Here is a 144179-nt window from a genome sequence, read left to right on the forward strand (position 1 = left end):
ATCACTGAACATCCTGCATGAGTTTCACGTCACATGACCAAGGTCAAAGGTCATTTAGGGTCAATGAACTTTGGCCAAATTGGGGATATCTGTTGAATTCCCATCATAACTTTGAAAGTTTATGGATCTGATTCATGAAACTTGGACATAATAGTAATCAAGCATCACTGAAAATTTTGTGCAAGTTTCAGGTCTCATGATTAAGGTCAAAGGTCATTTAGGGTCAATGAACTTTGGCCGAATCGGGGGTATCTGTTGAATTACCATCATAACTTTGATAGTTTATTGGTCTAGTTCATTAAACTTGGACATTAGAGTAATCAAGTATCACTGAACATCCTGTGCACGTTTCAGGTCACATGACCAAGGTCAAAGGTCAATGAACTTTGGCCGAATTGGGTGTATCTGTTGAATTACCATCATAACTTTGAAAGTTTATGGATCTGATTCATGAAACTTGTACATAAGAGTAATCAAGTATCACTGAATATCCTGTTTGAGTTTCAGGTCACATGATCAAGGTCAAAGGTCATGTAAGGTCAATGAACTTTGGCCATGTTGGGGTTTTTTGGTGAATCTCTGTAAGTTTATTGGTCTAGTTCATAAAAAGTGGACATAAGAGTAACCATGTATCACTGAACATCTTGTGCGAGTTAGAGTAGTATTCAAAGTCAGCACTGCTGCTATATTGAACCGCGTGATGCAGGTGAGACGGCCAGAGGCATTCCACTTGTTAAATCTTTCATTCTCTTTTCCTTCTCTCATGTTTTTAAAAGCTCCTTAATTTTAGAATTAATTCCATAAGATAAACGGGAAATAAATGTATCATATACAGTAGTAATAAATTCATATTTATGCTTATGTGCAATTTGTTTTTTTAAAGTGAAGAACTTATATATTGTATATGTGATCAATGCAATAACCTACTAAATATATGTGGGAAAATTTGTTATGAGATGAGATTCTCTCTCATAACTGTGATTGTATACAACATTTGTATACAACATACATGTACATGAAAGTAAAGAGAAAATGAGTAGTTATGCTACATCTGTTTAATAGGCAAGCATGGAATATGAAACAATACATAAAAATGTCATTGTTAACTCTGGACTTAAGAAAGTTTGGAATTTACTTATTAGCTGTAAGCTGTTTGCCTAATTTTAGGCCTACATGTATTCTGTAAAAACAAATAGTTTATCTATGTACACATTCCTTAATACCCAGTCTTTGAATTGAAGTAGTCAAGTTATGAAATCAGCTGGATCTGACCCAGTTCAAGGTCAAGATAAATGAATTTTGTAAGGGGGCTGATGTTATTGCATCCCTCAGATGCATTTCTTAAAGCCACAAATCAAGTTAGAAATTGAATAAGATCTGATCCAGTCAAGACTCCAAAATTCAAACTTTCTGCAAAAAGGACTGTTTAATTTGTAAATCTTTTCAAGTTGGGGTTCTGAAGTTTGATGGGTTAGATTTAACTCAGGCCCAAGGTTGATGTACTTTCTGTTAAAATACTGTAATCATTATGCTTCTTGTGGTATTGATGACATAGGCAGGTAGGACAATGGTTGATGTCTGTCTCTTGCTAGCTTATATTTTTTTGTAAACTACCTGTTCTTTGTTCCAATTTATAGTAGATTGCATTCCTATATGACTTGTTATGATTCTGAATCTGTTATTGATGTTGAATGTACATCACTATATTGAAATGATAAGTTTGCGAATGTTTGACATGCATCATGTAAGATACTACAAAAGATTACCATTTTAAAAATAAATAATGTGAAGATCAGTACTTAGGATATCAACGTCTCCCTGGTGTGTTATTTTTTTTTCCGAATTAACTGACCTGGGCCCGTTGCATAAAAGTAACTATTATGGTAAATTTACCATCCAATGGTATCTTTCATGAAATACTTGATTTTAATTGACTGTTGGGTCATGTCAACATGGCTGTTACATTTGGAAGGTAAAGTTATCATAACAGTAATTGTTATGCCCTGAAGTGAACTTGATTCGGGGAAAAATTGCTCTTGGATTATCCTAACACCAGAAATCGGATACGCTTGAAGAAATGGGGAAAATGGAATAACCATCCATTATATGTCTGTGTTTTCGTATATGTCAGGAAGCGGAGGTAGCAAGAGAGAGAGAGGGTGGGGGATGGTTGAAAAAATATGTGAGAGCCAGATGAAGCAAGCGAAGTACAGGGTGGGGGCGGGTGGTGATGGTGGTGACGGAGATTGCCTGTGGAGTGATGACGCAGAAAATGTAGATCTAATGCCGAATGGAAAGATATGAATAAGAACATGTATCCTCTGTCCTGGAAAACAGACACGATTAAAAAAGAAACCTTATAAGTGGTGATTGTTTGCGCACGTGTAACGGACGGGTGGAGTAGATTAACTGGTTGTAAGCTGGCTTGATTGAATAGAACAGGCCCTACAAAGAGTCCTTTAGCAACGGAAGCCCGACTCAAGGCCCCCGCTCAAGGTTACTTGAGAGTAGGGACCCTTGATATCCAGACCAGGTCCTTATTCATTGTTAATGTTCAGTGGTAAAACTAGAAGTGATTTGATCACGATTCATACCATATTGATAATGGCGGCTACTTCAACTTAAAAACAAAATTAAAACATAACATTTAGGAATGTATGTGATATTTTTACTACAGAATAACGATTATCATTAATGTTGAAAGTCTATATCTTTCATCCTCCTCGTTCTTCCCATTTATAAATCTCCTGTTGTGTTCGAGGTAAATCTAAATGATTTCATCTGATTAGATTTTGGAATATGTCAGCATTAAATGAGGAAAATGTGGTGAGATGTAAAACAACTTATTTTTTGTAAGTATATCGGCATAACATTTCCGAATCAGATCTCTTCTGTCAGCGGGCAGTTTCACCCTGCCCGTCCTGGTACGGGTTGTTGCTTTCTCCCTAGTTTTACTTTTTAAAGCTTGAAGGAGAGTATAATCTGTAAAAATACTCGGCACTCTTGTTTGCAGTCGTGAATATAACTGACCCTCGATACATGTAACAAAAGTTTTGTGACGTGTGCATTGATGGGCGTCACAGATCACAATGTTATTCTAAAATGTATGCTAAGAAACCAACTCGGTTGATTTGCGTTTAGTATCAGTGAATTCCAATCCTTCATAAGTCTCTTTGTTATAATTCTGCTACTCGGAAAGTGAATTTATCCAAGTGAACTCCCGAAGGATTCTTCCAATTCTTTCAACAATAACCTTTAAGACAAATTTTGTAAACGATATGACGAATGCATCTTCAACAGGGCTCATGTCCATGAAGAAAAACAAATTTTTGAATTGATGTAGTTTCTGGCACATTTTGATATTAAGCCCGCACAAATTAACCTTATCTAGGCCGGGGGGGGGATGCTCCCCCTCAACGAAAAAAAAACCCAAAATACATAAGAAATTGCAAAAAAAAAAAACATTATAATACATAGGAAAATGATTTGATATGGCAATTTTGTTCATGTACACTTGCGAAGAACACCACAACGAGTTTGTATACCAAAAATGAAAACATTTGGAGATTTATTTAGGGAGTTAGAGGAAAAAGTATGATTTCACATACTAATGACGCGTAATATAATGACTTAATAGCAATTCGCATGAAATAAATTACTGTACGATTTTGTAGATAATGTCCCAGACAACCCGCGTGCCAATTTGCTTATGTTTATAATAACTTTTTGTTGTTGTCATATATGTATAATATTCTCTTTGCTTTTTATGTGTCAAATTATATAACTTGTATTTTGGGGATTTTGTTGGGGGTAGCGATTATAAAAGGAATCTCCTCCTTTCTGCTCTCCTTACACTCTCATTATGTTTATACCTTTTGTTTTATTATTATAGTTATTATGTTTATCTCACTTTTTGTAATACTTATATAAATTTTGTAATGTGCTTTTATGACATGTGTTGAATAACTTTGAATTGAATTTAGTTTGATTAATTATAATAAAACATATCAATCTTTTCAGTTGAGTGAAGCAATTGGAAATGATAGGTAATGAAAAGTGGCCATGCAGCATATGCACCTGCAAGATATCTTTGTTTTCAGACTTTTACCCTTTAAATTCAAGGGCAAGTTGAAGAAATTGCAATTTTCAACCAATTAGAGTTCACATTTGGAGCCACATGATTTATTTATATCACGAGTGAACAAGAATTCAATTCCTTTACTGTGTCCATGTATAGTTTTTTATGATAATTTCTTCAGGACTAGGTTTTGGGTACATGTAATACTTTGACTAGAGAACAATGGAATAGTCTTTAAATATTGTTTACAATGGAACATTACACAGCATAACATACAAAGAAAACAATCATTCCCTTATTGGCCTAACAATAAACAAAAGTCTATTATCACGCAAGGAGTGTGTTGGCGTTCGGTGTACAAAAACAAAAAGCATTGTTGATAATTTACAGAGTTCACATTTGGAGCCACATGATTTATTTATATCACGAGTGAACAAGAATTCAATTCCTTTACTGTGTCCATGTATAGTTTTTTATGATAATTTCTTCAGGACCAGGTTTTGGGTACATGTAATACTTTGACTGGAGAACAATGGAATAGTCTTTAAATATTGTTTACAATGGAACATTACACAGCATAACATACAAAGAAAACAATCATTCCCTTATTGGCCTAACAATAAACAAAAGTCTATTATCACGCAAGGAGTGTGTTGGCGTTCGGTGTACAAAAACAAAAAGCATTGTTGATAATTTATCTGAGCGAGAGTAAAGCAATTAATCACTTAAAATAAAATATCATTGTGATAACTCCCATTTCAGTCTTGTGGTAAAAAGGATCGTCTGTGTTTGTTAGGTAGTGATATTTAACTTTCTTGTTTGTAATTTCTCCTAAAGCGTTTCTTATCTCAAGTGGAAAAGCTGGCATTATTTGCTGAATCAATGTTTGACTCTCTTGCACGATTTGTTTCGAGTTTGGCGTCTACAAATGTTACATAACGGTAACCCGCACCCAGTTGCCTAAAATATTTCATTGCTAAAGATAATTGTAGAACACGAAATTAAAAGAGAGAGGGTGAGTCATATTCAGACCTTTTTGGAGGGTGATAATATTTTTTTTTCTTTTGATATTTCCCGAGTGAACACTTTGTGGTGAATTTAAGGTCATAATTATTATGAATTCGGGTTCAATTCCTTTTGTTTCCAGTATAAATATTCTTTTGTGTGACAGGAATATATCATTTCATATGGCTTTTTTTCGGAAAGAAATTAATTACTTGTAAATATAGATGATTAATGAGCAACTTCAACTACTACTACTTCTACTACTACTTCTACTACTACTACTACTACTACTACTACTACTACTACTACAACAACAACAATAACTACTACTACTACTACTACTACTACTACTACTACTACTACTACTACTACTACTACTACTACTACTACTACTACTACTACTACTACTACTACTACTACTACTACTACTACTACTACTGCTACTACTGCTGCTGCTGCTACTACTACTACTACTACTAATACTACTACTACTACTACTACTACTACTACTACTACTACTACTACTACTACTACTACAACTACAACAACTACTACTACAACAACTACTACTACTATACTACTACTTCTACTTCTATACTGCAGGGACCTGGGAACGATTTCTAGGGGTTGCTTGTTTGGATAGTAATTATAACCAATTTCAGTAGCTTTAAACTATTGTCAATTATTATCATGACGAGTTTTATGAAACGAGGCCCTGCTTGTGTTGGTAAAAGAAGTCAACTCATCCCGTAAGATCTCTCCATCCTCCCCCGCCCCCGCACTCGACTCCCAACCTCTTTTGTTTACATCTGAATCCTAATAAGAAATCTGGTGAAGCCATATCAGATCATCGAGCCAGTCTCTCACTCTCTCTCCAAACTCTCCTCCTGAAAACACTGACTGTTTATATCCTCCTTGAAATTAAGATAGAAACAAAGATGGTGCGATTTGGTTGTTGTGTTTTGGCGTTTCTTACGATTGCTTTGTTTTCTGTGCATGGAGCATCGCTAGGTAAGTTTTCATTTTTATTGTCAAATAGTCCTACTTTAATTTATACTATTACATATACTTTCTTTTATTGGCATTCTGCAGAGTGGATATGGAGCAATATAAATTTCACCTATTATCATTTTTTTTAACCCTCGAACAGAATCGAAATAAATTTGTATTGGTGCACTTTATAATTGTGATAACCGGTTCAATATTACTTGTTTAAAAAAATTCAAGAGAAATTGCAAGAAGTGGAATATAAATAATCAAATTCGCTATTTTGCGAAATAACAATAACTTATGCTACACCCCCTCCCCCATGCACGCACAGACGCACATCGATTCCATTATTGATTTATCGATTATCGATTTATGTTCCACCCCTCGCACTTTCTCTCGCATCATTTTTCAAATGTACCGATTATATCTCCTATCTTGGCAGGGGGAAGGGGGACTCGAAGGTATAAAAACATTTCGGGCAATATCTTTTCCACGCGATTTTTTTTTTTTTGGAGGGGGGGGGCAAATTTGAGGCCACATTTTCGACGCCCGGGTACACGGTTCCGAAATTACGCAACATTTTGTAAGTGCTTGTCAGACTCAAAATTACACATAAGAAATTGCCCCCAAAAAAATAAATGCATAGGAGAATGATATCTGATTTGCTAAATTTGCTAAGAATATTACAACAGGGGCGGCGGAATCGGGATGAGCAAGGACACTCCCTACCCCCCCCCCCAAAAAAAGTATTAAATTCTCGTAGGAAAAAATGCCCTTTTTCAAAATGAAATACCCTATTTGAAGTAAAGCATAATCCATGTTTTAAGTAAGAAAATCACAAAAAATTGACTCGTGCTTATTCGCGCTCGCATCAATTATTGTTCAATAAACTACTCATCCTGTTCATGGTTACAAACATGCTGAGATTTCTTAACAATTTACAATGAAACAATGAAATAAACTTCTATAAATTGTGTCCCAGACCTCTTGCGTGCCAGTTTTAGGCGCGATCATGCAGTCGACAGCTGAAATCTCAAGGGGGGCTAGATAGGGTCAAACTAATTTCCGATGATGCCGCATGTCGTATTTTACCTTATGAAAATGATTTTAGTATGTAGATTATTCGAATGATAACAATATGCTTCCATTTTTCAAATTATTATCCATCGATCATTGCTGTTACACGTTTCGACTATTATGTTCGTAAAACTGAGGGTCTTATTTTTTTTTTACTTATTGTGACATCCGAGATTATCTTAAAAAATTATTACTGTTAATATCCACGTAATCATTATTTCAACAGGTAAACGTACAAAGCGTGAAACGTGTGGAGTCATGATGATTCGCACGAATAATTGCAGTAACCATGGTTACTGTCGCGAAGACAACATCGGACCTCATTGTATGTGTTACGAAGGATGGGGTGGTTATCTCTGTCAGGATGCCATCAACACACCACAAGGTAAGTCTACAACCATCCCATGCACCCCCATTCTTCCACCCCCCCCCCACCATCACCACCACCGCCGCCTCCTACTTGACTCCATGCCAGGACAGCTCCATCCCTTTGTCACCCCTGCCAAATACTCCACCCTCGTTGCACCCTCCCTCCTCTCATCCTCACTCCTGTATTTTTTTTTCTCTCTCTCTCTTTCTTCATTTCATGGTAAATCTTGTTCTTGTATCATCATTTTTTAGATTACTATCCGTGTGTAAACTTCATGATGAAATTAAAAGATTAATTACTGAGACAGCATGTCATTTCTCATGCAAGGACAGTTAATCTTTTTCTATTCTTCTGATTGTACAATTCCAGGCTATTTTATTACAGAAGTCGCGCAGGATTTTCTTCAAAATGCGAATTAAAAAAATTTAAACATTTCTGGTAAATGGTTTTGTCAGCCCTTATATCGAACTGTAAAATAAATGAATAAAAAGGAAAGAGAAAAAATTAATACCCGCGAAGTACGGCCAAATCACTTATGTCAATTTTTTTCCCGACACCTTTGGGGCTTGTTAAAAATGTCTGACTGTACTTTATACACCCGTGTATTTCATAGGAGAGAGGAGCCCCCTTGTCGATGACGGCGGCAATAACGACAGTGATAATGAAGATGATGACGATGTTGTACAGGTGACAGAAGTAACCAGACGACCAGAGGTCACAACCCAAGCAATGAACGAAGAAACGACTGTAGACCAAGACAGCGACGGCGACGATGATGATGACGATGACGAGGTGATGAGAACAGAACGTCCTAACTCTACACAAGGTAGGAGTTTTATGAATAGCGAGCAAATATTCTTTTTTTTCTTTCAATCTTTATTGATCAAAGTATAAATTACAATATAAATCAAACAAATCAACAAGTTATTTACATGATTAAACAGAGTATCACTTAAGAATGTATAGGCTTGTAGAGACAGATACTTAAGAAAAATTAAATCTCTTTTTTTTTAATTACAGGTAATTTACCATTTTTCTTCGCCAAAAAATATTCAATATCCTTAATGCCTTTGATACGAGCTTTGAATTCCACAATATTGGGGGTTTGTTATTAAATTTACAAAAGTGAACATAGTATTTGAAAGCAAGGAAATGAATGTTAAAAGATTATCACCTTGAATACCAAATATCTTTAAAAAGGAGGAAATGATAATATTCTAATGTTGTTTTTGGTTACGTATAGATACAAGATCGTCCCATAAAAAAATGTTAACAACCGGACAATCACAAAAAATATGCACAATTGTTTCAGGGTCTCTTTTATAGAATGAACAGTTTGGGGAATCTTTTCTTTTGATTTTGAAAGAAAATGCATTAAGGGCGATTGTCTTATGGAAAGCCTTTAAATGAAATGATCTGAGGCGGCTATCAATAGTACTCTTAAAATTCAGCAAATATATATTTTCTCCCAGTATAGCAAGCAAATATTCTTATTATTCTGTTTGTTTGTTTTTATTGTTTGTGAATGCATTGAATTTTTCTTTGTTAATGTATTCAGCATTTTTAATTTATGTTTTTTTATTTATTTATCCAATTGTTAATACATATTATCTATTCATTTAATCATTTTGCCATTTAGTTATTTTTTGTCATTCATTAATCATAGATCGAGAAAATGAATTAAACTTTTCCCACGATTTCTTTATCTCTCATCCGTTTTGATTACTGTTCATAAGTTATTGAGCCGGTTGGATTAGGATTTAGTGCATTTAACAAAATAACAGTAAAAATTTGAAATGGTTATGATCGTGCCCTTTTCAACTAAAAAATGTATTACCAACATTTTCACACCTTTTCACTGGGATTTTATGAATCGAGAACTGCAATGTTTATTTGTTTTGTGGTGAGCTCTAATTTTGGTGTGTTTTTTTTTAATCCTGTTGGCATGTTTAATTTTAGTTTATTTTTTTTGCCTTCTCGCACATGTTTAGACCACACTGGACAGTGGCGAATTGAGGGGGAGGCACATTCGGCCCGTGCCCCACTTTTGAGAGTTATAATCAGTTTTTTAATGTAAATATGGCGTACTTACACAAGTGGTCCCCCTTTTGAAAGTCACAGCACGTAATTTTAATGGGAATATGTCGTTCATACACAAATGAGGACCTTTTTTGCTTGTCAAATATTCCTCTGGAAAATGTGCCCCGGCCCCCCTTTGAAAAATCCTGAATCCGCCCCTGACACTGAATATTGTTTACCTTCATTGACCCCCTCCCCCCCCCCCTTCACTGTTCCCTGGTCATTTTATGTGGTTTTAGCTTATATTTTGTTTGCAGTATTTTGAACATTTGTTTTCTTCCAGATGGTGGTGCTATTGGTGGAGATGGCGGAATGAGTGAAGGAGAACGTATAGCATTCCTATGTGATGAGCTCTATGCTGGAACCAATACATGTAGTGACAGACAAGGTCATTGTTCTGTGGATGGCATTGGAGCTTTCTGTCAGTGTAATATTGGATTCATAGGAGTTGCGTGCCAATACAGAGGTAATAACAGATCAGGTTTTTGATATCACTGAATTTCATCAAAATAGATCTGGTTTTTTTTTCATAAAGGGCAAGCCACCCCAACAAAATGTTGATTCGAAGAAAAATCAAACGGCATAACTATAACAGAACTGTCATTATAATCGAGTCGTAAAATATTGTTTTAGCGCAGAATGGCGTTCATAACTATGCAAGTGAATGCCGTTTTGTTGTTGTCTTTTTTTTGGATGTCAAATATTTCTGGACAAAATGCCCCCCCCCCTGGAAAATCCTGGATCCGCCCCTGCAGACAAGCTAGCATGATAACACTGTTTAATGCAAATTTTTGATATGTTTTTTTTTCTGACCTAACTTTTTCATCTCCGTTTGTTTCAATTGCTTGTATCTTATCAGCCGAGAATGTCGCCCAGGTTCTGCAAGCTCTAATTGCCATGATGCGTGATCCTCACTATCGAGTCATCGGTGGCTTTACTCCATAAGATAACACTTGATTGCCTACATCATGTACATCATTCGCATTATTATAGTCGGATCTCAGGAGCTGTATTTCACACGTCTGTTTTTATTGGCAACTCCTAGGTTTTACCTTCCCATTGTAATTTAACGAAATACACGTTTTTACAGCAAGTTGTTGTTCTCTTACCTCAGTAAGAACGATACTTGAATTTTCGATATTAGTATATACTACTAGTAGCAGGTTTACATTTCTGCCTTAAGAGGTGGTTTGACAGGCGCAGAGTCAGGAATCCCCCCCCCCCCGATCTCCACACCGAACAGTCATCACCTATAATGATTGGCGTTTGGTCACCAGACAAAAAGACACCCCCCCAAAAAAAAAAACCGTCAAATGTCATTTAAGGTTCATCTCCTTTACCTGCGACTGTGTCCTTAACCAGTACCCCCGTAGATCCATCGCTCATTCTTTTTATTCTTAGGAGCCCGATGGGAGGAGATATACCTCTACCGATCGGTTGAATCGAATTGAAAAGTGTAGGTTCGCTTATTCCAAATGTAACACTTTGTTAAATTATTTGGCTAAATTCTTGTGCTATATGAGGCCAATTATTCAGAAAAATAAAGAAGATTCTAAAGATATGCAAGTGTATATATTCATTAAAAATCAATTATTGTCTATTTATGATAAGTTTGTTTCGGTCTTTCGTGGACTTAAAACTATTACCTTGTAAGTGCATGTAGTGCTTTAAATTATATGACATCATGTTCTCTGTAACACGAGTGTAACCAGTGGAATATTCTCTTTGTTTTATATGTCAAAAATGATTAGAGAACTATATATCCAACAGTATTGTCTGAAGCTATTAACCTTTATAACATAAAATGTTAGAATTGACACTGTATGCCTAACATCATGATAGCAAATCACATTGGTTGCACTTTGTCAGTTTCTATATCATTGGGTCCTTATATAAAGATCACATTGCAGTTTCATTTGATATTTCGAAGACAGTAAAACAAAACTCTTTCAGGTCACTTTGGCCCTTATTTTGAAAGATATCATCCTCTCACATGGTCATAAAACTCACAAGTATAAATTGTTTTGACGGATCATCATTTAGTCAAGCTACCAAAATAAAAACTATACTATTACAGATTATATTAAAGGAAAAGTTATTATCCAGGTCTATGAATTTTAGAAGCTTCCACTTGATTTGAATGCCATTTGGTTAATTGACGAACGATTAAGGTTTGTAAAGATTGATAAGTCAGAGTAATGATTGATTGATGATTGATTGATTGATTGATTCATTCATTCATTCATTCGTTGTTCGTTCGTTCTTTCATTCTTTCATTCAATCAATCAATAATTCATTCATACATTCAATCATTCATTCATTCATTCATTCATACATTCATTCATTCATTTATTTATTTATTTATTCATTCGTTCATTCATTCATTGATTTATTGATTGATTGATTCATTCATTCAATCATTCATTCATACATTGATTGATTGATTGATTGATTAATTGATTGGTTGGTTGGTTGGTTGAGGGAGTGAGTGAGTGTTTGATTGATTGATTGATTGATTGATTAATTGATTGATTTATTGATTGATTGATTGATTGATGATTGAATAATTGATTGATTGGTTGGTTGGTCTTTTTGATTGGATGATCCACTGATTACTTTACTTGCTAGCTTACTTTATTTATTGAAACTCTGAATGAAAAAGATAGACTGACTGATTGATTGGTTGCCTGTTTTATTGAATGATAATTGATTAATCAATATTGATTGACTGCATAACTGATTAATTATTAAAATTAATGTATATATTAATTGATAGACTGACCATTGATTGATTGATTGATTGAATGATTGATTGATTGATTGATTGATTGATCTTTTTATTAATTGATTGATCGATTGATTGGTTGGTTGATTGATTGTACACGTTCGTGTCAATATGTATATTCATTTATTTCTATCATTTGGGTGAAAATATGAGATAAAAGAGCATTGTAGAGAGATGTTATGCACAAACATAGACGCTGAGACGCAAGCACACACGTATTCTAGGCTCTTGAATGAAAAGAAATAGGGAACTAAAGAGAGTTTCTTTTTTAACTTTTGATGAAAAGTATACTCAATCTGTTTAATGCCACCCCCTAAAAAATATATCATTATTTTCGGGTTCGAGGGAATTGTAATAATTATAAAGCGAAAATTAGCATTTAGAGCAGATCTACAATATTTTTACAATCCTGAATTGGATAGTCATCAGGAGGATAGACATAGACTACAATATTAAAAAAATCCCTGTACAGCAAGAGTGGAGAAAAAAAGGATGATAAAAATTCACATTCTTCTCGCTCGCTATCTATGCATATCTAATAACGGAGATATTATGGCTCTTCGCTTCAACCACCATTAACCATGTTCACTGTTGTGTTTAGTAACATACGCACCCTGTTCATCATTGCAAAAAGGCCTTGAAATATTTCGTTTATAGGTCTGAATATTAAGCATGTTAAGCACGCAGTTTCGATCACATTAGGCTTATTTGAGTACAAATGAGATGGTTTCCTCTTAATGAATTCTTACAAAGAGTCCTTAAATTTTCAGGATTTCCAGATCGATATAAATAAACAAAATTTCTAATCGGGCTAGTTGTTTAAATATAAATTTATATTTAGAAAAATAATATAAATGTCGCTTTTCAGGTCTACATATAATTAAAGCTGATTAGGCTTATTGGAGATCCATAATCAGGTTATATAGGTCCATGGATACATGATAGTAATTTATCTTTAAAAAATTCACTCGCTAGTGCTTTACTCTTGCAATAACAGGCCTATATGTATTTAAACTTGTAAGATGTATCTATTTTTTTTCGAACTACGGTCTTAAGAACTACCCCCCCCCCCAAAAAAAAAAAAAACATTCAGCTCTTAATTCGACCGGCCAATAGGGGGCCTCGGGGAGATGTGGATTTTTAAAAAGTGATTTTACCCCCCCCCCCCTAGCTCCCCCTCCTCTTACATGCAAAAGCTGGATTGTCCCCTCAATGACCGTTTTCTTGTGATTTTAGACAGTGCAGGCCTATTTATATGCCTTCATCATTCTTGACAGTGATATCCAGAATCAACGCGATTAAATTAGTGTACCAGGAATTGTGAAGATGTATAATTTTATCGTAAACAATAATAATAGCCACGCCCACATAGTGCACATTTCCCACCATATGGTACTTCCCCCTTTTGTCTCTGATAAGCTGCGCTAGGCTTCATCGCGCCCTAGCTAGCTCCCTACCGCTATAGCTCGCCTAGCGCTCGCTCGGCCGGTCTCTTCCTCCATCTTCATCTCTCTGTTCTTGTCGAATGTCGTGATAGAACGATGGCTGGCAGCTCAGCTTTCCTGTTTTTCTCATTTTTATCTATATTTGCTATTTCCACTTCTAGTGAGTTCTACAATCCTGTTAGTTCTCAGGCGTTCAACGATGTCAAGAAATCGAAAGAGATTGTCGCCATTTCATTCATAAGAAGTAAGTAACCGGTGTAGAGAATGGAATCTCCAGGCCACTGTAACGACCCGAGCTCTGCCGCGAGCTTCGCCAAGGCTATGGCCGTAGCTGTGTTGTGCAGAACTTTGTGGCAAATTCAACCATATGTGTAATCAGTAAAAATATGCTGTATCATGGGGGGACCTAAAGCTATTCAGTTTGTTTGCAAACAATAAAAACTATGCCAATTTTTATTTTTGAACAAATGATCTTTCACTAGGCCTAATTCATTTAAAACATTCTAAAGAACATTAACCAAGAAGAAAATATCACAAAACTCACGAAAACCCCTTTGGTTTTCCGAACACCTCTTGATTTCACCGCCCGATGTAGAAGGGGTCCTAAATACACACTCGATTTATCATGCAAAAAATTAGTATTTCCTGTGCCTCAATTTCTAAAATATGTTCATATCATTAGGCCTATATAGGATAATAGGCCTATTAAATTAAAGAGAAATTCCAGTAGTTGCATTAAACACTGATTTCATGAGAAAGTCTGTAAAACCAGGCTTAATTGTCAGTATATCATCGAGGATGAAGATCTGGTACAATTACATAAACTGAACTTTGTGAAATCTTGAAATCTATGCTGAAAAACGTTCACACTGAAGATCACCAACACAGATAGGAACACGTGGGACAGTGTATTATTATTGCTGGAATAAAGACCAGACGGAAGTGACCGAATCCGCGCTTATTTTGCTTATTTCTCAGCAATTACACAGTTTCTCCCAGAACCCTTTGGCACATATTTTTTATTCATACAAACAGACACCTGGGTGGTCATTATATTAGATTCTGTAAAAAGTCATTTTGAGATCGTTACCAAAACTGGAATTTATCTTTAAAAGCGAATATAATCTAAATCCAAAAATTCCAAACAGTTATGGGTTAATTTTCTCTGCATTTAGAAATTTACTGCAGCCTCTGAAGGAATATTGAATAGGGATCATTCGTCACTCTGCAGTCACAGTTCCACACACAGAGTGCGCATTTGTCATTAAAAACTACAAGTACTGTGCGATGAGTTGTGCATAGCTTTAGGGCCCCATACCATACATCTATGGAAGGAATTTTATTCAAAGTAGACTAAATCTAGTCTTGCAGCTTTTGAATGAAAGTTAAACCTTCATATCAATCTAATTCTATTCTAGCCTTTTCATCATTTTTCCAAGAATGCTTCAAATAGATCTAGAATAGATCTGCTTTCTTGGAAAAAGAATGGCACTCCAAATTTTGAAATAGCTGTCATGACATTGGTATGATAGTTTGTTTTAAATGAAAATCCCCTCTGTATTATCTGTTGAGTAAACGGGTCAAAATGAATAATTGGTACACATTACCTTGTGTTTAGATGCATGAAAGTTATTTTTATAAATGTGTTATATAATGATTATTTGTGTGTATTCATTGATAAAATGATTACCTCTGTTAGTGAACCATTAGACAGTCACAATCCCATTGGCTACAATGTACATCAGATGATGTTATGCTTACTAACTTTTTAATGAATTTTGTGAAAATATTGGTTTAGTTTTATTTGGAAATGAAAATAACAAGAAGTTGAAACATCCATAGAGGTTCTAGGGGGAAATTCTTAAGAGTTATGCGAGTAATATTTTATGAACTGTTTAGCACTAGTTAGCAGGTGTGTCTGGTAATATAATTGATTCAACATAATATTTTCACTTATCAAAAGTGAAGTGTCACATGTACCCGGTGGAGCCGAAATTGCTATTCCATTTAAAATACTTTGCTCTGGGCTTTGCTAAGTCAATGTTTACAAAACACTGGGCAAACTAATGTACAACCCATCTAATACTAGACAAAAGCTTTCCCCTCAGACTGTTTCTAGCTGTAGTTACATAAAAGATTCTCCAGAACAGATGGTTATTTCTGTCTTCAGGGCACTCTTCCACCAAAGTGTTGGGAATATTAGACCTCATTGGCAGGTTGCTCATTGGGGATAATTAATCCATGTTGTAAGATTGTGTAGATACATGTATCAAAGTGTAATCTACATGTATGACTGTTCTAAATTCAAAAGAAAGGGTAATTTTATGTATAAGTTTCTTTTATCTTACACATTTATGTTGATTCAGTCAGTGACCACCTTCAAACATATTTCCTGTTCTTCTTAATTTCCATCTATTTTAGCTACGCCACCGTACTCTGAAAGCTTTCAAAGTCATTTTAGTGAGGCTGGTGATTACCTAGAGGACTATGGAGTCTTCCTTGGAACGGTTAGTGCAAAATAGTACAACATTCAGCTGATTGGGTTTACGTATATTATTAGATGTTCATTAAGAAAGTGAATTACTTCATTAAAGGGATGGTCCGGGCTGAAAGTATTTATAATTAAATAAATAGAGTAGAATTCACTAAGCAAAATGCCAAAATTCCATCAAAATCGTTAAAAATTATCAAAGTTATTGAATTTTAAAGTTTTGCAACATTTTGTGAAAACAGTCGCCATAAATATTCATTAGGTGGGCTGATGATGTCACATCTCCACTTGTTCTTTTGTATTTTATTATATGAAATTAGGTTTATTCAAATTTTTCCCCCAAGAACTAGAAAAATTAGATTGACATCTGATTTGGTGCATTAGATATTTATTGCTGCAACTTATTTCATTGTAAGGGAGACATATTATTCACACAAGTATGAAATAATGAAAGAAAATATGATTTTATGTAATAACATAAGAAAACGGAAAGTGGAGATGTGACATCATCAGCCCACCTAATGAATATTCATGACCACTGTTTTTACAAAATATTGCTAAACTTTAAACTTCAATAACTTTATTATTTGTTATCCGATTTTGATGAAATTTTCGGCATATTGCTCAGTGAATTCTACTTTATGTATTAAGATATAAATATTTTCAGCCCGGACCATCCCTTTAAACCAGGGAATTCCCTGTTTAAACTGTCATAATTGTTATGTTACAAACATATTTGAAGCCAACATAGGAGTGTCACCAAAATAAACTTTGTTCATCCATGTATGTATTTATATGTAAAATTCAGGTAATTGGAATTCAATATAAAGTGTATTTCAGAATGAAAATAGTCAAAAGAATAGCCCACATACAACAACAACAAAATTTCCCTTCAACTGATATTTGTTCCCTACAAAAGATCAACAAATTGAATAAAACTACATCTAAACAGGAAAGCAAATTTGAAAGGCATTGGCCTAGCAGGAAGTGAAAGTTGTAAGAGGGCATTGTATTGATAAAATATAATTTGTACTGTGCTAAGAGCATGAATGGGTTGATGTTTTTTTTCTACTGCATACCATTTTTTCTCCATAGGTCTAAGCATGTATATGCCTAAAGTTTTATACATTGGGTTTTACTTTACCCAACAAGGTTAATTCTCTTTGTTTATCTCCAATTCATCAGGTGAACTGTTTGTCAGATCCTGAACCTGATTATTGTCTTCGATCAGATGCTACAGAGAACCTATACATTTTCAGGTACACAATCCAATTCATTTAAACTACAATTATTTGAAACTATCATGTCTCAGTCATGATCTTTTAACATATTCATTGTTCTTTTCTAAATAGAATATTAGATTTGAGAACTTTGAATAAGGAATTACATTATCAATGGAAATGGTCATACTGTATGAAAAAAACCATTGCTGTTAATGGTAACTACCATATGGTGACTTTGCTCAACCACCATATCGAAATCAAGGTTCGCATCAAAATTATCTATACATATTAAATTTCATGATGCATTGTACAATTACAAGGTTATTGACTAGTGATTCATTGTTTATCTTCTCAACATAAAACATCAAATTTATAAAGAAAATGTTAATTTATAAAGGAAATTAAAATCATGTCAAGAAACTGGGCTATTCCTCTTTCAATCATGCTCCATTCCATCAACTATCTTTTCTGAAATCTCTATTTTACAAGTTCCAATCGTTTTGAGATTGGATAAGAATATCTTTCCACTATCTATTTGTATTGTACACGTTCCAATCATTTTTATGCTTTATAAGAATATCAAATATCTTTTCTAAAATTTTTATTGTACGTGTTCCGATCATTTTTATGCTGTATCAAATATCTTTTCTGAAATTTCCATTGTATGTGTTTTTATAATTTTTATAATGTATAAGAATATCATCTATCTTTTTTGAAGTTTCTATTGTATGTGTTCCAATCATTTTGAGACTGGATAAGAATATCAACAAAAAGGAAATCTGGGAGCCGTTTCACAAAGAGTTAAGTAGGACTTAAAGTCATGCTTAAGTGTGCATATGATATTGGACATGTACCCTTAAAATTATCTGAAAAATAATAATAAAAACTTGAATTTATTATTGATTTTAAGTCACACTTAATCTTTGTGAAACCTCTCCTGAACTGCAATGATGAATTGAGGAATGAGGTGTAAGATTAATATATCTGTGCAGCAGACTTCTTTTATGCTGGTATCTTGTACCATTAGATCTGGATGGAATTTCATTGTGATCCTCTGTAATGATTGAGTGAAAACATATGGGACTACCCGCAGATATAATTACAGAGTATGAAATATGGACAAAAAAATATCCTACATTTGAATTCCACCAAGAAAAAAGTGCAGAAGTTGAAAATGCATGCTAACATATGTGTTAATTTTTGAAATTAAAAGATATTTCATCTGTTCTGTGTCATGCCATTCATTTCCAAATGGGCTATAAACATGAAGCAACTTGAATGGATTTGAATCGAGATTAGGAGATGCTTCGAAAAGCTTTTAAAAATGTTTTTAAAAAAGTTGATAAAATAAACACCAGAATGCAGAAAGTGGAATGATTGATCTGACTGTATATTTTTTAAATTGAATATCATGTTGGTATTGAACAAATGAATAATGATGAATTATTCTAGTCACTAATATATCACTTTGTTTGATAGATCTTTTAGGATTTGTCATAGATTCTACAGGTTTATAGTTAAATCAGGATTTGTTGTCACACTTGTCAGTCCTTTGTGACATGAATAGATACAGTACACAAATGCATAAATTTGATTTTTGGGTATGTCTGCTAAGTACATGTTTTTTGGGTGATATAAGATCTGTTGTATCATGACCATCTTAGGAAACAGGTAATGCAAGTTGTTTTAGTCATTTGTACTTTTACTGAAAATACAGCTGTCTCATTCTAGCTGTTATAATGCAAGTCACAATGAATATATTCAGTCATATGTTTGTGTTTTTTTATTGTTTCCAGACATGGAAATTTCCTCATCACCTTGGCCTATGATACTCTCTTCGATGTCGATTCTATTGTTTCTAATATTCTCCAGTAAGTACTGAAAGTAATTATTAAATTAGAAGCATTTGGATATGTTCAAGAGGCAGGTGTAATTTTATTTTTGAAGTTACACTTGAATTTACAAATGGCTGGAATATCTTATCTTTGTATTTTCTATTTAATTTACAGTTGAAGACTAAGCTAAATTTCTTTATTTTTATTGTCTCACCTGCATAGCAGAGTGAGACTATAGGCGCCGCTTTTCCGACAGCGGCGGCGGTGTCAACATCAAATCTTAACCTGAGGTTAAGTTTTTGAAATGACATCATAACATAGAAAGTATATGGACCTAGTTCATGAAACTTGGCCATAAGGTTAATCAAGTATTACTGAACATCCTATTAGAGTTTCATGTCACATGACCAAGGTCAAAGGTCATTTTATTTTAGGGTCAATGAACTTAGACCATGTTAGGGGAATCAACATCAAAATCTTAACCTGAGGTTAAGTTTATGAAATGTCATCATAACTTAGAAAATATATGGACCTAGTTCATTAAACTTGGACATAAGGTTAATCAAGTATCACCAAACATCCTGCATGAGTTTCACGTCACAAGGTCAAAGGTCATTTAGGGTCAATGAACTTTGGCCGATTTAGGGGTGTCTGTTGAACTGCAATCAAAACTTTAAAAGTTTTTGGATCTGAACATCCTGTGCAACTTTCAGGTCACATGATCAAGGTCAAAGGTCATTTAGGGTCAATGAACTTTGGCCGAATTGGGGGTATTTGTTTAATTACCATCCTAACTTTAAAAGTATGTTGGTCTAGTTCATAAATCTTGGACATAAGAGTAATCAAGTATCACTGAACATCCTGTGCGCATTTTAGGTCACATGACCAAGGTCAAAGGTCAATGAACTTTGGCCATAATGGGGGTATCTGTTGAATTACCATCATAACTTCCCAAGTTTCTTGATCTGACTTTTGAAACTTGGACATAAGAGTAATCAAGTATCACTGAACATCCTGTGCAAGTTTCAGGTCACATGATCAAGGTCAAAGGTCATGTGAGGTCAATGACCTTTGGCCACATTGGGGGTATTTGTTGAATTACCATCCTATCTCTTTAAAGTGCATTGGTCTAGTTCATAAAACGTGGAAATAAGAGTAACCAAGTATCACTGAACATCTTGTGCGAGTTATAGTAGTTTTCAAAGTCAGCACTGCTGCTATGTTGAATCGCGTGATGCAGGTGAGACGGCCAGAGGCATTCCACTTGTTAAAGTTTATGTTTGTCTATTGTACAAGATGATGAAATTTCATTTGAAATTTATAAAAAAAAGTCGATATCTATGAAACGCTTTGATAATCCTTTTAACACAGCCTTGTTCTCCTGATTGATGTGCCCATCATTGGAGAACCATCTAGTCTTCTTGAGAAGCAAGATAGATATAAGGGAAAGAAGGACATTATCATGGGTTATGTCCCAGCTGTTGGAACTGCAGGTATTTAAATCACATTGATTATAAATCAAAACTTGTACTTTATATATTTAGCTTTATGTTGTGACTCTTGAAGTGTACCTGTACCTCAAAAAGATATAATACTGCTTTTAGAGTATCAATGTAGAAAAATTACAATACATCATATGATAAGTCAATGGTTAAGGATGGCTAATGATCATAGAGGAAATAAAAAAATATCATTTTGGAGCTATGCATAATATATCACTTTGTGAGTCCTAGTATTTATGAATGCTGTAATCTGATTAATCAATTATTTTGAGAGACGGTTCTGTATTTACTAAAATAAATTTGTAAGTGAAGCTCTAATATTATTATATTCAGATGCACTTTCTAACTATAGAGGCAGGTTTTTATTTAGATTTGAAGATAGTTAGTGATGGAGAGCTTCTCTTATGTCACTTTGTCAAAAATTTACTTGGTTAGAAAAAACATTAAATAGGTAGTATGAGCCTGTATCACCTGTTTGATGTTTAGCTGTTGTTATTTTTTTATTTTGATATTTCAGCTGATCGAGCATTCATGGAGGTGGCCTTTGCTCACAGACACAAATATGAGTTCATTCTAACGACTAATAGATATCTTTTGGAAGAAGAACAAGAAAAGTAAGAAAGAATTTCATGTTTTTGTGTTTGTATTTTGTGAAGCATTTCATTTACTGGTGTAAGAGATTAAACCTACATGTACACAACATTTTTGAGGCTTTGTTTATTTTTGGGTGCATTGGGAATAAAGGTGCTGCAACTGGGCATGAAAGACTTCCTTAAAATCTGATAATTCTTTAATGGCTTGAAAAATATTTGGTTGTTTTCCCTGAGTCATAATTTTATCATGTCCATCTCTATCTTTAATTTAGAATATGAGGAGCAAATGGGGTTTTTTTAGGGTGTAAATTTTTTTTGTCATTGATATATGGAATTGGGCTATATTTGATAATGTGCCAAGCCACCCTCAAATAAGCCATTTCTTAATTATTTTAAAGGAACTGTTTGCAAATGACCTTTCTTTTTTCAATTGCTTGATTAATTGGTAATTTGTTATACTTTAAGTAAGATAACAGGCATATTTTGAAATAATATGAATAATCATGTTCATCTTAGTGTTATAAAAGCACTATTCAGGTTTACAGCCAATGATCTTCATCTGCGCTTGTTGTACGAAAAGGCTTTTCCTTTGCAAAAATACTACCTTGGATATCAAAAATTATAGAGTGAAGCAAAGGTTCAGAATTTCTTTAACACAGATGTATGAAACCTTTAGAACACTAAGTTTTTCTGTTTATTTATCATGCTTGAGTAAAAGCATCTGATCGATTTCACTGCTCTATGATGCAATGACAAAGGTGAAACTCTTGTTGGCTTGAAAAGTTTTTCATATGAATTTATAGCAATAGCATTTATTCCGTTGGAATTGGACATGAAAATTGTGAATTTCTACAATACTCACTTGGTATGGTGGATTTAATAGCGGCAGGACATGATAACAAATTTGACCGGGGGAGCGTTTCATCAATATTTTCATCCGACAAGTTGTCAGATCTGACATCTTTCCATGATTTTGATTGGCTGAGAGACTGTCGGATAAATTGGGACTTGTCGGATAAAACGTCTGACAAGTCCTTTCATGAAACGCCCCCCTGGAATTTCATTACACCAGTCTCATTTGAGTAGCTTTATGATCATACTTATCACTTGTTTAATCATTGTTATTTTGGACCTGTTTGCAGTAAACCTAATTTGGATCAGTTACCAGACTCAGTTGTTGGCATAAGCCAATGCAGCAATGCACAGTCACATCAGGATTGTATGTGGATCAAGTATCATGGACCAGTCACACTAGAAAGTCTCTCTATCCTTATGCTAAATCTAATACTACCTGACTTGGTATGTTTTTTTGTTCATTTTTAGGTACACTGTATAACACAATACTTAAAGCAAGCAAGCATTTATTTTAAAGTTTCATATTTCTTTTAATTTGGGTAACTGACTTTTTACTTTTATTTACTGTCTGTCCGACATTATCTGTGATGAGATGCAGCATACACTTTTAATAAGGTGCCTTTAAACTTGTTAGCTCTTTCTTGCTCTGGTTCGTGAGCAGTAAAGTAGATAAATTACTTTGGTGAATGGCATTGGTTTGTATATTTGTTTTTAAAATGGACCCAAAGTTCTTTAACAGAAATTATTTTTACTGTACGTCTTCACTTTGTTCTTCCTCTGCAAATATAACATCAGATTTGCATTGATTTCTTATTTCTATATCATACTGGGTTGATAACATGTGCCTTGTTTTCATTTATTCTGTATCAGCCATTATTATAGTAATTCTAGTTCTTTGAGGTATTTCACATGGTTCCATTACATTTGCTCCAGCGACAATTACTCTTCACTATTAAATTCCACATACTACTCGAATGACCAACTTCAACCCTTGGTTTAACACTCTACCCTACCCTAAACCTAACATAAACCCCTATTGCAACCTTTAGACAAAATTAAGCCTGGAGCAATTGTCGCAGGAGCAACTGTCTTGTCACCATTTTACAGACACTTCTAATGTGAAATGAAATTACTTGAATTAATCATTTTTTTTATGCATTCTGCATTAATTTGTTACACAAGTCTTTATATTAACCAATGTATTCTTTTCAGAATGACGTCCCTGAGGGAGGGCAATCAAATATGTACAAGGAACATGGTGTACCTTCTCTCTATGCTATAACTGATTCAACCAATCATGAACGAGCTTTATCTCTCATCTTAGATGTGAAAGATGAGTACCTGGGAAACCTAGGATTTACTGTTGTTAATAGGTAAGTTCTTGTTAGTTCGTGAATTGAAAGTTTGTTTGATAAAGAAGAAAAATATAAGAAAAAAATTAAAGTAGGTTTGGTGGAAGTCCATCATAGCATTTCAGTTTTCACTCTATTCTAACTTGGCTTTTTCAGATCAATTTTCTATGGAACCCCCTTCCCCCCTTTTTTTTAATATTAGCCACAAACGGTCCGATGATAAATTTTACACAGACAGACCACATGTTAACATTTTTGCTACGTTTCAGTATTGAATTTAATGAGATGGATTTCTATTTTTATTACTATTTTATTGTATTTGAATATTAAACTTGGTACCGGTACCAAAAGATTCAACATTGGAAGTGGCATAGGGTGCTTGCACAGCAACTGCATATTATCATACAATTGTTACATGTCTGTCGGTAGCTCCCCTATATTTGATGTGATAATAATATAATAGATTGGACATGTTGTGCACTATGGAATACTCTCATAATTTACTTTGAAACCGTAATTCATTTCAGTATCTATGTGAAATACAAGTGAGGATTTTATATTATTAAGAAATATACATTTTTCGTTCCTGACATGACAGAAGGTACTCATTTCTAATTTTATTTCAAAAGGGCTGATGTAACAGACAGTAATTTGCTTGCGGATTTGGAAGGAGAATGTATCCCAGCATGCTTTGTGCTTCAAAGTCATGATAAGGTGTGTGGATTTGTTTTGATTAAAAGTATCGTAATTTTGTATAATTGTGATTTGTCAACGATTTCTAGATGGCATATTTTTAGAACTCTATTCATATTAGCAATGGTATGTACTGTGATTATCACAATGATAATGGTAATGATAATAACAATGTGATTATGATGTTTCAAATTCATTTACATCCTCATGATCAGACCTCATCTCTAAAAAACAAATAAGATACAGTACATAGAGATGGAACCAATGAAATAATAATAAAGTAAAACAGCAATGACAATTGTGAAATTTCAACAAAATTTGCATACCGTGAGGAATAGGATATGAGGGAGTAGCCAAAAACCATTGGCCTATCATGGCTACTCCCTGATTAAAATTCATTACCGAAGATTTTCCAATCAACTTTCTGTTGCAAGAAACAAAGATTCAAAAATCAACAAAATCAGCAAAATATTTTTAAATTAGATTAAACAACAAAAATGAATACAAAAACCTATAATATATAAATGTAACAGACAAGCTTATTCATTGAGTACAATAATAAGTGTGATTATTTAAAGGTGTGATTTAGATTTCATTTCTGTTGAATTAAGAGAAGGACATCGTTTAATTTAATGGTGATAATGGTAGTGACAAAAAAAAGAGGAAGAGAAAAATAAATGGGACAATATGGCCTTATTGTACAGTTTTAATGTACTTTCATTCAGTGTATCAATAAAATAACATAAAGTACAAGCAAAATTTAGAAAAAAAAACAAATATAATAGGTGATTGAAGTCATTGATATGTGACAAAATATACAATCAAGAGGATGAGGGAACTTGCAGGGACAGTCACATCCTTAAGATCAAAGTGATTTACAGTAATATTATGAGTTGTTAATTAGAAGAAAATACCACAAAATATGCACAATGATATACAACTTTGATTAATATTGTGTTATTTTAGGTCATTAATGGTGGAGGTGTCAATGATGCATCTGGACTGAAAGCATTTCTCAAGGCAAACATCCAGCATGTCTTCAGTTATCTGTACCCAAATCAAGATGAGAGTGATGATGAGAAAGACGTTGGAACGCACTATGTTGAAGATTACATTCCTGGTAAGAATCACCTGAATGGAAGTACAGTCCGACCTCTCTTATCTGGACACGTTGGGACCATCACCAATCCAGATAAGGGATTTATCCAGATCTGGGAGACCCAATATATAATACACGCAGCTGCATCCTCGATAGTAGCTCACGTAATCTATTTAGTGGGCATACACAGACAGTATTCACTGCAGTGTCAGTGCAAATTATACTATTTTTACGGAAATAAAATTGATTGGTGGCCAAAACTGTTGGATAATTTACCTGCTCAAGTGATTGAGGTATAAATTGAGCATACCTCGAAAGAAAGAGAGTGAATGACTCGCTGAATCTAAGTTTTTCAATTAGATCATCGCGGCGGCTATCGCAGCTTCGCAATGTCAGCCATTGTTACACTGACTGTAGGCTTAAACATGATAGATGGCGCTGTCCGTTTTGAGGCCTAGCGTTAGCTAGTGAGACATGTGTTGTTTTTCCCAGGAAACAAAAATAGAACGTGATGAAATGTTTGCACTGCGCCCCAATTTCTTGGAAAATTATCCTGCCTAAGTTCTTTCGGTGATTGGGGTGAGATATTTTCATGAAAAATAATGTTGTTTTAGGTATACTATATTGGAAAATATATGGAATCAAAGGGAGTTTGCGTATAGGATTGAGTTTAGATTGCAATCTCATTTACTCACGTATACTAACGTTAGATTGAATTGATAAAATAAAACATAAATAAAAAATCTCGGCAAGTGTGCGTCCGGATAATAGAAAGATCCGGATAAGGGGAGGCTGGATAATAGAGGTCGGACTGTAGTTGACTTTAATAACAAGGGTAATGCAGATGGTATTCTAAATATTGTTTTGACTTTTGTTGTGAGTTTTATTCTGACTTATTTGATATACATTAGTCTTTAATAGGACACAAATCATTTAAGTCATTCTCAATCAAGGAAAATTGGGAACATAATTTGAGAATGAATCTCAGCATACATTTAAGCCTGTACCTGAGATAACTAGGGATAGGGTAGGTGAAAATATCGTCGGCCTTATGCCAAAAGGGCCTTAACCCGATTTTAGGGGTTCTGAATATTTTATAATAAATTTAACACATTTCATGTAAAACTTAATAACTTAACACGTTTATCGAAATTGGCTTCAAAAGCAAAAAAACGACCACAAACTTTTAATTATTAGAGAGGCCAAAACCTTTAAACGCCATTATCTCGGAATGGCCAAAAGCAGTTAAGGCCCTTTTGGCATAAGGCCGACGATATGTCTATTGTGCCGAACTTATTCTGTGTTCAACGAATTAAAAGACTATGTTTGCCAGTTCATTCACCCACGCCGATTATGATCAGTTTACAAAGGAAGAGAATATGTGTCTATTAGTCCTTGCTTCTAAATGACAAATTATTATTACATGACAAGAGAAACTTGAACCTTTGTTAAGTGCTAATTTGAAGACATAGTATAGTTACATGTACCAAGGATATCCAGCTACTGATGGTATATAAGTATTTCTTCATTGAAATGAACAACTGTGCCCTAAGTTTTTTTTTTTTTGTAAATTTGCATGTACAGTAAAATGAAGTTGCTGTATTCAGATATTTTGTTCATGAATCATCCACAGTATTTGATTTGAACATGATATATTTTATCAGATGACCAGTGTAATTAAATATCTGAAAACACTGTTTTTCTGATGTATTAAGTGCAGTTTTCAAAAATGGAATATGCTATATTATGAATGTTTGCAGATCAGGAGCGTCAGGACGATCTTGTCCAAGAAGCTACTAGTCATTCGCGTCTTGCGTTTGAACGTAAGAAATACATCACCCCTGCTCTGACTGATAAGACCTTTCCCAAGTTTACTGGTCAATCTCATCTAACCAGTGTTCTCTTCACAATGGAATGTAAGTATCCCATCTTATTTATGTCATTGAGCGATTTTAAGTTCAGTGTTGGTGTTGAGAATATGAATCGGGTTGCTGATTCTAGCTTCAACAAGAACAATTTTCTGATCGTACTGTTCACTTTTTAGCAAAGTTGATGGAAATAATGAAATGAATTAGAACTCCAAACACAATGTTTTAATAAAAGCTAAACAGTTTAATATTTCAAATGCAATGTTAAATTCTAAACAATGTTAAAAGCTAAACACATTTTGATTGTGACGCTATCATCAGGTTCATTTTAGGTTCATTGTTGTGGATAGTGCTACTTTCTAGTGGATACAAACACAAGTTTTGAGCACTTTTCTTGAAATCCTCATTGACCATAGAGATGATAACTGTCCTTGCTGCATTGAAAGCTGCAATGAGAAATCATAATGTAGGGGTGACAAAGTCTCATATCTCAAAATGGTAAAATGTTCAAAATTGAAAAAAATACATGGCTGCCATAAGACTATTTGATGGAATAGATTTTTTTAAATAAATAATTGAGGTTTTGACTCATTGCTATTTGATGCATTATCTAATCATTACAAAAAAAAACCATTAGGAAGTATGATTTTTTTTACCCCAGTGAAGTTTATTTTCTAGTAATATGAATGAAAGAAAAGGTTTATTAGTACGTATTTTTTTTTTATTTATATTATGTTTCAATCAGTTATTATTGGATGAATGATGTAGAGACTGTTCATGTTTGTATAGTAAATGATTCAACTGTTTTTATTTATTTCTTCATTCAGGGAATCCAAGATCTCTTGCATTCTTGGATTCATTTGATTCAGCAGCAGAGAGCATCATGTCATTCTTCTCTACTGAAAGTCAAGAACCCCCTCTTGGAAGAGTGGAATGCTCCAACTGGCCTGATGTGTGTGATAAGAACAATGTGACGGTCTATCCCACTGTCAAGATGTATAGGGAGCAATCTGATATAGCTACCTATGGAGGGATTCTGGATGAGAGCAATGTTTTGAAAAGTTACCTATTGTGAGTACCATGGTTATTGTTGAAATTTACCAGAATTTTTGCAACATACAAGGCATTTCCATTATTTCTCTTACAACATGATTCATTTACTTGAGTTCAGAGTAATTTATAACAATTTTTAACATAATGTTTCAGATATTTATATGCTTATGATAGCCAAACCTTCATAGGAATATGCAAAGATTTTCACTCTTGAGGATAAAAGACACATAGCATGCATAATACCCCCATTGAAGTACAAGTAGCGGTAGTATAATAGCATCTGAAGACCATATAAAATTGCTACCTGTTCATTATGCTTAGTGATACCCTACACCATAAATAGTCCCAATTTGTACTAGGTGTATTTGTACTATGGGACATTGCATGATTACATCAGATCAGTGCTGCCAGTGTTCTGGGGTATGTGTTTCTGGTAGAAATGGGCAGATCATACAGTCTGCTTTATCATTTATACTTGCCTCCACCTAACTGGGTCATTCATAACAAAAATAATAATTGTCTGAACCATGATTTGACATGCAGCTACACTTCTGGGTACAGCTTCTGTGGCATTTTGTTAAGACCCTACTCACATAAATTGATATAAAAAAAATCTGAAATCAGGTACAATCCATTACAATCTATTTGAATAATTATATATCAGGTACAAGCTGTCTAATCCAGTGGATCTAAAAGATCTAGATGAGGTTGGAAAAGCTACAAAAGGCATCTTTCCAGCTCCATGGGTCAAAGATCACATGACCAGCCTTACGTTGGCTGTCATACCAGATGGATTCAAACAGGGTAATTATCTGCTTTATGTCTCCATCTTTAAAGTTTCTTCTTTGTTGGACGTATGCTCACAGTGTATGCATTTCCTGGCTATTACTCAATAAACTGAAGTGTAACCAACTGATATACATTTGCTACATCAAGTCTTCAGTTTCTCTAGTCCACATTCTCCTGAAGTGTATCGTAAAAGTGATTATAATTAAACTTGCTTGTATAGCACTTATCACTTTATATATCATAGGTCTCTAAGAGCTCTACAATAATGCAGAATAAATTCCCTGACTTAAGCAGGGCAGCTGTTACCTACTTCAATTCAGATATCATTGGATTTCACAAAAGATGAACTCAGCGCTGGAATATTTTCAAGCCTAATATATATATAAAATGGTGCTTGATTTTAAGACTGATTAATCCAGCATTCCAGTCAATCTATTTTTATGTTTTCTGCTGACATTGCATTTCTGACACCTCTCTCTCTCTTATATCATAACAGAGAAGGCCATCTTTCAGCAAGTAGCAGAAGAGCTTAGGGGAGAATATTTGTTTGGATTGTGCACCTCACACTGTGCTCAAGAAGTGTAAGTTATATTTCAGTTTCCTAAAAAAAAAATGAGTAATTGTGAAATGTAGGACAAAGTGAAAAGTGTATTCTTTATTACCTTTTTAGATCAACCATTTTTGTTTAGTGAATTAATTTTGATGTATTTTGAATACATTGTAATTATGTCTCATATGTCTGTTTTACCCTTTATTGGATTATACATGTGATTGCTCATGGAAGAATAAGCTCATCCTCTTTAATAAGAATATCAAGTTAATGTGGGACTGTCCTCTAAGAAGATACATCGCACAGTGGGGTTCCTTTTATAGACTTCTGTACTGTAATTAAGTTCTGATATATGTACTCGAAGTAGGCACATGATCTTCCATAAGAAATTAATGGGAGTCTCGACAGGCTCTGCATTCTTCAATATACTGATGAGGATGATGATGATGATGATAAAACAAGTTTAATAAAATATGTTGTGAAGGTTGATGTAAATTTTTGTTGCTATTTGATCTATATCAGGAAATGAGAATGTTTAGCTAGAATAGAGATACCAACCCTCCCGATTCCATTGTAACATTTTTTTATGATGTAAACATGCTTATTTAACACAAATTTCTGTCATGTTTATGTTAACATGCTTTATTTCTTCAATGCCAACTCCCTTGATCAATTTAAGACCTTGCTAAAGACCCACAGTTTTAATGTCTAGATATCAGTTATGGGGAGGTCTATATGGAGGTGCACAACTTTATTGCGTCTCGTTTGTTTCTTTAAATTTTGTTTTTAATACATGGTATAGTTGATAGGCAGAAAACTGAGCCCTTAGAAACACCTAAATTAAGCGCCCTGCAAATGTAATTATAATTATGTTATTAACATGTCAACTGCTGCAAAATAAGGCTCATATTGCTCCAGAAAGCATCTAGCACTCAAAAGCTTCCAGGACCCTGACCACAAAAGTCAAATGCTCCATGCTCTTGATGAATGCTACATGTACGTGTAAATAATTTGATGTCACAAATCCTCCCTGATTCCAAAAACAAGAAGTTGCAATCTCTCTTTTAGGATTCTGCAGTCATTAATAGCAACATATTCGCTTTGGAAGTAGTGAAGAATAGAGTTGACAAATATTTATCATTCTATTGGATATATGATATAAGACTACATGATAAAAATGTTGCATTTTTGGTACCAGCAACCATGAACTATTTCAGTAGTTCAGAGCTCAAGTTGATTTATTCAATGTCGTTAGTGCATATGAAATTTACTTCTTTGACCTGATGGCAATGAACTAAGATACTTTCATTTTATCAAGGATGCACTGGTTCATTTTTTTCCAGGCAAAGCTCTTTCCCAGACCAGGCAAAACCTTCAATCACTGTCATGAAATGGAATGACCCTGAGGAACCCCAGCAGAAGTTCATAGAGGGGTCTACATTTCAAGATCTTGTGGCTTTTATAAAACAAGCTAGTCTCCCTTTACTGGTGAGTATTCAAACTTAAAAGACAGACCATTAGAGTTATTTCTTCACCAGCCTCTACCCCTTTCCTAAAGTGCTTTATTGTAAGAAGAAATAATTATTTTTCATCAGACTTATTGAGTCTACGGATTAGGATTCACTTCTGCATATATCATTTTCAAATTGAGCATATTTAGTTCACATTTCTATGTGATATATTTAAGATATCAATAGATAATGTAAAATATCCTTAAAAACAGACATACTCAGGCTTTTCAACATGCACTCATCAGAGCTTAAGTATGTCTGTTTTTAGGCTAGTTTACAATTTTGCAGCACCAGAAATTTATTTAAATAAGAAAATTTAAAACAAAAGTTCCTCTACCAAATATTCATTCAGCATCAGTGACAAGCTTCTTTTTTTTATCAAAGTGCAATATTCCAAGTTGGATAAGATTTAAGAGATGATGAATTGTAATTTGAAGATTTGATATACAATTTAAAGTACAATTAAATCACATGTAATCAAGTGATTAGGACCACTTTGTTGTTTTCCTGTAATTAAAGGATATATATTGTCATATTAGTTTAGAATCTTTAGAATCTTGAGCATTCAGACACATTATACTTTAGAACTGTACTGTAAAGTTTCTTTAAAAGTTACTATCATAGATAATTGAAAGTATTCATAATATTCAATGTATTTGGTTTTAGCCTGAACTGACAGCATCGAGCATGCCCATCTATCTAGCGAGACACAAGCCTTTTGTCATCCTCTTCCATGCTGGTAATGAAATCTCAGAGGTTGCTGCACAGTCAATGAAGCAGATAGCAAACACAAAATATGGTCACCAGTACACCTTGTGTCAGATGGATATGTAAGTATATTGCAGTTGTTTCTAATGATGGTAGTACTTGGTTCTGTACTACGTCAGAACATATCCTCCTGGTTAACAAGAGTTTTAGAATGAGTAGTCAAGTAGTCATTAATTTTTTTTTTGACAGACAAGGGGGAGGAGGTGATGCATTTGTAATGCTCTTGAATTATATCATTGCATAGTAGTCAAATGTGTTGATGTGCAAAGTTGGCAATTAGCATTCCATTAAGGTGGTCTAACTTAACCATTGCTTTTTAGTATACCATCCAATGATGTCCATGTATAGGAGATTAAAAAAAAAAACTTGAAATGTATAATGTATCTTTATTTGCACAAGTGCAGTGTAATGTTTCATCATATACTAGACAATGTTACTGAGCTTTATTACCCCATATCAGAATGGGGCTTTCATGATGAGATCCACAATCCACGTATTAACTAAATCCATGGGTTGTCGTGAATTTGTTTTGTGGAATTTTATATTTATATGGCAATTTCCTTGTGAAGAAAATGCTAAATTTCAATATTTTTTCTTTTTTTTCCAGTTGTAGTTGTTATTTGCATTTTCCAATTCACCGTCACATATATTCATAAATGGTATGAGAGAGTTTGACTTGTCTATATAGTTGTTTAACTCAATTTAATCTGTTCACCCTTGACAGTACTGATGAGGAATCTATAGGATCTCAAACTCTGACCACGTATGGTTTCTTACCAACCCCTGAACAAGCAACCATAGCCATCTTAGATCATGCATTGGGTGAAGTGTGTCGCTGTCCCCATGGAAACGCTCCTTCTGAGACCGCTCTCACTGCCTGGCTAGAAGTATCACTTGAAAGCCCCAAGCAATGTTCCGAGGCAAGAGGTGAGTTGTATTTCATTATGCCATCTTTAATAATTGATAAGGAGCATGAATTGTAGTAGCTCATAAAATGCACATCTACTCTAACTCTGCATAAGTCCATGTTGATGTTTATCATGACATTATTCAACAAAATAGCATCTGTATATTTTACAAGGTGTGCTCTACCCAAGTGTACGTATAAGGAGGTAATATTTCTGCAATGGTTGTTTATTCAATGATGATGGATGATTTTTAAACAAGTTTTCATTGTTTTCTGAGGTCCATCATCCAAGTTCCAAACCTGAGTGCCATATTATCTGCCTTCTAAGATTCTATGGATGCCTTTAGTGTCATATACCTACATTTGTAGGAGCTTATTTATGTGAAGTATTTCAGTATTTGTGGCTCATTCGACCTCAGATTACCCATTGCCATGCCGTGTTTCTGTTTATTTTTTATTTGTAATGAATACACATATCAATCAAACTTTGAAGTGATGGATTAATCAAGTGCATCAGTTTCTTTAATTTCTCTATCTCGAGGATTCCATTTTGATATTATTTTTCAAGACCATTCAAATATAGTTCCTAAGTGGTTCCCTCTTTAAAGGACAAGTCCACCCCAACAAAAACTTGATTTGAATAAAAAGAGAAAAATTCAGCAAGCATAACACTGAAAATTTCATCAAAATCAAATGTTAAATAAGTAAAATAAGAAAGTGATGTTTTAAAGTTTTGCTTCATTTCACAAAGCAGTTATATGCACATCTCGGTCGGTATGCAAATGAGGGAACTGATGACATCACTTACTCGCTATTTTCTTTGTATTTTATTATACGAAGTGTGAAATATTTTGATTTTCTCGTCATTGTCATGTGAAATGAGGTTTCATTCCTCCCTGAACACGTGGAATTCCATTATTTTAACATTTTGTGCTTCAGGCAAGGAGGTCCTAATCATCAAATTCGTAAAAATTCAAAAAATTGTATAATTCAAACAATAAAAAAACAAAAGGAATAGTGGGTGAGTGACATCATTGACTCTCTCATTGGGATGTAACTGGCTCGTTCGTATAACTATTTTGTTAAAAATAAGCGAAACTTTGTAATGTCATAACTTTCTTATTTTACATCCGATTTTGATGAAATTTTCAGCATTGTGCTTGTCTGATTTTTCTCTATTGATTCAAATCAACATTTTTCTGAGGTGGACTTGGCCTTTAAAATTCAATGAAGAGGAACACTTATGAGAGCTTCCTACAGATATCTTGGGTTTCTTCTAATGATAGTTCCATCTGAAGAGTGTGCTCTTACGGAAATATTTTAGGTACATGTATTCCCACAGCAGTAGTTCCTGAAGAGTGTCCTAAACATAACTGGTTAATACCTCTTTCTTTTTGTCTTGTAGCCTTGATGAATCGTGAGTGGAAGCCTTTAGTTCCTCCATATGATTTCCTCAAGTTTATGGAAGATGAACAACATATAGCAGGTGGCCGTAGAGGTCTTGGGAGTTACCAAGATGATATGAATGAAGGAACAGATGAAAAAGAAGAGAAACCAGCAGGAGGTGCAGAAGATAGTATGAAAGTTAATGTAGCAATGAATGAAAATAAACATTCTCATAGTCATGTTGAGCTTTAATGTTTATTTCTCTCAAAGAAACGACATATTTATTCAGAAAGGGGTGGGTATTAAAGTCATTAATGACTTGTATGGAGTTCCGACGTTCGAATAACATTGAATTCAATAGAAGATATTTTTAAGTTTGCACATGTAATGAGATTGAAATAATTGAGAAACCTTTTGTGGTTCTTCATCCTAAAGTTGATTATCTATTAATTTGTCTCAATCATTTGCCATTAATTTTTAGTTTATTTCAGATTTGTGTAACGGGGGGAGGGAGTTATTTATTTATCCTTGAAATGAAAATCTTTTCAACTAGCTGTTTGAACCAGTTACCCTCTGAACATTCCTGTTTTAACACTTGAATTATTCATACTATCATTAATAGAGTCTGTTCTTGTGAAACTTAAAGAAGCATTGGTGTATTTATGTTATGGTAGTCATTTATGTGTATGCCATTTAGATGGTATCTCTGGTGTGTCATTTTAAAAGCATCTCTATTAAGAATTGCAATTTGGTGTTTGATGTTTATTTCAGTTTATGAAATATGTATGCCCATTGTGGTCACAACATTATGGTAATATTTATAATACCATTTTGATAGGCAAGTATTTTGTAGTAAGCTTTTTTTTAATTACGTGTATTTAAATTCTCCATTTCTAAATTTTTGGTGGAATGTGTTACGTTATTTTCAGAGGTTGAAATTTTGCTACCATTTTTAAGTCATTCATTTTGAATTTGGCTAAGAAAGATTTTTCTTTTACTATTAGGCCTAAGTATGCAGTTTATGTGTGCTATTTTTGTATTGTATTTATTCCTTTAATACATCAACATTATCATAGTATTACTGAAATCATGAATAAGAAATTTATGAAATTTCTTGATATTTGTGTATAATTGATGCACAAATTCTTCAAGGTAATATTGAGTCTGCTGTTGAGGGATATACTGTATAGGAACAATAATTCTGACAATTTTTCAAATTAAAGCTCACAAAATCTATTCCTCCTGATATCCCTATGCATGGTGAATTAAAACACACTACTAGTATTAATAATATCTTTCCATCCCAAAAAAGAGAACATTGTCTGCTGTTTACAGATGGTCTTTTAAACCTTATTAAACAAAGCCAATACTCAATGTCAATGTAGTTGTATTTCTCATCACCCATGCATTTCTATTTACAAGTGACAATGGGAGTGAGTGTATAATGTAACCTTGCCTTTATGTTGGTCAATTGTAGAAACTTGCACTTGTTTGTATATTTATGGTTTATGAACAATGTATTTTTTCTGATGTAAAAATAGATTTGTTTTGCAACTTAGATGATCAAAATTTTGTGACACATTTTAAAGTTAAATGGATAACTAGAGAGGTCTTAAATTTTTTAGGAATTCCAATTTATTCTGTTTTACCTTTATCTAAAAACTTAGTTGCAATAACGTTTATTTGCACAGTTCAATTGCTTTTACCGGTACATTGGTAGATTGTATGGTCTCAAACTCTCAATGTAACAGCTGTAACACAAAGCACTAGAAAAAAAAAGTGAAATGAAGTATGTATTAATGTACAGTGCATCCCAGAAAAGTGATATATTTATTTTGTTTAGATTATGTTTTTACCTGGTGCAACTTTCCTCTTCATCAGTGAGTAAACACAGTTGAAGGAGTTTGAAGAAGCTCTTTAAGAAAATAACTTAAGAATAAAATGTTCTGTTTCTTGACAATTTTGCTTGAATTCCATAATTGTATTTGAAAGAAAAAAATGTTCACACGTTTCACATATCGTCGCACGCACCACGAATCGTCCTCTCTGTTACGTTGCCCACTGTGGCGTAAATAATTAACTTCAATGAAATATAAAGATACGGGATGAAACTTTGGAACCTGAACTTTTTAATGAAGACACTGGTAAATAATTTGCTCTCCTTGTAGGTGCACTTGTTGCTGGTTTTTAAAAGAACTTTTCTTTAAATGCGTTTTCTGCAAAAGTTATTTTCACATCAAAGTGCGCAGAGAGGACGGTTCGTGGTGCGCGCGACGATATTTAAAAGTTTTTGTTACAGAATGCAATCATTGAAAATACAAACAAGATTTTAAAGAAACAGGTACAGAACTTTGAGACATGATTTTCCTTTTGAATTCAGATACTGTTTGCCAAATGAGTTTTCTCCATCTGTTTTTACTGAGATGTGAACAGGGTATGCAATTAGCTACATTGGATGGAAGAAATGATCTATTGTTAAATTGTAGTACTGGGTAATATACAAATAAAACTGTTTCCTGAGATGCCCTTTTATTATTCGGGAGGGGGGATATAAATTTCAACTCATAAATGCAGTACTAAGTAATGGATACAAAAATTAGTGCAATATTTAATAACTCAATCACGATCATCTTTGACATAGTGATCTTAATCAATAAATACATAGATATAAGAAATATGTTTGTAAGCCTCCTGATGTTTCTTGGTGTACTAGAAAATAATATATTCTTCCACATTTATGAAATTATAAGCATGTATAGTAAGAACATAATGTATAGTGACTCCACTACCTATCGACCACCTGTTTTTAAACCGACTGCTATCTTACCATGGTATTCTAGCATACAATCTAGGTACACAAAAGATTATTACAGGCACAATACGCAACCTAATTGATCCAGACTCACAGCATCAAGCAAAATGAAAAAACAGGAAGTTGATGGAATTCATGAAATATATGGTTGTATTATTTTTTAAAAACCTATATTCAAATTAACATTTCCATCAATATTTTGTTGCTAATGTTGACAATCTCCAAACACAATTATGTCATATAGTTGTCTGTATTTCGCCAGCTACGCTCATATGCATATGTTTTATACACCTCATAACATGTATAAAACATATGCATATGTTTTATACATGTTATGAGGTAGCTCTGGAAAGAGATAACACCAAAGATAAATATGATAATTACTGAAGTACTGAAGTTTTAGAAATAAATAAGAGAAAGGAGAAAAGTATGATTGTAATAAAGAAAGGTATGCTGGCTGATGACGGTGACGAATGTGTCAAAAATAGGTAGGGTGCAAGCATGCCAAGAACAGGGTAGCAAGCACCTGAGAACAGGTAGACAAAATGCTGATGAATGCGTTGCAAGCATAGAAATAGTTCATGAAAACTAAAACAGTGGTTCATAGAATAGATTACTTTAATCACATGATATCTATTTTTGAAATACTTCTCTCAGAATATTCATTAATATTTTTCTTTCTGAGCAGAGAAATACAACAAAGGAATTATCCTTGAGAAAACTGAGCGAGCTCTCGCCTTTGTAAAAAGTTGCCTCAGTAAGAAGAGAATAAATCTCCAAAACAGCTCTATTAGATAGACTAAGAGGAAACGTTAAATCAAGCATGGATCCTGGTAGAGGTTCTATACTGACCCAGCAAGGCAAGAGAGCCATAGAAAAGCATCTTCACAAGCTATCATAGTATAGCTATGAACTAACAAAATCCCAAGTAATTGAATAGTTTTTAGTTATTTTGTTCATATTTTAAACCATGAATTTTTGAATATGTGAGATGTATGAATAAATTGAAATAAGGATGAATGCATTATTCTAATACTTTGCCTTTTTTGCATATTTTTTCTTCAGTTTATTCATATAGCAACAAGCATCGCAGATAAACTTGGTAGAAGAGAGGGGAAAAGCAATGGGAAGTCTCCTGTTAGATTCTTGGTTCCATCTTTTTAGGCAAAGGTGGCCAGATATGTGACCTTGTTGCACCAAGCAAGTTGCAGGTGAACCGGGCAAAGTTAACAACGGAAGAAGTTCTTTCAACTTATTTTAAGGATCTCTCTCATGTCATGGACAATTATGGTCTCTGTGATAAGTCCTAGTACATCTACAATGTTGATGAAACCAACATGAATTTTGAACACAAATCTCCGAAGGTAGCTTGTACAGATCAACGATCCACGACGAATGTGGTAACATCACAACGGATTGCCACCACCACAGTCCTGGCTTGTGGGAACACATCTGGTAGGGCTCTTCCTCAGGACTGTATTTAAGGGCAAAAAGATGATGCAGGAACTGATGAATGATACACTTCCTGGATCCAAGATGACAAGCTCAAGGAAGGAGGAACTAATGACAGGCACATAGTGAGGGGAACTGCTCTTGTCAGCAAGAACGATTTCTCCTGAAGCAACACATAAGAAGAGAGTCTCCATTAACTACTACAGGGCTTCTGGAGTTCGCACAGAAAACCATGTGTTTCTCAAGCTGATCAGGTCTGAGGAAGAAAGAAGCACAGGTTGTCGAAAGGAAAGGGAGAAAACTAAGTCAGGTAGAGCCACCATCCTCATTGAAGATAAGTGAGAAGACATCGAAACAGATGATGAAAAGAATGAAAACCCTGTCAGTGTTGTGTATGCAGGAGGAGTAGGCCCCCATATTGGTCAAACCCACTTTTCCTGGGTGGCTTATGACAAGGAATACACACATTGGGTGATTTCAAGTACGGTGTTGAAAGCTGGTGTTGGTGTTTGTGACAACACCAGCCACAACACCGTATTTGAAATCACGCTGGTGTTGGGGTTGACCTCGGAAAATATGATGTATTTCCGGTAGTTCGTGTCGAGCGCTGGTGCTTAATGCCGTCTGCTACACCGAGCATCAGAGCTGGTGTTGACGATCTGCGTGCAATTTCCCCATTCCCCAACACCGACCTCCAGGGATCGGGAAAATCGTGATTTCAAGTTCGGTGTTGCTAACGTACATATGCCGTGATCATCGTTCAGTTTTCTCATTTTATTTTGATTTTTTGTTTGTTTGGTTATAATTTCAACTATGTTTCGTTTCGGACAACATCGCCGGCGCCCGAATTATAATAGAGTTCCGGCATCTGCCGAAGAATATTCCATCAAGAATTGTCGGCTAAATGAACATTATATAACTCAAACTGGCAGAAGAATTCAATTTATGGAGGAGGGCGGGCCCTAGTGGTCAGCTAAAATCAGAAAAAAATGACTGAGACACTACTAAATTATCTAGCGGGAGGAGGGTATTATCGTCAGCTGGGACATTCATCAGGTATTGCAACCTCAACTGCATTTCGACATACCAGATTGACCACGAATTTTATCTATGAAAAGGCGTCCGACTATATTTCGCTTCCGAGAGCTGAGCATGAATTCGAGCAATTGAGTTCACGCATTGAGATGCCAGATGGGCAGGTAGGTAATGCTACTTAGGTTAGCCAATAGGCAGGCGTTGATCTAGGCTTCACCCATATGGTCAATCTGGATCCACCTCCTCCCTACACGGCGAAAAGGAAAGAGATATTAATGAAAATAAAAGAGATAGAAATGCAAAGAAGTAAGATTGCAGAAAGAAATAGATAGAGAAGTACATGTGTGGGGGGGGGAGAATAGATCAAAAAGAGAGAGAGAAAATATTAAGAAGGTATTTAAACCAAGAGAAGGAGCAGCGAGTGTCGATGGAATATGATGGAAGTAGAAAGGGGACATGAAGAGGTGTAGTATTCAACGGGAGTCCCCCCCCCCCTCCTTATCATGGGCGGAATGATATTTCCACAACAAGACAGGGAATCAAGAAAAATTTGACACGCAAAAAATAAGAAAAAAAATCATCACAAAAAAAGGAAACCCATTTCGTCCGGATAAATTTGACAAGAAAAAAAAGAAAAGGGTTATCAACCAAGCTGTAAGCCCATTTAATTGACAAGTAAAAAAAAACGTTATCACCCAAAATGTAAGATCATTTGGAATGATGTATTTTTAACAAACTACCACAAAATAGGGGGCATTTGATATTTTGCCCCCCCCCCTTTCCAAATGGTCCCCTGGGATTTCTGCCCATGCCCTTTATGAACTTTTATTCCCAGCGTCATGCAGAATAGAGTTTAATGTATTAAGACAAAGAATCGAGAATATTCATAAACACTCTTTTAGAAAACAATAATTTGACAATTCCAATCCAGGCCTATAAGCGTAGCGCTGTATCCTCCTCTAAGTCCTAAACGAGAATTAACAATAAGACAAAGAAAGAGAAAACGAAAGAGGGAAGGGGGTATTATTTTTCTGAATATTACGTCAAAATCTATCACAATATTTATTTTTTGTGATAAAATGTTGATTTCTTTTTTGCTTGCTCGTAACTTTTCTGAAGATACAATTTTCCAGTTTATACGCATGACCCCTCAAAACAATTTAACTCATTACGCCATGGATTGGAATCATAGATCGACGCCCCCTGTGAACATGGATGTTTATTCTACATATATTTATATTAATTTTGAAGGATAAAGTTTATTTTGTTGTTTATTTGTGAATCACTCCTGTATTTTTTCTTCTCTTCTTCATAAAGATGAAGCAAGTGATCCTTTACATTGATGGCTACATTTCCCGAATCCAACGTCCAGACCACGCGGGAGACACTTATTTTTGTGGTCATGGGAAATCTTGTGATTCGATCAATACCCAACTCATTACTGATAAATTTGGGCAAGTTCGTCATATAATAACCGGTAAATATGTTTTCATAAAACATTTTCAACACGGAAATAACATCAGAGTTATTACAGAAGAACATGAGGCTTGAAAAAGTCATTGATCCAAACACTGGATGGAAATCAATCCAAACAACCTGTTTTCAAAACAATTTCAAACAATCACTTTCAAGAACTATTTAATACTCCAATATCGCATATCCTATTTGAGAACGGATTATTTTCCTCAATTTATGTTATTGTTATTATACTATGCCTATTTCAGATTTTTTGCTATTTTAATTAGGCTTTATACCTATTGACTTTTCCTGGAATTTTCATCAGAAGATTTTCTGACAACTGAAAGGCTCTATATATTTAATTTATTTTTTTTATCTGACAACTAATCATAAGGGATGGGGGTGGTCATAACACGTCCATTTTACAGAAGCATTTAATTTTCTTTGTTTCCCTTTTTTAAAAACAAATACTAGAGTCATAAAATTATGGGGCACTCTGCCACTTCCTCCCCAGTGTACATTATTCAACAACGTTCTTTTTCTCTTTTTTTATTTCTCCTGCCCCGCCCTCCCCGATGACTAATTAAAAAAAATCATGCAGGATTATCTGGAGCAACACACAACAAAACAGCAACAGAGTGGAGCATGACTTTCATGCAGTTTCTTGACGATTTGCCAGGTGACTACGTCGTCTTGGGAGATCCTGCCTACAGAAATCTTCACCCATCAGTGATACATAGAGTGGTTAAACCAAATCTCAGTGCTGAAGAAGAACGATACAATCTTGATGTAACGAAGTTACGACAAATTGTGGAAAGGGCAATAGGAGCGACTCAGCTAAGATGGAGATTGTCGCAACTAAAAGAAAATCGCATGGCAGCCAAAGGAGGTATTTTTTTTCCCTCCAAATGTTTGGTTGCCATGTCGTATCTGCATAACAGATACACAAATTACCTCGTATGAATTTCTTGCTCTTGATCAGTAAAACATCACAAACCGATTTACAAACTACTAATTCAAATTCTTCTCTCGAGGAGTAATATTTGATTTTTGTAATGTTCATTCATAATTCTTTCACTTGCGACTTTCTCCGTCGAACTAAGCTGTGTAAAAACACATAAATAAAATTCAGTTCAATTAAATCTCCTTTTATCGACAGATTTCAATTTACTCACAAAGTGAAATGTTATCAGTAGAAATAGTTCAAAGTTCAACATAAATTATTATGAGCCCCCCAAAAGGAGAAAGGAAGTTGGGGGTCTAATTTTGTATCGACAACACTTAACAGCAACATTAACTCTTTCCAAAATCACCACAAAGCAGGCGCAGATCCAGGGGGAGGGGGGCCTTTGAGAAGCAAAATGTATAATGTAAAAATGCCATTAAAACCGAGGTTTGCCCCCTCTTTTGAAATTGAAGACTTTTTTTTGCTTAATTTGTGGTTGAAAACATTTTTTTTGGGGGGGGGGCTTGTCAAATTTTTCCTCTGAAAAATTTCATCCCCCCTTAGAAATCCCTGGATCCGCCCCTGCCATATATTCTAGTCTTCATCAACAGGACGACTGAATAGATTGAGCAATCCCAACTCGATTTTACACTCCAAATTCTATACACAAGGACTATGGAGCGTGCACAGTAATTGTGTGTATTGGTTGAGAGAAAAGACTACCGGTATGTCCACGCATGACCAACACTGATTTGCATTTCTTATGCTAATTAGCTTCACAACACATGTTTCAGATAAGCCTTAAAATATAGCCTAAAGCCTCGGAAATGAAGTCGATTGAGTATTAACTTACCTGATTAAACTTTGTTGCCGTAAATTCTATTGAAGAGAATATAGCCTTGCCAAATCTTTGCTTTCTTGGTAAGTGTCATATGTAGATGATCGATTAATAAAGATAAATTTATTGCGATTTCCTTTCCCGCAAAAACAATTTTCACGACCTGGACTTTCACATGGCCTATTTTTCGGTAGTCGGCGAGATCGCTCGAGCCTCGATCGAGCTAATGCCGGGCTAGCTGTAGGGGCTGTAGGCCCAACGTTAGGATAGCTCATGCAGTAGCTGGAGCCTGGCTTACCGGTCGGCCAGCTGCAGCATAAGGCCAGTCAAATTAAGCCGTAATAGAGTCTCAATTTCACAATCGAAATCACAATAAAATCAACGTTTTGGTTGAACGCGATATTGATAATCAGTACGTAATAATTTAGAATCTTTAGTTACATCTAGACTTGTAACTGGTCCGGGTATAACGGTCTACATAAATGATATGACCATGATGACTTTAGCATAGGCTTATCTAACTTTTACTTTTTAGATCTAAAAAGTAAAGTTAGATCCAATCAATGCCAATGGGCTTAGACCTAGTACATGTAATGATGTATGTTTGGCCCTGGCATGCTTAATCTTAAGGTCAGGACTAGATCTGCAACATGATTATTAGGTCTTCACTAATGAAAACTTAGAATTTGATATGTCAATGTAGAATATAAATTATAATGATCACGATATTCTAGTAGACCTACAATTAGAGTTCTATATTTTTATTGTTATTATGAAATATGACTTTTGATGACTTGATTCTGACATAAATGTGTATTGGTGTGTAAATATGTGTTTTATGGTGATTGCAAAATAAAAGATGGATATTGTGAAACCTTGAATGCGGAACATTTGTCTTTTATGTGAATCTTGATCTGCTAGGCCGACATGAAAACTTTTTCAATGTTAACTAAATTTGATCAAACTTTTAATTTTTCTAGCAAGTCACAAATTATGTTACTTGTTGGTTTGTGGATACTGTGATAATATTCTGACAAATCTGTCAATTTAGAACATTATTGCCTTTATAAAAGCAGTATTTTCTTTTCAACATTGATCACAAAAACAAAATCAATGTATTTTTTTTCTTCAACTTGGAAATGAGTTAGATAATGATATCATGTTTTTGTTAGAATGCCCCCATCCCAAGTATGACCTGCTCCCTCCCCTTTTAGAGCCATGCAGGTATACATTATGTGACTTTGTTTGCTTGTAAAATTATTTCACTACATAAAGACTTTGTTTAGTGTCAAGTTAATTTTACAGAAGAAAAATGGCACTTCCTTTGGGATATGGATCCCCTGGTACGTATGCAAGACAAAACAGAATGCAAATGATAATAAAAAGTCAAAAGTTTGACAATCAAAGATCATTCACAATTGATATGAAAAAAGTATATCCAGACATGCCAAACTATAAATTAGGATGATGCTGTTGGTCTTGGTTTAGTAGTTCTGCCTTTCACACTAACCACAGTATCAGGAAGACACAAACAATCAATTGTGGATATTTTCTTTTTTAATTGATTACTTGATTTTTTTCCACTTGAACAATGTATACATAATTTATTTTAAACTACAACATGACACTACCAGAATGGACCAAACGAGACTCACGAACTCAACCAAAAATACCACTCACACACATGCACAGTACACGTAGCATACGTCACAACAAAAGATGCCCATGACTGCTACGTCCTCTCTTACATGTCCGTGGTTAAACATATTTAACAGTCAAACAAGATTTGAACGAGTAACATTGCACACGATTTGTGTATAGGGAACATTTTTTTTCTAGAAATTTCTTATATTCATACTTTCAAATTAAAAAATATGGACTTATTTGATCAATTTGTATGTGGATTTCGTTTTATCGTCGAAGTTTACCGCGAACGAGTAGTGACATAGTTTGGTGTTGACGGTGGTGTTGAGCTATCGATAACGTGATCGGTATCGTTCCTCTGAACCCAGCTCGGTGTTGGAGCTCGGTTCAGGGACGAATTCACGCTCTCAACACCAACACTGAACACCGTACTTGAAATCACCCATTGGGTCTATCGAAGTAATGCACAAAATCAAGCCAAAAATTTGGAAAAGACAAGTATATATTTCTTTGCAACTAAGGGGAAAAAATACTGAATATATTTAAAGATATTCAGGAAATATATCAACATCAGAAAAAGTTGAATCATGGTGGTAATAGATTACTGTGCAGGTGGAATTGAAGGAGATATCTTGTCTGCTTCTATTGCACATGTGCAGCAAGTATCAGATTTCATCTTATTTTGATTTCTATATGTACTTTAGAGTAAGTTAATTTTGTCATCGTAATAGGTTACAATAACCATGGAGGAAAGCCCAAAGGTCATGAAAAAGAATTGGGATAGTACCAAGAAAACTCTCCTTCTGCATCTCATGGGGAATTACAAAGATAAGTTTAATCGAGAAGAAAAAACAACTACCAGGGGAATTCAGCAACACTAAAGGCCTGGGAAGAAATTCAAGGCAAGTTTCAGGCCCAGTAAGAACAGTCAGTCGGCAAGCCCCTGAGATAATGAGCAAATGGGCAAGATTTATCCAAGTCCTCTCGTGGCTGAATTCATGTCCCTGCAAAATCTCGTGAATTGTGAGACTTTCTTTCTCAAAGAATTTAACCACTTTCTCCTTGAGTAAAATTGATTATTTTTGTACCATGGGGAAGAGTAAATGTTACGTTTATATATTGGCTATTTCTTTTGAATAAAATATTTTGATAAATAAGTTAATTTTTTACCTGAAAAGATGCATCAAACAGAATTTTCTTCCTCTGTTTTCACTTGCAAATTGTGCAACATTTTGTGTTTTAGGTACCAACATTATTTATATCATCAGAAACCTCAAACTCTATACCTTCTTACAATGTCACTCTTGATATGAGGCATCTTTTAGATGGGTCAGCAGCCAGCTTTTTCCATAAAGATGCAAGACGAGATTTCTAAAATTTCTGAGTAACATAAAATCCAGAGTTCTGATTGGCTGAATAATGTTTTCACAACAACAGGCGCGGGTAATTTGAAGAGATTACCACATGGTGAGTGTGACCTTGCAGAGGCCCAGTGTGGGGAACATTGGAATTTGTGTGGGTATGTGGTCTCTATGACCAATCAGAGCGCAGTATTCTTGTTTTTTAGCTGCTAAATGTACTTGGCCTATGAAAAGCTGGCTGCTGACCCATCTAAAATACATCTTCTTATAAAAATTATATCATATTTAAGCTTAGATCTTCAGCTTTATCATGATTTAAAAATCATTTGTGCTCAAACAGAAATTAAGTGTGAAAACAACAACTTTTGTTGCATGAAAAAAAATATTTTGTTTCATGTTTTATATCAAAAGTTTTCCCTATATTACAACATTCTTTTAAAAGTCCAAACACATGACATAAAAGAATGATTCTTCTTCTTTACAAAGATACCAAAAACATGAAATTTGGTCAATATTTAGAGCAGCAATGGCCGAATAAAAAGAGGTGTTTTGGTTCGCACCAAGCTCATTAACAATGCAAAAACCCTCTAGTCATGAATATCACTTGGATAAAAGAAGCCACTTTTTCAGGGCTTGCCGACTGACTGAAGAAGAGACAGATGGAGTCTAAGAGAGATCTGCACCCAGTGGAAGCGATTCAAATTCGGAGAAAAAGCAGAATGGGCAGATTACACAAAAAAGAGGAGGATGACAGGAGAGCCGTCCCAGCAATATACAGAGTTTGGTGATTTGTGAATAATAGTATGGTGTTATGAGAATATGCCATGTTGTAAATATGAGTTGAGAGGAGACTAAAATAAGGAGCAAGGGTGATGAGAGCATTTCACTTTTGGTTTGCATATTGTTGTTGGTGTTATGTTTGCAAAGAATGCAATGTTGTATAAGTAAATCTGGGAAGTGTTCTGGAGGTTGCTTGTAACAAATGGGGGCATGTCCTGGAGAGTTTGAAACGGGCAGATCCAGAATTTTCCTGGATCGGCCTCTGGTCTCAAAGTATTTCTTTGACAATTTTCAATCACCTTTTGTACCGTGCCAATGTCGTCTCAGAGTGTGACAGTGCAATGTGAGTTATGTATGCCTGTGGCCTGTGACATACGTTGTTATCGTTCAAAAACACAGTGTCTGTGAAGTTTGAATGAAAGAAACATGACTGTGTATTATCCTACTAGTGTTGTGGGATATATCGTGTTTCTTGTGCTAGTGTGGTGCGAGGAGTAAATTAAACTGTGTACATCATTTGTATATGGTCGTAAATAAAACATGTTGTAGAGATGCGTGTATAGTGTATTGCACATTGAGTTGGGAAAGTGGTTCACGTCAATCGACTCATGGAGTCCATGGACAAAACTTTAATCCTGAGTCACTGGGCATGCTCAGTTCACAGAATTTCTGAGCATGCTCAGTGCAAACCTTTGTTGCATATTCATTAATCAATTAATTAATAATCATGGAGGATACAGGAATTAAGAGGGACAGGAAACCAAATTGGCAGAATTGCGAGAAGAATCATTTAATTGAATCAAGAGCAGACAGGATCCAAATGATTAATAAGGTTACCAATCACACTTGAAACTCAAAGAAAATCGATGCTTGGAAATAAATTCATCAACAATTTGTAAATATGTATGGACAAAAGTGGACTCTAAATCAAATGAAAGAGCAATGGAAGAGATTTAGGTTCTCGGCAAAAAAAAAGAGTATGGCGCATACACCAGGGAGACAAGAAAAACTGGGGGTGGGCCTAACCCCTCAAACTTTTTGCATGTTTCCTAGAGGAGATTGCTTGCTGTCCTATCACCTCTGTTCACAGTTTGAAGGAATCAAGATCTGAGAGAGGAAGGTCTGTAGCATCAGAGGTCAGAGCATTAGCAACAGATGCTACTACCAGTAGGAATCAGAAAGGAAAGACTGATCAATGGAAGCAAGGGCCCATATCTTGCTTAGTTTGTAAGAAGTCCCACACCCTGGAAGAATGCCCTACCTTTTTAAGATGGGAGATGGTCAAGAAGAAAAAATTAATTATTGAAAAGGGCTTGTGCTATAGGTGTTTTAAGGCTGGTCATCGCTCAAAGGAGTGCAAGAGGAGAAGCACTTGTCAGGACTGTAAGAAGCGACACCCAACAGCAACCCCCCCCAAAAAAAAAAAAAACTCTACCCAATATTGAAAAAGCACAGAATAGACAGTACATAACATAGTAGCATGAAGAAATCTTAACCAAAATTATATTTTTCTCAAGTTCAAACAGATTCACAGCGCTGAAGTGAATAGTCCCATACCACTTGTGTCCTAACAATTACGTTGCCAAACTTGAACTTGACAAAAAGGGCAATCAAGATCTACATCAAGGCTTAAAGATTTTCATTACCTAAAAATCATTGGAATTGATGGCAATTATTGTGTTTGTGATACCAAAGATTTCATTAATATTAATTTTTGTTCCTTGTCATCAGATTTAGAGGCCATCTTGAATGTCCATATGACTGCCATCTATAAGTATCTATAAGTATGGAACATTTATAATCTCTACTTGTGAGAAAGTTGGATTGCAGTGAAATGATGGTTTGGGCCGACATGATAGAAATGAAGAGAATATTAATGAATTACAAAGTTAGTTAATGTTAGTTTATAAACGTTAATAAACACATAAACGATTGAAAAACGTTTGACTGATATTTCCTATTTGCTTTGAATGGTTGAGGCATTAAAAAAAAAGAGAAATGACAATGTGGTGACTAGTACAAGCAAGAGATGACAACACATAGAATACTGATGGTGATAACATTGAGGCATAGACAGGTGGAATGTGAAATGAGGTGGTGACATATATGGCATGGGGGAACTTCTAAGAAATCCTGTAGTTGTTCATAGACATAGATTTGCTGTAATAGTGCTCAATTGTTACTGTGCTATGGGTATATGAAGCAATATTCTGTTTTTTACTTATTGCCACGCATTTATTGTGAAAAATAATTGTTCTAACCATTGAGTATGACATCTAATGTTCATCAACATCATATACCAGTTTGGAGCAGGATTTGAAATGACATAATCATGTAAGAGATGAATAGCAGCAATGAAACAAGTGATTGACTTCCAATGATGTCTACTGTAAAGGTAAGATATGACTTCAAGTCCTCCAACTATTTTTGTAACACTTAAATAAGAAATATAGAAATTACAAATTATGGAGAGTGATAATTAAGATTTAATCTTTATTATCTGTAACCTTTTACTCTTGTTGCACATATTAATATAAGAATAAAGCTATAAATGCTCCAGCCACATTTTACTTTTAAGAATACAAAGCATGGAATTTTAGATGCCTGACTTCAAAGTGTTTGTAAATCTCTATTTGAGACATATTGGGGATAGAAATATATTTCCTTGGGAGGGAAATTAACAATTCTTTGTAGCCACTTCTGTTCTGTTGCTATATAGTCAAGTTTTTAATAAATTGTTTATTGAATCTCTCTCTTTCAAATAACATGCATTATTTTTCTTTCAGGAAAAAGGCAAGATGGATACAAATGAAAAGGCAAAATGCATCATATGCTTCAAAAAAATCATCCCTGGAGGTGATTAAATAAAACTATAAGAAAGACAGTGAGTCTTGCTGCCCAACAGCTAATTCAAGGCTTCAAAACTGACCGTCAATCTATAAACCTGTGTCAAATACTGGTTTCAGGAGTCATATTGAAACCCCTTTGTCAGTTGGACTGTTCACCAAAAAAAACTAGAAGCAAGGATCTCGTGATTATTTTGTCCCATTTGCAGATTGGATCTTCCTATAGTACTGAGAAAAACAAAAAGGCCACCTATCAAGCTCTACACAGGTCATAAGATAAAATTTTAAATGCTCCATAATGCTACTCTTCAAGGTGAAATTTCTCAGTTATTCCCCCCCCCCCCCCCCCCCCCGTTTTCCAAGAAGTACTTGAAAGATGATTTCAATTTGAAATGTAGTCCCCTTGTAGGACCAATGAGGGCATTATTCCAGAGTTAATTGACACTTGCCATTAGTACTGTGGCTGAGCTCCATGCAGCTAGAGTATCGCGGTTGGGACTCCTCTTTGATTTCCAAATGTTGGCAGGACTGACAGAGGTCTACAATAATGAAAGTCAGAGCGAGAGTGATGGTAGTATATGCAAAGCAAAATTTCGCTCAGATGAGCTAATTCTGAGAACTTCATATACTGCTGCTGGAATCATCAAGAATTCACTAGAGGGAATAGACTTGAAGACACCTTGGCCTCCAACATCAGACTACCTAACCATTGAGCAAAGTAAGATGTGTGTTCCTTGGAAACTTTTCAATTTCCTACCGTGGATGTCTGGAATCAATCAAGAGACATAAGAAGATATGGTGGAAGGGTCAACTGATGAAGAATGGAAGATTCTCTCCCTCGCAGAAGACATAATGTACCTAAAAACAAAGGGGACATGTGTACTACCGAAGCATAATGCTCTAGGAATGGCAGTATGGCATCTGTCAGGTTAAGCCAAACTTATTGGCATCCTAAATGGGCTTGGCCATAGTGTGTCAAGGCCAGTGGTCCTTGAACATAACACTGTCCTTGTCAAACGGCCACTTCCATTGGGTCATGAAATACTTCCCGATGGTATTCAGCCTATTTCCTCCACTCTTGTTTAGGACAACAATGATTTTAGAGAGGAAACACTAAGTGGAAAAGGTACTACTCACAATACAAATGGCATCATTGTCCAGCATCCAACCAGAGAATGAACGAAGGGAGATGTGTACTACCGAAGCATAATGCTCTAGGAATGGCAGTATGGCATCTGACAGGTTCAGCCCAACTCATTGGCATCCTAAATGGGCTTGGTGATAGTGTGGTATTCAGCCTATTTCCTCCACTCTTGTTTAGGACAACAATGATTTTGGAGAAGAAACAGTAAGTGGGAAAGGGTACTACTCACAATACAAATGGCATTATTGTCTAGCATCCAACCAGAGAATGAACGAAGGGAGATGTGTACTACCAAAGCATAATGCTCTAGGAATGGCAGTATGGCATCTGACAGGTTCAGCCCAACTCATTGGCATCCTAAATGGGCTTGGTGATAGTGTGGTATTCAGCCTATTTCCTCCACTCTTGTTTAGGACAACAATGATTTTGGAGAAGAAACAGTAAGTGGGAAAAGGTACTACTCACAATACAAATGGCATTATTATCTAGCATCCAACCAGAGAATGAACAAAGGGAGATGTGTACTACCAAAGCATAATGCTCTAGGAATGGCAGTATGGCATCTGACAGGTTCAGCCAAACTCATTGGCATCATAAATGGGCTTGGTGATAGTGTGGTATTCAGCCTATTTTCTCCACTCTTGTTTATGACAATAATAATTTTGAAGAAGAAACAGTGAGTGGAAAAGGTACTACTCACAATACAAACAGTATTATTGTCCAGCATCCATCCTTCCAACCAGAGAATGAACAGCCTAAACTTGCCGTACCAAAGGCCAGGAAGACAGCTTTTGAAGTCCCTCCACAAGAGGTCATGACTTTATACTTTGGACATATGAAAATTGGGCTGTAAACTTTTGACAGAATTGGGCTAGATTGCAAGGAGTACCAAGATGCACAGAGGAATGCAAGAGAGGTTGATGTAGCATGCAGGTTGTTGAAGAGAGTAGAGTTGGGTGAGGAGTTGTTCTCAGGCTGGACTGGGATTTGTGACGTCATTAACGAGCAGCAGCCCCATATGTTATGTAATATGAAACACATAAATTTCAATTTTTGATAGTTTGTTCGTCTGTTGATATACTGAAGGTACAGTAAAAACGATTTCCAATTTTCTGAGAAAATGACATTTCATTGATTTTTTACCATACGATATGTGGGAAAGCTGCTTGAATACATGAACGACGTCACAAACCAAAAACTTTAAATTCTAAAAACTTAATTATTCTTTGATGGATTTTCCTCAAACCTTGGCCAATATTTTCTGCTATTATTGCGATAAACTTTTTGTCAGCATGAACTTTCCCTTTAACACAGCGTAAATAAAATGATATGAACAATTGGTTCAGTGAGAAGCCCCCGTTTCAAATGCGGATGAACCATGATACCCGATTGGCCTTTGCTCGAGCTAAATTAAATGATAAATTAAATTAAATGATGTGCAAATTTTACGCTTGACGAGTTTGTACATTACTTTTTTTATCTGTTTTGCCACCATAGAATGAAAATTCAGGTAGTTGCCCTTCGTTGGTCACAAAAAAAAAACTAGAGCACTAACATTTTACTGGCCCGAGGCTAACAGGCTGGTGCTTTTGTTGAGTTTTCATGAAAATATTATTTTAAGGATATTCGATCTGATTTTTTTTTTGTCTAGATGTTTAGCATCTCTGTCAATAGATGGCGAGTGGTCGGTTCTTAAAAAGGGGTAAAATAGGGCAAAGAAAACAACTTTTTTTGGACATCACGGCACTCCATGCTGGTAGAACTTATCGGAGTTGAGTGACGTGAATCTACAAAAATTTTTACTTGAGATTAATTTCAGGTAAATCTTAAGAAAAAATGTATTGATATCATGATTTCAACATCAGGTGGTCGATAAGGGGTAGATCCAAACACATATATATATTCATACAAGTATAGATTATACTTTTTACTGGGAAAATTCTTCCTTCGTTTCATGAAGGAAATCTAATGCCAATTCAACTTTACATGTCTGGTAGTGGAAGACTTGCACCACTCTATACAACTGGCAATCATGTAATGAAACAGCATCCAATAGGAGTTGTAGTATTAATACTACCGTAGTATTATCATGCATACCATCTGATCTATATATAAATCTCTTCTAAGTTTGGCAATCATCCATGTTTGGTTGAAAAGGTTCAGGGATCACTGTTCTCTCCACTCATTGTTCTCTAGAATGGTAATCACCAACCATCATAATCTTGTAAAATGTAGCTTCCCTGATGCAGGTCTTGTAATCTCTCTCATCCCATCCATGTATGGTTGAAGTGGTTCAGGGATTACAATACTTCCATCCCTCTGTTGGTTGTTCTCCAAGATGGCAATGATCAGGCGAGGCACTGCACAAGCTGTACCATTCAACTGGGGAGGGGGGAGAAATTTTTAAAAATTCATCAAAATTTTGAAACAATGATTGAATGCAAGTTTAGAGACCATACTGACATTCACATCATCTAATAAACGACTATAATTCCAAGATTACTACATGGATTGCTGATTGCTTGCACTCAATATTTATTCTTCCGCCATTGCCAGATAAACTCTTCATGCGTTACGTTCGCATTATTGCACATCCGTAGGCATGTTTCGTTCGCATTTTGCACGACCACACATTTTCCATAGACGTCCCCTGTCCCATTGTTTTTCGAACAATTGCATGCGCGTGCGACATTAGTTTAGCGTTCGACGGATTATCGCAGTTTACAAATTACAGAATCATTGAGTTTTCCCAAAAAATCAATACATCCTGATCACAGCCAGGAAGTTCATTGAAAAAGGAGAGGAGAAAATCAATAAAACCCTCCTCACAAACAATACCATGGCCAGGTTTATTGTTAGGAGTCTGTGACTCATGGCACGAATGTGAATGAGACCCTTGTAATGGAGGACATTACCTTGACCAGGCAAAAATTTACTCTCTTTTATTTTCCACTATATATGGGCTATTTTTATCAGATTATCATAATTTTGGTATCAATACAAAGCTTATGTAATGAACAGTCCAAGTGGATAAATAAAAATCATGCCACTAACACAAGAACCAAAGTAAAAGGGGGGCTAAATTTTGTTGGAAGTATTAGGAGAAAGCATTTAGAAAATGTAATTTACTATACATTTTTCCATAATTTATCCAATAAATTTATATATAATAAGAAAGCCCAGGAAACACTCTACAAGTTTGCTACACAACATTTTCTTTCAAAATGATCAGATAAAAAGTTATGGCACTCTAAATAACAGTGTATAATACTGCGTAGAGTGGATCACTGCTAAAATAATGCAACACACATGGGGTTTACAGGTGAATGCATGAAGAGTTAAGAACATTTTACAAACCTACCTTTTGAAATTTTCACATAATGACCTCTGTAACCTATTACCTTTGACCTGTGACCCCAATATTTAATCAGATCAACGGCCCTTCTATATATGCACATGGGCCATGTTTGAAATTCAGGCCTCCCCCCTCCAAAAAAAAAAAATGAATAAAAGACTTGGTTGACTCTGCGTGCTGGGATGGGCCGTCACACCTGATTTGTTTGATGGGTGTCTTGTTCGGTGTCGGCACTTGATATAATTTCTGACCTTTTGTTGAGGCACTTTTCGCCATTGGTGATAATGATGTACTTCTCTTCTAGGCAGAGATTGCCGAGCCCTCTCTTTCTTAGGTTAGTGTTATACTTCTTTTCTATCCCCCACGTTAATTTGAAAAAAATTGGTGCTTGCTTCCTTTAGTTTTCAAATATACTTAGAGTGTTGAGTTTCATTTTTGTATCTTCAGGTTTAATTGATATGTGATGCCTTTATTTGTCCTTAAAAGGACAGCCGTTGCTTGGGCTTTCGCCATTATGATACTATGAAGACCGAAGTACACGAGAATATAATATATACCATTCAAAATGTTATGATGAAGATAGACTATTGATTGTGCGGCCTTCGAGCGTATCACAAATGCAGATTAATTCACATACAGTACATTACATTGCGTTCAGGTTTCTGATGATAAAAAGGTTCAAAATTATTTGATAATCATTGTTCACATACGCCAAATGGACTCTATCATATTTCTTATAGAGAAAGTTTCTTACAGAGAAAGTTTCATTTACAATTGTAATTCAAAGACCTCAATCTGCATTCAGTTCAGAAAATGTCAAGCTCACAAATTGAATTATCCTATTTTCTACTCTTCATGAATAATTAGTGGGGCAAAGAGAGCATATTTCATAAAGATGTACATATAACTTACTGTGTGAACATATTTAGCTGGACTTTCTGGGCTTGGTTTATATTGGATGTGAAGTCGTCTGCTCTGAAAGTCTGTGCAGTTTGAAGTACTGGAAACCTTTTGTAAAGGGGAGAAAAAGAAGTCATTGAAATGAAATCATGACATAATGACCTACATTATTATGTGAATAATGAATAAGACAGTATCACATGTATAAGCACAGAGCTGCTAACTATTATAAAAAGTGGAATGCAAAAATATGACAAGGCATCAAAAATATTTCATAAATTCAAAAAACAAAAGAGAAAAGGAGAAAAAAAGAATATGTTTTATCTTGTCAGCTTGAGTTATTTGATGAAGACTACAGCAAGGTAATCAATGTGCTTCTAGAGATGGCAACTACAGATGAGAGATCCAAAGTAAACGGCATCTTTAACTCGTTTGAAAAGATTTTTATTCTACATCTATTATCAACTTTCAGGACAGAACACACTACATGGGGAACATGAATGGAGTATGTGCCTTTGTAAAATAGAACAAGGCAATTCCATGTAGTATGGGACATTTTGACAACAATCTCTAGTCTCTTATCTGATTGCTTGAGCAATAAAAAAAATCATTTTTTGTCAATGATGAAGTTAAAGTGGTTGTCATGTCATGTGATTACCAAACAAACATGTTTGGATTATGTGTGAATGAAAGGTGAAAATGTTGTGTCGTACAGGACTCAGAAATGTCCCATACGACACGCAACATTTTCAACTCTTACTCACCCATGCACAGCATATTTTTGTTGGTTGTCATTTCTTATATGACTAGCCAGTAGTACTTCATCATTACAACAAATCAACAAATTAACAAATTGAAGTTCCTCGTTTGTTTGGACATCAGGCTGAAAATTGTTGTGAAAAATGGCTAATTTCAATAGCATGGAATCGCCCAACAACACCATGTTCATCATGGGATGCCTATGTCATCTTCTCCACCTGTCAACAGAGAGAGGAACAAACCACCTTTCTTTTGCTCCTGTAGATCTCTGGATCCACATTTACTAATGCCTTGATAAGTCAAGCAAGAGGCAGAAGGAATACAGACACGTTCAAGTGATGTGTGGAGCAGAGCAACATCCTAAAACATGTGTGCACTCAGTGGATATATTTGGACAAGGCATTATAACGTCATTTGACTGAGCAAGGGTAACCACTCAGTCACTTTAGTCAGGAAGCATAAATCAACCCACAGAAGAAAGTAAGCACTACTCTGAAAGCCAACAGTGCTGTACTGAGAGCAAATAGTGCTACACCGAAACTTACTCATGCTGCATGCTACGATAGCTACAGTCTTGTTTTCAAATGCTTGGGGAAATGGTCATAATAACCAAATAATGCTACTAAAAATCTAAACATTCTTCCCTCCTATTGGAGAATCTTTCACAAAAGAACCTCAGAGTTGATTTTTCTAATGACATTTCATATGTCAGATGAAGTTAAAGTTTGATTTATTTACATCTTTCTTGACCTACATTTATTTCATCGAACAATACTCAGAAATCTTTTTTATCAGCCCCTTTCAGCTTCCCACTTTAAGTTCAAGCAGAAGTTTTGCAACAGAGAAATTTTAAGGGGCGCTGGTTCCAAGAATAAATAAATCTTCATCAGAAATCACTTCAGCATCAGCAGATATAGCAAATCAGATTCTTGAAAGAGTGAATGGGTGATTTCAAGTACGGTGTTCGGTGTTGGTGTTGAGAGCGTGAAAAGGCTGCTGAACCGAGCCCCAACACCGAGCTGAGTTCAGAGGAGCGATACCGATCGCGTTATCGATATCCTATGACGTCACGCCTCTGCGCTGCTGATCATCTCAACTTTACGCGAGAAATTCTCAACGAAAAAAGTGAAATCAGGAAGAAATTGCAGTAAAATCTTATCGTACAGAATGCACAGGTTAAAATCACTGCAATAATCAGAAAGCATAAATATTATTTTTCATTAAAATGTGTAAAACTCTAATGATTTGCGCTCATCTTAACTGTAATAGATAATTTTACGGGGGTGTTTCATCGTGTTCACCTCCTGTTCGTGAACTACAGTTCATCAACACCAACACCGAACTTGAAATCACGATTTTCCCAATCCCTGGGGGTTGGTGTTGGTGAATAGGGAAATTGCACGTAGATCATCAACACCAGCTGTAATGCTCGGTTCAGCAGACGACATTCAACACCAGAGCTCAACACAAACTGCCGGAAATATGTCATATTTTCCGAGGTCAATCCCAACACCAGCGTGATTTCAAGTACGGTGTTGTAGCTGGTGTTGTCCCAACACCAACACCAGATTTCAACACCATACTTGAAATCACCCAACGGGTACAACAAACTGCACTACTTCTTTCTGCTAAAAGTAATTTCCACTTTCACTCATCTCAATCTTGAACTACAAGAATATGCACAGGTCTTCTACATCACAAACTCCAGGACCTTTTGCAATAAATGTTACTAAATGTATCTCTTCAAATTCTGTAGAATCATGCCCATACAAAGAAGTCAGTAACCAGTAGAAATACATTAACAGAGATGTGCTACTGCAAATTTAGACAGAATATGTAATGTGAATTAACCTAGGGTGACTAGCCACTTAGACTTGAGGTTGAACTCAAAGGTATTTACAAAAATGGACGAGTATGGGGAGTATGGAGTAGTATTCTTATTTCAAATTTATTTACACTTTGTTCTCACCTCTCCATAAGCTTTCCTGTGAGGCATCCAGGCTTCCATGTCAAATTTCCTATATGCAGGAGCTCCTAAGTCATGGGCAGGCATATCTAATATCCTAACGAAACAGTACAGTATCTAAATTAACCATTACATACATTCAGTACTTCTTAATCATGTATTTTGATAATCAATTCTCAGCCAGTTTTAACTGACATTTTTTTTTCTTACTCAACTCCAAATTACATTTTTTTAGCAACATTATTAATGACATGAAATTTTAATTTCCCTTTTTTGGCCCAATATGAAAGAACTCATTATATTTTGCAACAACAAAATAATTATTTTGAATTTACATGTACACTGAAAGTTCAATATATACTTGTGTAATACATTATATGCACATGGCAATGAGAGGTGTTTAGGTTGATCTGGTAAAGACAATGTCTCTCTAAATAATTGATTAAAACGGGCAATAAATAAATGATAGTACTTACTGGAAATGCAATCCTAAATCTCTGAACAGGTCCCGTTGGATTCCTACAAATTCATGAAAGATTTCCTCACTTTCATTTTCTCTCTCATTAGCTGCTACACAAAACATCTCCACCTGAAATGATAAAAACACTTCAATTTATAATTATTGCTAATCAATTAATTTTATTGTACTTCACACCTTATAAAACATCTCATTCAATTTATCAAATTGAAGTCGATGAAAAATTTGGAAATTGAGATATTCACTGTTTCTTCACTATTAAAAACATGATTCATGAATTATATTTGTCACAAGCACACCTAAAGAGTAATTTATAACACTTTTCACTGGTCACGACTGGTGTTTATATTTTGATGACTCAACAAGACCTTCTGTCATCAAATGGGAACAAAATATTCTTCCTTATTTTCAGATTTCCCAATGGAGAATAAAGGTGTGATTCATGATAAAAACTCAATATACTTAAGTGAAAAATAGAATACAATAATGCTCATTAAAACAAAGCTCATTAATTTAAAATGGGGTAAAATAAATATCCCGTTTCCGCAAACTGACTAGAAGTATTTTTCTAAAGTTTTTAAGACTGCCCCTTTTCCATCAGAAAATATACAATTATTTTCAGTAGATAATGTCATAAGCAACACTGCAATGATTTCCTAAAAACATGAAGATGTATTCATCTTCTTTAAAAATGTTAAATTCCTACCTTAGTAAACTGGTGTACTCTATAGAGTCCTCTAGCATCAGCACTGTGAGCTGTCTCAGCTCGATAGCATCGACTCATAGCAGCTAGCTTCATAGGAAGCTCAGACATTGGTATCGTCCTGTTCATTAAATATCCTGAAAAATCAAGGATAAATCAGTTCATATACATTTTTTCCCCTAAAAATATCAACTCTGTAAAGGTGAACAAATTTGGGCCAATTTCTCACCAACTTAAAACTGCGGGTCACAGTTCTGTGTGCGCGCCGTTCTAGGCGACCCAGATTGGCTGGCTCCTCAAAAAAAAGCATCTTGGCATGTCTTTGACAGATGTATGGCGCTATATAAATGCTGTGCATCATCATTATCAAACAGCCACTTATTGATTTCTTGAATTTGCAGAAACAATTTTTGTTCTTTTAATTACTCAATCTAGTATGTATGAACTGGATGTAAAAACATTTTACATTCACAAATTACGGAGGATTTTTTAGGGGAGGGCTGTAAAGCAGTGCATTGAGGACACTTTATTTTGAGGGGTCTCTCTCATTCTTCCCGCAAAGAAGAGTTGCTACATTCCTTCTTCAACATATACACTTTCATGATGTATTTGCTCTTCAGTAATTATATCCTCTACAAAAAATGTTCAAAAGTCATATGTTTACTCATATTTACACAAGAAATTTCCTGAATGAGGGAAGATGAATACCTGCAATGCCAACTTCAGCCGTCCCAGCTAAACACATATCAGTATCATGGTGGTCAGATGATAGACGATAAACCTGAGTATGAAGACCTTCAGTCCTCATTCCACATCCTTCCTAATTCAAGAATTAAAGACACAGAAAAAGAGACATTCCTCATCTTCCAAATATATGTCAGAAAGTAACATCAGAATAGCTGCTAAATTTAATGTACATGTATGTCTCTTTATAGAAAGGTGCATTTAATCATGTTTTGTAATGACACAGATTAACCGTGAATTATAGCTGTCACACCTTTCATCACCATTTTCTGCAAGCATGGTAGCAAGAATCTTTTCAGAGAGAAATATTCAAATAATTGCTAATACATCTACCTCCTACCCATTCTGGGTCAAATGAAAACAAAGACATAATAATATGTAATACTTAGATTACTTCTATTATTTGCTTCATACATGCAGACTAGCTTTTGCAAAACCACCGTCCATGCAAAAAAGATGACCATAGAGATACTTACAAATACAACTGGTTTGATAATATCAGGTACTTTGATGATCTTAAAGCCATGTTTCTTGATTAATCTATCCAAAGTGAATCTAACAAGAGCATCTTCTAGCATTGCTCCAGCTCCTTTTAAAAAGTATGATCGGTGGCCTGTGGTATGTCCAAGATTCCTAGAAGGGGACAGAGAGAGAGAGATCATGATGAATTATATGATCCAATAATATGATCCAATGTCATCATGATTTTTTTTATATCATGAGCCATGTTGAATGATGTAATGGATTTATACACGCAATTCTGGACTACTCTGTCTTAGCTTGTATCAACTTCAAAGAACTTTATTAGTCTAGCAACTTAAAGAAGTTGATTGTCTCAGCAACATATTTTTAAAATACTTGGTGTACAAAATTGTTGTTGAAGTTTGTAGCTTTCAAAAATCAAAGAGAATGCCATCACACTAGTTTTGCACGTATATCACTGAATTAGAGGTCTTGGGGTTGAATTTCATGAACACTATAGATCTCTAAAATGGTCATAATCTTCCCACAGCTAAGAACTTTACAATTACCGTTCAAGAATTTTCAGAGACATCAGGGACGTCAATTTTAATTACACACATTTCAATGAAGACAATTAATGTTGGTAAATGGTAGGTCTGTTGATTATTTTTTTCCAAGGAAAACTATTTTCAGCATTTTATTTTTTATATACATAAGCTTGTATTTTTCTGCTTTCATAATTATTTACTTACTTTAATCTAATGATGTCTAGCTCTTCACCTAGTTCCACATGTCCTTTGATGGGAAAATCAAATGATCTCTTCTCATTTATTTCTTCTATCAACACAGGTTCTGCATCTTCATTCATAGGCTGTATGGTAAATATACAATACAAGACACACAGAAAATGGAAACTTAATGGATGGAAACTTGTTCTGTATTATATTTATTTTTTCTTATAAAAGGACTTGCCACTGTTTGTTTCACAAACATCTAAACCCAGAAACTGTGAATTCTACAACTAAGGAATCACATAACACCATCATTTTTAATCAACAATAAGACACCTACATATAAAAGTTAATAGATAACAAAAGATTAAACATGTTCAAATGTTTACCACAATAAACATCAATTCATAGGTGATAATTGCCCATTTATTACTTCCAGGGTTAAATGAGAGGTATACCATATTCCTTTGTTGAGTATATTTATTTGACAATAACTTACAGAGTTACAGACAAAATGGAAGTCAGCAACAAATCATCAAGGTTTCAATATAAACCATGCCTAAGAATGCCAAGCGAGCAGACCAAGTGTGTGAGCCAGTTACCTGCTACACATGGAGAGATATGCTTACTGGAAGAATTCTTAATGTTCAATCGGTATGCTATTGGGTCTTGAAAGTCTCTAAAGCAAGTAATTCCTGTCTGACCTTTTAGTTTGTAATTTCAATAACAAGAGTAGATGAAATAGGAAAGGTTTATTTGAATCCTGGAAAAGGTTACTGACTGCCTTTAAAGAAAAATTGAAACTTCATCAGCATGCATATTTACCTAAATAATTAGGAGATTAAAAAAAAAACATGGTTTATAGTTTTGTGAATTTGGAGAGATCAAAACTCTTTGTTGAAAATACTGGTAACTTCTCTATCAAATTAACATTCACACCAAAGCACTCAAGATGACTATGAGAAGAATACCTACGCAATAATTTCAATGCGTTTTTTACAGAAATGCCAAGTTGACAAAGGTCTGAACAACCTTCTGGTTTAAACCTTCTGTAGGGTTTGTAGGTTTTGTAAGCATGTATGCATGTAAGCATGCATACATGAATCTAATGCTATTGTCCTTAGATGGTCAGTGCAAATTTTCACAAAATCTAGCTTGGATAAAACCCAATCACTGGCTTGAAATCTCTTTTGTAAGTTTGGGCCAAATGGTGCAATCTTTAATTCATTTATGATTTACAAGCTGGATCAAGTCTTACCACATTAGGATGGGTTGAATTTGGAATGGCTACTGCAATCTGATAGAAGTTATTTTCTGCTCTATGAAGCTGCATTTCTTTCTCCTTCAATGTGTGCTCCAATTCCTGTGTATTCTGGAAATAATAGAGCATGATTACATTTCACCCGAATAACTGGAACTACATCTTGTTATAATCTGCTAATACATCAATATCATACAAGTAGAGTTACTCTCACAGTCTCGCCTGCATTACATAATTCGATATAGCAGCAGTGCTGACATTTGAAAACTCCTATTAAATAATTATTCACAAAACACATCATTCATATAATTACATAATACTATGTTCACTGACCCTAAATGACATTTGACCTTGATTATGTGACCCAAGAACTGTCAGTGATACTTGATTACCCTTATGTCCACATTTTATAAACTATATCCATAAACTTTCAAAGTTACAATGGCAATTCAACAATTACCCCCAACATGGCCAAAGTTTATTGACCTTAAATGACCTTTCAAGATTTCAAGATTTCAAGATTTTATTAGAACAAATGATCGCAGCTTCTTACAGCTGAATTGGCATATGTTTTACAAAAGAACATGAAAATACACATAAAATCAACAAAAAGCGATGTTACAAAAGAATAAAGAAATTACAAAAATAGTTACGGTAAAATCATGATAATAATGAAGAAGTGATCTTAGCTTTGAAAAAGTACATTTGTTGGAAAAATGATTTATACTCCTAAAATAAAATTATTGTGATGTAATATGGGTTTAAAGAAGAATTAGAAGGAAATTTGTTGTAACGGCTTTCAGTAGATTCAGTATTGATAATTGAAAATGAGAAAAGAGCAGCAAAAATGAGTGTCTAATATGAGAGAAAGTTAAAGAAAGTAAGGGAAATAAAACGGAAGAAATCAAGAACAATTACCAATTATGCTAAATTAATGAAATTGTGAACAAAAAACATTTTCAATATGTACGTACAATAAACGATGGATACAAAAATTGCCATGGTAATTAAAATTGTAAAAATTGATTTAAGAACAAATAACACCCCCAGTCAGCCACCTCTGACTCGACACTACACCACAAAACAGAAAACAGTAGATTCGGTCCAACGAATCTACTGCTCTCCGTCCCAGAATACAATACCGATCCAGAAGCAGCCGACTGGTACTGTGTATTGACAGATCTACAGTTTAGAGTTCAATAAGCGGACAAGGTACGGTAACGCGCTTTTGCGATACCTTTCCGTCCGACATCTAATTTCTGTGAGTCTGTGACTGTTTCGGAGCTCTCGATGTGATAACCTTGCAGGTGGGAGCCAATCACGAAAGTTCTTGAAAAGTTGTAAGGCAAACTTTTGACACAATTCATCTCTACGGTCCTTCAGAGTGACCAAGGTGCAACGCTTCATAGATAGTTCATATGATTCATACTCCTTACCTAACATCAATCTCAGTGCTCTCTTTTGGATAGATTCAATCGCTGCAATTTGTTGCTGGGTCAATGACGAATGCCATACCACGCAGCAGTATTCCAAAATTGGGCGGATGTACGAGGTGAACACAGTTGTGAGGTCAGGTAATGGCATCCCAAAACGTTTGAGCATCCGTATCAGATACAACTTCCGAGAAGCCTTGGAAGTTATATAATTCACATGCTCATCCCACTTTAGATCATTTTTGATAATGACCCCAAGAAGCTTCACCTGGTCACAACAAGGGATCGTTTGGTTTGAGAGATGAATCTGTGGTGGTGGTAATTGCTGGCGAGTAAACGCGACTCTTAGTGTCTTACATTTGAGAGGATTTAACTTTGGTCATGTGACCTGAACTCACAAGGGGTGTTCAGTGAAATTTGATTACTCTTATTTCCTAGTTTTATGAACTAGGTCCATAAACTATCAGAGTTATGATAATTCAACACATACCCCCAACATGGTCAAAGTTCTGTTGACCTTTAATGACCTTTGACCTTGGTCATGTGACCTGGAACTCGCACAAAATGTTCAGTAATACTTGATTACTCTTATGTCCAAGTTTCATGAACTAGGTCTATACATTTTCCAACTTATGATGTCATTTCAAAGACTTATCCTTTGGTTAAAAGGCAAGACAAAAATCATACAAATTATTAATCTGGTATTCTGGTCATGTACTATATTTCCGTCTATCTTTCACTCTATTTTAAAGTCTTCTGACATTACTGACATTATTCATATCAAAAGTTCAAGTCATTCAGGTGGATTCATTCTACCCAAAATGCAACCTTTCATTTAGCCATTAATTCAAGTAAACAAAAGAAAAGAAACAATAACTATCAAACACATACCAGTCCTCTCTCTTTATCAGCTTGAAGTCTAATTTGTACATCATGGACATGCTCTTGGATATGCTGAAATTCTTTCATCCTCCGTAGCTAAAAGAAATAGAAATTATTTTCCTATGATTAATTTTGCATGCTGAATATTTTCCCCAATTCTGGAAAAAAAATCATCAAAATTCAAGAATTACATTCATCCCTTTGTCTCCTGTCAGATATACTTTATGAATAGGCCAGAGATTTCTGTTGTATTTTAAACTATTAACTATTTAACCTTAAAGAAACACTCTACACATGTACTAGTAACCTCTGAATGGGTCTCAAACAAAAAGATCCAGTACCCTGGCTTGGCAGTAGATTAGATATATATTTTCTAAACCTGGTCAAATAAGTTCTAATAATCATGTTGATCAAAGACGTCAAAAACTCATCTGAACACGCATCTGAATTCAACAATGATATCAAGTTAAATCATTATTCTTTGGTCAAACTTACAACTTCTTGAACTTCAATGTTTCCTTTTCTGTGGCTGATACGGTCTGCGATTACTTCAGCATTTTTAGCAAGATAATCCAGATCAATAGCCGGCTTAAAATCTGAAGAGAACATCCAGTCGCCCATCCCATCATCCTTAGAGATAGTTGCTAGATTTCTGGATTGGTCAAATGATCTATAACATAGACTACATAACCTCTGATATGGTGACCCAACTCGATGTGTATTCATCCATCTAACACAGTCAGATTGGGAAACTGTTGAGATCTTGATTTGTCTGTGGATGTGCCATAGTCTTCTGACGAGTTGCTTTGGGTAGCCTGAGATAGTGGCCATCTTATCTATAAAGAAAAAGGATAATGTAATTGAGATATGAAAGGATAGCCTGGGAACAACTATTGTCAGTGAAAGTCTTTGTTGGGACAATCATAATTTCTGAGCAGTTTGGATGTACAGGTATCTAAATTTGTATGGCGGCAATGCTTCTGGCATCATCCCTGGAGGTCTGTGTTTGAGGACAACATGCAACTCAAGTTTTATAGACCCTACAGCCATTCATTTCTAGATTATTAGCTAACATTGAAAATAATTAAGAATAACTACATGTACATGAAGTAACCATAGTATGTAACAGCACCACCCTTTTCGTGAGCGACCTCATCATCATGACGCATGGCACTATTTCACTTACATCTAGCAAAATGCTTAAAATCCAAACGAATGGGGGATGTGTATCCATCAGCACTCGCAATAATGGGGTAACATCGGAAAAGGGGGTCGATAGTAAAATGTTATAAATTGGTTAATATATCCCCTGCAACAGCAATTATTCCTGTTTACAGTACTTGTCCAATGTGCAAAGTTATGATATAACCTTGTCCTCAGTTATGACCCCCTGTGTGGCGAAATAAGGTTGGCAATGTTTGGCTTATTTTCTCTTGTTCTTGGGGATAAATTCTTGATTTTTGAACACTGTTAGTTTACATTACAGCTATTCATCATATAACCTGGCTCCAAAGTGAACCGAATTATTTTGATATTTTTTTTTACTTAAAAAGATATTCAATGGTTTACCATTTCAGATCAACTTAAGATTTCCATCAATAGAAGGCCCACAAAAAATTGGCAAAAAAATTTACAAGTTTTGAACGCTCAGGTGAATCCAAAAATGATCCCCAAGTTTATAATAAAAAAAAATCATAAATGAATGGAACCGAGTATATTTGGTTACAACAGTGATATTTTAAAGACTTTCTGAAAATGTGTGTTGTATGTTGCATATAAACATCTTGTAGACTCATCACAGACAGAGTGGTTGCACTCCTAGTACCAATGAGGTCAGAACAAAACAGTTGTGATGAAAGGACACCTGAATTTTATGAAATTTGTGTGCATCAAAATTAGCGCAGAAGTGATTTAGCACTTTTAGAACTTTCTGTGCTATGTGTGCTCCTGTGAATGTGCTCTACTTGTGCTCCTGGAAAATCTTGTTATAACCTAGCTTAGCCTTGTCTAATTGCAACTCACGACTGATATGGTTTGCATGATGGACTAACCTAAACCTATTTAACCAGGATATGACTTTAAAGTGAAGTTTCACACTTATTCAGTGTTTATTTGGCAGACTTGTGACTCAAGGATTTGAAGCCCAAATTACTGGCAGGTCCCATATGTACGGTTTGATGTTGTTGACTGTTACTCAAGTAAATCTACACAAGAGCTTTAAACTAATTATTAATTTCAAATAACTTACACCCTGGCCTTAATTTGGTTCTTGGCTATTGTTATTTGCTCTTAGAATCCCATTTAAAAGGCTATTAAGTTCTCATCTGAGACCTAATCCTATTGGGTGAAAGCTCATTAACAATAGGTACCAGACAGAAGAAGCAACTATTAAAAGACCTGCTAGAGGATGATGAACTTCTTGATGCTCTTAATGCCTTAATAGCAAAGGCTGTAGATACCAAACTGTTTCAAATCCAAACTAAACTTGAACAGCAAGATGGTGTCATCCATGATCTACAATGTAACTTGGAAAAAGCACACAATGAAATCACCCATATTACCAATCTTCAATGGAAAAGATTTAAAAAATGACATTTGAACAAAATTAACAGGAGCAGTACTCTTGCAGAAACTGTGTTTATGGAGTGAATGAATCTAGAAACGAGTATACTGACACCCTCATTTGTCAAAGTGCAAAGGATAAACTCTCTGTTGATCTTGAACCAAGGCACATTGACCAGAGTCATCGTTTTGGCAGGCAACGAGAACCAGCTAAGTCAGCGAGACAGTTCCACCGAGGCCAATCATTGTTAAGCTAACATGTTACAAATACCGACAGCTACTATTCAGTAACAGAAAATCTCTCAAACACACCGGTGTGGGAATCCAGGTTGATCTAACTGATTATAATAGCAAACTGTTGGCTGTATCTAAACATCATGTCAAGGTAGATGCGGCATGGTCTTTAGATGGTCGCATCTTTGTCATCCCACGGTCAAACTCAGCAACGAATCAGAAGAAAATCATGAGATGTAAAGAAGATCTTGACCTTTTGTAAATTAAACTTAAGCAAGCAAAGAGGTTGGTTTAAGTTTTGTGTTATATGTTTTTAATAATTTTCAAAGCATAAAATGAAATTTTAGCGATCATTTTGTTACTTAATAATCACAAATGATGTGTATACTGTATGACATGTTTAGAGACTAGCAGGCAAACATTTTTTCCTTGCAATCAGATAAGAAGATTGATAAATATATTGATAATTGAATTTTAGTATTTGTTAAATAATAATTTTTATCTATAAATTGTTCTTCAAAACGGCATTTTGTAACATTGCCAATCAAAGGAACATCATAACGAAGTGGTTCAAGGGTCAGACCTATTGTATTTGCTTTGTTGACAAACGGATCGAGGGATCTACACGAGATCGGCCTGGTATTGGTAAGAAACCTTAAATTTTTTGCCTTTTCATTTTAGTAACCAATTTTGGAAACCTTCATACACACTATGAGTATGAAGGTGTAAAAATAAATAAAATAAAAAACTTTTACCTGATTTGTATCTTAAAAGATGGATTTTCTAGAAAAATCCATCTTTGTTTAGAAGTTTCTCTTACACATATATGGCAGGCGGTTCAAGGCTACATGATGAAGAAGTATATGTCAAAATATTAAAAATATCATCATGGAATCCTCAAGGCTAGTCCCACCCATGCCCCATGGCAGTGAGTCGGGAGTCCAAACTTTGCGAAGTTCTAACTTGATCTTTACAGGGACTCACTGGCCATACATGTATGTTTATGTATTAAGTTTGGATAAACCAGGGAAGTGGGAGTTGTGCGACAGACGAAGTCACCTATTTTTCCCTATTAAGCAGGGTGCTACATAAGCACTTGCAGTTAGAGTAGGACAAGTGTTATGAAGTAAAGACCAAAACTACTTGCCCGAATGGGGCAAGCAAAGTAGAATAACCAAAATTAGGGTCGATGATATGATATTGACCCATATTTTGGTCATGGCAGGCAAGTTAAAATCACTTTGGAAAAAGAAATGCAATAACAAGGTAGATGTCAAAAGAGAGAAAAGGTCAACGGTTCATAAAACAGCAATACCGTACTTTCTTTTGAAGAGGTTAAAGTTTTTTTTCCATGGATTTTTTCAGGCAATCGAAATAGATTTTTAAATTTGGGCAAGTATATTCCAACTATTTAAGTGTACTTGCCCGACTGGACAAATGCTTCTTAAAAGTTATGTAGCACACTGTATAAGTTTATTTTTTCCCGATTTATAATTTTTGGTGCATTTTTTCAGGCCAAAGCAAAGCAAAGCTGAATCATCAACAATTGCTAGGCATGGCCGTAGTCACTAGATGGCGCTGTCGCGGAAGGGCACAAAATTTGTACGCACGCTTCGTTCGCATGTCAATCATTGCAATTGCATAGCGATGTGATATCGTCAAAATTAAGCCTCCGTCAGCGCGGATGAATATGAAAATTTTCCGTTGTGATTGTCTCCCCATGCGATGAACGATTCGCTAGCGTGTTGCTTAGGACTTTCGTGAGCTACAAACACCATTTTTGTGCCCCAAATTCCAAGAAATCTTCCGAAAAAAACCATCAAACAATCGGTAAGTCTAAAATCTCTTGAGCTGCCTTAAATTCTTACCTTATTTAGTTGTATTTATTGAAAAATGGGTCTCGAAGTGTTCCGGATTTTTGGTTCGTTGTGAAACTTGATTTGATTTCCTTTCTGTGCATTGCAGTGAAATTGCAGTGCGGGGGATTGCAAGGGCTGTCGAAGCCTTTTTGCAAGCTGAGATGCCCTTGAATTTTGTTCAATTTCGAGCCATTTTTTCGTGTGCGGGGTGATTCAAATTAAGTCACAATAGAGATTAAGATTACGTCACAATAGAGATTAAGATTACGTCACAATACAGATTAAGATTACGTCACGTACGTGCGTCCGTACGTGCGATGCACAGAAATGAACTTGAACTTGTTTCAGTCAAGAAATGCTTTGTTTTCTTCTTATACTCAATGATTTCATCATTGCCAAATAAAATCTAACCATGAATAAATACCAGAGTAATGTCATGAATGGGATAATCATGGTCTTATTTGAGAAATAACTAAATATTTTCTTAAAACAAGTGAATATGGGGGATGTCACCAGTGGCTCTGCACTGGAAAATGAGCATTCATTATTTATATTCAGACACTGTTGGTCATGGGCAGAAATGATCCCAGGGGGGACGTGTCCCCCCTAAGCCTGGCCCTGGGGACACAATATGAAATGACCCCCTACTATTTCTCATTTTTATGATGGTAAGAAATTCATCATACTAAATCGAAATAAAACATGGATTTTAAGAAGAGATGACCTTACTTTTGGGATAATATTGATTTTGATAACCTTTTTTTTTTTCTTGTCAAATTTATTTTCATGGAAATGACCTGAAATTTGGAATGAAAACCTTTTTTTTCTTGCTAGTCAAATTTTCCAGCCCCTTGTCCCCCCTACCTTTTGGGAGAGATTTCTGCCCCTGCTGTCGGTGTCCGCGTCTAGTACTGGCTCTTTCTTTGAACTAGTTTTCCTTTTGCCAATTAGAATTAAAATTCATTTATGAAATATTCTAAGTGTAATTTTTTAAATAAATGGTAAACCCAGTTGTTGTGTGTCCGGACAGGTTGTGTGTCAGGACGATCGGTTTTAGAAAGTCATTTGGAAAAATTTGCAAACAAAGGTTCATCAATTTTGAGTACAAATGTTAGGAAATATTGAGAACAAAATAGAAGATGATTACTTCCACTGAATTCATATTTTTAGTGTAATCCTAAGACAAAAAAGTCTAAAGAAGGCTTCAAAAATATAAAGTGTCCGGACACCCGACCCCCCATCCTAATACTCAGTATAATAGTTTAAAATAAAAAAAACCTGTCTGATGATTTAGCACTGACTTTGCTGTTTTAGAAATGACTGAAGATGGGGGTACTAAATCCAAGAATTGCTCATTCATGTATTAAAGCAACATTCATGAATATAAGCTTGTTTGTTATATGATGATGAAAACAATCAGGCTTTATTGGCAGGGTGGTCCTTTTTACAATTACTGGTAAGCTGAGTGCAACTGCATGTCTTGCAAAGATGAGATCATGATTGCAGTTTGACATATTTATCAAATTTATTGAGTAGACCTTTTTTTGTGAATTATTTTTCTTCCACGGCATTGGGAATTCAAATTTATTTAATTTCAAGTAAGCCCTATCTATTGTAGTTTGTATTCACTTTATCACTACTAATTTGTTATTAATTTTTTTTCATAACATCAAATTTATTTTTGATTACTCATGAGTGTGAAATGCCTTGAATTAGAATGAGAAATATTTTATTATTCATATGTTATAGGAAGTCAGCCCAACTACAATTGTTCAAGCAAACAAAACAAATATTAAATAACCAGCATACATGTATTTGGCTATATACATGTAGGAAGGCGGCCCACTTTTAAAACTGAAGATTATACTTTGAGGGACATAGACTGACGAGAAAATTTGAAAAGTCCCACCCTCCCATTTTTTTCTTGAAATTGTAACAAAATACAATTTTAAAAATATGCTCACTTCCCTTCCTGTTTTGAAATATTGTATAGTATGGTATTTGCTGTCATGCCGTCCTTCCCCCTTGAAAAATTCCCACTGTCTTGAGTGACTCTTGATGCTTTTGCCTAAAATAATTTCAATAATATGTATTGATGCATTTTTTTCGATTTCTGATTCTTTCTGCCAGAATCTCAGATGCCATCATGAATAACCTCATCCTCACTAACCATCACTACCTCACTACTCATGATGATGACTATCTACAGAGATATATCTTGGGATTGGAAATTTTAAGTTCAAGAGCGACTTAGGCCCTACTACCAAGCAGAACCCAGATGAAAATTTTGTGATGGAGCATGTTACAGAAAACAAATATCACGAAAGATACAAAAGATTTTTCTCTTTGTGTGTAATGCGTGCAGGACTAGTCGTGAGGACTTCATGATGATGTCTTTTTTTATATTTTGACATATGGTGTACTTCTTCATCATGATGAAGGGTGTCAAAATATAAAAATAAAACATCATCATGGAGTCCTCAAGACCAGTGTGTGACACTGTGTGTTTGTGTTTATTTTGAGGACCTCATGTCTCATTATTTCATTGACTAAATGAATGATCAGTACCTAAATGTGAGAATCAATATTTGAGGAGAGTAGGTTAGGGTATGGATTTGAGTGAATTTGAGCAACTATTTTTGTTTTTGACACCATCATTGTTATTTCATCTCCTATCATTTAAGTTATGTTTATATTTTCAGTTTATTTCACATTAAGTTTAATTAACCAAAATTGATTAAAGAGTTCAATTTTTGGAATAGAATTTTGCAATTTCATTACTCAGGTAATATGATGGATTTTGGTGATTCATCTTCTGCAGTTGGTCTAACTGCTGAAAATCTCAAGACCGTGGCAGACGACAGAGCGCTAACTAATGTCATCATGACAGCGCTGTCAAGATCAAGATGGATCGAGTTGGCTCAGTTGCTCGTTGTTCCAGAGTCATCCCTGAAAACTAGGATCGAAGCAGTAAAGAAGAAAATTGTGAAGATGAAAAAGTCTCTTCATCGTGATGGGATGAGAGCCCAACTGTAATCTTTCCTGGATGAGCCATTTGTCATGCCTATGAAGATGAAATCAAAGCAAAGTAAGAAGGAAGAGTCCTCATGCCAATCATGTTCTAAGTTGTTGGATGCGAACAAGAATACAGAAGAGCGATACAAGGAAAAAATCAAGCACATGGAAACAGTGTACACAGGAAAAATGAGAGAACTGGAAGAAAGTATCAAGGATCTCAAAGGTAAACAACAAAGAGAGAAGAAAAAGCTACAAGGGATGAATCGGAAGCTAGAAATGAAGCTAGATAGTGTTTACAAGATAGTAGGATGTATTAAGAAGAGGAAACCCCTTCTAAGAAAGATGAGGAGCCTGCAAAAAAGAAACACTCAATTGAGGGAAAGAAACAACACACTAAAAAAGAATTATGAACACTTGGAGATGCTCACGAAGAGAAAAAACATGAAAGGAACTGGATGCGGATGTTGAAGCGTGTCTTTCGAGGATCTCCAAGCACCAGAAATTATGTTAATCAACAGAGAGTCGCTGAAGTGCAATCTCCCTTTGTGAGTGAACTTGTTGCAGATAATGACTTATTGCAGGACAAGTTAGCTAATATTACCCAGCCCATCCCAACAATGGAAGGGAGACAATATGCCCCCGCAATACGTGAAGTATCGTATTATCTTCAGGTTGGTTTTGGAAAGTAAAAAAATCCTCTGGTCAATATTAAAGTCTGTCCAACATAATGGTACTTTTGGGCAGTTCGTGAGTTGAATCATAAACAGCATAATTTTAGCAAATTGACACTAGTAAGATAATTAAACATTTACATGTATGATACATCAAGCTGTCTGACCATTTAACTACATGTACAATTACCTTTTAGCAAATGACAAGTGATGCTTAGGCCTTTTGTAACCATTGCATTGGGCAGAATTTGAAGTAGATGACTAGAATAGTAGAAATCATACTTATGTGAAGACGAAAGATCAAAAGAATGATTACAATTTAATAAATCTGAATTTAATGTGAGAAATAATTGCAATCAAGTAATTTTATTTGCAAAAATTATATTCCATGATTTAATAACCAAATTTCTCTTCTGTACAGAAGAGTAAATCATGTTGTTTATAAATCTTTAGGAAACCTTTTTTTTTATCAAACGAAAATACATGTATACTGGCAGATGTTAGTAGATTTTCCAGTGGGTACTTTTGGGCAATTTGAATTGGCACATTTTGAAGATGAAAATTTTAAAAGAAAAAAAAAATGCTTTCCAAGGGGGGGGGCACACTTTGGTGAAAATGACATATTTCCAGTACAAATTTTGACTGGCTCTCAGGGGGGGATGAGCCCATTGTGCCCTCCCCTGGGTCCATCAGTGATAAAAACCCAACATTTTGTGAATTAGTAAATTCAATGCATATATCTACAAAATGAAACTTACATGTTGGAATTAATTGTGTTTCTCGAATTGATTCATTTATAAATCTTAAGAGTTATTGGGAAAACATCAAGAATAAATAAATAACGTTATGATATGCAATAACTGAATGTGTATTACATGCTTTGATTTATATCAAGAAAAAAATTAATCCTTGACATAGAGGGGCTGGTTTAGTAGTGAAATTCAAATTGTCACTATTATTCAGTAATATGTGTAAGTCATGTATTATTTTGGATGGCAATGTACTTGTATGTTATTTTTGTCTCACCTGCATGGCAGAGTGAGTCTATAGGCCCCGCTTTTCCGGCGGCGACGGCATCAACATTAAATCTTAACCGAAGGTTGAGTTTTTGAAATGACAGCATAACTTCAAACATATATGGACTTAGTTCGTGAAACTTTTCCTTAAGGGTATTCAAGTATGACTGTACATCTTGCCTGAGTTTCAGGTCACATGACCAAGGTCAAAGATAAGGTTAAGCTTTTGAAATGTCATAACCTAGAAACCATATAGACCTATTTCATGAAACTTGGGCATAAATTTAATCAAGTATTACTCAACATCCTGCCTGAATTTCAAGTCACATGATGAAGGTCAAAGGCCATTTAGGGTCAATGATCTTTTGCAAAGCTCAGGGTATCTATTGAATTATCATAACTTTGAAAGTCTATTGGTCTAGTTGATGAAACTTCGACATGAGAGTAATCAAGTATCACTGAACATCCTGTGCAAATTTCAGGTCATATGACCAAGGTCAAAGGTCAATGAACTTTGGTCGTATTGGGGTATCTGTTGAATTGCTATAACTTTGAAAATCTATGGGTCTAGTTCATGAAACTTGGACATAAGAGTAATCAAGTACCACTGAACATCCTGTGCGAATTTCAGGTCACATGACCAAGGTCAAAAGTCAATGAACTTTTTGCCATGTTGAGGGTATCTGTTTAATTTCCATAATAACTTTGAATGTTTATAGATCTGATTCATGAAACTTATATATAAGAGTAATCTAGTATCACTGAGTATCATGTGCTAGTTTCATGTCACATGACCAAGGTCAATGGACTTTGGCCAATTTTGAGGTAGTAAATAGATTGGTGTCACAACTTTCAAAGTTTATAGATATAGTTTATATAATGTGGATAAATAGAGGTAATCAAGTATCACTGACAAGTCTTAGGTCGCATGATCAAGGTCTAATTTCATTTATTGTCAATGAATGCAATATTGTTTCAAATAGGAATGGTATTTTGTTGTGGATAATTATTTTGTAATAGTTTTCTAAGTCAGCACTGCTGCTATATTGAATCACACAATGCAGGTGAGACTGCCAGAGGCACTCAACTTGATAGTAAATCAGTATCCATTTACATTAATATATATAGAATTTAATTAAGTTTGACACATGAAGAGGTTGCTTTATTCATCTTTGATAATGGATCCTTTGTTATAAGCCCATCATATGGGACGTATTATGGTATCATGCTCAGTGTCCGTCTGTCTGTCCGTCCGTTGACTTTTCCTTGTAAACATGATAATTTCAGTTTAACTTATCCTACATGTAGGTTCATATAATTTGTGCGTTGGATACTAGATTGGATCCCAGGAAGTGTATTGATTTTGAGGTCAAAATGTCAAAGGTCAAATTCACAGTGACATGTTTTCATCTTACCCTTCTGCAGTCCTTGTAAGTGCATTAAATCATTTAAATTAACCTAGGCTCATGTAATTTGGTGTGAATAGTACTAGCATGAATCACATGTAGCCTATTGATTTTAAGGTCAGAAGGTCAAAGGTGAAGTTGTCATCTTCCACTTTTCTTGCTTGACCAATAACTCCATTTTCTGTGTTACAGGCGGGCATATTTTGTGCTCGTCTTAGCAGCACTCTTGTTCAGTGTTAGAACAGGTTTCTTTTATGAATTGCAGGAACAAGGAGTTGCAGAAAGTCGAGTTGGTGAGGTAATTCGGACAGTAATAGAAACTGTTGCTGAGAGGCAGGTGGAGAAGTTGCCTTCTACTTCTACACAGCGTCGACTTGGTGCTGAGATGAAGGCACTCAGCCAGATGCAGGTGACAGCTGCTCTCCATGACAAAGACAAACTCACACTTAAATATGATGGTACAACGAAAGCAACCCTCGGGCATATCGCGGAGGTCGAAGTTTCCTCTGGAAGTGAAACGTATTTGGTTGGAATGAAGCAGCAACCAGGAGGTCAAGCGTCGGATTATGTGAACGCAATTACACAGTGTACTGGAAGTGATTTGCTTGGTGCATGCAGTAATACAATGACAGATAGATGTGTAACTAATGCTGCTGTGGATGCCCAGATTGAAGAGAAGATTGGAAAAAAGCTGAACAAGTTCAGATGTGGGATGCATCCTTTGGATTCCATGGCAAAAAAAGCAGATTCTGTTCTCACATCTCTTGACAAGGATCGGATAGTTCCGAGCAGTACTATGCCATACCATCGAAGAGGGGAGAGTAACGCACAGGCTCTTGTACGTGCTGCTGCTAAGCTTTTAAACAATGCTGCCACTGGAGATATTGCTGGACTAAGGACATATTTGAAGGACAGGGGATTCATTGATTCCCTTCCACGTTGGGTTGGCAACCGTTTTAACATGCTTTTCAAGAGTGCAGCAATGTTAAGCGAGGTTGGAGACGGAATAATCGAGTACTTCACTAAAGTGACAAAGCCTTCGAATGACCTCCACAGATCATTTATGAACGCTTGGACGACAGAGTCAAGGACGGATGTCAAATGCCTTGGGATTGTTCATCATGTGCTAACGGGTCCATGGATGGCAACCATTGGAACAAGTCAGAATATTCTGGATCTGAACGGCATGTTTCAAAATGCTCTGGTCTTTATTGAAGAGTGCCACAAGGACACAGAGCTCCTGTTCCACTCCGAAGTGAATGCCTTCCGAGGCCAGATTCAGGATGTAGATAGTTGGAGGAGGATAACCAAAGATCCTACCCCTCAAACACACTCCACTCTCTCCCACATCCTGAATGGTTTTGTTGAAGTGATCAAGAGACAAATGGAATCGCAACTTCCAGGAGGTGAGTTCTGGAATCCATCCAATGAACTCAAAGAAGATGCAATGTCATGTTCTCCAACCAACATCAGTGGTGAGAGGAATTTTGCCATGCTCAATTCTAGACTACACAGAGCTCCAAATGCCAAGATTTGTAAATTGGAGGGACAGGTTATGTTTTCTACCAACAAGACAAGGAAGTGGCTAGAATCATCAAGCCCAGAGAGAAAAAGGAAACTCATAGAACAAGCAGTAATCCAATATAAAAAGATCAGGACTGAGGACAAAGCAGCTGAAGAGGCTTATATTGAAGGAGTCAGGAAGAGAGTGAGATGTAAGCAGGAAAAGATGACTGTAAAAGATACCAGGGAACGGAGAAGAATTGAGGATATAATGGAATGTGTCATCACGCATGGGCTTATTGCCAAGGACAACCATGTTGAGAAGCTGAAGGGGATGTCCAAGACTCAAGCCTGCAATCTCCTCCGAAAGCAGATAAGCTTTCACACCAAAGTTTTACAACAAGGTGTTCAAAAGGTTGCCCTCTCCAAGTGCTCAAGAGAGGAGCTTGTAAGAATAATATGCAATTTCCCACAAGATCATCATCATTTATACATGTCATACATCATAGATCCATCCATCATTCTTGACCAGGCATTCCACCATCGATGGGATGAAAATGGCAGAGACCACTGGTATCAAGGTAGAGTGGTAGCACTCGACAGTGGAGAGCTGAAGATACACTATGATGGCCAGGATGAGCTCTACTTTATGACACTTCAAGAATTTTTAACAGATTTATACCTTCAAGATGTTATCATGGTTTGACTCTTGCCTGCAAAAAGAAAAACAAAATGTAAGTGGGAATACAAATGGTGCACACATAGTACAAAAATATTTTACAACTGCTTTGATAGCAGTAGTCTAAGCATACTGTTTGAATAACACTTTATCATTGGTAACAACAAAAGTATAGAAAACAAGATGTGTAGCCTACACATGTATCATCAAAAATGTGGTAACTTGCTTCCTGAGGTTAAGTTATTTTCAAACAAATTTTAAAGGTTATGCATAAATATGCAAATATTCCTATCATGAATAGTGAATGAATGGTTTACATCTGAACAAACAAGAAAATTGATGTGTCCAAAGGACAAAGATGCCCCCGCTTAACTTTGAGTGAAATTCATTCACTCAAAAAGATTTCACTTACTAGTAATTTTTTTTTCCAAGCATCAGCAAAATATGTGAAGTCATTCATCTTGCTGTAGAATAATGAGCTGTGACCTTTGACCTGTGGACTCCAAATTCAAGCTTAGCCTGTATGTTTGTGTAGTCTACCTACACACCCACATGTTTTTAAATCTGTTGAATATTTCACAAGTTATCATGCTGACACCAACTCTCATATCTATTGAGCTGTGACCTTTGACCTGCGGACTCTGAATTCGAACTTAGTCTGAATTTTGGTGTCATCTACACTGTACCAACACACCCATTTTTTTTAAATATGTTGAATATTTCCTAAGTTATGCAAAAACCAACTTGCATAGTTCATGAGCTGTGGCCCTTGACCTTTGACCTAGCTGCAGACTCTGAATTCAAACTTAGCCTGTATTTTGGTGTCACACCAAAAATCCATATAATACTTTTTGAGTTATTGCACGGAAGCCAAGTGGGGGGAGGGGGAACAGACTTACGGAAAATGCATAGACGGGCAATGCTTACCGTAATGCCCCCTCAGGACTTTGTCTGTGGGGACATAAAAAGAAGAATATATATGCATGTTTACTATGTTGATATTTAACTTTTTGAAGAAAAATAGAGATATATGATAGAACAGCTGGCGCTAGATGTTCTGAGGGTGCCCTTAAAAATTAGGCGGGGGGGGGGGAGGGGTGGTTTTTCACAAAGAATTAACTTTTTGAAGAAAAATAGAGATATATGATAGAACAGCTGGCGCTAGATGTTCTGAGGGTGCCCTTAAAAATTAGGCGGGGGGGGGAGGGGTGGTTTTTCACAAAGAATTAAGTATAACTTGGAGTCGCAAATATAAATGTCCAGTTTCATGTGGTAAAAAAGGACATCACATCGTAGGTAAAATCATGCTGAGAGGACATGCACTACTGCATATTAATCAGTAAAATTGTGTGTTATATTTCATGTGCAAGCACCAAGCATGACTTTAATTCATACTGAACTTGTAGTGAATCCCCCCCCCCCCCCCCCCCGTTATGCCCCCCAAAATTGTGCTACCATTTATAAATTACTGCATTTTGGAACTCTTTGAAATTCAAAATGAATCATATATAGGACAGTGCAACACCATATTCAGTTGAAAAAGGAAGGGCATAGCTCATCAAGTGGAGCAACAATTTTGACAGCCATTTCAATATCCTAAAAATATCCTGAAAACACAAAGTAGAATTATTTTTTCTCAGAAAGTGCGCCTGTATACTATTAGATACATGGGACCATTAAGGAAAATATTGATCAGCCCATCCCCCCCCCCCCCATTAAAAGAAGATCATTAGTAAAAAAAAGTGTAGAACATTTCATCTTTGAAAAAATTGTCAATCACAAATGAACAATGATCTAGCACTGGAAAATTAAGGGAAATTAATAGACACCCCCCCCCCCCCCGCCACAGACTCTATTTAATGTATTCTCTGATTGGTCCTAGTTACTCAACAACCAGGTCATCCATTAACTATTCACCTCATTGCCATTATTTCAAACCTATTTATGTTTTATGTCAAATTCTAGTTAGGTTCGTCTACAGCAGTGTAAAGATTGGGGGGGGGGCCCAAGAAAAAAAGTGAACAGGAGATAAAAGTGAAGGAAATATATAATAGTGGAATATATCATTTTCTCAATATTATGAAAACATTCATAAAAGAATTGGATATAAAAAAATTTTGTCGTTTGCTTCTCTCGCTTACAATTTTATAAATTTTGCCTGTTATGCCATATCTGGACCCTTCCAAACTTATGCCATTTTTCATCTATAATTCATCTTTACTTTGTTCAACACCTCTTCTAAGTTTATAAGTTGAAATTAGATTACATAAAAAAATAAATTATCTCAAAGTATAACATCATAATGATGTAGGTCAATGAAAATAGCCCACTGACTGGACATTTCACTATCCAAATTAGATCAAGTGTAGTGTAGACCAAATGTAGATTAGACAAGGTATGGTGTAGACCAAATGGAAATTAGAAAGGAAAAAATGATAGACCAAATGGGTTAGCCCATTTGGTATTAGACTAAATGATAAGTAGGCAAACTGCATGTAGATCAAATGAATAAATATATGTACATATATATTTCACACTGGGAAACTGATATCAAGCCAATTTTATGTATTTGGCAAATTAAAAAAAATCATTAGACCAACTGGACATATTGCTAAATGAGAATTAGACCAAGTGTAGTGTAGACCAAATGGCAATTTGATAGACCTAATGGGTTCGGCCCATTTGGCATTAGACTAAATAAGAAGTGGGCAAACTGCATGTAGACCAAATAAATAAATATATATATTTCACACTGAGGAGCTGATATCAAGCCAATTTTATGTATTTGGCAAAGTAAAAAAAAATCATTAGACCAACTGGACATATCGCTATACGAGAATTAGACCAAGTGTAGTGTAGATCAAATGGCAGTTAGACCAAATGGCAATTTGATAGACCTAATGGGTTCAGCCCATTTGGCATTAGACTAAATGAGAAGTGGGCAAACTGCATGTAGACCAAATGAATATACACACATTTCACACTTGGGACTGATAAAGAGAGTTGTAGCAGACGACGGAGAGGCGTGCATGATCTGCGTCCGCACAAAACGCGCACACATTTATGTACTAACATGAAAGCTGGCATATGGGACATCTAACAGCAAATTACACATGCGGGGCTATTGGAGAGATGCAGCAGACGACGGCTAGCAGACGTCGATATGCGCGCGCGTTAAGCGAGCACATCATGATCGTTTATACTATCGATAGTACGTGTAATGTATAAAAATGGTACCGCGATGTCTATGACTTTTTCGGACCATACTTGTGCTCTAATTTTGCTCATTTTCAGAAGTTAAATGGATAGTACGTAAGTTTTAAGTAGTTTCACATGATAAATTAGATGTCAAAGAATTTTTTGATATCATTTTTGGGGACAACGAATACCTTTTGGTTTTTTTGTTGTCCTGCCTACAATTGCAATGACAATCTTTAAATTTATTTTGGTCCAGTTCTTTTTATATATTTTTATGAAATAAAGACAAAAATAGAAGAGCCCCGTCGAGGAATTTGGGATTATTGATCAGGTCCAGGTGGCTCTACGATCGCAAGCCGTCTGTGTACGAGGAAAGAAATTTTTTTTTCAAAAATCCTCAAAACAGACGGCTGCCAGGTTCAGTACGTACGGTACCACCCACTCCTAGTACCAATGAGGTCCAAACATTAACATGTATGGACCTCATTACCCAAAATTATGGGTTAGACAATTCAGTTCTGATTTCAAACCCAAGACTTTGGTAAATGTACGCCTTAATACAAATTGGAGTTATGCGATATGACTTTCATTTGGTGGGAAGCCTTTAAATACTTCAAAAAATGAGTTGAAATTAAAATGAATTACTATTAAACTTACATTTCAGGCCCTTTTTGTTGATTTTCGGTGAGCGTTCCACACAGCTGCGACGAGTGATCAACTCCGAAGTGATACGCGAACTGGTCAGCTGATCGGTCAGGTGATCGGTAGATTATCTTTTTGTCAGACGTTCATAATTTATGTAAAGCGTATCAATCTTCAGTATCTTGATTCCAAAGTATCAGTATTGCAGATAAATGTCATTATTGATTGGAATCAGTGGCGGATCGGGGGGGGGGTGGGGGTGGGGGTGAGCATTTCTGCCCGATCCCCCTATTGAGATTTGTAGTAAATATTTTGGAATTAAATACGTTGTTCATACTAGTTATGCGACCCCTCCCTTATGATGATCACAGCATTATTTGTAATGGGGATATTTCGTTCATATTCTTGTCTCTTCTTTCTCTTTTTAGCCTTTTTTTGCTTGTTAAAACCTTTTTTCCTTTTTTTTTTTTGGGGGGGGGCTCGCCAAATTTTACGTGGGTCAAAATTACCTTCATTTTTTTAGTGACAATCTTTTTTTCATTTGTCCAGTTCTACGCGAGACAAAATTACCTTCGATCATTATTATAGTTAAAAACTTTTTTTTATTTATTTATTTTTTTTTTTTTTGGGGGGGGAGGTTGCCAAATATCACGCGAACGTTTTTCAGCTTTTACTGTTTTATTCGACTTATAATCAAATATTAAATGGGGCTTACCACAGTTTTTTTTTAAGTCAATTCATAAGAATATTCCTCCTCGGGATTTGAGCTTTCTTTCATGAAATATCAATTTTTTTCATGATTACCAAAAATACTTAAAATTTTTTATCGGTGTATGCCTATAAAGCTTTAGCTCATGCGTTGCGCCTGCCATATTTTAATGCTGATCAACTTTATGCTTTTAATGAATTCCTAAAAACAATAAATTCTCAGATCATCAATTTTGTCGCAATCGAATAATTCGATTGCGTCTCTCTATCAGTTTTGAATATTCATAAAAAATATCAGCTCGTGCTTTTTGCTCATAATATTTTGATTAGTAAATTCTTCTCTTATATAATCGAGTCGGATAGATAGATAGATAGATAACTAGAGAGAGAGAGAGTTGGGGGGGGGTCCCTCAGCTACTTGTCCTCGCTTATTTGTTATTATTTGTTATTATGCTCATGTTGTGAGAGCTTTGTGTTTTCACATTTTTTTCTTTTTCAACCTTTTTATTGTCTCGGAGCTTCCCTCTATTTCTTTACACTATGTAATGTAGTCCTTTTTACCTCATTGTTTCAATCATTGGCGGCGGAAGCCCCAAATTTTAGGAGGGGACAACCTAAAAAAATTTGACAAGCAAAAAAAAAAAAGGCTCTCAACCCAAACATTTTAGGGGGGACGTAGGAAAATAAATTGACAAGCAAAAAAAAAAAAAAGGTCAACAACAAATTTAGGGGGGAACGTCCCCGCTTCCGCCGCCTATGGTTTCAATTCTTTTTTTGTTCTCATTTCAATGAAAACATCATTATTAAACTGACATAGAAGACTTTATTACGAAATTTTGACATTGTTTTGTTTCATTTGTTTGGCTTTCTTTTTTTCTTCTCCTCATCTTCTTTTTCTTCTTACTTTTTCCCTTTCCTTATTTTCTCTTCAGTATTTCATTTTATGAGGTATCCGCCAATTTATACAACACCAAGCATATAGAGGCGGATAATCAGTGAGGGAGCATGACGGTGTGCCGCTCTAAAAAAAGGAGGAATATTGGAAGAAAAAAAAAGAAGAAGGGATGGGGAAAAAATAAAGAAAAAAAAAGATGATGATGGCAATGATGATGATGAAAATTATCTTGGTGATGATGATGGTTGTGGTGACGGTTGTGGTGATGATGATGGTGATGCTAATGATAGTGGTGATGATGATGATGACAAGATGTAATTTTGTTATTTTGTCTTTGAAAAAATTAAGTAGTGCAAAGTTGAATTCATTTAAAGTTTATTATGAAAATAGCAGAAAAAAAATTGGTATGCGTTCGAGGAAAATCCATCCCCCACCAATTTTTTTCAAAGGTAAGATTTTTTTTTGCCCGGGGGGGGGGGGCCACTTCCATTCACGAGTGGATACCATGCGCGACCATGGGGTCTCGAAAAGCACCCTAAACACGTAATTTCCATATTCTGAAAATGCACCCCTTAACAAGTATTGGTGTGTGAAACCCTACCCTTAACAAGTATTGGAAACAAAACGATACTCTTGGCAAATATTCCCTGAAATGAACCCCTAAACAAGTACAGGAATGTTTTATTGTTACGGGTCCTTCGGTCGTCGGCTTTACCTTATTTGGTTTAGTACGACCCCACCTTCTACACCTCGCGCAAATCGGACTCTAAACACGAAGTGTTGGAGCAAAAAGGACATCCTTTATAAAACATTTTGATTTTGTTTTATCATCCCCGCAAATTAGACCCTAAACACGACGGTTTTCCTAGCGAATTAATAGATACCCTTTTTTCGTTATTTTTGTGTTTTTGACATCCTTATCATGTTACGTAGGTAATGTGCCCTATCGTGAAAAGGACATCCTTTTTACGTGTTTTTTTGGTCGCTCATGGTATCCACTCGTCAATGTAAGTGCCCCCCCCCCCCCCCGGGTTTTTTGTGACGGCGTAGGCCTATGCAAGCAGCTATTATTGTGGTAAAAAAGTAAATGAAATGTCAAGAAATACATGATAATGATTTTTATGGTACATTTAGTATATATCAATTCATACTTGTTATCAAAAAGAAAAAAGTGGGTCGTTACGGACCATTAAAAATGGGAAATTTGGGCATTTTATATTTAGGATAGAGCAACTGCTCGTTATAGACGTCACAATAAATCAAGCATTCTAAATTCTATCAACTCCATTTTTTGTCAAATAACACCTTCATCGATATTTTGAAATGATTTTTCTCATATTTTCATCATCTTTTTATCAGGGTGAAATTCCCCTTTAATTTACAAAACAGATTCGCAAACAATATCAAGAGTAGTGGGAGGCAAGGGTGGAAATCTAAGGTAGGGGACCAGGGGCTGGAAAACAGGCAAAAAAACAAAAACAAACTAACAAAAAAAAACAAAAAGGAAGGTTTATCACCCCCAAAAGAAGGTCGTCTCATCCAAAATACATGTTTTACTTCGATTTAAATGATGTAGGCCTATTTCTTTCCATCATATATAAAAGAACAAAAATAGTAGGGGGACATTTGATAATGTGCCCCTACTATTTTGGGTTAGGGGGAAGTGTCCCCCTGGGATTTGCGCCCATGTGGGTGGGGGGTGTTGCACCTCCTTTCAGAATCATTATGGAACAGTGTGAATAGTCGCTGTGATTTCGATCTCATACCTATAAAAAAAATAGAACAGAAGAACGCCTTGACCACAGGCCAAAATGCCTAACAATTTTTCCGCGGCATTAGCGACTCTCGTAAGGGGCGCTCCATTTATAAATAAAGTTGCATGTGTAGCTGTCTATGGCGACAGAATTTATAGCAGAATTGAAGCCAGAAGCGTGGGAATTTTCAAGAAAATTCAAGAAAAGAACCGGTGAGTACCGATTTAACAGTACTAATCTAATTAGTTACATGTATTGAATTATAAGAATATTCAATTTTTCGTGAAACAAAGCTTAGTTCTAAGCTAGGGCGGCCCAAATGCGCGTGAGTGGAGTCCCAGTTTCTTAACACGGGTAAGTATTGCGTTGTCGCCTAGAGTGGGTACCACCCACTCACACAACATGCGAGGTTAGGAGTGCGTACCACAGTGCAGTAGGCAGTATCGGTATGGTAGTGGATCGTATTACCGAACACTTTTCATGAATTTGATCATATCAAACACATTATTCCAATAAAATTTACCAAACTTTCACCATAATACACAAATACTTAAAATATATAAACATGCAGAAATTTTGCCGAGATTGTTTTTCATTTTTACGACATCAGCTTCCAATCGGACCCCTCTTCGCAAGTGAAATATTTTGGTCACTTGAAAAGGTATCGTATTACCGAACGTGTGTTTAATGGGAAAAGTTGGGAAAACAACAAAGTCACTGATGAGTGATGAGCTATTTTGACCATATTTTATTGTTTTGAGAATATAAAAACTTCGAAATTGTGTTTTGATATTTCATCATTTTTCGGCAAAATCGTGATATAGGCCCCGCTCGAGAAACACTTGTAATCGATTATACTACCTCAATATCTAGGTTGCTAACTTCAGCTCACTATATATACTCGTGATATAGGCCCCGCTGCTGTGTTGAACGGCTTGGAATGTCCGTGCGCGGGGCCTGTTTCACGAGTATAGTACTATAACCGTTATATAGGCCCCGCGCTACGGCACTGCAGACACTCCAACACAGTAGCGGGGCCTATATCACGAGTATATATTAAGCTTGCATCCTAAGATAGTCGCGAAACAGGCCCCGTCCAATGTGCTTATCCCAGCATTCGCACGTGTGTGGGGCTCGGATGACGGCTATATAGTATACTCGTTATCGAGGCCCCATACACTGTTATGTAGTGGAAAATAACGTGGTCGTGGGGCTTGTTTCCCCGGGCGGTGGTCGATGAGAATTATGACGGGCGGCGCCCCCTCCCCCCTCTCTAATTTGTTAATCCAAATAAACAAGGAAATTATATCATGGGCGGTGCCAGTTTGGGGGGGGCTCCAATTTACTTCTTCAGAAATCTATCTGTCGATTTACTTATGTGTGAATATAGTTTTTCATTATTCATTCATTAACTATTTGTATTGATTAATGTATTCATTAATCATTTAATTTATTTGTGTTTAGTGTTTTTTTCTTTTGTGATCTATTTGTATTGATTAATTAATGTATTCATTAATCATTTAATTCATTTGTGTTTAGTGTTTTTTCTTTTGTGATCTATTTGTATTGATTAATGTATTCATTAGTCATTTAATTTGTTTGTGTTCAGTGTTTTTTCTTTTGTGTTATATATATATGGAGAGAGTCAGAGGTCGTTTTTATTTTTTTTATGCGGAAGTTCATTTATTTCAATTTTTTTATTGATTATCTATGTATTTATATTGATTAATAATGTATTTATATTTTTTCATTTAACTATTAGGTTTCATTTTTTTCTTTTGTGATGTAGAGAGTCAGAGGTAATATTCGTTTTTAATTATATCTGTGCGTGAAATTTCGTTTATTTATTTATCAATCTATTTTAATTGATTAGTATATTAATATATATTCATTAAGCATTTAATTTGTTTTCAATGTTTTATTTTCTTTTGTGATATAGAGAGTCAGAGGTATCATTTGCTTTTTAATTCTTCGTGGAAGTTCATCTAATTTATTTTTAATTGATTAATTAATGTATTCATTAATCATTTAATTTATTTTTGTTCAGTTTTTCTTTTGTGTTATAAATATGGAGAGAGTTAGAGGTCTTGTTTAATTATATTTATTTGCGGAAGTTCAGTTCTTAAATCTATTTTAATTGATTAATATATATTCATTAATTATTTAAATTATTTGTTTTCAATGTTTTATTTTTTTGTGATAAAGAGAGTCAGAGGTATCATTCATCTTTAATTATTTTATGTGCGGGAGTTTATTTATTTCAATCTATTTTAATTGATTATCTATGTATTTATATTGATTAATAATGTATTCTTATTTTTTCATTTAATCTATTTGTTTTCATTTTTTCTTTTTTGATGTAGAGAGTCAGAGGTATCATTCGTTTTTAATTATATCTGTGCGTGAAATTTCATTTATTTATTTATCAATCTATTTTAATTGATTAATTACCGTAATGTGTTTATGTTGATTAATAAATGCATTTACATTTATCCATTATTCATTCAATTTTTTATTTATCAATCTATTTTAACTACAGTGTTTTTTTTCTTTTGTGGTATAGAGAGTCAGAAGTATAATTTGTTTTTAATTATTTTTATTTGTGGAAGTTCATCTAATTTATTTTTAATTGATTAATAAATGTATTATTAATTATAGGATTTATATTGTATTTGTTTTCATTTTTTCTTCTTTTGTAATGTAGAGAATCAGAGGTATCATTCGTTTTTTTAATTCTTTTTATTTGTGGAAGTTCATCTAATTTATTTTTAATTGATTAATTAATGTATTATTAATTATAGGATTTATTTGTTTTCAGTGTTTTTTTTGTGATATAGCGAATAAGATGTATATCATTCGTTTTAATTCTTTTTATGTGTGGAAGTTCATTTAGATTTTTGGTCAGTCTTTTTTTAATCGATTAAGAAATGTATTTTGAACACATTTTTATGAGACCAAGACAATGTACTCTGAACAGTAGATTAAGAGAATTTCAGTTTAAAATGTTACACTGCATTGCTTACACAAATCATCACTTGTTCCGTTTTAAAATCTCACAAAATAACCTTTGTTGTTTTTGTGAAAAAGAGGAGGAAACATATCGCCATCTTTTTTTGGAATGTGAATATGCTTGTCTGGTTTGGGATAATTGTAAGGAGATCGATGTTTGGTTTTATTTCTACCGGTAATTTAAGCTGGGAGGAAATTCTTGTAGGGGTAGAATTAAAGGACGAAGGAAAACGCTTAATCAATCACTTTTTAATCTTTGTTAAATTTTTAATCTTCATAGGGAGGGAAAAGGGTGCACATATAACCATGGATGAAATTAAAAGGAAATTTAAAGAATTGGAAGAAAGAAGGCTGGCGCTAGGTAGAGGCAAGATGTCTCTTCATTTAAGGAAATGGGAAAATCTTAATTAAAAGAATAAATAGGGAGAGTGAGGCAAAGGTATACATACGAGAGACAAAGCCACAAAACAAAATAAATAAAAACACAGAAAAAACCCAATACGGAGAATTGCAGTCCCTTCCATCATGTCCATGTAGAGTATGTAGGCATAAAGGGGAGAATGCTCCTAACCTGGGGACGGAGGGGAGGGGGGGTGGGAGGTGGAACATTTTTATCTTTTTTTCTCTCTGATCATGTCATATATTTTGTTAATATTTCATTTTGTAATTGCTGAAACGCATTAGTATTAATTTCTAGTATTTTTCAAGTTTGATGTATAAGTTGTATAATTATATTGTAATGGATTTATTGTATAATTTATAATTATGTTTCAAATAGTTTGTACAAATTGCTTATAGAATCTGATTGTGTATTTTGATTTGAGAGAATATAATAAAACATCCTTAAAAAAAAATCTTAATCGAAGGTGCTCGGCCACGGAGAAGCCGTGGCCGAGTGGACTATGCGCCTAGCTGTACATGGAAAGTCCGGGCGATCCTCGGCCACTGCACCTACAATGCTCTTTTATCCTGCATTCAAATAAATGGAAATGCTATATGCATTATTGGTAACTAGGTGTGCACTTGTGTTTAAAAAAATATAAATTTATTAATTATTTACTATATTCTTTTCTTTTTTGATATGGAATCAGGGGTATAATTCGATTTTATTTTTTTTATGTGTGGAAGTTCATTGTTATCCCTTGTTTTGGGGAAAATAAATTGGAGCCCCCCCCCCCCACATTTCTGGGCGTTGTGGCGTGCGCCTGTAATCCAAGCTGTGGGGAAGTTACAAATTGAAGCGGAGGCTCGAGGTTCGAGTCCTGGTCACGTCTTTCGGATGGTGACGTTAAAGGTCGGTCCCATGCAGACGTAAATAATCATATCTGATTGATACACGTCCGACAAAATTCAAATACACACACACACATTTCATTTTGATTATTTTTTGCGGGAGGGAGGGGTTCATCAATAATCAAATTATATAATTCTTGTATAATTCCCCCAATCTTCCATTTATTCATTCATGTAATCACCTGGATGTAAGAAGTCAATATATTTTTTTTCAAATCGGCTTTTATTCAATATTGAATCATTCATCTGGCTTCGTGTGTATTATCGATTTGTATTTTTCATTCCTTTCATAAATGTACCCCCCCCCCCCGCTTCCCAACTTTTCATCCATTTAAGTTCAGAAAAGAAAACGAATAGTCATATTCATTCGGGGAAGATTTGTTAATTTTCTTTTGGTTTGGTCAATTTTATTATTGCTTGAGGGATATCTACACTATATTTAACTTAATCTATATTTTACTGAGACTTACCCCCCCCCCCCCCCCCCCGCCCCACAATTGGGGATCGGCCTTTCATTATGTATATTATCTATTTTGGGTATATAGTAGGCCCTACTTTTTTACCCAGATATCAATTTATTCATGTTTTGTTTTTAAAAAGCTTACAATACCGTTCATTGATATTCCAGTATTTCTTCAGCTAACCTATTTCCCCATCCTGCAGTCATTTTAAAACTTAAAGGGATGGTCCGTGTTGAAAGTATTTATAGCTTAATATATAGAGTAGAATTCACTAAGAAAAATTCCGAAAATTCAAAACCGGATATAAAAAAAATTTATTGAATTTTAAAGTAGTAATATTTTGTTAAAACAGTCGTCATGAATATTCATTAGGTGGGCTGATGTCACGACCCCACTTTCCTTTTCCTTATGTTATTCAACAAAATCATTGCTCAATTTTTTTTTCACAATATATTTGTGAATAATGCGTCTCCTTTATAGTCGCAGCAATGAATATCTAATGCACTAAATCAGTTGCCAATCCAATTTTTTAAGTTCTTCGTAGAAAAAAAATTGAATCAACCTAATTTTCATAATACAAAAGAACAATTGGTGATATGACGTCACCAATTTGCTAATTGAATTATGATGATGACACACCCATGACTGTTTCATCGGATTGATGCAAATTTTCAAAATGCGATAACTTTGTTATTCCTTGTCCGATTTTGATCATATTTTCAGTGTTTTGTTTATCTGAATTTTCTTTACTTGTAGGCATACAAATCATACTATTTTCTGCCCAAAGTTTATTAGCCAACACGTTTATACGAGATTCTTTCCATTACCCACTTTCTAAGTCCAGTCTGTCCTTCTTATTATATTTGTGGGACTTTTTCGGGTGATCCCTATCAATATGTAAGCAATCGTAAATTATCACTTCACTGTTCATTAATATTTTCGGGGGGGGGGGGGGGGATTTACGGTCACTGTTACTCATGTTGAGAGATCGATTTTCTTACTTTTTATTAGGGGTGTATTGAAGTTGATTCCAGTCTTTAAATTTTTATTCTTTTATGAGAATTGCCAATTATTTATCTTATTTGAAAATCGCATTTGTTGATATTGTTATTTTTTCTAGGTTGAAAATCAATTGCTTAACCATAATTCATTGACGAAACTGGTGCCTTATATTAGGGGTGCATTGAGGTTTATCCCCGTCTTTATAGTTATATTATTTATTTTTATTAAATAAATTTGCCAATTATAGATCATATTTAAAAATCGCATCTGTTGATACTGTATTTTTTCTTGGTTAGAAATCAATCGCTTACCCATAAGTATTAATTGAAGAAAATAATGTAGGGTGTTTATTAATTTTTGTTTAAGAGGTAAATAGAGACATATCTATTCAGTTTCTTTCTTGGTAATTTGGTGGCTCTGAAAAGAGCCGTTGTGTTTAGAGGCGAGATTAAATCTCAAGCCAAAATGACTCCTGAGAGTCATTCGAAGTCGCTGTCATCGCCTTCGCCCCAGGTAAAGGCGCCGGGTAAAGGCGCTCCTTGAGTAGTTGTTTGCCGTGGCTGGTGATTGGACCTGCACCCTCCTCTTTCCTTCCTAATCTCGATGTAGTCAGCTGCACTGGCGTAAATCCGGGGGGGATAGGGGGATATATCCCCCCTCTTTTCGAGGAGGGGGGGGGTGGCCAGTACAAACATCCCCCCACTTTTTACTGAAGAAATGAAAAAAAATCACAAGAGATAATTGGTTTGTTGGTGAAAATTCTTCCTAAAATACCGCTTAACATATAAAACAATAGGCCTATCATTGGATCATAAAATGCAAATAAAGAGCCAGTTCACCATTTGCCAACGAAATACTTTTGTCCTTATTATAACATTGAATTAAATTAAATGATTAATGAATACATTAACTAATCAATACAAATACATCACAAAAGAAAAAAAACACCAAACACAAATAAATTAAATGATTAATGAATACATTAATTAATCAATATAAATAGATCACAAAAGAAAAAAAACACCAAACACAAATAACTTAAATGATTAATGAATACATTAATTAATCAATACAAATAGATTGATAAATGAATAATGAATAATAAAAAACTATTTTCATACATAAGTAAATCGACAGATAGATTTCTGAAAAAGGAAATTGGAGCCCCCCCCCCGCCCCCTAAACTGGCGCCGCCCATGATATTCTTTCCTTGTTTATTTGGAGAACAAATTGGAGCCCCCCCGGGGGGGGGACGCCGCCCGTTATAATTCTCATCGTCCACCGCGCGGGGAAACAAGCCCCACGACCACGTTATTTTCCACTACACAACAGTGTAAGGGGCCTCGATAACGAGTATACTATATAGCCGTCATCCGAGCCCCACACACGTGCGAATGCTGGGATAAGCACATTGGACGGGGCCTGTTTCGCGACTATTTTAGGATGCAAGCTTAATATATACTCGTGATATAGGCCCCGCTACTGTGGTGGAGTGTCTGAAGTGCAGTAGTGCGGGGCCTATATAACGGTTATAGTACTATACTCGTGAAACAGGCCCCGCGCACGGACATTCCAAGCCGTTCAACACAGCAGCGGGGCCTATATCACGAGTATATATAGTGAGCTGAAGTTAGCAACCTAGATATTGAGGTATGATCGATTACAATTTTTTCTCGAGCGGGGCCTATATCACGAGTATGCCCATTTTTCTATTTAAGTTCCCTTTGGAAGGAAGTTGCAAAGGTTTGAGCGTATTTGATTATTTTCTGACGCATATGATGCGCGCGTTCGGTAATACAAGGCCGGTCGGTAATACAATCACTCACTATACCGTACCGCACCGTACGGTACGTGTGGGACTACATTAACAAGTTACACAAGACAACAAAGCAAAGAGATCTCGATATATGGCTCGGCATTTGGAAATACACTACCTGTTACATTTAATATTAGTCCTCTATAGTTTAATTCTGCTTCTAAAATTCATTATACTCTAATAAGACTAAAAATTACCGTTATCTTTGCTGTTTTCAAGGATGCATCAAACCATCATTTCGAAATTCGAGTTCCATACATATATGGTTCCTGATCCTATGTGCAGCTCCAACGGTGTTGGCGAAATGTAAATTTTAGTTGATAAAAAGTGCAAAAATACATGAAGGAGGGCGCGGGCGCGGAAAGTGATGGTGAGCTATGATTATTCAAGAAGTATGTAAATAAAAGACGTAAAACAAACAAAGAAGAAGTGAGGAGAAAGGAGAGTAAAAATATGGAGAGACAGGCACGAGCTATGTATCAAAGCCTCCATTATTTAGAAAAAATTGCATCACATTTGAGTCCTATCAGCATGCTGTACACACGCGTGGCCATATTATTCGAACACCTCCTTAAAGAGTTTTTCTCTGTGTGCAATATAAACCCCCAAACAAGTATTTTGCGAGCTTTATCTACACGTTTTGGCCCCTAAACAAGTTGTCGCCAGTATATGACCCCGGGGAAAAAGCTTGGGGTAAAAAAATACCCTCAAACACGTTTGGCTAGTCTTAAAAAAAAGCTTTGAAAAAAAAAACATACCCGACTCTACGATTGACCATTGACCAGTTTTTCAAAACTACCTCTTTTTTATCTGTGTTTTTGATACCCTTAACGAGTAACGCGTGTGTGCAGTAATGTATTTGACTCCCCCCACCCCCGGGATCCTGGCGCCTCTCCCGGTGAACACCATCCGATTGCTTGATAACACAAGGGACAAGGGGCCTCTACACCCACTTTCGAAGTTGACTGATCATTTCAAATTTTCTGTAACGTGTGTGTATTGTACCCAACCACCAGATTAATATATATTAAATTTCGAAATGCAAAATTAAGAAACCGAGCACCCTTTTGACAAGGCTGCCGCCCTCGCTTAAAATGTCTTCGACCTTTCCAGACATTCTTGCCTATCTCAAATCAAATCTGTCGTCGATGATTAAAAAAGTGAAAGCATTCAGAATCATGACAACAATTTGAAATTGAATAAGTGTTTTTAATCATAATCATCATAATGGAGACTTGGGTAAACTTTTTCAATTCGAAAGACTCAATGACTTATTTTGAAGTATTGAAAATAACGCCACCTTATGTTGAAAGTCGGCCCAATGATCACTGCTGAAACTTTACACTGTACAATGAAGACAGTTTCTACATTTAGGCAATGACGAATTATGGGGGAAAATTTTCAAAATATAAATAGTATTTATTCAGAAAACGGCAAGATGATTACTAACAAATAAAGACATCACAGAAAAAGGTATTTAAAGGAATGCTCCGGGCTAAAGATATTTATATCTGAATAAATATAGTAAACTTCACAGGGCAAAATACTGAAAATTTCATCAAAATCGGAGAACAAACAACGAAGTTATTGAATTTCAATATTTAGCAATATTTTATGAAAAAAGTTATATGCATGGTGTCGTCATGAATATTCATTAGGTGGGCTGATAATATCACGAACCTTGAACATATCTTGAACATACCTTGATGGCCACATCTCACTGTCTTCACGACGAGGGTGTACAGATGAGTGTGGCAGGGTTAAGGAGGCTCTTAGAGCCCATTTAAAACCCAATTTTGATAATTGTATCTTAAAATGCAGGAGTGTTGGCGCCTCAACTGTGGACTATGGGAGTTTATTCCATTGATCAACAACCCTTTGGCTAAAGTATAGTGTGTCCTTATGTATCCATTCTAGATCGTTGCTTGGCAAATTTAAGAGTGTCCCCTCGTTCTGGCACACTCTACTCTCTGGAAATAATTGTCCGGGATTGATTTGTCCATTGTGTCATGATTCGGTATGTTTGAATGAGGTCTCCCCTTTCTCTCCTTTCCAACGTAGTGAGGTTTAATCTGGCGAGCCTGTCTTCAAAGGATAGGTCACGGGTATCAGGAATCATTTTCGTAGCTCTTGCTTGGACCTTCTCCAGTATTTTTGTCCTTAATTTGCTTTCCCTTTTCTTATGTATTACATGAAATCATAATTGTTTCATTTTTAATAAATGTGTAATTGATGTGTCTCCATTGTGATGAAACAAGTTGCAGCAATAAATAACTAATTCACTTAATCAATTGTCAATCTAATTGCTTTAGTTCTAGGCAGAAATATTATGAATAAACCAAATTTCATTTAAGGAAATACAAAAGAACAAGTGGGGATATGACATCATCAGCCCACCTAATGAATATTCATGAAAAGATGCCTAGAACTGTTTCACCGGAATAATGCAAATCTTTAAAATTCAATAACTTTATTATTTGTTATCCAATTTTATCAGATTTCAATATTTTGCTCGGTGAATTTTGCTCTATTTATTGAGATATATGTTCTGCCCGGAGCATCTCTTTAACTAGAGCATCTGTCATCATCACAATCACTGGTGTACAGTCATGAAAGATGGGGGAGGGGCTTGTGGCCATTATCCAAACAAATTTCGCGTCAAATGGAAAGAAAGAAAAGGAAAAAGTGTGAAATATATAACTTTTTTCCGATTAATATATCAAAATATTTCATAAAATTCGATTTATGTAATAATAGGTCGAAATATTTGCTTGCCCGCATCGGATCGCTTACATTTTTTTTTATTTGCCCCATATCACCATGTTAGCACCGAGTCAATATATATTTTTTTTGGGGGGGGGGCATTACCCAACAGACCATCATCATCGATTAGACGAGAGAGCATAAATGTTCTACTCATTCCTGATTAAAGACAAAACATTTCATTGAACTAAAAACAATTAATTCTGTCTTTATTTGGATCACGAGTTAAATACTGTATATTTGACCAATTGCTGGTTCGGGTCTGGCCCTCTGAAATGCGTTTAAAATCGATAAAGTAATGCCTAAACCACTATATTTGAAAGCAAAACAAAAATTATTTGAATAAGGAGCAGTAGTCTCAGATTATGTGATCGTGAGCTGGTATGTTTTATGATCAAAATAAGATCAAAACCAAAGATAGAAGGAACATGCAGAAAGAAAAAATAACACTGGAAATCAATCCATGTAAGTGAAGTTTCGATATAGGAGCCAGAAGCTCATCATGGAACGTGGTCATAACGGGTTCTCGTCTATCATCCCATGGGCAAGCTAGCCGAGGTCATGGTATAGAGACACGGTGACGACTAGACCTCTGATATATGGGGCCATTAGTTTGCCAAATTGATGACAATATTTTCAAATAGTCGGTGCAGGCGTACGACGGAACATAAATCAACAGTCAAACGTGCGCAACACCTTAAATTGGACATATAGTTATTATTCGCTCATAATTCGCTTTGTCCCATTAAAAAAGGTAAACAATCAATAATATTCCAATACTCTCAATTTTAGTTGAATGATATCATAAAAATCGCAGTAGTCATTCATGGATGACCAAGATAATAATAACCTCGTATATATTTTTGTTATTTCTTTAATCATATCTATTTCATTCCTTCATTGATCATCCATTCATCCACTCATGTCACTGTCTGTATCATGTGATGCACCGTAGTCTACATTAGTTCACACGATATTTAGAATAACATGTAATCAAAGTACAGTCGTGATGTGCACAAGAGAGATACTCACAACACCATGATACCATTTAGGCCTAATATTTTGTTTTAAAATAGAAGAGAGAAAAGAAAAGTTCATTTATAGCTTCTCCTTCTTCTTCTTCTTCTTCTTCTTCTCCTTCTTCTTTCTTCTTCTTCTTTTTCTTCTTCTTCTTCTTCTTCGTCCTCTTCGTCCTCTTCTTCTTCGTCTTCTTTTTCTTCTTCTTCTTCTTCTTAAAATTTCCATTTCCTGATCAATATTTTGATAGTCAGAGAATAAGGTATAAGAATCAGGTATGTTTGTTTTTTCTTGCACAGCCGACATTCTCACTTATACATTGAAATTAATTTGCAAAAAAATATGACATTAAGTTGCACGTTGGGACGGGTAATGAAAAGATATTTCATATCAGTTCCCAATATACTTTTAGCTCTGATTTGCTTTGTGACTCTGTCAAAGGCACCATCGAGCGTATATAATGCGAGCCATATCCTATTTTCTTCTAATGTTCCCTGTATACGGTTGGCAACGTACATCCTGGTTTCTGTTACGTTGATGCAACGTTATCAAAATTGACTAATGTTTAAAAATGAGGAAACTGGCGCGCTACATGATTTACACAAAACAAGTATCATATTTCTTCTGCTGCCTTACTGATAAAATTGATTCCAGTTCCATCGGGGTAAAAATAATGAGCGAGAACACAAGAAGACCTGAAAGAGAAGTTGAGTTATTGCTGATACAGAAAGATGTCGTCACGACGTTATGTTCGAGACGTTATCACAAAAAGTCATAAAAGTTAGTGCCGCAAAACGTAGTGAATTCAAGTCGAGACAGGGTTATTAAGAATAAAGGAAAAAATCTTAACGAATGATGCTTTGACAAGACGCATTCACATCTATGCTGACACTTTATTACACCAAGAGTAATGAGACATCGTCTAGCAAGCCTCCTAAACGTGAAACCAAGCTCGTGTAATGAATGCTCTTGTGTGTTTATATACAAGAGATAACGGTGATGCGTTAATATGTAATGTGACAAACGCACTTCTTGCTTCATTTACAAAAGAAAATCAACACCATAGATAATAAAATGACAAAGATTCAATATAAGAGACGATATTATATATTTTTCAAAGAAACTTATTTTACTTTCTGATATATATAATCATGGCAGTAAAACAAAGATAAGAGGATTGGAAAAAGAATGTTGACAACCCATTTTTGGTTTTCAACAGACTTTATGTTTATAATACACATTAGTAATAATTGTAATGATAAAAGTATTCAATAAAGTAGACATTCAGTTACCATGGACACAAAGTTTGGGTACCTGAATCAGTAAAAAGGTGCTGGTTTGGGGAGGTTGGCAAAAAAAGGGTGCAACGTGCCCAAAATCTTCCCATAGTTTTCCGTTTTTGCATTTCCAGTTTTATTTCATTTCTTGAAGTTGTCAGACTTTTTCGGTTAGACAAAAAACAAGAGGATAGAATGAGAGATGGGTGCTTTTCATTTTTTTTTCAAATAAATCTTAGTTCCTGCAACATTCCAATATTCTGTCGATTAATTTGAAAATCCTGCTGTCGGTGACTACTACTGACATGACTGACAAACGATCTATAAAAAGGGGCACACGAATCTCCCAATATTCGCTTCCTTACTACAACAACCGGCGTAAAGATTGGGGCTTATGGACCATCCCCCCACCCCCACAAATTCTCAACCAAGAAAAGAGGAGGAAAAAGGAAAGGATATGATATGGAAAAGTGTGAAATATGATAATATTTTATCTTTCTTCATGTTATGTCAAAATCTATCTGAAAATTTGATTTTTGTATTAAACAAAATCGAAATCTTTATCGCTCACTTCGCTTTCTCGTAACTTCTTTGTAGAAAATTGGGCTCATACGCCATGTCTGACCCTCAATTTTTGGTGCTGATACGCTATCGACTACACCTTAACATAATAACCATATGGTAACCGTGATATTTACATCTAAACTAGACTTCTTTCTATCATGTCCTATCCCTTAAATCTTCCTCATCCCTCTTTTTTCCACCTTCTGTCAAGCTTCAATATTTCAACCGTGATTTGTTGACTTGTCATGACTACTTCTTATCTATTTACCAACACTATGGGAGAGCGGGGTGACCCAGGCCACGAGAAGGCGACATGAGTATCGCTCTAATGTACACATATTTGGTTCTGGTCCGCCAAAACCAGACCAGGGTATAAATCAGACCCGTTTCTTGACACTGTAATTATGGATTTTCCTTTAACTCACCATGCGAAAGAGTCATGTTCATCCAAAGATTTGAACAAACAGCATCTAGCAATACCTGGCAATGATAATTGGTTAACTTTCTTTCCTTCATTGCGTTTTTAAAACGTTTTTAGTTAAAGGCCAAGTCCACCACTACAACAGGTAGTCTGATTTAAAAGAAAACAAAAAAATATATAAAGCATAACACTTAAATCTAATCAAATAAGGATTACAAATAATTCATAACAGTTTAAAAATTTTGGTCAATTTCGTAAAACAATAATCTTCAATCGAGTTTTCGATATCGTCACTCATTTCCTTTTTGCATTTTATCATTAAGAAAGATCAAATATTTTAATTTTGTAAATTAAATCATTGAGAAGCTCTTAACAGAATTACAAGTTTCAATGCTATCGATGCAGGAAATCAAATTTGTCATATTCTATTTTATATAATATAAAAGAAATAGTGAGTGTCCGACATCTTTCTTGACTTTTTTTGTGTTTAAAATTAAGCAAAACTTTATTATGTAATGATTTTCATATTTTCCATTTTTGATGAAATTTTCAGCTCTGAGGTGAACTTGACATTTATGTTCGCATTTAGCGACACTCGAGCATCAGAATCATTGCATTTTCTCCCAAATATTATTCAGCCTGTGATTGTATATGCTATCAACAATATACTCACTAGAAAAAATGGCCTTCAAACAATAAAAACATCTGAATTCACACTTTTTTTCTTTTATGGGGATGGAAGAATTAAAAAAATTGAATTTTCACTCGATGTCTATCCAAATTTTACATCCGGGGGTTATGATAAATTTCATAGTCGTATTGCTCTTGTGCGAAAAAAAAATCGTAGATGCTTACAAATTACAGTACTCCAATTTTTTAAATAGTCTAATTCTCTTTTCAGTCTTTACATCTAAAAATAACATATATTTTGAATTGTAAATTTGATATGTAGCCTTTGACAATCATTTTCGGTAAAAAAATACAAAGCTTATGTAAAGTATAACTCTCCTTCTCTTTTTTTCTGAACAAGAGCTCTGGAAACCCTCACCTTACTACAAAGCGAAAATTGTCAAATAGCCTTCCATTCCTTGAGAGAAGAATTGTGAAATCACAACGCATGCATGGTTCTATCTATAAACATGCAGATCTTCCCCTTCTTTCATTATCCTTCTTTCTTTTCCAGCATTCTGGCCCTATGCCCCCTCTCCCTCTCTACCCCCCCTCTCCTCCCCCCTCTCCCCCCCCCCCCCCTCCCCCTCTCCCCTCCCCCTCTCTCCCTCTCTGGTACCCACTTACTCCTCATCTCATAATGACTAATGTATACACACACCCAAAAAAGTCCAAATCGAAACCGATTGTTCATAAATCGAGTTTGTCAGACTATCTGCTGGTCCAGTACAATATGTGTTGTTTGAGATTTATGGTACGTAATTTGTTTAACTCTTCCGTAATAGAGGGTCATGCCCCAGCTCGGTTTTATTTCTTCAATATGATTTATAATCGCCTCTCGTATTATAAAAAAAGGATTAGATATTCAGCCTCGATCAAAAGTACAAATCGTAAATATATATTTTTCACTGTTCAATCTTGCCATTTTTTGTTCTGCGTTCTCTCTCCCAATTTTATAATCGTCTTCGCATAGGTAATTAGAATATCTAACAAACAAACTTAGTTTTACTTGTATTCATAATATGATTTGAAACATCTATTTACAATTGTTTTATATTGGTAGGAAAGGGTTATTATCAATCATCTCATAAATGTAATATACCTCATTTTAAACCAATCTCCTTTCATTCTTATTTTATTAATTTATTTAAAAAAAAAATTTTTTACATAATTTTTGGGCTTTGCTTGATTTGGATTTATATTCATGCGGGGTATCTTTTATATTTTATTTCGTTCTATCCCTTTTTAAAGTACGTAGTCCAGTGAATCTTTATCTGTGCTCCATGGTAGATCGGACTGAGAAGGGTTGATTGACTTCTAAAAAGATTTCCTTCTCGTTGTATGAAAGTGCGCCATCTGGTTTCGCTTCAATAATGACCCATGACCGCGATCTCCCATTCGTCGCTGTTTGAAGTGGGTCAGATTCAAGCTGGTCGATATCGGCGAGAGACTTGAAAATCGTATCGAGAAAGGGAAAGAGAAAACAAAATAAAAAGAGAGAGAGAGGGAAAGAGATAAGGGAGGCAGTTGCCCCCCTCTACCAGAAATTTCGAAAACCAACAGAAAATTTTCACAAAATTCACTAAGTGTGTGCACGACGGGTGCACGAAATCATTCAATTTACAAAATACAAAAGCGCCCCCATGACATACTCAACGCATGGCTCAGATTTTCACAATATTGTTATTCCTCGCTTTCGATTATTTTTATACGTCTTGCCCCCCCCCCCCCCCCGAAAAAAAAAGAGTACAGGCATGAATGAAATCGATAATTTGGACGTGGTGCAGTATCTCGGAAAATTTGAATTTTTTAAAATATATACCTCATTCTGTCATAGATTTTGAAGGTCAAATCAAACGATCAATCACACAAGGAAATCAGCTGAAAAATAGGCATATTAAGTTGAAAAAATATTCAGTGAAAACGTATCACATAAACATACTCATATATAAACATATATATATATATATATATATATATATATATATATATATATATATATATATATATATATATATATATATATATATATATAGCTTCACATATTTATATATGTATATATATATATATATATATATATATATATATATATATATATATATACATATATATATATATATATATATACATATATATATATATATATATATATATATATATATATATATAGCTTCACATATTTATATATGTATATATATATATATATATATATAAAAGCTGCCCCACTTTCGTCAATTGAAATGTGATGACTTCCGGTATCACCTATTATTTCAACAAATAAATGAAATATAAACTCACGTATTACTAAAATAAACGCATTAATTAGTGTTCAGATTTATATTTAAAGAAAGGTAGAGGTTGCAACTAGAAAGACAGGTGTCAGAGGAATGACACAACAACAAAATTTTCTTGGATAGGTAAACAAATAAATAAATGCATTAAAAACAGTTTAGTATGACCACGGATCGATATGACGTTCGCTCAAGTTAAGAGGGTTATTTTTTTAGATGACCTCTGGGGCTACAATGAATGAGAATATTGTTTACACCAATGGTGAGACATTCTTCCATAAATCATTGATTATCGTTATTTATTTTACACCGAATGATGATTTACTTGATATCTTTGTCCGAAGTGCTGTCGTGAGCCAACCTGCTAGCTACTTTTGTCGCCTCATAAACCCGCCACGTCGCCCCAATAAGAAAATGGACATCCATTATCCCTTGTCTCGCACGCATCCATGAGCCCCTGATGGGACCATGACTTCAGCGGAGGCCGAGGTGATTAGCGGGGAGCGCTCCCGTCAATGGGACCCTAGAGATTCGATTGAGCTCCAGGTGGTTCGTATCATACCCCTCACCCAATAAGGACTCCCCGAAAAAATGGCACTTCTGTAGAACTCAAATAAAACTCCAACGTTCCGCCTTGTTTATATAAATAAAATGCAATATTAGCCACCAAATTGGGACTCTCTCGATGATCATAAAAGTGAAGAGAAAGGGCTGCTATTTGCTCATGAACTTCAAACATATCGCATGTTTATCTCTTTGTCAATTATTATGCTCTCTGACCGTGCCTTAATTCTGCTCACTTCACCGAGTAAGAAATTATCAAATTTCATCCAAAAGATGAAGACAATTTAAAGTCATATTATTTTATACAGATAGGTGATAAGTACGCCTCTGCCGCCCTTTCTTTACCTCCCTCTTTCCTTCAGCCACTATCTTGAATATATTATATTTTTGTCCTCTATGGGAGTCGGTTGTGCGTAAGACTGGGGGTGCGTGTTTGGGTGTGTATGCATGTGTAAGGGTGTATGTGTGTGCGTGTGTGGGTATGGGTGTAGGCAGGGCGGATCCAGGATTCTCCAGGGGGCACATTTTCCCGATGAAAATTTGACAAGAAAAAAAAATCCTCACTTTTAAAGGGGAATCCAACCCAAATAAAAACTTTTTTATAAGGAAAAGAAAAATCAGACAAGTTGATTGGTAAAAGTTTGAACAATATTGGACAAACAACAAGAAAGTTATGAATTTTTAAAAGTTGTAAATATTGGTAATCACTATACCCATGGAGACTTCAAATTGGCCGCATATGGGATGTGATAGTGATGCAAGGCAAGGACTACTCTTCCATATACTCCAATACACATTATGGCTAAAATGTCATTTTTCCCAAAAGTTTTATTTCAAATTATATTTTTCTTTCATGAGGACATAAAACAATATACTCCCTGGGTTATATTTAGATTACTGCCCCAGGGGAATGGGTACTTAGGAGAAAACCACAAATCCCTGATAATAAAGTACATGGCCTATGGAAAGTTGTCCTTGCCCCTTGTCATAATTTACTTACTCAATTGCCAATTTGAAATCTACATAGTATTAGTGATCTCAATTTCAAAGCAGCTATAACTTCCTTATTACTTGTCCGATTTCGTTCAAACTTTCACCATTCTGTTTAATTTATTTTTCTCCTTCCCAACACAACTTTTATGGCCAAGGCTGGATTCCCCTTTAAAGGAGGGCACACTTGAGCAACAACGGTACATTACAAATTTGATTAAGGCACCAAGGGGGGGGGGGGGGTAGCGGGCCGGCTGTACCCCCCCCCTCCGATCCGCCAATGGGTGTACGTGAGTGTGTGTTGAAAATGAAAAAAAAAGTGTGTAGTGTGTTGGATATGAGAGGGTGCGTATGTGGGTGTGAACGCAAGGAGCAATGTGGGAGGATGCATTGTGTGGTTGTTGTGGGTGTGGGTGAGTGTGTGGAGGTTGGTCGATATGTTTGTATATTTCTCCGTAATGTTTTATTTACTTTCTTCACATCTTTTTATAGTAACAATCAGACAAAGTAGCTAACAATACACCAATCGAACATCATGGGGGAGGTAAAAAGAAAAAGCATTGTAATAATATCACAATCCCCCCAGCGGTGTGGGATTTCTTTAATTTTCGAAACGCTTTGCTCACATCTCACCAACTTGTAATCTCAAGATGATGTGGGAGAGCTTATCGCATCGTACCGCTAACCAAACTACGTCTCGAAGAAAGTAATATGAGGTGTATTAGCGTCGGTGCCCCTTGATAGCAACCCAAATAAACATGGCACACTTAACACCGAATTCCTCTTATCGAGTTGAAGTAAGGTGAATGGTTATGATGTGACAGGCTAAAAATGCTGTCAAATATGTGGCATGGATGACCAGAAGATATTCTCATTCCATGGGGGATGTGGGTTTGTGAGTTTTAAGATGTAACAGAGCGTAGCAAATGCAATATTTGCTCGAGGACTGAAAGTAAAGGGAAAATATATTTATATTTCTGGTTGACTGACGGGTTAGTCCCAGTGACGAAACAGACGAAGTATTCCTTTAATTATCGCAACGTCTGTTATTAGTTTCAGAAGGAACAAAGAAACGCATTTCGATTATTATCTAAAAGTGCCGTTTGATAAACAAACTTCCATGCTTGCATATGGGGCATCATTATTGAAAGGGACGCCCCCCAAAAAAAAAATCCACTTGAAGACTTGAAATCAATACCCCAATTGGATTCAAGTCTCTGACAACAGATATAGGTGATCGGCAAATGGGCACCTAGGGAAGCTCTAACACCGATGTGTCCTTTCGATATATTATTTCTTACTCATTATCATTGATGATCAAATGATGAAAGGACTTAAAGGCATCATGTTTAGACCTTCGTAATCTTGTGTGTATGACAACATAATGGCGCCACATTATTTCATATCATAGTTAAGCAATGTTGTGTGGTCATGACATAGCGAATGTGAAATTTTCATCTCAAACCTTTAACCACATCGGCATCATTTTCTAAAAGGAATAGTTTCGATCTCAAATTTCACAAATCATTTTTCTTTGCGAGAAACAGAAAAAAACAAAGATTCATATAGCCTAAAAGGACAGCAATCACGACTGATATAAATGATAATACTAATCCTTAGTCTGTATAATTTCACTGTTCACATCACTAGCGTAAGTACAGGGAGGGGGGCAGACTCCCCTCCCCCTGACCAGTCACAACTCATGCAAGGGACGTACCCCCCCCCTGACGAGTCACAACTGATCCCTGACGAGCCACGAGTGACCCTCTCTTTTGAACTTGAAGACTATTTTTTTTTTGCTTGTCATTTTTTTTGGGCGGAAGAATTTGCCTCCCCCTTTGGAAAATCCTGGTTACGCCACTGGTTCACATTATTAGGAAACAAATAAAGATCTGAAACGGTATATGACATAAATTCTGCGCCACACAAACAAACAAAAATCAGATAGGGGTATTTATCAATTGATGAACACGGGCTTTAAGCTCACATCGTTTTATCCTGACATATACACGTAAATACGTAGCTTATATACGGAAGCAAAGCTCTGGGGAGAAAGGGAAGAATATCTTTGTCAAGTCGTAATTAATGATGATGATTGGCTGGATGTTGTAGTAAGAGTGTGATAATCTGAATGTTAGCCACTCTCTTCAGTCCCACGCATAAACATTGAAGGTAGAGAAAGCAAACAGCCACTTGGGAAGGCTCATTGCATATCAAGACGATTGGAAATTCGGGCCAAGCTGATGAGATATTGATGTTAGTTAAAGACTGTGTCTGAGAAGAAAATATCAAGATCACTTGGGCAGCATCAGACCTATATCTCCATACTTGCGAGCACTTTCACACAATATTCGGTATCATTATGTCTTTAGTATGTCGGTGATTAAACAAAAATTGAATTATCTTTCATAAAAATTAAATGATAAAAATCAGTTTTATGTCGAAAATGTGCTGTAGCTCATCTTGAACAGAGTATCAACATCTTTTATTCATATAAAAACGGGGGAAATCACAATAGAACACTTTCCTATCAAAGTTCTCCTGCCAGATATGAATTGACTAAGTGCTGTCTTTACATGTAATGAAAGTATTCGAGCTACACTTTACACTTTACACTTTACATGTAATACTTTCATTACATGTAAAGACACTAAGTGCTGTCTTTACATGTAATGAAAGTATTCGAGCTATACTAGTTTGGGCAAACAAGGGTTTGTCGTTAACATGTACTTCAAGTCCTAGGTTATTATTATTCTTTATTATCAATACATGCATTAGTTCGAAAGAATTAGAAAAGGAACGACATTTCCACAAATACTATTGGTGCTTATACAGTCTTTCTTGAACTTAAAACATGTAGGACTGCAGAAAAAAAATTATAATAGACAAATATGTCCTAGTAGGACATATTTGTCTATTATAATTTTTTTTCTGTCACTTTTAACTTCCTGTTCATTATAATCATCACTTTCACCCAAGACGATATTATTGTTTTATTTCTTCTAAATATGTCATCAGCGTAAGGAATATATGAAAGCATAAAAAATGATGATTCATAACTTCAATAAGATACCGTGACCACTATGGGCAAATGCAAGCAATAAGACACCGTAAATACATCCAACTTGTCCCATAAATGTATCATTGCGAATATCAAGTTCGCAATCCAGCTTAGTCCAGAAGAGAGTCAATCAAGAAAAATATAAACCACTGGGATAATCTTACTGCACCGAATTGATTACAATGGTTATGATGGTGGCAATACTTAGGAACATATTTTGATTTGTTGCTGTTGTTGGATTCAGAAGCTCTAAAGAGAGCCAGATGAAAATGGTTCATGGACAGTGTTTTTATAAACTCAAATAACAATGATAAATCTTTCTTCAAAATAATACTTTTATTTTAGTATTCCTCACCGCTTCATTATCATGATTATGAGGTTGATACAAATTTCTGTGTGGATTTACTGAGTACAAACCATTCTTATTATGTTCATACTTTTGTTTATTTGAGGAATTCTTTTGTCCCGACATAATGATCTTGAAATGACGCAAATCAGAATCGTAAACATGTTTGTCTGTACTCGAGTATATAATCGGTCGTGTATTGTCTTTATGATATTAAATTATAAAGGAGGAATTTTCCTCCGATCTTCTCATTTTCTATTCTTTATTTCATTATATTTCTTTTTTTTGGGGGGGTTATCAATGTCTGAATTAAGAACTACTCACTCAAATGGTATTTCAAATTCTTAACCAAATCGTATGCTATACACCCACATACTATTCATACGTTAATACTAATATTACAGAATTTTTACTTATTAGCTTATTAGATAATCGATAATAGATCAATGTAGAAAAATACATTGCTCAAGGGGAAAATGCAGTTCAGGTGATAAAATTCAAGACTTTTATGTCTTTCGGTAAAGACCACATCATTCACACAAGCACATATGTACCCCCACAAAATACCACACACACGCGCACACACCTTTAGCACACACCCTTATGCACCCTATCACTTTTTTTTTGTTTTGAATAAATATCACGACCTCATGAACACACGTCCACACACACACAACGCGCGCGCGCGCGCTCGAACCATGCACTGCAACATACCTGACCTATCCTCCAACATGCACCTATACTTATACATCCACAATATCTGAAAGTGGTAAAGTCAGATGTTACAAAGAATAAGACAGATTTTTGTAACAATAATATCAGTACGATGAAGAAACATGTATGGCAAAGAAATACTTATTTGACAAGTCTATGTCTGGTGCTCAATGTCTTCAAAGTTTGCATTCATTTGCTCGATGACAAAGTTATTGAGTTAATAATGAAAATGACTTAGGAGAATGCCTGCAGTAAATCAATCATTTAAAACGATGGTGAAGAAATAAACAAATAAATAGAACAAAAATAATCGAAATCAAACCACACATTTCAGATACGACTAGAGTTTTCAAACACTGTTTAACAAGAACTTGAGTCAGAATCAAAAATATTTTTTAATGTTTTAATTGTATTTTACTGATCAATACTTGAGAATAATCATTGGTAGCTTAGACTAGACAGCAACATGTCACCCGCTTTTCACGAAAAACTTTTCAGGGGCTTTACGGGAGGGCTTGACGGATCTAGATACTGAGCAACTGAAAGTTTTTGTGTTTACATTTTGGCAAATCGTTGCCTCAGGTATGGATTTCTGCCAAATATACCATAATCATAACCGAGTTTTTGTTTCTTGAGTTCTTTGTGCCCTCTAAGGTGAGAAGCAAAGACGAACCGCCAAGACGTCTGATGTCTGAGGATCACACCTGAATCACTCCGAGCATTGGCCTCTCAAAATAGTCACTCTGGATTTGATCTTGTCAAACATTACAGTGACATTTCTACATCTCACCTTCCAAACTGATTTTTTTTTAATCTCTTGCGTTGTGTTTACCAAAAGGTTTTGGTTTTTCTGTAAACTGTGTTGTTATAATTCATGCAAAAGGTGTTCTTTGTTGAATTGTGTCAAAAATACAAGTGTCAGGTAACGTTAATAACAATTTACATTGACATCATCACGACACCCATTTTCCTATCTGACATAAGCTCACTCCGTCTGTATATGAACAATAACAAATCCCCCAGTGATTATTACTAAACAGAGAGAAAGGGAAAATGAATGGGGGCTCTAAAATCTATATTGATAAACACAGCATCAATTCATACAAACGGTAAGAAGTGGAAAATCTGAACACAAAAATACCTTAAATGTTATGTCAAATGACCTTTTAAACAAAGACTATGCCAACATTCTAGATTTAAAAATATTCCAGTTGCTCCTTGTGACTTTGAAAAGTTATATTTTTTCAGAATAATGTGTGCTCAATCATTCATAGCTTGACGGATCAATATAATTTTGAGGTAAGAATTTAATTCTCGATTTAAAAAATAAGGCATTTTGACAAGCTTGCAAACTTCGCTTCTATCAGGCATTTGGTCATAATTCAGTCCATCTTCTGATTTTCCTTTTTTGCATTTGGCTGGGGTTTTTTCACCCCCCTCCCCACACACACACCCCACCTCACCTCATACTATATTTTATTCTACTGAAATTTCTTTTCTCCCTTTGTCTATTTTCTGTCATATCCTTACTCTTCTTTTTTTTCCAAAGGAGAGCATCTTCTTGACACTGCTAATTCTTGGTTGCTTTCTTAACTTGTCCGAGTAGACAAATAAAACCACATCTCGGAGAGAGTGTGGCATCGGATTATAAAGCCATCGCAACTTGACTTTCAGGGGTGACGTTTGACATTGTTGGAATGCTTGAAAAGTGAGTGTTTTTGGCACAGAATTGGGTCAGGTAGTGAATGACCACCGCAGTTTATTTTTTGCGGTTGTTTCGATTGCCAATGACAGGGGTGACGGATTTACTAAAATGCGTCTTGCGCTGAGACGGCAATGAAAGATATGTATGAATGAAACAGATAATACCAGATTATACAACGTTTGTCATGTAAGTTGAGTGATTGATCTTGCAGGAATATATAAGATTTTGTTAATATCTACTGAAAGTGCGTAAATAAGGCTGGATCATCAAAATTATTTGAACAAATCATGATCTCCCAATTTCAAATCGTGAAATATACCTGAAAAAAAAATGTGCGCAAAATGGTGACCTAAATATTTATACAGTGGTGTTTTTTTATCATTTTGATTTGGCTGATTGTTTCATTTCATATTCAAATAATTTTGTTTTGTAGAAAGAAATTCGTTTTTATAGGCCTTGTAGGGGTCCTTTGTTCACATTCATATACAGTACTATAGCAATGCGGTTATTTGAATAATTTTGCATTTTGAAAGTGTATTGGCTATCTCCAAGTAATGTTCAGTAACCTAGGCATGGAAGGTAATAATCTATCTCTCTCATTACCATTAAGACAATGAAAGGATTAAAGTGTAGTAATCTATCTTATGAAATCTGGCAAGTAGAATGGTTTTAGATAGGAGCCACAGAAACTTCTGATTCTAATACCAATCTGCCCAATAATATTTAGAAAGCAACAGGTGTTTGGTTTTTCTTTAATTTTAAAGGAATATTTACTTTATGGAATTCGTGTGGCGTAGTCTTGGTGTCGAACCACATTCTAAGTGTTTTCCTCGATTTTCCCTGCACTCGCTGGTAGAAAGGCAAGATCATGAACATTGTTTTGGGCGGAAAGCAAGGTGCCCAAAATTGTTCAGTATAAAAACGGAATATTCTTAGACAGGCCTTACATGTCAGGCTTGCAGTGTTTTACTACATTAAAATAAGGATTAAGAATACGACGTAGAGTGCTCACTTTTCCTCGCAGCGCTTAAAATATTTAGAAAATATTTTAGCCTTAAAAATATTTAGAAACAGATTGATCTTAAAACTGAAGCAAGCGAATTCAACAGCAAGATTTTACATATATGATTTGTATACGTCATAAGCCCATGGTATATTTTGGTGATGTAATAAAACTTGTTAAATGAAGAGCTGTAAAGTTATTTTTTAAATTCTTTTTGGTCCCACTGTGATATATCATGCATTTCGTTTTATTATATTCAAATCCATCTCTGTTGATATCTAATCCTTTTCTTTTAGAATTCTGATTTTGTATAGCTATCTGTAAGCATTATACTGTGCATGTGTGGTGGAAATATTTTATCTTATTTCACTTTCTCACTGTATACATATATTTTCGTTCTCCTTTCACTAGCCGGAGTCAATTTGTATCATTTTGCTTTTCCGTATTTTCTTTAGACAACTGTGATCAGTTTTCACCACCAGAGATCATTGGTATGGGAATAAACTTGAAATCATGACGAGTATGCTTCGCAAGTGAAGTTGTCGTTGTCAACATCGGTCGAAGGGCTCCTGGCCACGTCATAATACTTATCTGACAGTCTGTCATGAAGATACTCCACAGACAGACGACATTAACTTATAAGTTTCCCGCCTTCGGTATTTAGCAAAAGGAACAATCGAGGGAAAGAAAAATCATCGTTCATGACAACCTCGCCTCCAGCACACCATACAGCATTGAAACTGTCAGCTTGATTAACAATTATTTTCGACTTAACCTTATATCTTGAGATCGAATAAGAGTAATTTGATGGCGAAGTTAAGGATGATGTTTGAGGATTTAGATCCGCTCTGACAAACTCCAGACCCGTCTACACGCTTCATCGGACATTTCAAATTTCTCAACGAGTTATTAACGACGGGGCATTTCCTCCATAAATAAAAATGACTTTGAGAAAGACCTTTGCTGGAGGATTTCTCTCTTTCCTTATCATATAGCCTAAGGGTAGCTCCTATTTGTTATACCAGAAACCTCCATGCCTTTCATAGGACACTTCCAAAAATAAACGTCTAAGTGCTGTGTTGGGCTGCCAATTTTTTTCGAGCATAGTTTACGAAAACTTGATATTCTTTGACTAAATATTTGGATGGATATGCTCTCGGTTATGGCCAGAGATATGGGCCGGTTTGCGACATCAAAACTTGATGGTTTATTTCTGGTCGAAATTAGAGCATGTAGGGCTAAACAAAACGCAGTATCAGATGCAACAGGCTAATTTCTCTGCTCTCGTCCTCACGATTGTTTGCACACAATGCAGGGGTGACAGAGATCATCAAAACAAATATTGAGTTCTCTCCTAAATTCAAGTTTGATGGCAAGGTAGGGCATCATGTTACATGGTTTCATTTGCACGAAGCGCTATATCAAAATAAAGATAATGGGCCTACGTGTACCTTTTAAGCCAATCAGAATGAAGAATAGTTCAAAGATTCTTTTCAACCTTTTATTTCATAACTATCATGTATTGATTCCTTTACCCTCATTGGATGCCTGACTCACATGATTTGAGAAAGAGGCTGACATTCTTCAACAAAACAAAAGCAACATTACTCAATTTATACATCTGAGTAGAATCTTCAGTTTGTATGAAAATTCCATAGCTATTCTCAAAATTCATATTACGTGCAATGACAACTCTTGGCAGTATGGAATATTGAAATGGCATATGCAATTGTGGAATAAAATTATTCGGAAAAATTCGTCTAACTATAGTACGCGTTTTAAAACTTGTACATTTTGTATGCATGAAGTGATTATATTATTGTACAATCAGAAGCGTATAATGGAGCAACAATCAAATAAATGTAGTTGTCAACCACCTTTCTGTCATCAACCTTGTTGCTGTCCTTGAATATTTTAAAGTGTTTTCATGAACGTTTCATCAAAATTAAATGTACAGGCCAAATAAGAATAATTTTTAATTCATTTTTTGAAAACTGTGTGATACAACCAACCTTCACTGTTCTCCAAGTGGAATGCGACAGCGCCCCCTGCAGGTCTGCAATCCGTTTCAAACACACCAACATTAAATTATCTCTGATAACATTGCTAACATCCCTTTATAATGTATCTGTTCTACTTGATATTTTGCTTCCATGTTATTGTTTATGCTTGAAACCAAAACATGATTACGGGCGAGGTGATATCACACACAGTCTCGAATTCAAACTGGTATCGTCGATGGTTAACTACGGTCACTGAACGACGTCATCATCTCATAGGTTAATCAATCCAATCACAATATTTGGTAAACCGAGACATCAAGTGAGCAGTTATATTCTACGTTTATTCCTATGACCACACATGTCGGCGCGGTGAAAGATGCGCTCTTGTTGATACCAGTTATCTCATGTCAAAGGCACCGATTTATGGTGACTATGCCAATGATAGCTTCTTGATAGCAAGATAAATGAAATGAAACGATAACGTCTCAATAACTTACATCAAAATATGTGGAGCATTGAGAAGGAAACACTAACAGTTAACTGTCGAACAAAAGGTCGTGGGTTCGAGTCCATCCGCGCGGATGACTGAAGCCAGCGTTGTAGGTAAACATATCTCCCCTTTTCCATAGATGCAGGCTATGTTACAGTGGAAAACACTCCGTACCTCGGATAGGACGTTTAATTGAGGCCCTGTGAAGAGGAAAGTTCGACAAGAGTGAGGGGGAAACTTCGGTGTATAGGTCCACCTGCACTCCCCAATTAATTATATCGGGAGGAGAGACCTGCGGATCATAGAAACTTGCGGGTCAAAGTGACCCAATGCGCTTTTCGCCTCCCAAGCACAGGTGATGCCAAGATAATGATAATGATAATGATAACATATATTGATAATAATGATAATAATAAATAATAATTATATATATATATGTATATATATATATATACATATATGTTTGTATATATTCATATATACATAAAAACATCTCTCCCCTTTTCCATAGATGCAGGCTATGTTACAGTGGAAAACACTCGGCTATATATATATATGTATATTATATATATATTTTTTTTCAAGTTTATGTTACCTGCTGTACAAGAATTTTACTGATATAACCCAAACACAATATTGTGTATTTGTATATAATATGTTTATTCGATTATCGAATAAATTCTATTGGGAGAGAATACAAGTTTTAGTATGTAAACAAATATTGACTATGAACCAGTTCACTGCCCTTCAGAAGGAGGTCAAGTTCACGTGTACTTCTGTTGGGGGAAGTCGGTCAAAACGCGCACCTGGAAGGATTGTATTACATTAAAGCGTGCGCGGTTATTTTACACATCCGAAATGCGCTAATGCTCTGAATGCGCGATCAGCGCGGATGAAATCGAGTCATTCACTTTTTAATTTCCGTCCGGGAAAGACATTTTTTATGATCACGGTGGTACTACGGTACCTTTTACTCGGATTTATTCGGAAACACGATCCCCATGCACGGAGATATCTCAGATAGAACTATTTACGGTACTTTATCGCGATCTGGATCTATACACGGAAAACTAAATCCAACCCTAGCCGGACTCTAACCTAATACCATCGGAACATATTCCACTGGCACTGATACCGTACCGGTACATCTGAAAACTGTTAAGATGGTTAAATTTAGGGTAGGCCTAGATTGTAGGCCTATACGGTACTCTTCGCTTCGGCCTAGTCCTTTAATTCGGACAGATCTACGGAACCAATTTACTAGTTATAGGCTACCTCGGCCGGCCTCGGAGACATCTCACACGTGAATTCACTAAAACTCAATTTTAGTCGCATGTACTGTAGGCCAGCTACACTGCAGATTGATAAGCTAACTCTTCGACCACATTACGGTACGGTACTGGCTCCTCAATTTCGACGGTCGACTCTAAAGTATGATTATCGCGGCAGACATCAAAACTTGACTGGTTCAATGAAATAATCAATGCCTCAAGATGGGAAAACATAAGGATCAACCAGCAGAGGAGGCAGGGGGAAAGGAGCCAAAGGTTCAAGGAGACGCCCACGTCCACGGTCCGGAGTCTATGCGGTCAGAGTACCGGTACCGGTACGACTACGAGCAACGAGAGCCACAACGGAGAGCCCGGCAAGCCAGCAGCCGACCAGACCGGGGGTGATCGAGCCTTCGCTAGGCGATGGACCAGAGATAGAGCTCTCAACAAGCAACCACCTCCCACCCACGTTAACCCACGACGAGCCACCAGTCATCCGGTGAGTTAACCAGCCTTGGGCCTGTAATCCAGGCCTCTGTCTCTGGTGAACTTGGAATATGTGTCACTCATTCTCATTAGTAGGCCTATTGTGCCTGAAACTAGTAGTAGAAATAGAATGAGGGTTAACTCGACGGAAACTCAGGGGGTGAATTGTCTTGGGAATACAGCTGACAATATAACGCTAGGCCTAGATTAACATTTCGCTCATTTTGCAGTGATAATTCAACCAGGGCTTTAGTCCCAGACCCAGGGAAAATGCAAGTGCTAGCGATTAGGGCCTATTTTAATGTCACGCCATAGCACATGTAGATCTAGATGTGGACCTAGCCTGCAGTTAATTTTAATCACTTGGCTGTGGATCAAGGTCTAGGCCTAGGAGTCTAAATTTTGAAATTGCTACCAATTCAGATAAATTCATACAGAATGGATTGATACATAGCCATAGGCCTATTAATTGGGTACAAACGTCGTTTAAACTGAAGAAATTAGTGGTATAACCACTGCCGCATAGGTGGAAATATAAATAAATATCGAGCCCGGGCCTAACGTTAGCCTGGCCTGGACCTGGTCTTACTCAGGACTACAACGTAGTGCCCGGCTTGGCCAATAACACTGAATCATTGTAATTCCGAAGCCGGTTGTTTAGATTTTTGGGGTAGTCTAGACTCTACGTCAGAAGTAGGCTAGATTAGATCTGCATAAATTAAAGATCTATTAATGCCTATATTATATTAAATTTTCATAATTTTGGCCAGATTTGATACGTATAGGGTTAGAATATCTATCTAGGACCAGAATTAGGCCTAATTCTAAGACGCCGTTTTTTGCAATTGGAGAAATGCCCGAACTTTTTCAAATTAAATTGAATGGGAAAAGTCAATTCTTCGTCAGATCCAGTCTACTGCCAGTTCTGTGCGCAGCCTACAGCTACATGTAGGCCTACATCTTTAATATCAACTTCACAATGGAAGTTAGGCTAGAGCCTAGGCCTAGTTCTATTTCTGAGTAGATGTAGGCTTGTAGCCATAGACTAGACTTGTCTGTTTTAGGCCCTGGTTCAGCTGGCAGATAAACCATAAAGGCCGTCTATATTATGCGCAATAAATCAGCTTGAAAGATAAATGTTGACCTCTTTGAATTAATTTGGATGGTTGGTCGAGCGAGATGGTCTCGAATTTATCCCTGTCCGGCTAGCGTGAAATGTGATTGAATGGAATTTACTCAGTCTTTCAACAAAAAGTGAATAAATAAAAAAAAAAAAAAAAATAATAATAGTAATGAAAAAAAAAAATAAAAATAAATAAATAAATATAGAGATAGATAGAAAACATACACGGTAAATAAAGGAACAATAGAGTTGGTAGTATTGATAATGGAATATAAAAAAAAAAAAATATCCCAAGATCTACACCTTGAAGCATCAATAATGGTACGGTTCATACGCCTTGAAATGAGGTTGGTATTTGGAATTGGGTTTGTATGGAATGGATGTCGATGTTTGGGACTGCTTTTGAGTTTTAAATCTCGAGAAAACACAGTAACGGTCAATTTACCATGCACTCACCAATGCGAACTAGCATGGAACTCCTACCTCAATCTGAATAGTATTATTACCAATAGTGTGCAATATTGTTGCTCTCTTTTGGAAGGGGCAAGTTCAAGGGGTTCGGCAAGCAGCGATTGTTTTTTATATAGCGCTTTGTCAATCTTAAACACAATAAAATCTTACAATTTATGGTTGAAGAATAATAGTACAGGAGCCTAGACTGCCCGTGAGTAGTTGGAACTGAGATGATATCGACTATATCATGAATGGCAACAATTGTAATAATAATTTTGCTAGTAATGTTAATAGCGGTAAATATAAATAATGATGAAACAATAATTCCGGAAGGGGTCAAGTGGAAATTAATGGATATAGATAGGCGGGCATGGGCTTGTATTCGGATGTGGCTGAGCCCTGTTAAAAGCTTCGGTCATAATTTCCATGTGTTGCGTTTTTTAATACAATACATGCAAATGAAGTAAGCCATTTAGTTCAAGTGTACATGTAGGTGAACGGGTGAACCTGGAAATGAAGTCGTAAATGTCTTATGTGATAAAATGGGTGGTATTTACCCAACTGTAGTAGTTTGGATAATTGGTTTTCGGGGGAGGATGGCAGTGCATTCTTGTAATTCAGATGATGTTACGCAGATACACATCCATGGTTTATATCAAAAGAAAGCCACGGATTACTTACTCAGCACGTTTCATAAATGTACAGGTGGCTGCTTTTTGGAATTGATCAGTGAGGGGAATGTGGGTGATCGTTGGTCTTCTGCTGATTTTGCAAGAGCTTAAAGGGATTGGTTAACTTTGGTTTGACTTTAAAAAAAAAAAAAAAATTTGAGCTAGAAGGTCACACTTGTCATCTGCGTCTGTGATATGTTACAAAAATGAAGCCAAGAAAAAATTGCGTTCGAAAATAATTATTAGTTTTTCTAAAATTGAAATATAAAGTGACCGGAAATACCATCTTAATTTCATCCCATACACTTATGTGTACTATTCAAGCATCTATAAGACGCCTAATTACAAAATCGGGGTTTGCCTTGTAGTTTTAGCTTTTCATTCTCAATAATGGTTGTTTTCAGGGTTTATTAGTTGTGATACATGCACTTGTACGCATATTTCATCTTGGTTTGAGAAATTTTTAAATCGGCAGCCCGCAAAGTTCAACAATACTTTTAATATTGGCGGGATGTAAAAAAAAATAAATAAATAAATAAATGGAAAAGAAAAGGAACTTAACAAAAAATAAAAGAAAGGCGTCTGCAATTTGGCTTATTTCTGTAGTTTTAGAGGTTATAAACAGTGTATGAATATTGTTGATTATGATACTCTTCTGCTACAACTATTAGTTAAAATAAATTGATTAACAAGCCAAAATAAATGAAAAAAAAATATATTCATAAATTTGATAACTGGAAAACAGAGATAAAAAGTCGGGAGCTACGTGCATGAGAAGAGCAAGTAAATCTTAATTGGCCTTAAGTTTAAATAGGCATGCTTCTGCCGAAAGTTCTTTATGTCAATGGAATGTGTATAGTTTACATGCAACACCAAATTAACAGAATTAGGGTATTTACACGCACAATACAACTCCGGCTTAAAGAGAATTAGGTGATTTTAACATGATCCATGACAAATCAACCTGAAAAGGAATTATGGGTATTTTACATGTCCCAACGCAAGTCCAAAGTAAAAAGAAGTATGGGTAATTACAGGTGCCAATTTAACTTCAACTTAAAGATAAATCAGAGTAGTTGCCGTCAATATGAGTTTATATCGCCAGAGATCTGGTACATTTAAATGAATCGAATCTTGTGGAAACATGAAACCTAAGCCGGTTATCAATTACCATGGGCAACGCCAATACAGGCAAATAAAGGAAAAGACTAGACAAATCCGTGGAATGTATGCTTACATGTACTTTGATTATTCATCAGAACTCACAATTTCTTGCAGAATCCACTGGCATAAATAATGCTCATATGAACAGATGTTGGGGTCATTTCCAGGTTCAGTAAACTCACTACCACAATTGATAGTTATTTTTGAATATCATTAAGGGTAATTACATGCCGTGTCCCAATGCAACTCCAGCTTAGATATAATTATATATAATTACATTTACCATAATATGGTATAATATTATCATATCCATACATCTGGATACCAATAAATTTTCTCATACTGACATGCATGTACGGCATAGGCTACCATAAAGAATATATACTCGGAAAGATTTCTGGTTTCTCCTTGCAGGGCTCGAAGAATCTGGCTGTTTGGCGACAGCTTACAATGAGGGCTCGGGAGAGGGCTCGGGAGAGGGCCGTCACCACGGGGAACCACAACCTTGGGGGCTGATTAAAGGCTACGAGGTGTACTAGTTGGTGGAGCCGTGGGGGTACTACGCTTCCCAACTGCCCGAGTGACCTCCAAGGGGGACTGAGATACAGCCCCATACCAACCTTAATAATCATTCACGTGGGATCAAATGGATTCAATGATTGGGCAGCTATATAGTGCCAAAGAAAGTAGACAAGCTGGAGATAACGCACTGAATTCAACCAGAGCTCTACGGCCTTGGTGCGACATATGTTTCTCAAGCATCTTGCCACGCCTTACTATTATGCACAAGAAAGAACTATCACCTCACAGGCAGCTAGGGACAATGTCAGGAAATCTGTGAACGAGTATATATGCCAAGAGAAGGATTCGGTGCATGCACAATGCGTCATTTATCAACCACATCTTACACTATCATGAATACCGGTCTTACAACAGAGGTGGCATCCAACGGTCAGACGAAGGAAGTGACATCCTGATTAGTGATTTCAATAGGGCAGGTTAATTTGCCCTCACTGGACAAGACTTGAATGAATAAGAGAGCTCTAAGAGTCCCAGGATTGGCGAGTGCGATTCCTTTAATTGATCTGGGAATAGCGAAGGGAAGACACTGGACGTGCAGGGAAGTGTTGTTTAATTACACAACCCATGATATGGCACTCATACTATTATAATGGTTTTTCTCATGCTTATATTGGTTCGTTATCTTTTTAACCAAAACGGTACCTTCGGTCATACCGAAGAGAAATACAAGAGAAACGTTAAGATTTAATGAACTAATGAGTAACACCGACAAATAAATTCAATAGATCAATAGCACGAAGTGCTCAAAGGTTAGCAACTGGCATTAAGACAAGCTGATAGTTTTGAATTTAGTTTGGTTATACCTTACAATGCAATCACATCTGTCATATTGGCGTGGGTGCATGGACACTCGCACCTGATTGGACATGGGTAATAGTGAAAATAAACTTGGGAGTTAATTAATGAACAAAGAACCTCTTTCTGCAAAATGGCAAGATATACAGAAACAGTGCCTATCCAATGGTTCTTTTCTTGGTACGAAAGTTGCTCTGGTCAGTGCTTAATGGTAACTACTTTGGTGCAAATGAACAAATCAAAGAATTGGCAAAAAAAAAAAAAAAAAAAAAAAAAAAAAAAATTATGGGTGTTGTTTGGGGCATTTGTTTTTGGGGTGTTTTTTAGTACTTGGCAATTTCATTATCATTTCTCGAAGCATGCAGGGGATGGAATGACCAAGAGCTCTGTGAGCCAATGGCGGGGAAAGGCCAAGATTATTGGATATTTCGTAGGGGGATCCCCGTCCCAGGCAACTGGGACACTGGGTGGAGCCACCATCCTCCCAGCTGGTCACGTGACTCGTGACCCGGTTCCCACTATGTGGTTAATTCTTAGCCTTACTCTCTCCTTCCTCTGCAGGCATTGACATTTATTGATATTACTGCGATACACATGTTTGTGAAGTATTGGTGTATTAATTAATGTTTGATATTACTGTGATACACAAGTATGTGAAATATTTGGGTAACAATTCCCGAACGGAAATTAAAAGTTGAGAATATGGCAATATCTGGTATATCGTGTAGTATTTCTTCTCACAATATGTTTATTCGATTATCGAATAAATTCTATTGGGAGAGAATACAAGTTTTAGTATGTAAACAAATATTGACTATGAACCAGTTCACTGCCCTTCAGAAGGAGGTCAAGTTCACGTGTACTTCTGTTGGGGGAAGTCGGTCAAAACGCGCACCTGGAAGGATTGTATTACATTAAAGCGTGCGCGGTTATTTTACACATCCGAAATGCGCTAATGCTCTGAATGCGCGATCAGCGCGGATGAAATCGAGTCATTCACTTTTTAATTTCCGTCCGGGAAAGACATTTTCCCACCTCCCACCCCTCATTCCTCATGTATATTGATGTTCCTTAAGGTGCATTTACGGATTCCGTCGATATATCTAATCAGTGGATTTTCTTTTTAGCCAAGGGTTGAAAAAAGAAAGAGAAAAAAAAATAAATAAATAAATAATATATATATATATCTTATCAGTATAACATGCGAGACGGGCACGAATGGGTAGCATTAATGAAATAATTAGCATTCACTGTGCTAGGAATGGTAAAATATGATTACTATGATACATAACACATGTAATTGGTAGAAAACCTGGACTATTGGCCAACAGATGGTTGGTACAAAGCTATAACCTCATGGTTATACTCTAGAGGAAGTTTGGACTTTCAGTTGTCAATGGGGTGGCTAATGAGTTTGCATGTCTTGTTGCTTAGTAAGATTCATTTATGTATCTTCATAGGCTGATTTTATGGTTTTGTAAAGAAATGGATGGCTGGTTGGGGTTGTACCAGGAGTAACTCCTTGGTTGTATACACATATTTTGGTTGGCTGGTTGGGGTTGTTATCAACAAGACTTTAGGCCAACAGATGGTTGGTACAAAGCTATTAATTACCTCGTGGTTATACTCTAAGGGAAATTTGGACTTTCAGTTGTCCATGGGGTGGCTAAATTAGTTTGCATGTCTTGTTGCTTAGTAAGATTCATTTATGTATCTTCATAGGTTGATTTATTGTTTGGTAAAGAATTGGATGGCTGGTTGGGGTTGTACACATATTATTTTGGATGGCTGGTTGGAGTTGTTAAGTATTTGGCTGGATGGCTGGGGTTGTTATTAACAAGACTATTGGCCAACAGATGGTTGGTACAAAGCTATTACCTCATGGTTATACTCGAGAGGAAGTTTTGGACTTTCAGTTGTCAATGGGGTGGCTAAATGAGTTTGCATGTCTTGTTGCTTAGTAAGATTCATTTATGTATCTTCATAGGCTGATTTTATGGTTTTGTAAAGAAATGGATGGCTGGTTGGGGTTGTACCAAGGAGTAACTCCTTGGTTGTATACACATATTTTGGTTGGCTGGTTGGGGTTGTTAAATATTTGGCTGGATGGTTGGGGTTGTTATCAACAAGACTTTAGGCCAACAGATGGTTGGTACAAAGCTATTACCTCGTGCTACTCTAGAGGAAGTTTGGACTTTCAGTTGTCCATGGAGTAGCTTAATGAGTTTGCATGTCTTGTTGCTTAGTAAGATTCATTTATGTTCTTCATAGGCTGATATATGGTTTTGTAAAGAAATGGATGGCTGGTTGGGGTTGTGAAATATTTGGCTGGATGGTTGGGGTTGTTATTAACAGGACGTTGTAACCTGTAAACGACATGCATCTTGGGTGTTTTCTAGTACTTGGCAATTTCATTATCATTTCTCGAAGCATGCAGGGGATGGAATGACCAAGAGCTCTGTGAGCCAATGGCGGGGAAAGGCCAAGATTATTGGATATTTCGTAGGGGGATCCCCGTCCCAGGCAACTGGGACACTGGGTGGAGCCACCATCCTCCCAGCTGGTCACGTGACTCGTGACCCGGTTCCCACTATGTGGTTAATTCTTAGCCTTACTCTCTCCTTCCTCTGCAGGCATTGACATTTATTGATATTACTGCGATACACATGTTTGTGAAGTATTGGTGTATTAATTAATGTTTGATATTACTGTGATACACAAGTATGTGAAATATTTGGGTAACAATTCCCGAACGGAAATTAAAAGTTGAGAATATGGCAATATCTGGTATATCGTGTAGTATTTCTTCTCACAATTATGTTTACATGAAAACTTTTCCAATATGTGTTCCACATAATATTCTTTGTCGAAAAAATATAGAAATGATATTTACAAATACTAATATTTAATCCGATACTTTTTATTTCAATTAGGGTGTCAATCATTATATATTTGTTAATCCAGAATACTTGTATTTATGTGCTCCCCTGGAGTAATTTGATATATGACAAATAGTAATGCATGTGATTATATACATATCTCTGAAAGTGAAATTCGGAATATTTCTGTAACAACAAATACATCAAGATTTGTTACATGTAAATCCAACTACCATGGGTGTAAACCCAACCCTCTCGATGAATAATTAGCCCAGGGATATTTTCTCTCGGAGAATATCTTGTTACATTTCTCCCGCCTCGGTTCTTAAGGTTGCCATGCCCATTTTTCGCCTCCCATTCCCCGAGTTCTCCCTTGGCGAAAATTTGTATATTATGATAGCAAAAATATCTAACTTATTTTCATATTTTGAAAAAGTCTCTTCCTGAAGTGGAATGATATGAATATTTAAACGAAAATCGGAGAGCATGAGCCTGTTTTTTGCACCTATACGGCTATCTAATTGCCGTAAAATTTTAAAGGTAATTTCTCATGAATTACAAAATGTAACACGATCAAAATATTTTGGTAGATGAAAATTATCTAAAATTAATTAATGAACAGTTTTTTTTCTATGTTAGATATCTGTATAAAAATTTCTTTGGAGGGGTGCGATTTTCATAAACATGCTATTTGAATTATCAACTTCTTCCTGATGTAGATAATGTTCAGTTTTGATCTTTTGATTAGCAAACTTAATTTTACATTTATTCAAACTCAAATTCATTTTTGGAACTACGACATCAACACATGCACCAAACTTGAACATGTTGAAATCGCTTACTGTCTGCCTTCAACTAAAAAAGGGCGCAGAAAACCCCTAATACTACAAAAGGTTTTTGTAAATTATATAGGAGTAAAAATCATTTTCACTCAAAGCACACATGAACATATCCGCATCACAATCCACACTCTTCTATCCAACACATCTAACAGTTTATTACAATTATTCAAAAGTTTTTAAACTTTATATAAATGTTCTTATTTATAAGCTTGAGCGATACATTTTACATTACAATCATGTTTCCTTTACCATTAAGAAACAAAAGCTGGAACCTTTTCGGTAGAAACAAACTTTTGATGATACTTTAATATAGCAATGTGTACTCAGGAAGAAAAGAGACATTAAATGCATTTGAAAAATATAGATAATGGGCGAACACAAAGAAAAGGACATTTGAGAGTAGGATTGTCATATGGAGAGTGAAAAGACAATCGAGAAGCGTGATACAGCTGAAGACGGGTATGAAGAGTTGGTGATCATAGGGATAGAGTGTACAAACATGGTAATGTCAATAGTAGATTGATTTCAGCGAGAGGGGCTTAGGAACACATCGAAAGAAATCCCTAAGATTTCAATCAAACCTTCTCGACACCTTGTCTCCATTATAGATTTAAGAGGACACCAGTATGACATATATTCGATGCGCACATCTTCTTCACTTTTTCCCCTCTCCATCATTATAAGGTGAAAGCCTTAGCGGATAACGTCTTGGACTCAGATGGCTGTCCCAGACGTTGACTTGGATATCGTCTCCCCGAATCTCATGGCTTCAGATTCTGAGAACATCAAGAATCCTCGATGATGCAACGGAATACGAGAAAGTGGGTTTTTATTATTGAATGTATTCTTCAATGATTTATGCAGGAGAGAGAAGAGAAAGACGATGGGAGATGGAAGGGGAAAACTCGCTACCTCAAATCCTGCATAAGAATAAGGGCAGACCACTCTTGAATCAAACATTGACATTACGATGTGAGGATTAAAGTTTGGGACTGTGGGCGCGTGAAGCGCTTACATTTCTAGTCATGTCCGAAACAAAACGCGGGATTTGGGGTTGGTGTCCATTTCATGGTGAGGCTGAACTCGACTAGTCCCTCGGACTTTTCTTCTCTTCCTCCCTGTCGAGAAGATGAGTCCGTTCAACCAACACATTTACCCAAGATTAGACAATAGGTTTGAGTGAAGAATTAATGTCTTCACTCAAATAAGCTTGCCTCACCAAAAACTTCGACTGTATAGGGTATCCTAGCAATATGCTGCTTGAAAAGACAGATTCTTAAAATTTTGAGATATTTTGCCTAAAATAATTCATAATAGATATTATTCAAATAATAACGTCTTATTTCTTAACAATTGCTGAAAACGCAAAATGATATACGTGAGAAATAATCGTTCTTTTTAATTTCTAACTTCATTAACACTCACTTCTCATGTTAATATATGTATACAAAACTACAAAAAAGGTGTGAAAATTACTCTCTGAAAGTTAATGTTATTTCACAGACATATTATAATGAAATTTCATTGATTTACTTCGGATTGGAGTGGTCTATGATAATAGTGAATCACTAAAAATCAATTGTATGATAACACGCATTTTCACTGCAATCTTTAATTGAGATCACTATCAATTGAGTATAGAAATGTATACTTCCATTTTAAAGTAGGAGTACTAAAAACGTTAAATGTATAAGTCTTTATTCATTATTCTAAAACCCAAGTTTGAGTAAGAAATTGCGATTATGCAAACCATTTGTCTGTGCAATGACAAAGTGAGATAGGAAAGCATTGTTTTGATTTCCTTTCATTATTTTTTGAAACACATTGTATGTGAGTCTCTCTTCCATCACAAGGCTTTGTGATGCTGTCAGCGTGTAATACCGCCAGTCCACCGTACGGATTATACGTAACATGATAGTAAAAACCACTGGGATTCAAACATGCGAACGCGTCCAATCTCAATCTTCTACCCCAAAATTATCTGATTCGTACATTTCATTTTATGATAAAAACACCCCCGAGAATTGGGATTTCATCACTTTTTTCACCCAAAGCGAATTTGCGATATTTAAACAATATAGAAGTCCAAATTTATTTTTTTAAATGAAAATAGACTCCATGAAAGATAAAGTAAAGTGTGAACATTCATTTTATTCAATAATATAAAGTAGATTACAGATATGATCCGCCAACTGTTGATCAGAAATATACTCTAATAACAAATAATCAACTCTAAGAATTTTATTTATATAAGTTATATAAATTTTATCCTATTAGTGTAAGTTTGTGAGTTTTGGTAACCCGGATTTCCGATCTAAGTTTAGTTAAAATGATCAAGGTAGCTCTAAACATTTAATTTTTGTTCGTTTCTATTTTTTTTTGGAGTGGAATAGGGTTATGATTTGACTCTGCGCCTCCGGGAAGCTTAAATCAAATGCAAATAAAATGTGTTTATTATGCATTGAACTTCTTGAATGGAAGTCAGCGTATATCATCAAGGAAGAAAGTCAACAATAACAATGGACAACTCTTAGACAAAACACTACGAGGCAGAAGCTAAACAGACATCTTTACACAATAGGGCGATTCCATGCTAGAAAAATGAGCCATTTTAGCAACATTTTTCAACCTACTGACCAAACAAACGAGGAACTTCAATTTGTTTGGGGTACTAATAAAGAACTAGTGGGTAGTCCTATTAAAAAAAATTACAACCAACAAAAATATGTTGTCCATGGGTGAAAAAGAGGTGAAAAGGTTGCGTGTCGTTGAGTCCGACACACATTTCACCTTTAATTCACACACTATAATCAAACATTTTTCGTAGGTATAATCCCTTTTTTCACATGACTGCCTACTATAACTTTATTATTGACTTAAACATACTTTTATTCCTCAAGCAATCAGCTAAGAGACTAGAAATTGTTGTCATAAAGTCACATACGACACGTATGCAAAGCTTTGTGAATAACCAATTTGTGTTTAGTAAGATTCGTATTGATTCATTACCAACAGGAAAATATGACACCAAACCATTGCACATAATTGCTTTTGATCATAAATGGTTTAGTAAATGCCGTAGAAATAAAATAATTTTTTTTTAAAGAGTATAGCTCTCAAAAATGAACGGTAAAGTCACACTCTTCGTCTTTGCCCATGATGTGACCCCCAAAAAAGAAAATTCAAAATCCGTTACTGAAACAGTCGTGAAAAACACATTAGTTATATATATATATATATATATATATATATATATATATATATATATATATTTATATATATATATATTTATATATATATATATATAAGGATGTGTGTAAAGATATCACGAATCTTGATTTATTGCAATTTGAATCTCCCCAACCATTGTCACACAGGAAGACTGATCGCAAGAAAACATAAAGTAAAATAACAAGGCTTACAGAAAAAATAAAATTGCTCGTACAAAATCTACGATTTAGTGGATGCGAATTAAGGTCTAACTTGAGATGGGAGGATAGACGTATGGTTTACCAGGGTGAAAAAAATATGATACCAGACTATAGCAAAGGATGCAAATCTGAGCAAAGCTTGGGGTATCAGTTGGCGGTAAGTTTCATAATTTCTATGTAATGTTAGAATTCTCCTGTGGGGAACCAGGGAGATGTTTATGGAAATAGCGATATATGATAATCAAATAAAATATTCAATCCTATTAAGCACTCTTCAAGGATCATACCAGGAAATGAATATAGAAACCTGCAAAATGAAATAAAAAGAAAGAACAAAGTAAAAAAGTAAAAGTATCACTTTCAAATCTTTTTTCCATGCCAAAATTCTTTTGCAGGTTTTATCGTCTTCATAAAATTCAACATCCATATTTTGCATAAAACAGAGTCGTTTGACCCCCCAAAAAAAAAAAAAATAAGCAGAAAAATATATACATATTTTAAACTTTACTTCCGGTTCTCTCCCCCTTCTCCCTTTATGTCTCTCGAAGGAAAATAAAACAATTTCTAGTTCATTAAATAAATTAATGCATCTTGTTAATGCAATATATACACACATACATGTATATATATATATATATACACATATATATTGCATTAACAAAATGCATTAATTTAACATATATATATATATTTAGAGTAGATTATTAACAAATAGACTGTAATGGCAGATTTAGAATGAGAAGTTGGTTGTTTACATATTCTGAATTATATGAAGTGATGTTAATGAATTAATGAGAATACAATTCACAGCAACTGCGTTGTCAATTAGCAGAATTTATCATATATTTTATTAGTATTTAATCATTAAATTAGTCATGGATTCATCTCTATCATTCAATTCAATTAAGTTTTTATTCTTCAACATAATACAAATAAGTACAAGATAAATTGATTCAACTTAAATAAAAGCATGAAACAAATTAAACATTGAATAAATGATATACATATTCAATAAGTGATTCAAATATAAATTAACATGCATGTCAAGTTTAAATCAATATAATCAATATAATTAAATATAATTAAATCAGTATAATTATTCATCATGAGAAGAATGGAGGGGTCCACTGACAATTTCACTCTAAAAAAAGTTTACCCAATATGGGTAAAATGAGAACATGCATGTTGGTTGGGTAAAGAGATACCAAATATTTTGCAAATTTTACGCAATGTTGCGTTGAAAGATACCCTTAAAACATGCATTTAGCCCAATATGGGGTAAAAGAATATCCAGCAACCATGCATGTTCCCTTTCTACCCAATTTGGGGTAAACTTTTACTCAGGGTTTTTAGAGAGTGTAGAATGTGGACCCTTCAAAAAGTTAGATACAAAGAATATTGAAATATACGTAAAGGAAATATACCCTCTAAAAAAAATATCTGTGATTTTCATTTCATTTCTGGACATGATGCATTTTAAATTAACTTTTCATAGTTGTATCATAATCGTTAAAAAAACACAGCCCTAAAAGTACATAATGGTACTGTCACTGATTATTGAGGCATCTTAGTGACATTGAAAACTGACAAAGCCTGAACCAGTGGCATCGTTGCGAACTTTTTAAACCCGTCAGATCTCATGGAAGTAGGTCCGTAACCAAGGTTAGATGAGAAATATGATTCCATTTCCATCTTTCTATCAAACGAAACCATCCAATGAGTGTTATCATCTCCGTGGGGGTACAGTATCGACAAGTGTATTGAAGGAGGCATTTTACATTATTGGAACTAATTGGGCGTGAATTTTATTCATTCCACTTTAATTGATTTTTGTTGAAGGAATAAACGATGTTTGGATAAATGTCAATTGTAAGTCCATTGAAAATGGTTGTTCAATTTTCCGTATCACGAAGCTGAGCGGAGTTTTCGCAATAAACATCGGCCAACAAGCCCCTCAGGTGGTCGCGTGTTCTATCATTGTTGTACAGACTGCGTCACTCTAGTAAAAATACACTTTTGGCGATCCCAACAATAGCACTTAAAAGTTGTCAGATTTCTTTATGTTCATATAAATTCTAAATAGTGCGATGGGTGAAGTTATGTTTGGAATGCCTGTGTATGGAATACGGTGTCTATTTAATGCGGGTTTGATACTTCTTGAATGAAAGGGTAATTTAGCATGAGCGTGAAGAAAGGGCAACGCACAATGTTGAGCGCTGATAAGGCGGGGTGTAGCATGATATTGAACAGTGTTACTTGACTTCGCTAGCCACAGCTCTTTACAACTCTCTTTCATTTCTGTTTATCTTTCAATATTGAATGAAAATCCTCCCAAACATTGTCAAGTGAGTGTGCGACATCGAATTGGGAAGTGAGAATGCATCATAAAACTTTAGCTGGTAATGTCAATAAAGAAAGGTGTTTGTGAGGGGAGATGAGAAGAACGATAACCTCATACGTTTCTCATGGAGTTTATAGATACAATAAGAAAAAAAACCCGCCAAAGATCCAAAAGAGGTCAAAAAGTACACCCGTTCTTATTACAAAGGAACTTATCCAAGCTTGATATGTTTCTAAATGTTATTCATAATCTTCATTAGATTTTGACATACTCGAGAAAACCTCTTTGTTTATTCTCCCACGGTCTTAATCCCGCTTTTCCTTCAACTTTTTTGGCACATTCAATAGAGCTCTCCCTCTCTCTCTCACACACACACACACATACTGATACGCACTCTCGCACACCAACTCTCTCCCTCTCTCATTCTCTTTCCGTCTTAACGTGTAAATCTATCAGTTTATCTTTCCAGTCTTCCTCTCATCTGACGAACTCTTTTATTAAAAAAAACACCATCCTCCTTTCCTCTTTTTGCCATTAATGTGCTTCAAGTCACTTTTTTCGAAGAAAAAAGGAAAGTTCATTACATCAAAATCATAAAGCAGTGTTGACATCAAATGTTTCGCTTAGTTACAAATCGACACGAACATGCAAACCGTTGGTATATATGAGGGAGCCAGTGACCTCACACACTAACAAATTTTGATTGTTTTATAAAGGATTTCAATTTATAATTTGATAAAATGAGGCTCTTCATGAAACCACTATAAATTGAAATATTAAACATTGGATAAATTCAAGAAAAGGCGAACTTGGTTTTAATTTCGTCGCAAATAGTCATGACAGCTGTTAGAAAAGTAAAAATGAGTTTGATGCATCATCAACTCCAATCATAACCGTATTTATGCGAACTTTTAAAATCTAAGTTTACAACTTATGTTTTCGACGTTGTGCTGGTTCGCCTTTTCACAATTAGTTGTGTTACTTGTTAAGTGGACCTGGTCTTCTAATACGGCGTTCTTTGACCCCCTGTGAAATTTTGCATTTTATACGTAACAATTAAATCTAAATTGGACTTCCTGTCAATTAAAATATTGAAAACGTCTTCTGGCAAAAACGGTCAGAAATAATAACTTTGTTCTTTTAATATTCAAATAGCTTAAAGGTGAGATTGATGTATTTGTTAATATCATTGTCTGAGATGTCAATATTTGGCTAGAAACCATGTCCACTAATTTCCACCCCAGACAAATGTTTTCACGTCTCTTAAAGCCATTCCGCTCATTGGAATCATTGTCAAGACAGTTTTCACTGTAAGTGTAAACAGATGTCCTGCCTGACAATACATCCTCTTAGTGAAATTATTTCTTTTGATGGCATGCATGGTCCAAGGTCGAAGAAGAAACATACTAACAATTGTCAATGCAAAAAATCTATTTTCTTTCCTCCTATCGAATGTGAGAATACAAACTATTTATTTTTATGGTTATTTTATTTTCTCTTCTATTTATATGCAGGAAAACTTATTGGCCATATTATTTGACATTATGACTTTTAATAATGACGATAATGATAATAGCAATAACAATAATAATGATGATGATGATAACTATAATAATATGATAATAATAATGATGATAAAAATAATAACAATAAAAATGATAATGATAATAGTGAATTAATGATAATCATCATAATCTTCACAAAAAATAATAACGATAACAATAATCATGATATAAAACATGTGAAAGGTCCAGACTATCTTATGTAAGATCCAAGGCTTCTTTATACTCACTTGTTAATTGGCAGAAGAAGATTTCGAAAGGTGACGAAATAGAAACGGGAAGGCGGGAAATTGTAACTTTATACTGTACAGACAATCCCCTCCCTTGGCAATTTGCAGCGTTGCATGAGCACAGAATTCATACGTTCATCCTGTTAATATGATCTAAACGAAGCGTTTGACGCCTCAGCTGATTCACAATCTTTATATCTTCTCATATTTTGAAACGTCTATAATCGGTGCATAATATTTGGCCATGCACGATTCAACATGGACGAGCTTGAAATTGAAATCTGTAGAGATATATTATTACCTCAAAGCTATTTTTTAAATGTATGTACATCAAACTTTGAATTCTTAAATTCATACCAAAAGAATTAAAAAGTATACATTAAACAAATGCAATGAAAATGATATTGGGTATAAATGCAATAGAAAGATGTAGAGGAAGGCGATACCATGTATACCGAGAGACGAGTGTAAAATATCAATTCGATCATTGGTCTAAAGGAAAATATGACACTTTGGGGGGAAAAGAAGCAACAGATAAGGAAGGGAAAAAGATAAAGAGTTGATGAATATCGCATGAATCAAGATCTACAATCTACCTGACAAAGAGGCCGTGCAACCTGAAATAAAAATAACAATTCCAATATATTATGCAGCACCAATCGTAAAGACAATAAACATGATGATATAAAGAGGTATCACGTATTCATTTTTTTTACGATATTGTTTTGATTTGAAAATTGTAGAAAAAAAAAAAATTTATATTTCTGTTTCAAACGAAGAATGTCCTACATTCTTGAATGATTTTTTATGGAAGCACTACACGAAAAATGACAATATGAATAAATGACAAAGCTAATTAACCAGAACTAGGACACCTATAATAGGTCTAGGAAATTGAATCATAATAGAAAAACTTCTCGCTTTAAAGTTGTGCCTTAATTAATCATCATATAGCTGAATTCGCATCAATGACAGATTACTGTCAATTGATATTTTCATCAAGTCATTGCCAACTAACCATGGTAAGAAAGAGAGGTACCTCAATGAGAATAGGTCTTTAGATTGATTCTGTCAAGACTCGACGCCCTAGGCAAGATATTAAAGAGATGTTTCAAGAGTATCCATCCTGATTTCATTCAGAGCCATATGGTGAGGAAAGAAAAATTGTTTTTACTCCTAAATTAAATATATATATATATTATTGACAACACTATAAAATTTTCCAAATGGTTATGGTAAGGCACACGAATGGAGGATATTCATAATATCAATTTTATTTTTTTGAAATATGATGTCGCTGGATTTATAATGATCTGTGCTTATCTTTTTTTTATATATATAAGTAGTACTTTGACGGTCATATTCATTAATTTAATTATTCACACATGGCAAATATTTCACACTTTTAAAACAAATCATAGGAAAGCTGAATCATCTTACGTCTTTAATATCGAATTTACGAAACTTTCAACGATAGCGATAATCACTCTCCTTACCCCTTATCATGATTATATTTAAAAAAAAAATATGTACATTTTCAAATCGTGTCTCTCTTCTCTGTGCCTCTTATATTCGCATACACGCACACACATATACAAACACACACACATTTTCTCTGATACCCACTTTAACTACATCTTTTATCTTCCTAGACTCACGCCCATATCTTAAGAGTAATAATATCCGTTGTATCATTTTAAGTGTAGACGTGAACTCAAAGCTGTTACGTTAATGTGGTCATTGAACCATGTCCCGACCACGATCAAAGCTTTCAGATCATCGAACCTTTAATAGCACAAATTCTCATCTTCTTCATTAGAAGAGGAAGGGGGCAGGGAGGGGTAAGAGGAAGGAACGCATAACAAATTTACCTAGCTTGTCGTAGCCAGAGGGACTCCATCTCTGAACAAACATGAGTGACTTCCTGCAGAGGATCTTGATAGATATCGAGTGGCTCAAACCGTCCCAAAGCTTCGCCCAGTGTGTCTTTCTTATCGCACGCAGCCGTCGGAGCCAAAATATGTTTTTGACCCTCACCAATCCCACCTCCTCTAGCTTATCTTTCTTTCTTGGGTTAAACCGTTGACTGAAACGAGTCACTTATCACACGTTGTCATCTCCTGTAATGAGCTTCGTAATAATACAACTTAACATTGGTTCGATCTGATGTGTCAATAACTAAGTGCAACAACATTCTAAATTAATTCAAAACTTTCATCAGGTATTTCAAAGAGAAGAAAGAAAATTATTGCGATAAAATAATTTGATACAAGGCAAACGTGGTCTTTTCATACAAGCCCGGTATGTTTGGAAAGTATGACCTGCATTTTAGAGGTCTTCACATAAAACTTACTTTAAAAATATCAATTGATCAAGTTGAAAATAGTTATGATTTTTCCCAATGCTCTAGGACCTATCTTAAAAGTGGTATTAGAAGTCGGAAAATGAACAACATTTGCTGGTAGTGTTTCTCTCGAAGTCGTATTGCACAGGGAATTCGATAAGACGTCATTTTGAAAGTCTATCAGAAACCTGAGAGTGGAGTGACAAAATAATAATCCAAAATAATACATCTTTCAATACGAGCTTCTTTATTTGCTTACAAAAACATAGAATTTCCGGTGTAAAACTTTTGGTAGTTGGATAAAAATATTTGTTCCCATGGAGGATTGAGAGGTGTATGTAAGATTGGTAGGAGGGCAAAGTGAGAGTATCAAGGGGAAACTCTGGAAGTGGTCGTTTTTTAGTCTTGATCTGATATGACATGATGTTTGTTAGAAAGTCGTGTGCATTGGGCAGATTGGTTATGTGTGAGAAGGTGTTGTCTTTCAGCAACTGCTATGAAGCATCTACTGACCCGCGTCCTACTGCTAGTTGGATTCTAGAGAACCTGCTACGGTCTGATGAACCACCTCCTGTCCATTCTACCAGCTGCACGCACAATGCAATCTCCTGTTTTCATCGAAAAAAAAAAGTTTTGATGTCGACAAATTATGACTTCACGGATTGGTGATATCGATTCTGTTTTGCACACTGTGACATTCTCTCAGTCACGCCAAGTTGGTCAGGTTGTCTGTCATATCGGAGGCAGTGTGTAATCCAAGGCAGAGTTCTCCCAAGCCGCCCCCAGCCGTCCGATCGGCACACCACCAAATTATGATTGATGATGCAGTTGGCCCAGCGCTAACTTTCCAAACTTAACTTTGCTCGGGGCGCGAAAAGGCGGCCATGTCGGATCCCAGATGATAATCGTGACACAGAAATTTTGTCATCCTACAAAGCAAAGTGGATGCAGAAATTGATTGGGCGAGACGTTTGCTACGTGTTCATTGCCATGAAAATAAAAACATCTCTCTGTCCTTTCTTCATGTATTTCCCTCTCCCTCTCTTTTCTACGATTGAGACTGTGGCGAGTCACAATTGTGGTTCAGTTTTCAACACTTAGTGTCGGCAGCGGTGGGATTTGTCCCCTCTCTTAGTTTTCTTTTTTCTCTTTGGAGTTAGGAAGACAAAATGCGAGGGTGTATCATGGGTGACAGATAGACGGAAAAGGGAGGGGTGTCCGGACTCCTGACCGGGTGCCATCTCATGGGGATGCTAGGAAGTCGAGGTTTGGCCCAGGCGATGAAAGCTCGACCCATTTTCTCTCACTTGAAACGTACACAATTTGTTCACCGAATTGGTAAACATGAAAGGAGAAACCACAATTTTCGCAGCGAAACCCTTTACTAGTCTTGAACCATTTTACCCCTCGATACCATACATTCCACCACGTATATAGATCACAATGGCAAAACATTGAGCCATCTGTTACCTGTATTAAAACAATCGATTTTCACACTAAATCAAACTATTTTATTTGACCCAATTCATGTCTAGCCCTTCATGTAGTCTTCATTCCAATCTACAAACAATATTAAAACATGAACTTGAACCAAAGTGATGGTGAGACATGACGGGGTTGCAGAAAAAAGACAACGTATTTTTGTCCAGAATATTTTATCTAGTGTTTAGACGTAGATTCATTTCTTGAATGGAATGGGAATAATGCTGACTGTCATGGTGTTTATTTCATCCAAAAAGTACTTCTGCCTATCGTACTTCCCCTATGGTAAGTCTAAATTAGTACTAGTGAAATATATTTAAAAATAATTGAGTTTTGTCAATGTTTGCTCATAGGTTGGTTCCAACGCATATTCTGTACGTTATTCCTCTTCATGCTATTTGAATCAGAAACGTATAGTAGTAGGCCCACCACAAGATTAATACTTTGATTCATCAAATCACGTTATTGATAATGATTACGTTTTTTTTTACTTGATGCTTCTAATTATTTTTTCCTATTGGTTACATACATTCTTAGAAATAGGAGCTTGCGCTTTTTATAAGATGATTTTCTCAGTTATTAATGATGATTAAATCTGGGGTCGATCATGTGCACCCTGATTTAAATAAACAGAGAAAACTTACAAACATACCAATGAAAACTTTTTCTTAACATGTCATAATTCTAATTTACTATCTACACGAGATATTAAATCACTTCCAGGAACTGTGCACGCTTTCTAGGTTCACCAGATTATCGGACCTTATAAGCTTCTGTATATGAACAAGGTTCGGTCTACTGATGGTATCATCAGTGGTCATTGATATGAATTAGGCTTTGAGCCATGTTGCCAGTATTAGCATTGATTAGCCGCAGATCATCATAGAATGACATGTGTTTCATGAGAGCTGACAAATCAATGCACTCTTGATCTTGCAGTTTCGAATACAACACAAACATACCGCTATTTGGCACATGCGTGAAGTAACACATTATTTTTTCTGTGGGCTCATAAGGTTTACATTGGGGAGGGGTACAATTGCGGTATTTCACATTCTCGTACCAATTTCACTGGTTCTAAATATCAGATCATGTTTTGATGTTGGTATGAAACCTTTTGGTAGAAATAGGTAATATTGCCACAATCTATAGCATTTCAAAGTTTACAATTACAATGATATAGGACGTGAGGCAAAAACAATGGTGGATGCTGTATCATTGTCAATGTAGCAGTATCACAAGGGGTTTCTTAAATTACATGTTGATAAAAATGATAAAAACTAACATATTTTGCAGATACATAGGAAATTCATCAGCACAGTCATGATCCCTTTCATTTCTTGCGCTTTCTTTCACATCTGCGTTCTTGTTCTTTTTATTTTTCCTTGAACTTTCGCATCTAACGTGGCTCACTCAAATTCCCTCCAACTCTTCTACAATAAACCATACACGTTTTACTTATCTAAATAGAGATGAATTAACCATTCATTTCTAAAGTCATAATAGACTTACTTTTCATACATTCACTCTGATGAGACGCTTATCATAATGCGCATGAATGAGCCCAAATTAGTAAATATTTTAATTTGTTACTTTTTTTGCCCGGTTTACAGGATGGTGGATTTGGCACTGGACTGGAGCTTTGTCTTTTGTCCTGTTGAATGGATGAGTTGGGAGAAGTCAAGGGAAGTTCAAATACGGCTGGAGAGTTCACAAAGCGCCGGATGGGACGGGTCAATTCAGATGGCTTGGCAAAAGACAACCAACGCCGTCACTCAAAGTGGATAATAATTAAAAAGAAAATGAAAGGACAGACCAACACATTTTGTACTGCTTGACAGAACTTATCAGTACAAGATTTAGTCATCACCATAATTTTAACGAAAACTGTAATCAATAAAGTATCAAGGTGAAGCATGAGATTGATAGTAAATCGCATAATCGAGATATTATAAGATGGAAAAAAATCATGACAGCGCTACATTTAACATTATTGATGGATTGAAGTAAACGAAGTTAATAAGAATTTAATGTCAAGGTAAGATATTATGTTAATCAACGTTAACATCATGTTTTAATAATAAACTTGATATAAATCAGACTATTCTTATATAAATTGCTGATAAGAAAGTGAGGACTGTGTCCATGTTTCAAAAGTGTTTTTTTACTGATAACTGCATAACTTATCGGGGACCTAATTAGGTACCTTTAGACATTTTCATTTTGTTAATCTTTGCCCTCTTATTACATTTAGTCTTTAGATCGAATCCTTAACACAAAATGTTACTACGTTTATCTGCCCCGTATTTAGAGCCTTTTAATGTACTTCAAAGAAACAGACAATAATGCAGTTCTACACAGTTGCTTAGAACCATTTTCATTTTTTTTTAATTCTACTTATAGGGTTTGTTTTGGGTTTTTCTATACGGGGTTGTTCATCATGTTGATGGTGTATATAACCCTATACCAAATTGTTAAGATAGGAAATCTGGGAAAAAACAATAGTTTAGTGAGATTATTGGGGCAAAAATGCAACCAATGTTTTTAAAAGTAAAACAATCTGCTATTGTCTGCTTTAGATATCAAATTTAATAGCAGATACGGAACGTAATTTCCCTATTGGAACTCAGATATCGTCCGCCAATGATTTTTTTTTTGTCCTGTCTTCAAATTATTTCTTGCATGAATAGGAAAAAAAAGATCAAATAATTGTTCAGATAGAGAAGGAGACTCGCAGCTTTACAGTGAGGTGTCATTTGTCAATTATATCTGGGATACCCTGTCTAGCACTCGTTGATGTAACCATGGACCTAGTAGATCCATGATTTAACCTTTGTTTTTCTTTTCATGGAATGTGATTGTTGATCACTTATTTAAAATGTCCATGAATACATGAGTATAGAAATAATTAAAAAAAATATGAATGAAAATATATAAATGAATAAACAAACAAATAAATAAATAAATTGATAAACAAAAAAAAATTACAAAAAATATAAATAATGAAATAATGATAGCGAATGAATTACAGCAATGAAATATGAAGAGTATTGAGAGAATTTAAATGAAGTATTTGATAAATTTCTTTTTTTATGAATATCGAATAAGGAAAACGAAACATTCAGTAGATGCGTGGACTAAAATAATGCTTTGTCTGGGATTTAACCCATACTTGTGAATACCACCTAAAGTCTTGAGAATCAAGAATAAAGCAACATTAAAAATTACCCAGCTACGCCTATAATATCTTCAGTGGCAAATCTAGCCCTGACGCACGTTATGAATATTGGAGCAGTATCTTACCCATTCCTGACAATATTTCATGGGAGAAAATACATTGCAATAACTTCAAATGTTCGATAGACACTAAAATTCGTTCCTTTTATTTCAAAGTTTTTCACAAATGCATTGCTTTTAATGATTTTCTTTTCAAGATTAAAAGGAAAGATTCCCCTTTGTGTGAATTTTGCAACAAATTCCCTGAAACATCGGTTCATATATTTTGTGTTTGTGAAAAGGTTTCACCCCTGTGGCAAGATTTATTGACTATTTTAATACAGAAGTTTGATTCCAATTTTAACTTTATCTAATTTCAGTAAAATATTTGGTGACAAGTTCATTTCCTACTTATTTTTATTGTTGACGTACTTCATTTTCATTTGTAAATTCAGCAAAGTTGATCCAAACTTTGGAGCCTTTAGATCTTTTGTTAAAAAGCAAAGGGAAATTGAATATTGTGTGGCCAAAAAAAGACATAAACTCACGGCTCATTTTAAGAAATGGAAGTTTGAATTATAATTTTTGTCATCTTTACATGTATCATTATATGTATCATGTTTACCCTGTATATATGCATACAAATACTTGCCATCAAAGTTGTATAAAATATCACGTCTGTGCCATTGCATAAATCTTTCCGCTCTTTTTTTTTCTTATTTATTCTTTTTATTATGTTTTTTCCCTCATGATGTTATGATCACTTGTAAATATTTTAATTATGTTTGATTTGCTATTTTTGTTTATTTTTGGTCAGTGTTGACCCAATAAAACATATAAATACAAAAAAAAGAATAAAGCAACATTTGTCAACATGGTCAAAGACAATATTGAGTCATTCTAGGATTATTCTATCAAATGAAATTAATCGACGTACATTGCTGTATTTATTTCTCTTGTAACAACCATTATTCTTGCCCCACCAGAAGAAAAAACAATAAATGAAAATGTTAAATAGAATGCAGTAAATTCGTCAAAGTCACAATAACGTTTATTTTGAGTTGTATTAGGCAAGAAGAAGAATCCATAACAAAAATATTACATGACAAAGTACAACAATTACTCATATTCGGATAATAAAGTTGAATGAGGCGTTGAGGCTAAAAAGTTCATTTCACGCTCAAATAAGAGTCAATTACGGTCAAGCTGAAAATACACAATAGCGATAAATATAATGGATTATTCATAATGGTATCTTTATTGATCTATTTAGAGTTGTAAGTAAACAAGTTAATTGTAGTATGGAATACTCTGAGATTGAAGAGGAGATTTTGTATTCAAGGTAAAACGGTTTCGGGTTTTTCACTGAAGATTATACAGTTATTGATGAATAAAAAATTATTCTCATCCTTAATGTTTATTAAATGCATATAATGTGACAATATTACGGCAAGAGTTCGTGATGAAATCAACAATTCTGGACATATTCAACCAATTAGTGTGTAAAAGAATAAAATTAGAAATGAATCATATTGATATAGGAATCAGCTATCAAAACTAAAAAAAAAACACTTTGAGTTGATAGCAACCAAGTAAGAGAAGCTTTATTTGGGAAAAAACAAGTCTCTGAACTCGATAAAGTCGAAGTTTTGAGTTTTAATTTCTTATATAGAAAAAGACAATAGACGCTTTGAAAATACATGCATGAGTGTAGAAAATTTCCAATATTTTGATATAAGATTATTTTGAACGAAGCTCAAGAAGAAAAAGTAAGGAGATGGATGGGAAGAGAAAGGATATATCGATATTTTCATGATGGAATAATGTGCATTTGATTTCTTTTACACCTACAGTTTTTACTTGAATAGTTTGATGGAAACCTGAAGCTGCTACTATTAATGTTTAACACGTTTACATGTATATTTCATAGTAGGCATATATCCTTCTATGCATGTATCTGGAGGTGTGTGGGTGTGGGGATGGATGAGGGTGTGTGGGTGTGGTGATGGATGAGGGTGTGTGGGTGTGGGGATGGATGAGGGTGTGTGGGTGTGGTGATGGATGAGGGTGTGTGTGGGGGGATGGATGAGGGTGTTTGGGTGTGGGGATGGATGAGGGTGTGTGGGTGTAGGGATGGATGAGGGTGTGTGGGTGTGGGGATGGATGAGGGTGTGTGGGTGTGGGGATGGATGAGGGTGTTTGGGTGTGGGGATGGATGAGGGTGTTTGGGTGTGGGGATGGATGAGGGTGTGTGGGTGTAGGGATGGATGAGGGTGTGTGGGTGTGGGGATAGATGAGGGTGTGTGGGTGTGGTGATGGGTGAGGGTGTGTGTGGGGGATGGGTGAGGGTGTGTGGGTGTGGGGATTGATGAAAAGGATAAGGGTGTGTGGGTTTGGGGATGGATGAGGGCGTGTGGGTTTGGGGATGGATGAGGGTGTGTGGGTGTGGGGATGGATGAGGGTGTGTGGGTGTGGGGATTGGTGAGGGTGTGGGCAACTAGTATTGTTTTCCTGCAACTAGTATTGTTGCATGCTATACGTTCTGAATTCACATCTACCTTTTTAAATGGTCATCCTGAGCAGAGGTATAAAAATAGACAGGCATATTATGAATGAATTAGGTTTACATAATGGTTACATGATACAATGATTGATTATCTTTATTTATCTCACAATGTTTTCACTAAAATAAGAAGAGAGCATGCAATACATGTAGACTTGACCAAAAAAAATATTTCACCTAACAACTCATCATTTCGATTTCTCCGCCTGCTATCATTAAAACTCTTTTCAGATCCGTCGCTTCTTTTATTGTTGCAGCTTCTTGTTTATCATTATTATTATTTCATTTGGCAGAATATCAAACGAGTCAAATACAGTGATAAAAAATACTTGTTACAATAACACAATAATAATACAGAAACACAAAATAAGCTTAACTCTGGATTAAATCTCGATGAGCTGCCAGGCATCGGGCAAAGTTAAAGGTAAATGCCAGTTTTGGTAACGATAAATCAAAATGAGTTCGTACAGAATCCAATGAAATGACCACCAAAGTGTCTGTTTGTATAAATAAAGAATATGTGCCAAAGGATTCTGTAAGAAATTGTGTAATTGCTGAGAAATTAGCAAATAAGCACGGGATTCGGGTCAAGCGTCAGGCACGACATTCGAAGCAATAATAATACACTGTCCCACGTGCGCTCATCTGTGTTGGTGATCTTCAGTATGAATATTTTTCAGCATAGATTTCAAGATTTCACAAAGTTCAGTTTATGTGACTGTACCAGATCTAGATCCTAGATGATATACTGATAATTAAGCCTGGTTTTACAGACTTTCTCATGAAATCAGTGTTTACTGAAACTACTGGCTTTTCTCTTTAACCAAATGAATATAGTCAACGGACCGCCCTATACCCCATCTAGTTGAATCCACTGTAATATTTTCGTGTGAAATAAACATATCGTACATTTGTATTTAAAGTTACATATAATGAAAACAACATGTTAAATTACTCAGAATCTTATAGCATGAAATCTGGTGACAAAAAGTTGTAAATTGTAATATTGGTTTCGATACATTTCGTTGTGCAAAGTATTTCTATTTCTTTTTCCTTTATACTTCATTTTCCTTTCTCTTAACCGCTTAGGGGCAATTTTCGATTTGCGGTATATGAAATCGTTATTATTACTATTATTATTCAACAAATGTCAATAAATATGCTTATCACTAGGTGAGAAATTAAATCAAAGAAAGGGAATGTGCTGACCAATCTAAATCAATTTTGGTTGGCTTTGACGTGGCCAGTAATTGATGATAAAGATATACATAAATAGAAACAGTTAAATACATAAGAATAGAATACAGATAATTCTAAAAATACATAGATATTGTGTCATATCAAATTTGGACTCTTAATCAGAATCGACAAGATAGGAATTTAGGTAACTGAACCATGTTGAAAGAGAAACAGTAAGGATAGGAGGTAAAGAGTTCCAGAGTCTGGGGAACTCATGAATTGGGCTGAAATACAACCCATCTTATTTATTTCCATAAAAAAAATCCTGAATTATAACCTGTCATATCCAAAGAGATTCTCACAAGATAAAAGTGACCATCATCATTTGGCCTTTATCTTTGGCGATACAAATCGCTGGTTTCAAGGTTGTAATTTTCGTAACCTCGTCCCCGGTCAGGGCTGAGATTGCGTGGGCAAACCTGATGAAGTAAAACACAAAATATATCTCACAAAAATATAATTTACGAATTCTGGGAATATTGTTTATTATAATTTAATGAAAAGGAACAATCGTAAATTAGATGAGAAAGTAAGTGAACTACTTCTAAAAGTATTTATTGACACACTGAAGCACGTTCTAGGGGTCCGATCAACAATAAAAACAAATTCCAGTAACAATTGTTTTCACTGTCAAGTGCGTCAATGAAATGAGGAAATATTGACATCACACATGCACTCAGTGATAAAAATAGCATGACGCTTCCGAAAAAGCTAAACAGGAGTACGCCTATATATATATATATATACTGTATATATATATATATATGATGAAATGATGAAATCAAAGAAAATGACGAGGTTGAATCACACGACGAGGCTGTAAGTAGACTCACGCCCTCTATTTTTTAAGTAACATGCTTTCCCCATTCCACCAATCATCCAATGGAATAAAATGAAGTAATTTTTAGCAGATTTATCTAATTGCATAATGATGCATTCTTAAAAAAATTCTATGATCTTTTAACGAGATTTAGAGCAAGTGTATATGACCAAACGCAAAATCAATCACTTAATATTAAAATAAAATTATATTTTTTTAATTATTACAGTCATCACACTCATCAACTATCTCATGTATCTGTTTTTATTTTTTAATTCAATATAAAGGCCAGGTTAGTTAAAAGACTTGGTCTATTTTGTTTCCCCTATACTCATGGTAAGCTTCTTTGATTTAGGTGTACTGTAATGTTAGTGACGAAACGAATGCAAACTTGTATTAAAGAGGTCCTGACAGATTATTTTTTTTACTATATTTAAAGGATATGCGGGCCATGTAGATTTTTGTCAGATGTCCCGGGCGGGTTGGGGGCTACCCTCTTCCATTGGTTACTGTGCAAAATCCACAATTTTAAGGGGATGTGCATCCCCCCCCCTCCCCTCCAAATCGCCGCCTATGCGTGTGTGGGTGTGTGTGTATTGTGTTGGGTGTATGCGTGCGCCAGTAGCATTCCTCGGGCATTTTCCTTTTTATGAAGATGAGAATCTTCCTTCGAACGTTTAATCTCTTCTGTTAACATTATTCGTTCATCTACCCATCTATCTATCTATCTGCTGTAAATCTTCTCTCAATCTTAATTTCCTCCATTCTGTTTTTGAATGAAATACTAATATTACTTTCTATTTTCAATCAATAGTGCTCCTTGGTTCCGGTAATGAATAAACAATAAGGAAAATAAAGAGACAGTTGCCTAAAATGTTTCCTCTTCCGGCCTCTGTCTTCGACAAGATTGACATGCAAACATGATTTATAATTATTTCAAGAATAAAATGACAACTCAACAGCTAAGTGCCCCTTCTTTTATTGTCCCTCGGTGGAATCTTTTACCTTTCTTCATCCGGTCGTGCATGTTTGCCGCCAATTGGTATGGTATTATCTCAACTCTGTAATTATTAATTAACACTTGATTGGAGTTTAGACTGGGGATGGAATCAGCGATCAATAGCAGATGTAAAAAGAACATTATCTGGCTCTGGACGGGGACAGTAAGATAAGTCTCCGTCTACCACCCACCTAAAAGCCTGTTATGAACAAACAAAATTCAAATATAGAAATGATTTGAAGATGGCGAGGACGCATTGTTCGTAAACATGCTTCGAGTGTGTGTTCAATGCACGTAGTGTTTACGTCAGTTACCTCATCATACACAAGTACTTTCTTCATGTGACAATATGAGAGCAATTTGATTGTTGATCTAGTGTTTTTAGTAGAGCAATATCACTTTTCTTGAATTGAAATATAATGGCTTTCAAAGGTGGTGTCGTTCTTATTATCAAAGTACTCTTGACAATACAAACAGTTTGAAGAAAAACAAATTGTTACGTGTGCGAAAAAAATGTTGTTCACAAATGAAGGAAGACACCCCATCTATTGTTTTATTTTACAAAATTAGAAAGGGTTTCTTTGGGTCTTTAGGATACGATGGAAGACACACAAAAAATGGAATAACATTTTAATGTCATTAAAAATAATAATTTAAGGTATAAACTTTCTTTCTATTTTTTTTTGTTATACACAAATCGGCAATGGTTGATGAAATCGCATATTAACTGTTTCGAATTTAATAGTCAAAGATATTCCCGCCAATCCATATAATAATATTTTTGTATGCGATACTTTTTAATTCTAGATGTCAAGAACTATTAGGAATTCTCATCTCTAATTCTTCTCCTTCCTAGGGGGGAGCATTGTCCTCTAGTCTTCCATTCATTACGTAACGTGTCCCAAGAATTTCCGGACCAAGAAATGTGTTTCCATTCGCCGCCGTCACAACATCTAGATTGGAGTGTTATCCACCTTGGATAGCATCGAAAATAGAATTGATATCACTTCATAACAAGACCTGGTGAACTTAAAGCCTATTTGGTGAGTCCCTTATGACAGTTCCGGGTCACTTCTAAATCATTTAAATGTGTGTTAACGGTTTTGATATTGAAGATATAAAATACAATTGTGTTTTGTTATTTCACATGAAAGTTTATTTTGATCGGTCAAAATAAATTATGCGCATCTTGTTCTCAAGCGTGGAATCTGCTAAAACTTGCAGAATCTTTGTCTTAATGGCTTTCTGATATCAACTTTCTAAATTTGTGCGCATATAAGAGCCCTTTTTGTAAAAAAATGAATAAATAATAATAAAAAAATTTCAATAGAGTGAGGGGGCGAGATAATAAACATAATAGCATTAATTCAACAAAGAATAATTGGCTGAAAATTCACAGATACTACATCTTTGAAAGATTGCAATGCAAGATGATACTCGGGCATTATTATAATTAATATTACACACCCTTGGGAAGAAAAGCTCGGTTATTGATAGCCAAAACGGGTTACCCTATACGATATATTTTGTATTACATTAATTTCTATGAACTTAGATATTTGCTACACAATCATTTGATTATACAACATGTATTTTGTTTATGTTTTGTATATCAATCGTGAATAAAATCAAAACCAAACCCTTACGAAAAAACAGGCTTTGAATGATTGTCCGGGGTAGTTGTCAGGGGGTTGATTACCCAGATACGCATATACATATCACCCTTTCCCCTTAAATGTGCGATGTTTCTTGATTATTTCAATCTGTTCGATTGGAATACAACGATG

At 35.4% G+C, this 144179-nt stretch overlaps 4 protein-coding genes across 4 annotated transcripts; 3 read left to right on the top strand and 1 right to left on the bottom strand.

Moving 5' to 3' along the window:
- The first annotated feature begins 5922 nt into the window (after positions 1-5922).
- LOC121418016 lies at positions 5923-10893 on the top strand. The gene is made up of 5 exons (XM_041611719.1): positions 5923-6094; positions 7377-7535; positions 8134-8346; positions 9883-10065; positions 10459-10893. Exons 1-5 carry the CDS (start codon positions 6022-6024, stop codon positions 10542-10544), a joined length of 714 nt encoding a protein of 237 aa, XP_041467653.1. The 5' UTR covers positions 5923-6021; the 3' UTR covers positions 10545-10893.
- A 2932-nt stretch (positions 10894-13825) lies between these two features.
- On the top strand, positions 13826-36288 carry LOC121419212 (thioredoxin domain-containing protein 16-like). The gene is made up of 18 exons (XM_041613569.1): positions 13826-14073; positions 16251-16336; positions 17506-17579; positions 19340-19414; positions 20750-20871; positions 21398-21494; positions 22616-22772; positions 23541-23701; positions 24310-24394; positions 25340-25493; positions 27233-27388; positions 28168-28411; positions 29058-29197; positions 29679-29763; positions 31076-31220; positions 31910-32073; positions 32736-32938; positions 34324-36288. The coding sequence occupies exons 1-18, from the start codon at positions 13926-13928 to the stop codon at positions 34554-34556; spliced, it is 2529 nt and encodes an 842-aa protein (XP_041469503.1). The 5' UTR covers positions 13826-13925; the 3' UTR covers positions 34557-36288.
- Positions 36289-40361: 4073 nt separating this feature from the next.
- On the top strand, positions 40362-42457 carry LOC121419213. Its single transcript, XM_041613570.1, has 2 exons — positions 40362-41080; positions 41663-42457. Exons 1-2 carry the CDS (start codon positions 40921-40923, stop codon positions 42022-42024), a joined length of 522 nt encoding a protein of 173 aa, XP_041469504.1. The 5' UTR covers positions 40362-40920; the 3' UTR covers positions 42025-42457.
- Positions 42458-51726: 9269 nt separating this feature from the next.
- On the bottom strand, positions 51727-92283 carry LOC121419214 (serine--tRNA ligase, mitochondrial-like). Its single transcript, XM_041613572.1, has 12 exons — positions 92218-92283; positions 64790-65130; positions 64304-64390; positions 61977-62090; positions 60740-60858; positions 60002-60158; positions 59490-59601; positions 58785-58918; positions 58077-58189; positions 57604-57697; positions 54888-54983; positions 51727-53002 (listed from the first exon to the last, which is right to left on the bottom strand). Exons 2-12 carry the CDS (start codon positions 65123-65125, stop codon positions 52835-52837), a joined length of 1530 nt encoding a protein of 509 aa, XP_041469506.1. The 5' UTR covers positions 65126-65130; positions 92218-92283; the 3' UTR covers positions 51727-52834.
- Positions 92284-144179: the final 51896 nt, after the last annotated feature.

This window comes from Lytechinus variegatus, chromosome 7 (genome assembly GCF_018143015.1).
Source record: "Lytechinus variegatus isolate NC3 chromosome 7, Lvar_3.0, whole genome shotgun sequence".
Lineage (NCBI taxonomy): Eukaryota > Metazoa > Echinodermata > Echinoidea > Temnopleuroida > Toxopneustidae > Lytechinus > Lytechinus variegatus.

Bases quoted from the DNA above. Each gene is read 5' to 3' on its own strand.
- LOC121418016 (XM_041611719.1), top strand. From the start codon at position 6,022: ATGGTGCGATTTGGTTGTTGTGTTTTGGCGTTTCTTACGATTGCTTTG. The intron at 6,095-7,376 runs GTAAGTTTTCAT...TTATTTCAACAG, and splicing joins TGTGCATGGAGCATCGCTAG to GTAAACGTACAAAGCGTGAA. The intron at 8,347-9,882 runs GTAGGAGTTTTA...GTTTTCTTCCAG, and splicing joins ACGTCCTAACTCTACACAAG to ATGGTGGTGCTATTGGTGGA.
- LOC121419212 (XM_041613569.1), top strand. From the start codon at position 13,926: ATGGCTGGCAGCTCAGCTTTCCTGTTTTTCTCATTTTTATCTATATTT. The intron at 21,495-22,615 runs GTAAGAAAGAAT...ACCTGTTTGCAG, and splicing joins TTGGAAGAAGAACAAGAAAA to TAAACCTAATTTGGATCAGT. The intron at 27,389-28,167 runs GTAAGTATCCCA...TTCTTCATTCAG, and splicing joins TGTTCTCTTCACAATGGAAT to GGAATCCAAGATCTCTTGCA.
- LOC121419213 (XM_041613570.1), top strand. From the start codon at position 40,921: ATGAAGCAAGTGATCCTTTACATTGATGGCTACATTTCCCGAATCCAA. The intron at 41,081-41,662 runs GTAAATATGTTT...AAAATCATGCAG, and splicing joins AGTTCGTCATATAATAACCG to GATTATCTGGAGCAACACAC.
- LOC121419214 (XM_041613572.1), bottom strand. From the start codon at position 65,125: ATGGCCACTATCTCAGGCTACCCAAAGCAACTCGTCAGAAGACTATGG. The intron at 64,391-64,789 runs GTAAGTTTGACC...TATTTCTTTTAG, and splicing joins ACATTGAAGTTCAAGAAGTT to CTACGGAGGATGAAAGAATT. The intron at 53,003-54,887 runs GTAAGTTATATG...CCCCCTCCCCAG, and splicing joins CAGCTAAATATGTTCACACA to TTGAATGGTACAGCTTGTGC.